Source organism: Poecile atricapillus, chromosome 4 (assembly GCF_030490865.1).
Source record: "Poecile atricapillus isolate bPoeAtr1 chromosome 4, bPoeAtr1.hap1, whole genome shotgun sequence".
In the NCBI taxonomy this organism is placed as follows: domain Eukaryota; kingdom Metazoa; phylum Chordata; class Aves; order Passeriformes; family Paridae; genus Poecile; species Poecile atricapillus.
In genome coordinates, this window is record NC_081252.1 from 7,711,275 (window position 1) to 7,855,453 (window position 144,179).

Genomic DNA, 144,179 nt, shown 5'->3' on the forward strand with positions numbered 1-144,179 from the left:
TAATGCATGGCTTAAAACTATCTTTTATACAATATTGCCCTCTATGGGAGCCCCAAGATGTAACAGATCTACAACAGAAATACGGATGCTGATGCTCTTTGCTCCTATTCCATTTTTTTGGGCATAGGATCTACTTTCCTAAAACACTCCTCTTGAACATAAAAGCTTTATGCCACCAGGAGAAATCAACTTACTATCCTCTCACCATTTAATTTATTTCTTTCAAGCCTGCACTTCAAATTGTTTAACAGGTATCTCTGCTACTGCTATTTACATTTTAGGTGACCATTTCAGTTCACAGAAGCCCTGCTGCTCTGGGTGTGTCAGCATTTCAGGCACACTTAAAACCAGCAAATGAACAAAACTGAGACCCAAAGTGCCACATCACTGGGATGGGTAGGCAAACAGCATTTGGAAAATTATTTCTCAAGTGCCTCAAAGTCTTCTGAGAGCAAAGATGCCACTCCAAAGTATCACGGCAGATATTTTGAAATGTAACCTGCTGAACATTAGGAAAGCAGGAAAGTAGGAATGAGCAAGATGAAGAGGTACAATGGTTAAGTACCAAGTTCTTATTCACTTGGAGTGAATTATTCCATCCATGTTTTTCTTTCCTCATTTTAACTAAGTCACCTTTGTTTTCTTTCCATGAGAAAAAGGTATTGTAAAAAAAAAAAACCCTCACTCAAAAGATGATTGGAGAGCAATCACCACTGGGCATTGTTCACCTGGAACTGCATTGCATATTCCAACCAAAAACCCAACCATTCCTTCTGCTACCATCCTGATATTTTAATGTTAGTGCTGAAAGCCTGTAAGCAATTCCTACCTCAAGAAAAGGGAATCAATAGTAGTTAGACATTAAAAGCATTGCTTTAGCTTATTAACTCTGTTCCAGCAGATGTTGTAGAGAGATTGCACATCTCTAAAGAAGCCCAGTGCAAAGTAAATATAACATCATGATCTTGATTTCCCTTGTCAGACTACAGCATTTTCAAGTCTTTAGCCTCCCTTTTGCTGAACCCAGGTCTGTGTGGGTTATTTTTCATTTTATTTTGAAGCACAGCCTAGTCACATCAGTCTAAAAACAGACCTCAGGGCACACTTCCATTTCCCATTTCAGGATTTCCCACCCTACTGGAGCATTAGCACGAAGCCTCCTCCTATAGCACCGGATAAAGCGGAAAACAAATTATAAGAGGGCGACCTAAAAGTTTTTTAAAAAACTTGCTAGGAGGTGAAACAAAACACTGTACAACAGGATGAATTCATGACAGTAATTCTAGAACACCGGTTTGGTGGTGCTTTAGTATCCAATTTTTCACTTTGAGGGTTCTTTAAGGTTTAAATGATGGTATATAAAAAGCTCTGCTTGTGCAAGCTAACCTAGAAAAAAAGTCATCCTCAGAATGCAATGGAAGCTTGGTATCTAGATGGCAAGGACAGAAGAGCAAAAAGAGAAAGATAAATGTTCTTTGTAGTTCCTCCTTTGAAACTACCATTCCTGGTTTCACCTTTTATTCAGAAGTGGATTAGAGTATTAAAAGAGTCTCTGTAGACATGTTAAAGGGGACTCCCACTGGAGCTCTGGTCTAATTAAGCTGCTTTAAGAATCATTCCAGTTTGACGAACTCAAAATGTCTTCTAAAAAAATATCACTTAATACATCAAACCGAGAGTTCAAGCCCCTTTGTTTTTAATAATCAAAGAAGAAACGCTTGGGTTTGAGATTTGTAAGCTATCACTGCACTTTATGGATGATCCTCTTGATGATAATTGCTTTGCCAGCAGCTGACCTGCATTGCTCTTTAGGAGAAGCCCCCTTTCCCCTGCCCATCTCAGCAGCCCTGCTACAGCTCAGACACGCAGCTGAGGTGACAGCAGAATGCTGGTGTTACCCAGAGACAACAGTCCCAGCCCATGGAAACCATCAGTCAGCATTTTGCTGCTGGCTCGGCTGGAGACCATCAGGAGCTGGGGAATGTTTCTGCTGGAGCTGATGCAGGGAACAGCAGAGCACTGCCCAGCCCTGGAAGGAGCCCCTTGCTGTAGAGCAGTGCTGCACAAAACCTGTTCCCCTTCTGATCACTCCCTCGGCCAGCCTGAACTCGGGCTGGGAGCAGATGCACAACGGGGTGACAACACTTCTGCCTGCAGCACTGGGGACCAGAGAAACCCTGGCATGGTCTCTGATGGAACACAACCCTTGTGAGTCACACAGCAAATGGTTCTCTATGTTCACACAAAAAAGGGAAAATGGGGGCACAACCCAAGTTCCTGGATTAGTGTCTGTGACAATCTGCAATGGAGGAGGGGCAGCAGCCAGCTTTTCTGCCTGAGGCAGTTGGATGAATGGGACTTGGACCTGCTTTTGGTCTTGCTTGTGCAAGGATTTACAAAACTAGACTGACTTGCTTATCAGCAGGGAGGTCACAAAAAGAGTCATGATGGAAACAGACCAAAGGGGATGCAGCTCTTCCACAGTGTTACAGGTGCAAACAACAAATGACAAGAGGGCTGAGCAGAGCTGAAATCTGCTTACTGCTTCACTCTCTCCTATGACATTGAAGCAAGGCCTAGGAAAAACCTCTTCTCTCTCTAAGCTCCACTCCTACCCCTTTTGACTTCCCAGGAGCTGTCTGCTACTTCAGGCCAAAGCAAAACCTGGGAAGGATTCTGTCAGGAGAATCGTGGGACAGAGCCCAAGAAGCTTTATGGATACACAAAGCCATCCATCCATCTCTCTCACACATCACGAGCCCTTGTCTCGGTGTCACACGGGAAGTGGTGACAAAGATCAGGCTGTGGATTAAGCACCAACTCATTTCTTGCTTTGATGCTATCTCAAGAAGAGTACTTAGAACCCCACAGTTTATATTTTCAGAGTTGAGTAAGCACTTAAGACATAAAACAGTAATGTAATTAGAGATATGTGGAGCAGCTCTAATGCTAGATGTAAATGAATGGATGTTGGTTTAACAGATGTTTCCACATTAGTTTCTATCAGCACACTCTCTGAAACTAATACATCCAAAGCCATACAGGAACAAAGCCACACTAGGATATCAAAGGTATCTTACAGAGGAATAAAAGTATAAGATAAAAGTCATTACAGAACTGGTATGCACTGATTTGCCTTTATCATCTGTACAAGTGTGTCCAGACATAAAGAGGGGAAAAGAGAAGCTGGAAAAGACACTGTATAGCTGGACCAAGTCAGCAGTCAGGGAATCTAGCTGGGTTTCTTTACTTTTTTTAATTTGACTGGAGGACTGAGCAGCATTTTTGCTGTTGATGTTGTTGCAAATCAGCACTTGATGCTGAAGCAGACCACTAGCAGCATGCTCTCCCCTGATATCTGGGAAATAAGAATAACCCACGACAAGGCAGGCACTGCCAGTAGAAGACATGAGTGCCCTAGCTGAGTTCTAATGCGTGAAACTCAGCTCCAAGTGTATCCATATTTCATCCCTACATTTCTGATTCTGGAAAACCTCTAACACATTTTGAGCCAGAGCCCAAAGATTCAGATGAAAAACTCTAACAACTTCTCGAGACATCAAGAAAACAAACTAGACTTTTCTTAATGAAATATATGAACACTCCAAGAACCCCAAACCACATTCTGGTATGCCTTTATGTTTCTCGCACTCGTGATGCCAGTCTAATTAAGTTCCGCATATCTCAAGTTGCTGCTGGAGAATTAAGACTAATCTATAACTCTTCTAAGTTGTCATAGTTCCTCTGAAATCAATGGATGTTTTGACAGCTTACACCATCTGAGGAACTGCTCTGTGTGTCGAGTAAGACACAGTGCTGTTTAATTACAGGGAGGTTCAGAAGCAGTCTCCACAGCTCAAGAAAAAAACAGTTCTTCCAGGAATGGTCATTTCTTGTTTCTATCCAACTCATTATGAACTTCAGTGTCAAAAGCCATCTTTCCTTCAGTGAAGACCATCACTGTGTCTCCAGCTGAAAGAAAAGGTTCTATCTCTTGCAGTAAATTTTGAAACACGCCCTTGGTGCTGCGAGGAGAAGTAAGGAGCCCCTATTCCAGTGTCATCAGAGCACTGAGATAACAGTGGGGAGACTGGGAGCAGCCAGACTACAGAAACTCCACACAGGAGCAGCAGGACATGGATCCAGATATTGCAGTGGAAGTTTTCAGATAGTCTGGAAGAGCAAACCAGGGGGATACTGTGTGTTTACACACAAACTTCTGAGAGGATTTACTTGCTCTGCCTCATATTTAGGAACATGATTTGCTGGTAGGCTTGGCAGTGCTGGATTAATAGTTGGACCCCATCATCTCAAAGGTCTATTCCAAACTACATGGTTATAGCATTCTATGTTTCTAACCACAGAACTGCAGGAATTGTGTTTTCCACATTTGGGGATGCAAAGATGAAAACTTTAAAAATGTTCACAGACCTTGTAGCGATTGGTGTGTAAGCTGCAAGATTTGGACAGAGCACAGCAACACTTCCTTACACCAAACCAACAAAGCACAACAACAAACAACCACCTAAAAAACCCCCTCCAAAACCCAAAAAACCCAACCACCATCAAAGCCACAGTTCCAAATCCAGAAATGTATATTTTTCAGAAAGTTTTTTCTACAAGCTTTGCACTAGCAAAATCAGTAGAATAAACTGTTGTGATTGCCTGCCTATACAGGGAGGAAATGGACCACATGAGGATTAACAGGTACAGAATAATGTACACCACCTAATGCAAAATCTGTGCCGCAGGTTAAGAGCCAGAAAAACGTATCCTGCGGTAAGGATCTCAGCATAAGTGTGCTGCCTCATTAATACAGTATTTTATGACTAGAATTTATCTTGTTTTCTTGTCTCTTTCCATCCACATTTAATTTCTGTTTCTTGCTGCCCTGTTTTCTTTCTTGTCTATTTTTCCCTCAAGCAGAGCTTGAGAATTATATCATGATCAGGAGGACGTTCCAGGTAACTCGAGTGCACTTTTGACCGAGCTTGAAGAGTTCAATTCTCTCTACTACCCAAAGGAGAGGGAAGGGAAAATTCAAACTGTACTCTTTTCTCCCGAGGGTTGGTGCACTCTGTTACACAGAGTTGGAGCAATTTTGCCAACAGATTCCCAGGAATCTGTTGGCAGATTCTCAGGGAAACTCAGGAGGGCAGACCCTGGCACAGTAATTCCCCGGCTCCTGCACTTAGAATGAATCACCAGCAGAGCAAAACAGCTCCGGAGGCAGCGTGAATCCACAGCCCTGCTCCTTTACGTAGAATGCACCCAGCACTGCAGGGCTCAAGCCAAGGATTTCAGTTCCAAGAGTGACTTTAGCATCTGAATTAAAACACACTCTCAACAGTTTGTGCAACCACTTGGCTGCTGGCCCACCTGGGAACATCTGCAGCGGTGGCTTCCAATGGGCAGAGCGCTGTTCCCACCACATCTGGAGCAGCACAGCTGTCCAGCAGCCAAACCCTCCTGCTCACAGGCACCTCTCCAGTGCTCCAAGCACAGCCAGAAGCCAAGGAGAGCAATACAAAGAGCAACAAACAACCAGACTTTTTCTTTTCACACCATCAGATGAGCAAAAGGAAGCTCTGCCAGGTTTTGAACCAACCACACCAGAAGATTTCCTTGTGTTGGGGACAGACTCTCTAACTCAATTTGGCTATTTTAGTTGACAGCCTGCCTGAAGCTCTGACATTAACACAGGATGCAAGGAGGCACCTGCTCACCACTCTGTCATAGTGGGATCCCCACGCCTAACACTCAAAACAAATCCTAAATCCAGAGCTGGGCCATAGGTACAAGGCATTTTTAGAAGGTCTCCCAGCAAGTGCTTTGTAATTGGAAATTGCAGGAAATTATTCAGACATAGCTTGCATTTTCATTTTTGCCCGATTTCTAATTTAGCCAGAAGGAATCAATTAGTCCCCGGTTCAGAATCTCTACCATCTTTGAAACTTGGATATTCATGGAGAGCAAGCAGCTCTTCATGGAGAAAGTCCCAGCTGAAGGATGTAAACGGTGGACAGCACGGAACACTATTTATTTACACTGTTTTGGAAACACGAAAGGTTGAGCTGACCCTCCTATGATTCAAATCTGAGTTTACAGCGTCATTCATCATCTCAGAATGGGTTTGTTCCAGTCTCCTTGAACAAAACTATTTTCTCCTCACATTTGCTGCACAGAATTGGCTGAATTTCAATTCCAAAGTGTATTGTACAAAGAACCTTTTTGGAGTGAAAGATGTCAAGCTGGCAAAAATTGAAAATTAGATTGGAATAAAATCTAATTCTTTTAATATAGAAACTGTTTAGTTTTGCCTCTGTAATATAATTTGAAGTCACATAGCAATCATGTTTCTTGGCTGTGGAGGTAGGTTTCGTCTCTAGCTGGTTGAAATAAAGAATTTTAATGAGAAATTATGCAACAAATAGGTGGAACTTGTGTCACACACAGTAAGAAAATACTTTTCACCTCCGAGCTCCGAATATTTGCTGGTGTCAGGAAGATCATTTGTAACAAACTTGCTGGGTGACCCCTGCTTGATTTTGGTCATGCACTAAACCCCACCTTTTATTGTAGCAGGTGATCTTATCAGTGACCTGACAAGAGTAGGAACCAAAAAGTCTTCCAGCGCTGGCATTTCATTAAGCCTCTTTTTAGCATCTGGAGATGGTGAGGGGTGATGGGGGGGGCACTGGGGGCACAGGCATCCTCCTGTCAGAAAATTCATTCTTTCAACTTTTCCTTTCTCCAAGCTTCCCGCTGCAGCCTCCAGGTGTAAAACCCAGAGCTGGAAGCGGCGCTTCCCTCCCGCATTTTGGGGCGGGCAGGAGGGGAGGTGGTCCAGCCGCACAATGACAGATTATGCAAATCCCGGCGGAGCACGGCATCAATCAGGGCGGTGGGAGAGGAACGCAGCTCATCTCCGAATTCGCCTCCGCCGTGGCGTCCTCGCCAAGCATCCCCCCCCTCCACCTCGGCCGGAATGACATCAGAGCAGCTCCGAGTCCTTGAAAGTCTGCGGCTTGATTAGCGGCAGGAATCGGCCGCTCCTGCCAATCACAGCCCTGCCAAGCCTCGCTACTCCTGGAGATCCACGGGAGACGGAGCCTGACTCCGGCACACGGGAGCGCGGCGCCGGCGGCAGCACCGCGAGCAGCTGCTCATCGCCTGATCCCAGAGTTTCTCTCGCAGCCTTCCTTGCTGGAGCCTGCCGGCTCCCCGGAGTGATCCCCGTGTCCAAGAAGGAAGCTGCATTTTGAACGGTGTGCTGAGCAGAGGTTTGAATCATTGCAGCTGGCTGCTCGCTCTGAGGAGGACAGGCTGGGTATAAATGAGATGTGACTGTGCCGGTAGAGTTCAGTGACTGGGGCTGGAGCAAGAGGAGCCTTCCTGGGATGCTGCTCAGACAAGCTGCCGGCAACTGAAAACTCTCCCTAGTTTATCTGGAGCCCAGTGAAGAGCTGTGAATAGCAGATGTCTCTCTGCTGCACGCTAGGAAGAGAAATTCTTCTCTAGGTAAGCTATTGTTCAGCTTCTCAACCTCTACTTCTGGGCATATATTCGTGCAACCACATATACAGTGCCTATACTCAGAGCAGGTATAAATATCCAGAGGGTGTCAAATGATCTGCCTGGAACCTATGCATAGTAAGTGCTTCCGAAAGCTGCCTAGAGCCTGGCATTCCAAGGATTATTTGGAAGTTTGAGATAGTCTTTGCCACGTTTGCATGCAAGCACCCCTGATGTAAAGGGATGTTGTTTCCCAGGGAAAGAGCTTTTTTTTCATATATTTGCCTAAATATATGAAAGAGCACAGAGGGGAGAGCATGGGAAGTTAGGTGAGGGGGGAAAAGAGGATACAGTAGCTTCTGTAGTCTACTCCACATCCTTTGCTTTTATTTGCTACCACCTAGCAAAGTTCAGCAGAACTACTGTACTAGAATGACACGGTGGAAGCTTTCCATGGAGATATACTAAACATGCACCAAAGTACGAGTAATTGTACTGTCAGGAAGCCAAAACCTACAGATCTGCTCTCTTGCAGCAGTTTGATAGCAAACAACATCTGTCAGCTACATTTTTTTTTTTTTTTAACACCATGATCACTCCTAGAATGGAAGCAAGGATTGTTAGAGGTAGTAAGAGCTAAACTGAAGAAATCAGTGTGGGCTCTTCAGATCCTACAGAACCCGAGTCCAGCAGCAGCCCAGCGTTTTTATCCTACCGCTGGCACACGGGCTCCAAGTCACTGCTGCTGGGAATGAACACTCACAGGAAAATGCTTAGAGGCTAACAAATCTCCTCCTACAAGTGCTGCACTGTTGTAAGCACACATACCTACGAAACCCCACACTCATGAAGCTCACTTTTCCCCAGGGAATTTACCAGATAATTTTTTACTAACTCCTGAGGCTGTCATTCACATGGCTTAAAGCCTCCCTCCTCGTGAATAAATGCTGCAGAATCTGGCCTACCCCCTGTAGCAGGTTCCTCTACCTTTTCTAGCTTTGAACACTCTCAGAGAACAAGATAAAAAGAGGAGTAACTCATTTTCACCACCTTTCCTCAGTAGTTTGAATCACTATCCTCCTGCCATAAATGTTCAGGCTGTGGAAGGACAGCAGGATCTCGTTGCTCATAAAGTTTCAATAGTTGACAACGTTCCCAGGTGCTCCCTGCCTTGCCCCATATCCTGTCTGTACACCTTCCCCATGCACCTTCTCCCCTCCACCCAGCTGCACTGTCTGCCTTGCTTCTGGAAATGCTGCTCTAAAGGAGGGGCTGGGGACGGGGTGTGAACTGCCAAGTCGCATTTAACTAAGAAAATTCTTGGCTCTGAGTTTTCTCCTGGATCTAATCAATCAGATACTATCATCTGTTCAACTGGGTTAGATGCTCCTAATGACATTGCTCTGTGCAGAAGTTTAAGACTGTCTATTAGGTTTTGTGCCATTTCCCCAGAACATGGCCTTTTTTTTTGATTCATAATAGATGCCTAATGTATGAAAGCCTCAGAATTGAAAGCAGGAGTATATTAATGTCTTGTTGACACCACTCTCTTCTGCAAGGCTGAGGAAATGTTCCTCTAACTTGCATTTTATCAGAGTAAATCAAATTCAAAGGGTTACATTTCAGCAGAGAGCAGGATGCTTCAGTGACTGACCCCTTGCACACACACACACACATTCCCCCACAGATAAATCCTTTTCAGCCTCAAGACCCTGTTAACTCACACCACCAAGTTCTGCAAGTCCTATTCAAACTTTATGGGTGTTTAGAAGCTGTGATATCTGCTGTATCACTCTTTGTAATGGCCATGATCAGACTTCACACCATGCAGGAATCATGAGCTGCTCTGGAGTTCAGCTATCACATTCACTATGAACAGGATCAAAATATGCTAAGAGTAAAGACTTTGCAGTACAGGAATTATCTCAGCAATATAATGAGATACTTTAAAGAAAATGTGGCCATATATTGTAAACCCATGGCAATACTGAGCACAGAAAATGCTGATGAGTTACTATTAGTTCTGACTATGAGTTTTCAGCTGGATAAACAAAAAATCGCATTTAACTATGTCCCCAGAAAAAGATAGATCATTTTTCCACAAGCAGTAAAGGAAACCATATAATGAACTTCAACCAAAAACAAAAAAAAAAGTATAATTTCTGTTCCAAATAATTCTGATTTAGCCCACAAACAATTTTGTTTTGATTGCCTCTGTAACCATAGGGCTGGCTGAGCTTCAGCCGCATGTGTACACTGCTGCTTGCTTCCATCAAGTGTATACCTTGCAAAGCTTCCATAATCACAGAATCTAAGAATGGTTTGGGTTAGGAAGGACCTTAAAAAGCATCTAATTCTAACCCTCTTTCTGCATAGGTGCATCCAAAAAACTATTTTCCATACCCACTAAACTTGCTTTTCTGAATAAAGCAACCCCTGGGCTAAGAGCAGCAAGGCATTGCAAGCTGTGGCCTGGATGGCTGAAGGAAAGGTTAAATTGGAATTGTGGAGAAAGCTGCACTCTGCCCAGACTGGGGAGCTTAGGGTGAGCCAAGGGCTCTCCACACTTCCCAAGTTGAGGGGAGCTTGGGTTGAAACCATTTGCAAGCATTAAGGAGCAGAATGCAAGGTGGCAGTTTATCAGATCCCTTATTCTCAGGCCTGGGATGCAGTTGGGGACCATTAGAGCAGGTGGAAGGGCTGGGCTCTTAGGGAGAAGGAGGGTCTCTGTTGGAAATTGGGTGGAATGTCCTGTCTCCCATTTTGGGTTAGGCTGGAGAATGCACATGTCACAGCAGCAAGTCTCTTTCTCCTATTGACCTGTGCCCCTCAGGAAGGTAAGCCACCCAGAAGAGTACTAGATAGAAATTCAGAATCAATTTTCCATCTATGTCAACACTTAAATAAGAAAAATTGAGCTATTAAAAACATCGGGTGCTGGAAGAAAATGAAAACCATCCACGTCAATCCTAGACATTTATTACAACTACTGTGAGGAATAATTACAATGGAATCGGAATTTCCACTGAAATTAATGGTTGCTATAGAAAAATAATAGTATTTCACCTAAACAGCAATGCCACCAGAACTACATGGCAACAGCACATCAGGGTAGAAAGCATGATGAGGAAAACACGTTGGCACCAGAAGTCATGGATGGCCATTGAAACTCAATTCTGAAAGGAGCAGAGAAGTATTTAAACCTATTTCATTCCCTCTGGTGACAGAAGGGGTCCCAACTGCTCTCCCCAGGTGGAGGCAAAGGGAGCAAATGAATCCTCCCTTCCCTGCTGCAAGGATGAGCTTCAGAGCATTTGCCAGAGCAAATAGTGAAGTGGAAGCCAGGGCAGGGTGGGCTCCCTTCACGAGGAAGGAAGCAAAAAGGAAGGGATTCCCTCTTCTTCCTTGGATGCTGGTGACATAAGAGCTGTCCTTGGCTTACTCAGCCTGGCCAAGGGAGATCAGGCTGCCGCCCCCACAGCTACAGACTCTTACTTATGGCTGGGTTTTCATCTCCCACATGTAAATATCATTACCAGGCACCAACAGCAGAGAGAATAATGCAGACAGGCTCTTTCCTGAGCAGAGCTCTGCAAGAAACCTGCCCTCCTGAAGGGCTATCCACAGCTACTTATTCCAGCCTGCACTCTGCCAGGCTTCACTGAAAGGATTGCATTTAGCTTTTAGTGTATAAATAAGTGTTCTGATAAATAATTAATAGTAGCTGCTGGCCGTAAAAGAGGCGGCTGTTTGGAAAGTTAAAACAGTCTGTCATGAAATATGCACCCACCTCCTCTGTGTTCTACTTTCAGGGGATGTTTTAGCCAACAACCTTGTTCTTTTCCATGGGACCACATTGGGCACGGAGGAGGCCAGAGCTCAAGTTCCAGACCCTCAGGGTATTCTTGAATTTATTCTCTCTCACTGGCACATAGATCACCCCCTAAACCATTAGAGGGGAGGGCAGGTGGTCAGTGATTCACTGAGAAACTTTCGGAAATGAGAGCAAAGTGCACTGTTCTGGGTTTCTGGGTAAGATACAGAAATTAGACTTATTGATCACATTTGATTTTAAAGCCCTCAGAGCCCCTTGGGATTTTCTAATTTCATCCAAAAAAAGCAGGGCCCTCTGCCTTGATATTTTGCCAGACTACCTGCACTCTACCCACCTAAATAGCTGGTATAAGTACAGGGCATTTTTATTCTTTACTACTCTGTAGACTGTATTTGGGGTGTAATTTTAAATGGCTTCAATACTCTACCCCCATAGAGCCCTGCTGTTTAGGGTGGAACTGTGCATCAGAACCCTGGTGAATTCATCACCTGCAGGAGGGCACAGTTCTATTATTTGTACCTCAAAAATCATGGTTAAAGAGAATTCTGTGATATGCAATACCCACATGGCAAGAAAAGAGAGACATGCATGCCTCAAAGCACCTGACAGGCTCCCATCAGACTAACTCTCCATCAGCATTGGTGCAAGCTCCATGTGCCTGCATCAGTCACAGGCATGCATTCTGCATACTCAGATTTTGAACTGAAGGACCTCCTAAAAGGCTTTCTCCTCCATGGAAAAAAGATATTTGTGTTCAGACAGAAAATCAAGTCTCTGTGTATATGTTACCTAAAACTGAGCTTTGTGTGGATTACAAAATAGTATGTCAAATGATGAGACATAATTTTATAAGCCCCTTCCATAACCCAGAAAGCCAGGCTGGATTTCCTTGTCCACGATACACCCTGGAGATCCTTAATGAAAACCAAGTAGAGTTTGGCACTCAGCCCCCAAGGGAGGACAGGGATGTAAAGACAATTCCAGCCTGATTCAGGGGCAGTATGCTCAGAAAGACTGACAACCATTTGGATTTTGTTTTTTCAGTCCCCACTCTCCCCTTCAATAATAAGTTAATGCCTCAGTGGTTCAATAAACAGAGATTTTTCACGAAAGCAAGAGGTTAATCAAAGCCTCTCTATTCCATCACAGAGCTCTAATGGTATTAGTTCTAGTTCCAGTCTCTGAGCTCAGCGTGACTCAACAAAAAAATCCCTTGAATTCCCAAGTAGGACCCTTATCCTACTAGTGGCATTTCCAAATGGAACTTTATCTAGACAAAACAAAGAATAGATCTTTCGAAGGGAAACATTTGTTTGTATTTTGAACCGAGAGCAAAACAGTATCTATAGGTCACAGATGACACACCAGAAATCTCTAAAGAGATCTTTCATTCGGCTGACAAACTGGCTTCTCTCAGAGAAACCCTGTAAAGCAGTGGCAGGAATAAACACAAAGGAATTTAACCAGGGTACCAAGAAAAAGAAGAAAAAGGAAGCAAGCACAGCTGACACATTTGCCTGCACCTGAAAGTAGGAATTTTGCACCAACTCACCCAAAAGCACACTTGGCAATATCCATGCTATATGCATCTGAACCAAATATGAATCATCTTAGAGCATTTTACAGCTAATACCCATGTAAAGGTAGAAAAGACTAGCATTCCCTCAACAAAGACAGGAAAAATGAAATACTGGGAAAAAAACAGTGGCCTCCAGAGGGCAAAACATGATGGCAGACAGAAATCAAAGGCTCTACTCCGTGCCATATCTTTTCACCATAAAACATTTTTCCTCTTGATAGGCAAACAGCACCCCTCCAGTCATTTTAAGGTAAGAATTTGAATTTCCATTATTAATCTTGCATAAAACTTCCTCTGACTTGTCTGCAATACTTAAGTACATTAAAGGCAAAGTCTCTTGGATATTGTAGTATTTTTGTTGCATGACCAAATTTCTCTGTCTAGATTAGTTTTACTGACAACTGTCATATGTGCAGCCCTAAAAAAGCCCTCACAAAAAGCCCATCTTTCCTGTAAAGAACTGATACTAAAAGTCAAAATTTTTCTGAAGGACTGCCTAGAAGCTAGTCTAGAACTAAGACTAGGAAGACACAGTAGAGGTGTTATAAACCCAGTTTCCTGTTGCCCAACTGCCATGCAATAAAAGCAGTGATAAACATGAGTATTTGTGAGCAGGGTGGAAGGGAAATTTCCCCCTTTAGAAACTGTTTGGAAATCCAAGAAGCAAACACACAAAAAAAAGAGGAGGCACATGTGGAGGGTCACCCTGGCTTCATTTACTCTCCTTGCTTCATTTTGCTTGAAAGCCACTACTTGCTTCCTGCAAGGTTGTCACCAGCGCTGGTGGCTTGGATGATGCTCCAGCCCACACATCTGCTCTGATCAGAGATCGGTGGGACCAAAATCTGCATCTTCTCCCTCTTTTTCTGCCAAATTCCCTCAATGACAACAAAACCCTTCAGCCACTCAGGACAAAGACAGGGAAAGGGGACTCCAGGAGAAATTACTTAAAGAACAAATAAAGGGAAGCTGTTATCATGAGAATTAATATATACCGAGCTTGGAAACCGTGTCTGACTGGAACTGGGCTTGTGCAAACTCAGAATAAACCTCTGTATAAATTTCATGTGGCAAACGTGCTGTACTAAAGATTTAAGTACAAAGTCTTTGTTATCTGGGTTTAAATAGACTTCCCCTGCAGTAGCAATAGATCTTTACTATGTGACAGCAGTAGTCCCTCTGAAAAAAGTTAGTGGCCTCCTTTTAATTCCTAGCACAGATGTGACCACATCTGACTTGCTCACAAATAGTCCCTGTGACAGGATACAGACACCACAAAACATGTTATTCAGTCAAATATATTGGCATTGGTACAAGAGTGGACACATTTTAATTATCTCACATGGTGGCAAACATTTTTAGCTCCCAGAAAAAGCAATAGGACAACAGAAAGCATGGGAAACAATTAACTACTAAAAAAGAAAAAAGCATAAAGACCAAATAGTTTGGGTTCTAACAGGCTGTTCCAGAGCCTGTTAGACTATATCTCCTTTTTTTTGTGTAAGAAATCTCCAAAAAGTCAAGTTTTAGTAATCACCCACAAATCTGCAATCCTTGGTAAATTTTCAACACCAATACAGAAAATCTGCTGTTATTTGGTTGCTAACAAAACTATAAAAAAGGGTTTCAGCAATTTTTTATTTAATGACCTAGCTTGTCTACCCAGTCAAACAACATGTACAGAGTTTGGCTACTGCATTTATTGACTTGAAGGAGTCCTAGTTAGACAGTCATTCTATTGCACAAATGTTGTGTCTCAGCTGAGTTCACAACACAAATCATTCTATTGGAACTGGATGGCTAATTGACAGCCTTATGAAAGTGGAAAACACTGCCAGAATAGATGGACTGTAATAAAACATCTGATAGAGCATCTCACAAAAGTTTTATTTGAAGAGTTAAATGAATTCAAATTGGCTTCCATTGAAGCATTAAACTATGAATTGAAAAGTGATGAAGAGCCATTAACCAAGCGAGAGCAGGAGATTTGTTGCATCAAGTCAGGGGGAATATGTTTTGTAGGCTGCCTCAGAACACAGTGCAAAGCCCGCTTTTATTCCTCACCTTCATTCACAAGGGCTGGGCCACCGACAGCGTGCTGGTTTCACCTGCACTCTCCACTAATCCCACTGGGAAAGCAAAGCAAGGATTCCATCCTGCAGGGCACACACATCTCTGCCATGGCAGGCTGACTCCCTGCCACCACGTTTTGGCTGTGTCATCACAGCTTTGGCAGTAAGCTGCTGCCCTTCATCTCTCAACACCACCTTTTACTTTCCTACACATGTCCTGAGGGTTGGGCACAGCTGCTGAAGGGCATTATGCAAGGGGCTGTTGCTTCCAGCTCAGCCACGGGTGCCTGAGTGACCTTGGGAAAGTCAGGATTGTACCCTTTAATGCTATTTAGCCTTTTGAATTTTTGGTGATTTACTGGTGACAAGTGGTAGATCTTCATACCATCACTCATGCTAGATGGACACATTTATTAGAAACTGCATTGAGAAGGTACATTTAAAATTATCATCATTTTAAGTCTGGCCTCAGAGTTAAGATGTTTTGCCTGATGACATCAATATAGTCTGTGTGTCGTGATAGTTTTGGTATCACCAGACAATATCTCAGCTACCCAGAGGGTGAGTGTGGTCACTAACACTTATCTGTCGTGATGATCACTAGAGCCACTCCATCAAGAAACAAAAAATACATATATAGGTCCTCTCCTCAGACTAGACACCTAAATTACTGATTGCTAGGAGCTCCCACTCCTGATGCTCCAGAGAAAGCACGAATCAGAATTGTCTGTGAAAATATTGCCATTACTCCTTATGTTCAGAAGTGCTGACACATTAGAGATCCATAAATTGTGCCATTTGGAGGAAGCCTCACTGAAACATCCCAGATGGGATATTTATGGGATTTTCTGGGTGGTCCAAATGACCGTGGGACTGTTGGAAGTTAATGGGTCAGAAGAAGGAAGCAGCGAGGCTGAACATCAGGCAACACTCAGCACAAGTGTGGTCTGGCTAAGTCTTAAAACACATTTCTGCTCAGAGCTGATGTAAAATGTCACATATGGGCCGAAGAACCAAAGGATGTGCATAGGTGTGCACACATGTGAGAATATCCCTACGAGCAGAACTCATCTCCAAATCACCCCCCAGCCACTGCTCCACCTTCTGGAGCCTTTTCACCACTTTCTGAAATCACCTGGAAAAGTTTAAAGCCAAAGAGAAATACAAGTCAGAAGGGTCAAACAGCTCCCTTCCAAGCATTGTTTCACGCTAAAATCACACCAGCTTTCATCAAGCGCAGGAGTTAAAGTACTTCCAACTCTTTGCTCTGTATTCACTGATTATTGACTTCACCCTCTGGCATCATTTAGCTTTTTGAAATCACGCAAGATAACACGTGCACTATAGACTTGATCAAACGGCTGAAAATACTGAAAAATTGGGGGCTTAACTTGCACATGATTATGCATTGAAAAGAAACAAAAGAGGTGAAAGTACTGAGCAGCCTCTCAGCTCAGAAACTATAAAAGAGAAGTCAGAAGGTCTGCAACTGCCTTTATCAGCTGAGATGCTGGCCTTATCCCAGGTAAAAGGAGTTTTCTAATACCTTGTGATGAGTTATGAGAAGCCAGTACCAGCAGCCCTCTCAAGCAAAGCCACAGTTGCCAACACAAAACGCTCTGCAACTTTGTTAAGTTCAAAACAAGAAAAAAAAAGTTACTTTCAAAGCGGATGTAAGTTTTGTGAGCTCGGTCAAAAATTCTCCTGGAAGCTTTTCTGAGAGAAAGAAAAGAAAAATGCTCTTTTTTCCTTCTGCAGCGAACCTTGAATTTTTGCTAATGGTCACCAGGAGTCATTTATCACACAAATCAGGTAGCTTGTTTCTGTAATGAATGAGGAGCCCATGCAAGGAACAGCGAGGCAGGTATCATGATTCATTGGGCTGCTAGTAAGTGACAGGAGTCATACAAGCTTAGGAGGGAAAGAAAAGAGGAAAGGCTTTACATTAGGTTTTTAGCCTAAAGGGAAGTTTTATATATAGACAATAAAGACATTCTGCCTTCTGATTTATGGTGGAATAAGGAAGGGAAAGTTCTGGCCTGCCTCCAGGTGAATTGCTCCCAGCAGTGCACTCTGGTGCAGACAGATTAGGAATGGCCACACTACTGGGGAACAACGAGGTTCCTGCTCCTCTGCTCTGCACTGAACCCACCACAGATGGCAAGTCCATTAGCTCCATCCTCAGGGTGAACCAACACAGCTGATGCCTTAATATCAACATTTCTACTTTCCATAAACTCAAGCAGCTCAGAGATCCTTTGCCTACCCATGATCAGAGGTAAGAGGAGCTCCCCCAGCCCACACACCAAGTCTGCTTGTTCAGGCACCGAGCCCTGGGGGAAGCTGTGCCCCATGAGGGAGTCAGCTTTAATTCCTGATGCACACTTAACACATGGCATTAATGAGGGGCTGTTTCTCTTTGCTGCTGTGCTATTGGTTTTAAATAGTCGAGTCCTAATCTCCCAATCAATCATCTTCAAAATCAGTACGCTTTAGTCATCAATCAAATGCATTTTTGCGGGCAAGCAGGAAGTGTTATTTAGCAAGGAGGCAGCAATTTTTAAACCTCCATTTTTCTTCAGCTGCCTGAATTAAAGAAAAATTAGAGTCCCTGCAGATGTCTCTGACATCACAACAGAGTTGTAGAGCAGTGTTCTGCTCCCGTTGGGGAAAGGCCCCACGCTGAGGAAATCAGCTGAGTAGACAAGATCTACTGAGGGACCAACTCTGGATGAACCTAACTTGGATTCCTTGACCAAATGTGCCCATGTTTGAGCTTTACCCTCCTGAAGAGTCAGAGAACCCTCATCAGTGACCACAGGAACAGAGGACCACACAAACCAGGTAGCAAAATGGAACTCCATTAGTAACACTAATTATGAAATATGGCCTATGTTCATGCTTCTCAAATTAATCTAGCACAGGAACTCTCTGAAGATAGTTGAATTCTGGAGCGAATATAAAGCTGTTGAACTTTAAAGGGGGAGAGTTTCAAAGGCACAAATGGCACTTAACTTCCAATTATGCCTTGGAGAAAGTTCCACTAATGGCTAATATAGCTGATTTATTTTCATAACCTTTAATTACTTCACACCAGTTTTTCTATTTTACTGAACAGTATAATCAGTTCAACAGAGCAGCTCAAAAACAATGTGCAGACCGAAAAAGGTCTGCTCCAATGCCGGCTTTCCTTATACAAATTTAAATTCCTTATGAATTCTATATAATTACACGTCTCAATAAGTGGGAATACTTGCACTTAATTATAACATCCATGTACAATAGACAGTAGCTAACAGGAAATCTGATTATTAGTATTTTATCTCCATTAGATTTCATCAGCATTATTATTGGGAGGATATAGTTAGGGATGAAGACCACAGTTTTGTTTAGACCAGTATAAAGTCAGGGGGATTCTCCTCTTTTAGTATTACAAGCTATAATATTCGTGATGTTTATGGTTTTGACAGCTTGCAAAACCAGTACCCAAGAGATCCAGCAGGGCCAAACAATGAGGGAAAAACACACCATTTCAGGTCTTCTCGCAAACTATTCCCTTGTGCCGCAGGCGGAGGCTGAAACATCTGCAAAGCATCCAGGGTGATCTAGCGGCACATTTCTTAAAGCAGAACTCCTGGTTTTTATTTAATTTTAAACATAGGAGTCTTAATTAAGGTGTTTTACGTGCCCTGGGGATTTTGGAAGCCTTCTGGCGAGAGCGTGGCCGCAGGCAGGGAGGGAGGGAGGGAGGGGAGAGCAGCCGCTGCCTCGGAAAAGCGAGAAGCGATGGCCCTCTAGTGCCCAAAGCAAGCCGAGGATGCACAGCCCGAGCAGGGGGAGTTGAAGATTTATTCCAAATTACCTGCCTGTCTCCTGCTGACCCAACAGGCTTTTTGCCATCAGCTCTTTAGGGCGGGGGACACATCAGCCAGCCCTGGAGGCTGCCCCTCCCGCGGTGAGCCAGAGTCCTGATCTGATAAACCCTGCGAGTCGGGCTGAGTAACTCATCAATGTCACCCAAACTCCAGCACCGTCTAGCACAGGATGCTTCACTTGATCCGCTGTTATCTTTTGAGGAAATCTTAATTGGAGGTTGAATAAGAAGTGAAATCCCAGCAAGCAGACAATTGCAGAACAAGGGAAGCACCAAAGCAGGGCAAATACTCTTAAGATTATCAGGATGACTTCAATTTCCTAATGGTAGCTGCGATTTCTTTTCTGTTTCTTTTCTCTCACATCAGAAAGGAATAAATGTAGAAGAGGTTTCTGATTTCTGTCCCTACCTGGCACCCCTCTTGGCCAGTTGTGTGACACAGCAGGGTCACTGCTGGAATAGCCCACATTCTAGGAATATCCATCTCCTTGCAAGCTTCCAACTGAGGAAGGTAAATCAGAGGAGAGCTTGAACCTGCCAGAGTCACAAATGGTCTCAGAAAACAACTCCCTCTCTTCTAAATGTCTCTTACAAGCATTTTCCAGTTCTAGGTGCAAACCTTAAGATGCACGAGTAGTTTTCAAAACACAAGTCAGAAGTGTATTCTGAGTTAATGGAGGAGGACACATCAACTGCTAAGTATCTGCCTGGAAAAAGCATTTCTTCCCTGCAGTTCCAAAATCATTCATTGTTTACTGTCTCACATTGTTCCAATAGACAAACAATATAAATAATTCAGAAAGATGTTAATTCCTATTTAAATCCATCGAGCAGCACGGGCTATTTATTTAGTTAGCTTTAGCTCTCTCTGAATCACAGGGTTTACTGTTACCAATGGCAATTTTTCATGAGTTTAGGCAGAACTGCCAGGAATTGCACAAAACCTTCAGAGCAATGAGGTTTTAGCACCTCATAATTCACCCATACAGGGACAGACCAGAGGCCGAGGGCTTTATCCAGAGGTGTCATGGACCAGCACAAACACCTACTTGCCCACCTAGCACTGGAACAGCTCCCTTGAGGTACTTCCCATTGATCCCTCTTGGAGGCAGAGCCACGAACAGCTGCACCCTGCAATTGTAGCAGCCTGTTCATTTATTTAGAAAATCCCCACAAAATCTTTGTAGTTCCTAAACAGGGCCACGAAGTACTGATCGCTCTGAATGCGGAATGAAAACTGGGAAGAAAGCCCTACAAATCTTTCCTCAAACTCCTGACATGTCTTTCACTTCGTTCACGTTAGTTTTCCAATCCAACACAGAATTTATCCCTTATGCAGTTTGAATTTGGCACAGAACACAGTCCCATATTAAAAAAAGATTCACTTCGTCCTAATTTTGCCCCTAAAATCTTCCACTGTTCCCATTTGCAATAGCAACAACATATTTTAGGTAAGAAGAGCTGATAAGTAGATGCACATCCTCAAAAAGTTACGTTCAGAGTTCATTTCTGCATCCTAAGAATACGGGGGAGATGTTTAATGCAGCTTATCTTAATGCACCGAGAAAGCAAGTGACACTGAGTGCTCCTTGAACTACTCAGAAACTTCCCTCTCTACTCAGATTACCAGTATCAATCACCGGCCTTATTAATGTGTGTTTTTAATTGCTTTATGGATTTTGTTTTACTTACTCCTCTTTTACTTCTTGCTGCAGATAATGTTAAGAGTCCTCTTCATTGATTATTGGCATCTGCTGCATTCTGAGCAAACCTCTTTCAATTTATCTCTCCGGATCCTTTGACTTCCCGCTCCGACAGCTTTACAGCCTCCCTGAACGCTTCGTAAATGCTCTGCGATGGTCACATGAACGCCTTGGAAGGGGAACCTCCACAACTCCTCCTTCCTATGGCACTTTAGGAAGAGCACCCGGAACAGCGGCAAGTCCAGCAGGAGCTGGAAGCCCCGCCAAAGATGAATCTCATCGGGAAGCTCCGCAGAAGCTTCCGAACGCTGGTCATTCTCCTGGCCACCTTCTGCTTGGCAAGTATTGTCATCTCTGCCTATTTCCTCTACACTGGCTACAAGCAGGAAATGGCCCTCGTGGAAAGCACTGGGCAGGCAGAGTGCGAGGAGCTCAAACTTCTGCCCTACAGGTCTGCGGAGCTGAGGACTCCTAAGCCAATTGATCCCTCTAGGACTGATCCCACTGTGCTCCTGTTTGTGGAAAGCCAGTACTCCCAGCTGGGGCAAGACATCATAGCCATCCTCGAGTCCAGCAAGTTTCAGTACCACATGGTCATCGCACCAGCCAAGGGGGACATTCCCCCGCTCACAGACAACGGGAGAGGCAAATACACGATTGTTATATACGAGAATAGTTTAAAGTACGTGTCCATGGACTCATGGAATAGAGAGCTTCTGGAATAATACTGTGTGGAATACAGTGTTAGCATAATTGGTTTTCATAAAGCCAACGAGAACGGCTCCCCGAGCATCAGACTGAAAGGACTGCCATTGCAGCTGTACAACAACGTGGCCCTCAGAGACTGCGTGGTGAACGCTCAGTCGCCCCTGCTGCGCATCACCAAAGCGCCCAGGCTGGAGAAGGGCCCCCTGCCCGGCGAGGACTGGACTGTGTTCCAGTTCAACCATTCCACCTACCAGCCCGTGCTCCTGAGCGAGCTGCAGCCCTCCAGGCCCACCCCCGCCACACTGCCCAGGGCTGCTCTCTATGCAACCGTCATCCAGGACTTGGGCCTGCACGACGGCATCCAGAGAGTCCTCTTTGGGAACAACCTGACCTTCTGGCTCCACAAGCTCATCTTCATCGACGCCATCTCTTTCCTGTCGGGAAAGAAGCTCACGCTCTCCTTGGAGAGGTACATTCTGGTTGACATAGACGACATCTTTGTCGGGAAGGAGGGGACAAGGATGAACATCAACGACATGAAGGTAAGGCAAGAACTGGGAGATAGCGTCCCAGACACGTGTGTGTGCTGATGGGTGTTTAAAAAGAGACAAAGCTTGGAAAAGCTGAGAAGCTCCTTTTCCTGCTAAGGGCTGAAAGTGCAGCCAGCAGATACATGAACCACAACCTGAGATTAAAAAACATTTTTCCCATGTAGGTACAGAGATGTGCTTATGGATGTGTGTATGCAGGGGCATACACTTGTACATTGCACACACATATACAGTATCTTCTAGAGACCTTCTCTGTATTATTTCTCTCACTATTACTGTAAGGTAGACAGAACAATACAGGACTTTTTAAACCTCACCATCACTGCATTTAGAAAGAACAGAATGAGCACAATGAAGAAAAGAGCCTGAAGAAGTTCCAGCCCTGCTAACAGAGTTAGCAGGATCATTGTCATTATCAGACTAACAGGTAAGCATTTAAAGTTAGCAGTGACAGGGTAGAAGAACAGCATGCACTTGAGCAAGTGGCATAACCATGTGACAGAGTCAAAGGCCCACAGACTACTCACTGGGGGCTCTTCTACGCTTATTTTCCTGATCTGTAGTATCCAGAGACACCATTAAATTTGTTCAGAGTAATTTTCAAAGATGTGCACACCTTGGAAAGAATAGACGGAGCTCAACAGCATAACAGTTATTTCTTGTCATTTTCCACACTTGGGAATCGTAGCCTGAGATTAATTGAATCCCTAAGCATGCAATATCACATTCTCCAGCCTTCATTCTGGAGGGTTTTTCCTGTAAATACCCAATGCTTTCAAGAACAATAAGCAAGCCTTTTGTTTTTAAAAGCAGATTTCCATTTAATTTCTAAACCCTTATTTCTGTTTCTACAATTTCTATATTCATTTGTCTCCTCATCCAGACCAATGAGGTACCCAAATACCCAGCAAGAGCAGCAGTCTCACACACAATCAAAACAATTTTGCACATCAGAACACTTGGGGTAATTCTATTAGCCAAACCAGGCATATGAATGCTCATCAGGGCTGATTCTGAGCACCAGGCACTCCAAGTGCCTGGTGCCTTTGAGATCTGAGCACTTGCGCACAAGCCCAGCGATCAAGTGCTCTCTCTCTGGAAATACGTGGGGAAATGCTCTGAGATAGGGCTGGTACACAAGAGGAAATTAACTCAAAAGGCAATTGTGAAGCAAGTTTTTCAGCAATAGCATCCCGCCTGCGCCTTTTTGAGTGCTTCTTTCTGACGTGGTTTGCTCCACTAAGGAAGCCTGTGACTATTGCACAGTGGTTAAAGAGCCCCCATTGCCAGCAGAGGAGTGTCCACACAGAGACACTTGCAAATTCAGAGCTTTCACTGGAATCATCTCATTCTGCAGGAAAAAACCAAGTCACCTCCATTACTATCCAGCAGTCAACAACATTGCTAGGCAAAGCTTTCCAGCTGTGCTTGGCACAGCAACCATGCTTCCACGCTCATTACAGGGGACACAGCAGAAAATTCCACATCCGGGGGCTGCAGTAGGAGCTGGATGCTGTTAAAAGCGTTCACAATTATATTTATGTGCTGCATGCATTTACCCATCTGAAAACCAACCAGTCCATACTGCTGCATATCTAGACAATAACAAGGAAAAACATCTGCTAGGATTCAGACCTTTTAATTTTTGTTCTTTCTTTCAAGCAATGCATGGTGAGCTTTCTGGCATTCATTATCTTTGAGCCAGGGTACAAAGAGATGCTTTCATTCTCCCACGTTTCTCCAGTGCCAAATTAGCAGCCCACTTCCCTCACAAAAACACCAGAAGTGCCACTCACAGGATAAAAACCCCCTCCTCACCTCACACAAGAAATCACGCCACAAACACTAACCACAGGGAGAAATCATCTACAGGCTCAGAACCAACCTTGAGCACCCATAGGTGCTTCTGCCCTCAGCACTATGGGTTTCATTTCAGATCAGTTACCTGGCACAGATTTGCTCCTCAGGGTATTTCACCAACACTTGCTATCCAAATCACATTAACCCACAGAACAGAACCCTGTTAATGAACATAACACCTAAAGCAGAGTGCACCTCGGTTAGCTCACAGAAAAGGATAATTACAGACTGTTAGAGCACAATCTCCCAAGTCACTGGGGAAGGAGGCAATTAAGAACCAGCAGACCTGCCTTCACCCCGCAGAGGCACAGCAGCTTTGCTTGAGAGGCAGAAATAACAACAACTTAGGAGGTTGATATTTCTGGGATGGCAAAGCATTGCCCTGCCTTTGGGAGGAGTGGTCGTGGCTGCTCACAGAGGGTTCACTTTGCAGAGATGTAGAGACTCTCTACTAGGCTCTCCAAAGGTGCCATGCTCACCCAAATCCCTTGGCTATGCTTCAATACACAGTGAGTCTTCTGATACCAATATTGGCATGTAACAGTAATCAAACAAGTAAACCTGAGTAATTACTTCCTGCAACCCAAATGTTTTTACTCCCTCACAAAGCTGTTTCTCAATTAGGTGCCTCAGGGAGATATACATGTATTATTTTATAAAGGGTGGCATCAGTTCCAGAAACAGATTAGAGAACAGGGTTATTATGGCTCTCTTTACCACAGAAGACCTCCTAGTCCCTGGTGTTGAAGAAGTCGTGCAAGGTCATGTCTGGTTAAGTAATTAACAGGAACTCAGCAGAGCCACAGAAAGCTGTTTTTCCATGCTTTGTGGAGTTGCATCTTGAGCCTAGTGAGCCTCTGCAAATGAATTTCTCCCTTTCCTGACTGCCAATATATTATCTCAGGGCTTGACTTTAGAAGGTAAAAGAATTCATCAAATAATTCACAGAAACAGTGAATTTGTGTACTTGTAAATGATACTGGCTCCCAGCCACGAGTCCAGCATCACTGGCATCAGTTTTTTGGCAAAAAAACCCTGTAAATGTCTTTTTATGATGTGTCTGGGAGAGCCACACAGACAAAATACAAAGCTTTCACCTTTAAAGTTTCCTTTTAACTGAGAACAAGGAGGGCTGCATTATTCAGACAAGGAGTAAGAACTTGCTTAAGTATTTCTATTTTTTTCTGTTGCCACAGTATGAGCTAGTACAATATTTACTCACCCAGGAAGAGCTCAAGGCAGCCACCAGGGCTTTTCCAACACCTTTCACAAACACACATCCTATTGCTAACTCAAAAGCCCTGAGAGGGCACAGTGCAAGCTAAGGCATTTACTTTTTAATAAAAAAAGCAAATAAAAAAACCACTCCAAAAGAAGCAAAAAGCTTGAGCCTTTCTACCCTCTCAGCTCTAGAATTTAGACTGCAACACATGTTCTGGGTGGACCCAGGAATCACCTGTTCCCCTCTTCTCCCACTCTCCCAGCTGGAGCTGATAAGAGGATCAAGGAGAAATTGCCTGACCCAACACCACCATATCCCACAGCCCCTTTCTCTAAAAGCTCTATTTTCCTTTCTGTAATCCCTCTAATTGTCACTGTAGGGATGGGAGCATCCTTGAGCTTTCTGAGCTGCAATAAAATGACAGAGCCATACTTGGGAGTGTCTTTTGTGGTAGTGCTGACTGCAGACCTTCCTTCTCCTTGCAGCCTGCCTGCCCTTCTCCTGCTGCCTCCCACTCTGAGCTCCACTTCCTTCAGTAGAAATAAGAATTGCATTACTCTCTGACACCTCCTCACTGCCACAGTCTGCACTTTGTCTTTGACCTTCAGCATCATTAAAATGCCTGGAACACTTAAAGCCTGTGATTTCTGGCTCATTTTAGTGTTTTCAAGACAAGAATTCATGTTGGAGTTGCATCTTTCCTGGCAACTCCGAATTAAAATGTACTGGCACGGCAGGGAGCTGAGCTCAACCACTCAATCTCTCCAGCATATGATTATCCCTGATTTTTGTGCAAGGACAACTGCCCTCAGGTAGAACTACTGGAAATGTCTGAGCCACATCAGCAGGCATGGCAGAATGGTCAGTCCTGAGACAAAACAGCCACTCTGATTTCCCTTTTAATAACAATAAAGCCCCTGCCAGTGAAGGAACACACCCATGGCCAGCCCAGGGAGAAGCTGAGCCCAGGAGATGTGTGAGCACAAGAACCCAGCATTTGTCACTGCAGGCTGGGTGGCACTTCTGTCACCTTTCAAAGCACTTGAGAGTGACAGGGAAGAACACAATGAAGTGGAGTTCTAGAGCTCCCACTTTTGGACCATCTTAAAATTCTTTAAAAATCAATTTTAAAAAGCAGCTGAGAGGCATTACATGAAAACTTTAATAATCTTACTTAAAAATAAGAGTGCTCCATTCCGCTTCATCAGAGATGACAGTTCATTCAATATTTTCCTTGTTCAGGTCTCTTGAATCACCCAATTCTTTCTGTAATAATTTGAGTGTTGAATACTGCTCAAGTGCCTTGTCAAGACACATCAGACAAAATGTTCCACACACTTTTTTTGTTTCAACAGGGCCTGCTCTTTCATTCACAATTTTAGTACCAATGTAGCTGAAAACCACAATTCCCTGCAGAAGCTGTATCCTTCTCCTTGGCAGCTGGATGGATTCACTATCTGGGTACCCTCCCTGAATTAAAACACCTTTGGGGTTCTCTCATCTGCCAGGTTCCCACTCAAGATTAGGTGGCCTTGACAGTGTTTTATACAGTCTTGCCAGAAAACAGATTCTGGTGGCTCAAATTTCCTACTTCTTGAATTGATTAACCAGTTATGTCCCTAGCAAGATTTTCCTGACTGTTTGAAAACTCACTCGGTATTCTTCTGTCCCAGAGAACACGCTGGTTTTTGGTCTATAGGGTTACATGACTCCAAGGAGTTCAAGCTGGTATTGTTTGTACAAGCACCACAGAAATATCTCAAAGTTTGGGTATTTTTCTCCAAGGAAAAAAGTATAATATTCCACAAAGCAACAACAAAATAATAAGAAAAAAAAAAAAAAAAAAAAGAGAGAGAAAATATCATTCTGGCTATATGAACTCAAGAGCTCTTAATTTTGAAAAGGATTTAAAAATTAGATGTTTTAAAAAATGTCACAATGCATTTCAAAATATGGAAATATGGAAAGGTCAGGTTTTCCAGGTCACATTCAGAGGTTTCTCGTGCTCACATCCTGCGCCAAGCACCACTGACTTGTGACACATTCCTCCTCCATGCTTGCACTGATATCCTGGATTTGTATTTATTCTTTGAATCCTTTCTCTAAAACAATTCTGAAGTCATAGGTGGTATCAAACTGGAGTCTATTTCCAGGATACACATGGTACTCTAATTTAGCTTCACTTTGGGAATCCATAGGAGCCAAAAAACACATCTGCTTTATATCAACCCCTCGAGAGACCTGCATTAACCTGAGCTTTAAAACAAGGCATATTAGTTAAAAAGGAGCACTAACACTTGCTTCCTGCACAGAAAACACCACTCTGAAATGATGGAATAGCCTTGTAGAAGGGCCAGGCGGTGCAGACTGCAAGAGCAGTTATAATTATTGCCTTAAAAGCACTTGAAGCAGCAATAAACACATTACCAGGAACCCATCTATAATGCAGCTCCTTCAGGAGCAGCGTTGCTTAAGTGACTTTAAATATGCCTTTGTCATCCAAATGGGAGCAGGAGGAACACTTAGAGCAAAAGCTCAATTTAGCACTGTTGGCATTATTCAAATGATGTGCAAGTGGCAATGCTCAGGAAAAGGGTGGGTACAGGAAGGGATGGACAAACAGGTGAAGAACAGAAAAAATCTCCAAGAGACAAATTTCAATTTTCAAAGACTTATGTTTTTTAGCAATAATTAACTAGGCACTTCCTGTCCATATCTGTGCCACAATACAGTATAACACTAAATATCTGACTGTGTCTGGCTTCAAATCCTTAGACATATCCGTCTATCCATCCACCCCTACAGCTTTATAAACATATCCTCACAGAAATCAGATCTTAGAGTCTGTATCTTTTCTATGAATATGGCCTGACATCACTTCAGTTACTGCTTTTATTTCCCATGTTCTACACCTCCACCCATTTTCTTTCCATCTAGGCAGAAAAAGAAAACCAAGTACTAAAGTATTTTTTTGGCCTCAAAAAAATTTTGTGTGAAATTCTAGTACAGGACTACTTAGTAATCTAAATATGTCATTTTATGTCAACAGAATTTCTAATGTTAAATACATTAATTTAAACCTTAAGTAGTCACACTGTTCTATAGATAATATCTTATAAAATTTAAGAATTTCTCCCCATATATGTCAGGGAGAAAACAAAACTCTTTTTATTTAATTCCATTAAGAATTTAATCTTCAAAATTCACAAGAAAATTAAAGGATAAATTCTTGACCACTTCCTACAAACCAGTGTATTAGTTAAAACCTCTGGGACTTGCTGGGCAGTGTTTTCTATCATCAGGATTTGATTTACTGCAATACATTGCCTGCACTGGAGTGTTCTGATCTCAAGCTGCAGCATTTATCATTGATGAGGGGAGCATACAGTAAGAAGTTGCTGTATTTGCAGCAGTGGAGGCTGGCACAGAAGGCACCAAGGCAGCCTGGAGTCCTTCCAGCCTGACAGCTTCTGTGAGAAATGAAACTTTCCCCTTTCAGAGTCCAGAGTTTGCCTTCTTTAGGAAATAAATCCATGCATTACATACTTTTTTCCCCTCTTCAGAAGCACAAATTATAACTATCCTTTACCAAGCCACGAAAATTTCTCTAAATATTTCTAAGCCTTACTCTTTGTTATGTTTTTGTTCTTCCTGCTAATTACCAGCACTCTCTTTAGTCTGCTGTTCACATTTTTCATCCAGGCAGCATCCAAACACAAATGGGACCTGTGGTGTGGTAGACACTCAGCTTCTCTAGCATATGACATCCCTGCTATTTTTAACACTACTGATTTGAAAAGGCTGAATCCTTTACCTCAGATTTCAACTTTTTAATTGATGTAGCCATTAAACTGGCATTTTAGCCCTCAGTTTTAAAAATCCACAGATTAAATCTATTAAAACTAGTACCACCTTCACAATACTTTCTGACCAATGTATGGAAAAAATACCGAGTCAGAGGCTGGGATTTTCATTTACCTCCCATCCTACTTGTTTAACCATTCATCCTTATACTAAATGAGTGAAAAATCCTTCCAAAATGGCCAAGTGGCAAGGCAGAGGAAAATGAACTTTATATTCCTGTTACTTGATCAACCTGGATTGCTCCAGTGAAACAGCTTCCTGTGGCAAAATGATGATTTATGAAATGCAGAATGTTTCACTGGAATATGATTCAAACAAAATTGTGTTCTCCCAGCTCATCTGCTCTGGCAGACTAAAGGAAAAGGGGGCAGTTTGCAGAATATTACAAAAAAATCATATTTTGCAAGGATTGTAATTAAATGTAGATTTGGAATTGCTCATCTTCCAGAAATTAAAAAATGCAAGTAACTCACACTTTGGTGAGAGATCTCTTGAACACAACAATTTCCCAGGAAATGGATATTTCAGGTTTTTACTGCCTCTTCATTTTACTTAAAAGCCAGAATTATTAATGTAGCTTTCACATTACATATTAAATCTAAAATACTAACACTGAAGCAATTCCTAAAAGTTGTCTCACTATTACACTTCAACTGCCTGGATTGAATCAGACTGAATTAAAACCATGGACTTCAGGACCTGTGTGTTTTTCAGCCCAAAACATCAGCCCTTCAAGTAAAAAATGGTATAAAAAACGATGGCGTTCACATTTTTGACAGGAGATTGTATTTGCCTGCCTTGCCCAAACCTCGTGAAATATTGGCTCTTAAAGCTGTCAGTGATTCTTGATAGCACAAGTGCTTTTTTGGTGGAGACCCAATTGTTTTAAGAGGGCAAATCACATGGGCAGCAGGTTTTACCAGGGAAAAGCAGCCTGGTCAAGAGCAGGACAAGAAAAAGAGGCTCAAGGGATGAGGATCCAAGTGCTTTGTCCATTTTCCCATTAATATTTAATCCCTGAGGGCAACAAGACTAAAGACCTCCTTTGTAATAATATTTACTGTAGGTTTTTCAACTAATTAGCACAAATGTTTGGGAATTAATGGAATATACATGCATAAATAAGCATCAATCTGTATGAATCTATAATTAATAGATATTAAATACTCTATAAAACATATTAATTTAGGAGTTTGAGGAACAAGTGGGAACTGCTGAGGCTATGCTCTGCATGGTTAATGGTAACAATAATAACAACCACAATAATAATGCATTACATTTGAAAAAAAAATAGGTTCAGCTGCAGAATGTGAATTCTTTAATAAAAAAGCTCTGCATGTATCTTCCTAGTAACATATCCCAAGATTTATGTGCATCATAGACAAATATGTCTGTGGTATTATAAAGTGTAATTCCACTGTATTTGTTATTAGGAAAGGGAATACCATTTCCCATACACTTTCACTGTCATTTCTGCTCTAACTGGGAACAGGCTTCCAGTACATTAATAGGAAACAAAATCTACCCATCCCTGCTGTAAATAAGCCAAGGTGAGTGTTAAAGACCAGAGGGAATTTCAGGCAGGAAACCTGTGCCTGGAAAGAGCCCAGTTAAAACCAGCCTTCTAAAAGGCTTCTGCTCTTCAGCTGCTCAAACCCAGCTGGTATCCAGAAATATTCTGGATTATTAATTTCACTGGTGGCATCGCACATGGGATTCGCTAAACCCTGGCAGAAGATACAGGGGGCAAAGAACAGGGAATGCACGGCCCAAAGCAGAGCTTGAGGAATAAGGAAGCTTTTCCACAATGGAAAAATAACACCCAGCTTTTAGCTCTTTGTTATCTTACAGGTGCAAATTATTTCCAGGATTTGGATGTACACCTTGTCACACAGTCCTGTTTGGCTAGCAGAGCATTACCCAAGCAAAGCCTGTCACAGCAATTCAGTGTTTGTGATTTTTAAACAGCTATTCCCATATAAAACAAAATTATGGCATTACCCTTCAGCTGGGAGAGTAATAGAATCTCTCACTTCAGAAATGAGTGGAAATTTAGTGTAACAACTATAATTAAAAGCTTGATAGTTGGCTGAACATATTTCTCCCAGTTTAATGATCCTGTGTTACATGAATTCATACTTTGCACTGCAAGTAGCTATGGTTTTCAATGGGAATATTTAGAGAAAAAAGTACTGCCTTTAATGATTAAGATCAAAAGCAACTAGATTTACAAGTTAACTGCCTCAGTAATGCCACTTTCTGGCTGCCACCAAAATACTTATGAATGGCTCTGAAATAAGGATCTGTTTTAAGCAAAAGCCAAACCTTTTCCCCCCACAACCTTTCTGTGCTGCTTTTGTTTTTTAAGACCATGCTATGCAAGTATTCGATGTGCTGGTGAGATCAGCTCTCTTCTCTGTTCTCAAGTGCTACCACAAGGCTTCACAGCCAGTCTTCTCCCATGTGTGACAACAGACAAAAACCAGGACTTTCACCTGCTATGAGAGTTCAGAAAACATGACAAACACTGATTTTTCACTGGATTATTATAGTCATCTGCCATTATTCCTCTTGGAAGACATACTGCTCCTCTAGGGTCTGCTCAGGGAGCTTGGGACCCACTGGCTTGCTGTGGGCACTTAAACAAAGCCATCTGAAAGGGCTTCCTGTCATCACAAGTTTCCTTCCTAGGCAGTTACTGAAAGGACTGAAAGATTTCATCACTTTCCCACAATTGCATTGGACCACTTGAATTTCTCAAGGGTGCAGGTTGAAGTTTTATGTCAGTCTCTATTCCAGAGTGATCTAAAGAAGAGCTGTACTTCAGTTTTGCTCCGAGTGTAATTTTCCCACTTTTGGGAAAGGTGTGGTGATACTTTTGAACCTGAAACATTTCCTTTGACTGTTAAAGAGTTTTGTTCAATTTTACCTGAAATCACTTAGTTTTACAAAAAAGTAACCTAATGGAACTTCTGAAATTGTTGATTTCAAATGTGCCAGCCTCAGCTGGTGATCTGGATTGATTTTATTGGACAGCATACTGGCCTTTCATCTTTCTATTCAAGAGAATTGAGCAGAAATGTAAGATGGGCATTGCCATTTTACTTTGGATCTTCCAGCCTCCTCCTCTGGAAAGCTCACTGTGCTGTCTCCATGCTGGCAAGGATAATGAAGCAGTGGTAAGCAAGAGGATTTTCCAGGATGGAGGGATTTTAAACCTGTCCTGGAGGACAAAAAAAGTTTCAGCTCCCTCTGCTCTGAACCTGAGGGAGTAGGGGGTAGCAGAAGTACTCTGATCTCTGGTGAGAGATGCAGTGTAAAGCAAGAACATTTGCCTTGAAATTCCCTTTTCATTCCACAGAAACATCCAATTCTAGTTATCAAAACACTGAAGTGAGCTCCCTGGATAATGGAAGACAGCATCACAAAGAAGGAAGAAGGGTCAAAAAAGTTAAGCTCTGCCAGACAAGTACCAAACATCTCAGAAATGTTAAAAAGCAACACTTAATCCTGGTGCTTTTTTAAAGCACACCCTTACTTAGCAAGATTTTTGCAAACTGAAGGCTTCACAATAACCTAAGGAAACAATTTTCCAAACCTCCCTAGTTTCTGATTTTTATGGAGAGGGTGGGCAACAGGCATAGGGAAAAAAAAAAAACAACCCAAACATCTGGAAGCACTCTCTTAAAGCCACAAGCTAAATCCATCTTTGTGCCAACACACCCATTGTGAACGCTGAAGGACAGACCTCAGATCAGGATATATCACCTGCTCCAATCTCTCCTTTATTGATTGAATGTGTGCTGAAAAAAAACCCCTTAATTCCCCACCACAAAGCATATACATCAGTTAGTTTTTAAGCAGTAAATTTAAAGCAGGAATTTGAGATTGCTGGTAGGTGTTCAGATTTTTGAGATAAATGGACATGATGAGAACTTGAAGGAAGTTTAATTTTTGTGACAAGTTATCCAAGTGAATGATTTCCAAGGGCAGTAAAGGAACAGAAAACCACTCTGATTAAATCTTAGTAGATCCAAATCCATAAATTAAAGAAGATAAATAAGGTAGCCTCCATTACTCTAGCCTTTAAATAATTTATAGCAACAGAGTACCCACCTGTACCAGGTTGTAGAGGTTTTTTTGTAATTCTATTTTTTTTGCTTAAGGAAGCAAGTCTGAAGCACCAAGACACAAGAAAGAGAAAGAACATACAACTCAAGCCAAAAGTCAGTATTGCTTGTCTTTTAACCTATATTTGTATTATGGCAAAGACAGGGAGACTTTGAGCCTGTTTTTTTGGCATGGCATAAACATGACCTGAGCTAATTAATGTCCAGTCTGGGTTTTATGTGAGTGACACACAGCACAGTGACTGACACCAGCACAGCTTCCTGCAACAGGACCACTACGGCTCAACATGCATTTTATTATTAACATATCCCATTTTAGACCTTGATGTGGTCCCTGTAAAGCCTCGAGACGGCTTTGCATTCAATCCTTATTTTAGGGATTAATTTTATGATTGATCAGAGCTGTCACACGTGGGTTCTGACCCTGCCTTTTGGGCCTTTCTTGGCAGAAAGCGGAATTGGAGACAAACCCCACCTGCCTCGTGCAGATGTGGGTATGGGGAAATAGAACAGCTTTGTTTCATGGAGCTGGTGTTCAGCTGGACAGGCTCAACTGCCGCCATAGGGAACAGAGCCACTGAAATTAGAACAAGCACTCCTGATCATGTTGTTTCAAAAACTGGACCAATAATCCTTGATCTCCCACTGGCAGATTGCCTTTCCCTGATTCCCCTGCCTGAAGAGCCTTTCTTCAAGAGATTTCTTTTGCTGAAAATGCTTAAGCTTCTGAAAAGTCAGAACTAATAAGAAATAATCTCTAAGCCCCTTCACTGCTCTGCTCAAAGTGCCACCAGCTCCTGCTCAGCCCCGAGCTTGTGCCAGCCCTGGGATTTGCCACCTGTTCTCAGCTTGGGCACATGCTGGCTTTTCCCTTTCCAGGATTTGTCAGCAGATTTGGTTAGCATTCCTAGAAAGTCCTTCAAAAGCAGGAGTAATTGATACTGGAGACCCTCAGTGCTTTCCCAAATAGGCTGTAAATGCTCTCAGCGGGTAAGGCCAACACAGAGCAGCAATCACTGCTGGCAGGAAACCACTGCAGCCATTCCCTGCTCCCAGCAGCTCCTGTGGATGCTCCCAGCCAGCCCTAATGCCTTAGGTTTGCTTCCCAGAACAGGGAAAAATGGCCTGAACTCATCTGTGTGGCCTCAGTTAAAATAAACCCTACTTTTTATTCAAGCTCTTTATTTTCAATTCATCCTGTTTGCCCTGTTGGACTGTCCCCTTGCTCTTCATTTGAGCTTTTTGCCTCTAGATGCTCTAACAAGGCCAGGAATTCCTTTTTCCAAGAAGAGAGGCTGGATAATTGCCATGGATATTTTTATGTGCACCCACACTTGTGCAGTTGTTCAAGGTGCTCTCACTGTCCGGGTATCTGTGTCACACTCGGCATCATCTCTCTTCCCATACTCAATCAAAAGCCGCCTCCTGACTTCTCAGGGATGTTATTCACCACTTAGTCATGAATGAGTAGTAAATTTGGTGCTGTACCATCCCATTCGTCTCCTTCAGCTGGAACTGGCTGACCCTCTGCTGGGACAGATGCACTCCTCTGGCTCAAATTAAATGCAGGCAGGGTCCTGACAGTTTTCTGACTTAAGGAAACAGCTACAAAGCAGCAGCAGAAATAGATCTGATGAACTGGTTGTTCCATTCAAGAAGGAAAAATAATTTTTTTCTGTTTCCAATAAATATACTACACAAATATGTACAAATCATCACCTCTTTCTTGCTTCAGAGAAACCCACCTATCCTGTCAGACCTCACACAAAGGCAGCCAACTCCAGGGAAATGCTGAACAGACTCAAGTAATAGCTCTACAATAAAAAACAGATCTGCAGCCAGAGCTGGCTGTCTTCAGCCCCACCCAAAAGCTCCCTATTAATTATTTATACAGCACTAAGGATCAGCACGGCGCTTCAGGGAAATAAATGCAGGAGGAAATGCAGTCCCAGCCCTCGGGAAGGCAGGAGAAAAGCCCTGCTCACCTCGCTGGCTCTGTGCCCAACGCTCTGCAGCCAGCACTGGGAATGGCACCATTTGTAGGAAGGATGGGGTGAAAAGCATCTCTGGGGCTGTGAGGTTTGGCAGCTTCCCTGTGATCCAGTCAGGTTTGGCACAGGGTATAGAGAGATTTCAAAATCCCATTAAAGATTTGACTAACTCCAACCCCTAAACTGCTTTCCAACTCTAGCCAGTAAGTCAATAATGTGGATTCTCCCTAATTCCTGCACTGGTATTATCTGTTATAAGCATGGGCAGTGAGCTAAAACCCTCACCACGCAGAAATCATCAACTCAGCTTCACTGGGCTCATAAATTCCTTACCAAGTTGAGTTTTAACAAGTGCAGATACAGCTGGCTTGATTGTCCCCCTTATGATAGAAATTTATGCTCCAATCTGAAAGCTGAAAATAGGGAACTTGGAATCCCGGTGTTACAGTGACCCCATCAGTAATGTCACGCTAGACAAGACTTTTTTACTGACAGCTTTCCTCACAGAAAATAGCAGTGGCTAGTTATTTCACACCTTCCTTCCAGTCATTACTACGATTTTAACTGCTTTGTGGTATTCCTATCAATTCCAATTCCACCAGCTTTGAAAATTGCCAAGACCACAGCAGGCTGGCTTAGTCAGATTTTTTTTTATCCTAGCATAGATTTCAGGAGGGAGCGAGAGCGGGAAAAGGCAATCAAAAAAAATCACATCCTGACAGCAGCTTCTTGCAGTACAAAGAAACATTGCTGCAAGTACTCTTTGCTTTTTTTTTTTTTTTCTTCCAAAAATTTTCAGCTGGAAATTTAGAGTAAAACTATTACTTTGTAGTCCTCCAACTTTCCACAGACCACCAGCAAGTTGCTGCAAAGAACAGCTTGGGAATGAACCTCAGGGCTATGTAGCTGCACAAGCGTTAAGGACAGATGTTAGGGACGAATGAAAATGAATAAATGCATTAAAAGACTTGTTGGTATTAATAACAAGTGTGTGCCATAAAATCCTGAGAAAATTGTCTGGAAGTGAAAAACCACTTTGGTTGGAAGGAATTTCTGGGGGTGATCTAATCTAAGCCCCAGCTCAAAGCAGAGGTAAAGTCAAAGTTATATATGTGCAAATATTGGCACGTATTTTCTATCTACAGTATATATAAATAAAAAGTATTGTGTATATAGGGAGCATATCCATATTTTATATACACACCAAAGAGCAGAAACCTGCAGCAGTGGAATCAGCACTAGGATCTGCTCCCAAAAGAATAATGACTTGGAGGAATGGCAAGAGAGCCCATTTTTTGACAAGAGTTTCAGTCATATCCCTGAGAAGGCGATGGGACAGCGTAACCTTGGCCATGCACCCCTGGGATGCCGGGCACTGGCACGTCCTCTCGTGCCAGAAGCACTTCCTCAAACGACTCTGTGCAAGTAAAATAACTCAAGATGACAGCAAACTACAGATAGACTGCAAAGCAGGAATGTCCAACTTCCCCTCCTTCCCTTGATCTCCTTCCAGACTGAGCCAAGAACTTTCTCACCAGCCCCACACATTGTGCAGCCTCACCAACAGGCTCCATAGCAACTTGGGATGGGGATTCCTTGGGCAGCTCTCCCTTGTGGAACACCCCAGAGGAGGGGCACCCTGAGCACCATGACCACACAGACCCTGCCACAGACACGGGCAGCTCCAAGATCTGGAGGTTTTGCTGTTTCCCAAAACTCCCATTCACAGCATTGCCTCTGGAAGGTCACATGTATGAGCAGGAATCCCAACAAAATGCCAGGCTTTCTGCTCCACACTGGGCAAAGTAAGCCCTGAAAATCTTGTGTCCCCTCCTCACTTTTCCCGATGCTCTCAGTTTCTGGAAATGTCCCTGAGAAACCTCAGAGTATCAGGAGTTTGCTTCTGTTTTGCAGAAATCATGTTTAGAGGTGTCAAAGATATTCTGACAGCTGCAGTTTTTAAGCTAAAAAATGTCTATGGTTCAGAGACTCTTGGGATTTTCCTCCAGAACTAGATTTTCAGTTTTCACCAGCTGATCTCACAGACACTCGTCCCTTCTTTCCCAGGAACCCTTCTTGCCTCTAACGCTGTTACCCGCCGTGGGAACAGAATGAAAGGCACACGAAAGGATCTTGGTTAATAGAATACTAGAAAAAGGACAAGGACCTGTGCATCAATCCCCATAATTAATCCTTTTCTGGTTTAACTGAAGTTTCAGGGATCACTGCTCCCTGCCTGTGCACTTGCACACACACACAGACCCACAGCTGCATCCCTACAAACAGCCCCGATATTGACCCCCCAACATTTGCCTCACTTTCCCCAATAGGAAATATGAGATCCCATTGTGTTGGATCAATCCATCTGGCATCACCACTGCACATGCAAGGAAGGGCTCGTGTTTTAGCAGCTCAATTGATCCACACAGACCTTTTGGGTGAGGAGGAAAGCCTCTTTAATTTGGCTGACTTTCAGGTTCTGTTTTGCCTTAACAGCGCCTTCAGAAATCCAGCACCGTGTTTTAGCGTTGTTATCGCTTCACTTAGATTTGGAGTTTTGCTCCCCAGAGAGGCACCTTCTACCTCAGCCTGGCCAGCCCATGCTCAGCATCAAAATCAGGAGAAGTCATTCATTTGCCTTCTCCATGGATTTGATAACCTCTACACTTCCCTCAGCCAGAGGTGTTTTGACCTTTAATTAAAAGGAAAATTTGTTGTCTTCTACTTAGAAGGCAGCAAATAATGAACTCATTAAAATGAGGTTACTGTTCAGGCCTTCGAGCAATAAGAGCCAAAGTCTCTTTAGCAGCTAACAATCCAGAACATAGCACATAAATAAACCTAATACAGCACAGCAAAATGCCTTGGTGCATTAAATTTGAGCAGAATCAAATGTTTACAGTCAATGATGTCTGGGGCATGAAGTTTTAATGTACTTAATGAAGGAAAGCAAATTGCTTCCTATTAGGCATGAAATGTTCCTAGAGAAATCGCCCCAAAAAGTTGATTATGTAAATGAAGGATAGAGTTATAATTAACAAGGACATAGCAGGAAAATATCAACTTCTTCCTAATAGATGCACCAATTACGAAGAATAAAGACACGGCAACTTCAAATCTACAAAAGGTAATTATATGGATTAATGTAAAAGGCTGCTGAATGCAATATAACGAAGAAACTGTACCTTGTGGGTGTCAGAGAGAAGCTCTGCTGACAAAGCAGGGAATCAATTAATAAAGTTAAATCCATGAGTTTTCAGATATTCCAGGCAATTAAGGGTTTGTATTTGAAAGAACAGCTTAGATTATCTTAAAAAAACTCCTGTCTTTGCTCAGTCTGGCACGGAGACGTGCCTGTTTGTCCGTGTGCAGTGCACTCCTTGCTTCTTTCCTTGCAAAGCGATCATTATTAAGCATGGCCTGTTTAACTGCCCAAAAACAACCACCTGTGGGCTCAGCAGGGAATGCTGGTCTCATTTCCACAGGCATGCCATGGGGGGGACAGGGATGGGATGGGGTCCACTGAGCCCCCAGGGAAGCAGGGATACCTGTGCAGCCAGGGACAGCAGGCAGAGTGGTGATAGCTCAGTGGCACCTGGCCTTGGAAAGGAAACAGCTTTCCAGTTTTCCAATTTGTTAAAATTCAATAGCCCTTCTCCATCCTGCAGAACCTTCAGAATCAAACCAAATAAATACTTCCTGCCTCACATGGGGCCTGTGCTAATCCCAGGAAGGTTTCTGGGTGCCAGGGATGTGCAGCCTCTCCACCCTTTCATTAAGGACAGGGAAGGCAGACCCTATCCACCTGCCAAGTTTTTTCATATTAAGGGTGTGGAAGATATTACTGCCCTTCCCCCAAACAGACAAGCAGTGACTAAATAAGTTTGGACTGGCTTAGATGACTCTATCTTCCTAATGCTAAAAAGGGGGGAGGTCATGACAACAAAATTTAGCTGCATATTATATAAATTAATATGCATTTATGGAAATTGAAATGGCAAAAAAAAAAAGTCTTTAGGACCAAGCCAAATCCAGTCTGAGTGACAGATTTGCCCTTTAGCCAGAGGAAAATGCTTGACACACTGCAGGTTCCAGGATTTACATCTTAATCCTCACTCTGCATTTTTAATGAGACCTCAGTGGGCTGGAAGGCTCCTGCCTATCCCACAGCTCTGTCATCTTCCTGAGATGTGAGGGGAGCAGGAGAGAGGAGCCCAGGTGATGAGATGATGTTTGTTTCGTGCCCCTGCTCGTACTATATGTTAAACGATGATAATTTCTCAAGATGTTCTTCCCTCAAATGAAAATGAAATTGATTTTGCTCAGCCCATCAGTCTTTCTCAACATATCTAAAAGGCTCTAGATAGCTTGGAAAATTATGTTCTAAAATATAATGACTCAGATTCTATGCTTCTGACTTTAATGGTGTCAATTTAGTGCCAGTTTTTACCAGCTGGGGATTTTCCTCAGTGTCTCAGCTAACGGTGGTGCTCATCTCTAGGTTTTACATTTTAGCGAACATTTACTTGTTATATATTATGTAAATATAGTCCCACATGTGAAATTGTCACAGGATGGAAATAATCAACTCGCTAAATGTCTGGCAAGATAGGCTGGAAACCATACAGCTACCTTAATATTTAATGCTAAAGCACAAGATTCACTGTCATAAGACAACTTTATTTCCTTTAGCAAGGAGAGGAATTTGTTTGGTGACTGCTGTAGCTGATAAACGCTACCTCTGCTTTACATCTTCCTTGCCACCCCAGTGTACATTTCTATCCAAGAAAACAAGGCTGATGCATCCTGCCTGGAAGCCTCTTGTATTACACTCACACACCTCAGCTGCTTAAACCCTGATTTTATTGTTTATCCCTCACTGGAGATACTTTTGGTTTCTGATCCCAAATAGGGGTGCTACTCATTGCTTAAATTAGACCAAAAAACTATTTTCTTGCAAAGTTAAGTGAAATGATGACCACACAGAATGCAATGTTTTCAAATGAAGGACAGCATTAGCTGGGCTGGGGGCGTGTGTAAACCACTGCAATCATTTTAGCTTTGAACTCTGCAAGAACATGAAGGTCCAATCAATACCAGTGTTATTAATAGATAACAGGAAAAGTTCTCAAGAGCCACATAATGGAGACAGGGAAAATTGATGAAAGCAGAGTTTATAACCTATTCAGCATTGGCAAGGCCAGTAGAGAGATAAATGCACTCCCCATCTCACATGCAGCACACCCAAATTGCATGGGCTGGGGATCCAAAGCAGATCTGTGCACAAGGACCTGCTCTAGGAGCAGTGCAGAGCTAACAACCTGTAGTAAACGAAGTAAAGCTCACACAGGCTTAACCATCTTCTCTCTCTCTTTCCCCTGTAGCTGGAAATATGCCCAAAAGAAATACTGGCCAAGTGGCCAAGGCTACCTATTTCTTCTGTAAGCAGCACCCTTCCATTTCATTTACATGGCTTACCTTAGCTTGGAGGAGAGAATAAAATAAACATTAATTAAATTAAAAATTTATTTATGACATGGACACTGCTTCTACCACAGGTCAAACCTGAAGCTTTGCTCATTCACACTTAAGCCTGAATTTGCTATTCAGATACAGCCCAAAACAGTCCTGCAGGTAAGTAAAACCCAATGCCTTCATGCCTAGATGACTATTAGTATTCCTGATTTTATTTTGGGTTTTAAGCACATTTTATCAAGCTTCACTAATGACCCAGAGCATGGGTGACCCAGTGATCCAGTATATTGCTGCCTCTGAGTCCTGCCACAGATCACAACCCCAGCAGATAACAGCCTGGGCCAAGCCACAGAACCACCACCCCCTTGGATACTTGGGCACTCTCACTACCTTTTCTACTCCATCAAATTCTCATGGAACAAATTAAGCTCTCTGTAATAGTTTTATAAAGAAAGGTGAGCCCAAAACAATATTAACTTTTCTAAATCCATGTTAATTTCTTATCTGTTTCAGGCTTTACTAGAGACTCAAAATTTACTGCGCACTCAGGTTGCAAATTTTACCTTCAACCTTGGATTTTCAGGAAAATTTTACCACACAAGTAAGAAGGAACTTCATGCTCCCAGGTAGCTGCAGTTAAATAGGTGACAAAACTTTGAAGCTATCTTTAAACATTCCCTTTCTAAATAACCCAGTGACTCACTGGGAAATACATGTTCCACCATTTCAGTGTCTAATTCTGTATGCAAAGGGGTAAAGACACACTATGGATGAGCTGCTCAGGTACACAAGGATGCCCTTGGTGTTTTCCTAAAATATGTATGGTGGCAAATCTTAGTGTTATAAAGGAGGCAAAGTAGTTGCAGAAATCTCTCTAATTCCACAGGAGACAGGCCAGCACAGAATACAGAGTTAGGTTTTTTCTGGTGTGATAGGTATGGTGCAAAGTAAAAGATTGGGAAAATCATGTCTCAAAACCTCTGAGGAGGCAGAAGGGTTTCACTGGGATGCACTGGATTTCGTTATGCCTGGGAAGGTAATCTGTCTTGGTGATCTGCAGATGAAGAGGGATGACAAAAGGAAAACACGATGAAAAGAGTTTTGTACTGAAAGCCTGCCCTTCCCACACTTGGTGCAGTAACAAGCTGCACACTTGCACTCTGTTTCTGTGGAAGATGAGTTGATTCCACATCTCCTCGTCCTTGTGACTCCTTTCTCATTTTTGCTCCATCTCTCCACAGTACAACACCCCCTTTTTAAAAATGTTACTTCTTTTCCTCCTCTCTTTTGCCTTCCCCTTGCTGCACCTCCACTCAGGCTTCCCTGTGGTGCCACTGAGCCGTGCTGCTCCCTAGTACTGCTGAGGCAAGAAGAAACTTCCTGCAAGGGAGAACCTCCTGTCCTTCTTTTCCCACCCCTGGAGACCAGCTCCAAAACCCTCAGCTGTCAGCCCATCCAGCCACACTCACTGAATGGTACCAGGAAAACTTATCTGGAGCCTGGGAAAAGGCAGCAAGAGGATGGGAGGGTGAGGTTAAAACCTAGGAGCGGTCCAGCCCCTGCTTTCCTGGACTGTGAGGCAGCTGTGGAGTAAGGCAGGTCAGTCTGGGAGAGGGAAGATGAGGAAGCCTCAGAGGGATGAGTAGAGAGCAGACAAAATGATTTTTTTTTATCACTGTCGCTAAGTCCAGGCTGCTTTCCCCTTGTTCAAGCACTTAATGCTGAGCAACTGCTGCCCAGGAAACCTCATGGACTAAAGATCCAGGCTGAAGAGCCTGGAAAAAATGAGAGGCAGCCAGAGATGGAATTACTTGCCTGGAGTCATATAACAAGGCAGTGGCAGAGCTGTGGTCAGAGAGCAAGTCTGGAGGCAGAACTACAGCGCTCTCCTCACTTCATGCTGACCTGCCTGGGCAGCTGCTCCTTCTGGAGATGAGCTGGACACACGTGCAGTGCAGCAAAACAAAAAAGCAGCCTGAGGCTCTGAGCTGCTCTAAAGCAGGAACCTGCTTGGTGGTGGCCACCTCCAGAGCAGAGCTGGAACCAATCTCTAGTGGAGAAAGGTGATCCATGGAGGGGAGGAGATGGAGAAAGAGATGGTTTTACCATCAATAGCGTGACACACTGAGCAGTGGCAGACAGAGAACATGCAGCCTTGGAGAAAACTCCACTCCCTGACCTGCCACTATTTTCCCTTCTTTCCCAAGAGCCTCCACAGTGTCACAGGTTTTGATACAACCCTGACCAATTTCAGAGCTGCTACTACTGCAGAGAGAGGAGGATATGCATGCCTGCTCACCTTCCTAAGGCTCTCAAGGCTCCCCAAAATTGCACAGAACTACTTCCCAAGCTGAAGCGTGTCCTTGGCTCCATTAAGGGGCCTGGATGCAGCTGGGTTTTTAACAGAGCACTTCATTTACAGGGTGGGGATTTTGGCCCTTTGTCATCTCAGCTGGCTGGAAATGTTTCAGCATGTTCTCCACACAACACACACTTTATTGACTCATTATAAATAAAGCATGGAAAGGTGTTCTTTAATTACTGTACATGTGGCTTGCTGACCCACAGAGGCTTTTACTACCAGATAATCAAAGTGTTCTATTAGTGCTCCTCAGCTGCTGTGCCTTATTGACTTCCTTAGTGTGGCATTGTGCTCTCACTGCAAAACTTGGATCACTTTAAAACTACAGAAGGGAGATAAATGTGGGGATGTGTTTGCAGATTAAACTGTGCCACATTCTCTTGGAAAGATGCTGCTGACAAATCAGATCTCGCAGTACATCAGCTGGTAAACTCTGCACCGGTGTATTAACACCATTAACAAAAAGAAAGAGCAGACCCTGTTAGTTCTGCAGCTTTAACAAACATTTCCCACTTGTTCATCCTGCAGCAATTGAAATTAAGACATTTTCAGGATTTGCATTTAAGAAGTACAAGATTACTGGTTGCAGCTTCCAATTCTGCTTCAGTTTTCAACTCCAAACAAACCTCTAAGTACGGTTATAATTTTAAAATACGCACAACTTCATATTATTACCTGTGTAAAGCCTACTCAAAGCAGACACGTGCTCACCCTGTCCATAGGTTTTATGCATTTTTCAGATTTCACATTTAAATGAAGAAATTTACAGAAAGGATGTAGATTATATGAGAAATTAAAACCTCAAGATCCCTGGTTTAGCTTCCAATACTCTGAATAAGGGGTTGGGCAGAAGTACTTCAAGAATAGAACCATCCACCAAATGCTCCATTCAAACCTGGCATGAGATTTTTTTTTTGGAAATAACACTAACTAAGAACTCATAAAATCAAAAAACATTCTTTTCTGAAGTTTGCAAGAAAATTTAACCTCATAAACAATGCCACCACCTAAGGTTGTTCAGCTTCCAACCTTTCTTCCTCACCTCTGTCATAACAGGATGGGGTTATCATTTAAATTATTCTGTTATTTAAAATGGAGAGCATTATGCTTCACGATGTTTGGGTTTTGTTACAGTAAAAGAAGCTCCAAGTTTTATTTATATCTATATTTACAAAAAAAATCATGGGGAAAAGTAGGATTTATTTGAAGACCCACACTCCACTTCAAAAGTTCATGAGGCACTAAATTATACTCTGACCTAAATCTACCCTGATTGTAGTTCTTGATTTATTTCAAATACCCAGTTTTTTCCTCTTCATCCCTAATTTTGGCTTATCAGAGATCCTCAGTTGCCTCACAAACTCCATTCTCTCCCTGCTCTGTCCCATTTTGAAAGCCTGTGTTAAGTTTCTTCCCTTGCCTGAGCGACTGCAGGTGAAGCACACACCCCAAAACCAAGGCAGGCACTCCAAAAATGCAGGGCACAGAGGGAGCAGCAACCAGACTTTTATTTTTGGGGTGGAATTCCCAAGTAAACAAGGTTGTTTTCTTTTTCCAGCTGCACTCCCATCAGCAGGAACAGCTTCCTTAGAACTTGGAGAGTGCAGCAAAGAGGGGAGCAGAGGGATTCAGTGACTCTGAGTGAAAATTTCAAAGTACCTCTCTCCTTGTGTGGTGGAATTCTTTAAAATCCACTGCAGAAATGAGAAATAAAAGCCAAGAGCTGAAGTGCATGCACCGAACAGGCACCTCTACATGTTCCTGCCAAGTAAACAGTGACATCCGTGGAGCATTTGCTTGTGGAAAACATTAAAGGGCCTGTAAGCAGGCAGCATTTCTATGTTTGCATCAGGAGACTGATTTTGGCAATTATTTCTCAGACTGAAGCAAAATAAAAGCATTCAAATGGCAAAGAACAAAAAGGCAATCTGCTAAAAAACCAATACTGTTGGGTAGTTTGAGGGTGAAGCTACTGGAATGTCACTCAGCCTTTCCAGGCTGGAAAAGCAGGGCAGATGAGGCTGCAGATGGTGGGAGCAGCATTGTGTCCTGTCTCAAATGGAAAGTTTTCTGTGTTACAGCCACATACCCTCACTCCTGCCTGAAAAGGATACCCTTTACTAACATGGGAGGTTTTATTGGGTTTACCCAATTAAATCTGGCTAAAATTGAACACTGAACCCTAAGAAATATTTGCAAGCCTTTTGCCATTACAGCTTCATGCTTGCCATCTAATTCCATTTTAAAAACAATTTGAAATTTGTTTCACACTTTACCAGAAATTATCAAATTTCTCTTAAGCAAGGCTAATGAAATAGTAGTTGTAAGGAAGATAGAGGGGAAGCATTGATAAGATTTTGTTTTTATCCATACATGGCCTTTAGGGAGAATATTCAACGTATTCAACGGTGACATTATTATCAAGACGAAAAGGAAAATAACTGATATATACTGAACCTCCTCTTTAATACTGATTGAACATCATCATTTGTCCAACTTTCAGAAGACCTGGAACCCAGCATTAATGCTCCTGACACTGTTTTGGCACATTAAATCCAAGCTACCTGGTTGTGGGGATGAAAAGACAGTGTGGCATTAAAAGAAAACAAAGAGAGAAAATGGGGAGGGGGCAGTTTGTAAGATTATATATGTTAAAAAAAAAGTTCTACTGTTTATATTTAATACAGGCCAAAGACACCAGGTGTTTTGGCAAACTCTTCTGTGTTTAAAATGCAATTATGGGCCTTTTTTGCTTTTATAGTATCTTTTTCTGTCCCTCTCTTCCCTCTGCAGGGACCGAGGAGGAGGATGAGGGTGATGACCTGCTGCTGAGATCTGTGGATGAGTTCTGGTGGTTTCCCCACATGTGGAGTCACATGCAGCCACACCTCTTTCACAATGAGTCCTCACTGGTGGAGCAGATGATCCTCAACAAAGAGTTTGCAATAGTAAGAGCTCCCAAGAGATTTACTAGGATGCCTTCACTACCATGGCCATGCTTTCTATGGGGTTTCATGCTTGTCTATACAATACCTATATATTTACTCAGGCTTAAAAAACACAGGCAGTGAGGTTAGAAACTCATCCCAAACCCAGCCTGTTTGTGAGTCTAAGTGAATTTTGTCTTAAAGGTTAGCCTTTGCCTTTGACACAGGATCTCTGAAGAGGGAGCAGCCCTGCCCTAAGTATCCTGGCAGGACCTTAGGGATCAGAATCAGTGAAAACACAGCAGATTTCAGCTGGCCTTCCAAGCTTGGGGCAGCAGTGTGTACACAGGTTTTCAACTCCCTAAAGTCTGCTGCAAACATCCTCAGTGAGACAGGGAGGAAGTTGCAGTGAACCCTAAACCTGGTGTATGGTTTGGGGGAAATCTTGATGCTGACAGAGGCAGCAAATGAAGCTGCTGGGTTTCACTGTGCCTATTTTTAAGGACCTGCTTTAGATAGCTAAACTCTTACTAATACTGATAGATAATGGTTCTTGACTTCTCCTCATTTGTGCCCTGAACTTCCAAGAGCCATCCTCCCCTCTTGTCCAGAACTCCCAGTACTTGTACTATTTACAGCCTTTTCAAGATAATTCTGCTGGCTTATTGCACGTGACAAAGAGAATATGAAATCTATAATGCTGCCTTTGGAAAAGACACTGTGTGGTCTTTGGTGAGGCACAGAAATGCCAAGCAGCCAGAGCTGCTCACAGGAGCAGAGGGACACAGGGGAGCTTTTTCAGCTGCTTTGGGAAGAGCAATTCCAGCTCTTCCCAGCTCCAAAAGGCCAAGCACCCCTTCCTCCCATCCCTCACAGGAGCTGAGGCACATCAGGAAAAAGGCAGAGGCAAATGCCTGAACGAGCAGTTGGAAGCAATTTATTCCCTTGTTTATGGAAATATTTTCCAAACAACCTTTATAGAAAATTAATTAAAAATGGCTTAACTGTTTACTCATTATGCCAGACTTCCCCCCATCTCATCTTCTGCTTGGCAGGATAACTTCTTTTCCTTTGTACGGTTCTGCTTCCTTGTCAGCCTCACTCCTGGCATGGCCTGTTCATGCCTTTTGTGTAGCCTGGCCCAGAGACCCAAACAGAGCTGAGGTTTTAAATGCAAGACTAATTTTTTAAACAATTCATATCTCAAAAATACACAGATACTTCATCTTTAAACCCGTGGGGAAATTCTCCTAGTATTTTCAGGAAGCATGAAGTCATCCAGGTCGGGCCACCTTTGGGAGTAAAATCTATAGCACAGCCTGAAAACAGAGCTGGTAATGGAATCTGTTTGTAACTTCAACTCCAGCAAGATAAAGCCCGTGTCATGAAGGGTAGAGACTCCTTAGGGTGCCTATAAATAAGGAGCTGATGTCAGTGAAAAGCTGCTGTTATTACACTTTTATTTCCTGCTAACATTTGGACAGGGGTTGTATCAACCCCTAGACCTTGAATCTATATGAGCTGTACGATTTACTTACGAGAACATTTCTTTTCAAGAGGCTTCCTCTGAAATTCTCTCTTGTGGGAGAAATTTATCTTCCCGATATGACAGCCTTCCTGATAGCTATCAGAGAGGTCCCAGCCATGACTTCAGAGTGGGTTTGATTCCTCTCTGGCTTTCTCATCCTCAGCATCATGTCTTAGTTTAAAAAGTACCTCCCTGTTCTGCAGCTGCATTTCTCTAAGCCCTCCAAGTTAAAGCAAACCTCTTTTGTTACCCTTGGATTTCACATTGTGGATCCAAATTTAAATTATACATCTGGAACAATACACAGAAAATTTGCTTGATGCTACATCTGTTTTGTTTGTTGCCCGCTACCTTTCTTTAATATTATACTCAGGAGAACACAGCTTAGTGCTGGTGCCATTTCTCACATCTCTCATTTATTGACCGTATCTTCCCACCTCCTGTTGTGGCTGCATGTAAAGGTGACACTCTGTGACAGCTTCTGCAAGGGAAGCTGCAGTAATTATTTGGAAGTGTGATCACATTAATTCCCCACCTAATGTGCTATTTCTCTGTTCACTTCTTTTAAACATGGCTAAAGAGGTAACAGGGTTGTCAGGAAGGGAGAGCACATTATTATATCCAAGAACAATACTCAAGGTTGCTGAAGATCCCAAATAACACACAAAAGCTCTGTTTATGAAGACGTTTTGGCTCCTCTGGCTGGTAGATAAAAGCCTTGGCTCTGTTTCACATGGCTTTATCCACACCTTGTAAATAAGGTTCTATAAAATGGGAGCTTACAATTGCAGCCTGCTTCAAACAGCTCTATCACAAGACACAGATAGAAATCAGCTATCTAAACAGTCCTGTACACACAGAACTAATTGCTAATTAGGTATCTAATTGCCTTGATTTCAGTGCAGATACAGACACCTCTGAGCCTCTGCCTTCAAGGATTCCTTTCCACATACACTGCTTGTGAAACAGGAGTCTGCCTTCCCCCAGAGCCCTCCAAATTGAGCCATGTATCACTGAGATTTTTGTCCTTTCCACTGCCTGCCTGGTGAGAGGAAAAAACTTCCCCACATCTTCCATAAATGTCATTTTCCTGTTGCTCTGGATCTGGCAGGCAGCAGAGGAAGTTTTACCTTATCTGTGTGTACCTGAGTGATGGCCCCCACAGCTGCACCATCCTAATCCCCATTCCCAAAGCCCTCGCTGCCAAATCTCTCATCAAGCATGAGATCCTCAGCCTCAGGGGAACAAGAGAGAGATTTGAACTTAGTGGTAAAGTCACAGGCTACCCAAATTTTGCTATCCCAGTGTCATCCTATTTACATAAACATCAATGTGTGTTCCTGAGCTTGCCTAAGGAAATAGGCAATTACAATTATTTTGATTATCAGCTGGGTTTGAGTTGATCATGTTTTGTAGTTTGGGGTTCTTTTTTCTATCAGAGGATCCCAAAACCCTTCAAAGACACTAATGAACAAAACCTCAGATTAAATTTTACAAACTGATAACTCCTCAAGTATTACTCTCCTTGTTTATAGGCAATGCAATGGATACAGAGAGAGGCAAAAAATCACTCAAGCAGAAGTCTCTGATAGCACATACTCCAAAAATAAAGCAAACCAAGTTTTCCCTGCCATCAATAATAAGATATTCCTCCTCCCCCTTTGCACATCCTTATCTGACAAAAGCAAGTCGGATGTATCTAATCCAAAGCCCATAGCTCTTGATTTCATCCCTTGGTTTGTTTGCTCAGTGATTATCTTCTGTGCTCATTTGTGAGTACAGAGCTCAAAGCTCAGCAGAGACAGGGCACAAACTGTCACTGGCTTTACAAGGCAGCTCTGAGCTGATAGGAAGAAGAAAAAAAGATATAAAACTGAAGAAATCAATTAAGAACCTGTCTGGTAACACTCCTTGGCTCCCACCTCCTGCTTACAACCAGCTGCAGATGCACATTAGCACTTCCTCTGCCTGCAACTCTTGAGCTTCTCAAACCACAAATACACCATGAGCTTTTAATACACCAATTAAATACCAGCAATACGAGGGCCCAGTGACCACACAGCCAAGGCAAAGCATCTGCATGTGATGAAAAGAGCCTAATTTGTCCCATTATTAATATCTGTGCTTAATATGGGGAAGGAGAGATGCCCACTGGAGACTGCCTCTAAAAATGGGCTGTAAATATAGGATAACATCATTCTGTGCAGCAGGATGAGATCCATTCTGCCTCACCTTATGTTCTTCTGAAATACTCATTTGCTGCATCACCTGCTATCAGACAAAGCCAAAAGGTTGGGCAAACTCAGCTGAGGTTGTATTCAGTTTTTTCATCTAATAAAATCCTTCACACCTGCACCTTGACTGTCTGTGTGAAAAGATCTACAGCAGACATAAAAGTTATTACATGAAAAGTTTGAGTTCTTATTTTCTCTGACAATGGCAAATCATACCTACATTCCAAACTAAACAAACAGGCACAAGTTTTGAAATGAAAAAAACACCCAAAGTATATTTTGCATGTAAAAATCAGGAAATTGTTCCTTAGAATATACAAGAAAAAATGTTCCATACAGGTATTTTTCCTATCTTGACACATCAGTATACTCCTCCTTTAACACATGGGTTTTCACTCCCAAGGTAATCTTAATAACAAAATGAGAGGAAAAGAAAAAAAGCGCAATAGAAAATCACTAAAAGAGGACACACAATACTTAATCTTCCCAGGTAAACTGCAAAGAGAACTGCCCAAAAAAACCCCAAGTATTTGATAGTTGTTTCTTCTTAACTCTGTATTGGATATCTGAGTGCCTGATGAATTTGTGTGATGAACTACGTTGTGAGCAGGTTTTACTCAGAGGTTAATTTGTTTTTTACATCGAGAACTCCTGAAAAGCTGCCTAATTTTATTTGTCAGTGGCAGATCACCATTTCAGCATCCTGTTGCTATGGCAATTCCAGCATCAAAAAATAAGGAGATAAACAGGCTCTTACACATATTCATCCAGATCCCTGCTTTGGGACAGGGCCCCAGAGCAGTGTTCTGCCTTACACCCAGGTTTCTGTGTTCTCCCTTCCCCACATTTGGTGAAGGTTCATACATTGAGGCTGAGACAGGATATTCAGGTTAACAGCTCGAGAGACTGAGAATCGCAGAGCTCTCAGGCCTGGCAATAAATGGCCAGCTCTAAAGATGCCTTTTGATAAAGCTTTTTCCTTTTTACATGTTCATGGCAAAAGAAAAAAAATAAAAATAAAGAACAGGGTGATTTACCATGTCCCACTATAGAGCTATCCCTCATTCCAGCTTGCAACTGACTCATGCCTCTCAAGTAGGCAACAGCATTAATAAACAGAAATTACATTTTGTTCTCAGTAAATTACAAAATACAGAGTTTGGGTTTCTCTTTTACAAGATCAGTCAGTAACCTGAGGTCTTGACTGTAAGGAGTGGATCATTTTAAGTGGTTGCATTATGTGATGTAGGAATGAGTGCTCCCTAAGTTAAGATTTAACTTAATTTTTTCCAATGACTCAAAACCCTTTCTTTGTTAAGTACTTCAGGATGCCCAGCAGAACCTGCTGTTCCTGGAATTAAAGTAATCAATGGATAATGTGGGCAAGAGGAAAGACAAAAAAAACCCCTAAAATAATCATCTCATATTTCAGCCTTTCCCTCTGCACATCACATTTAAGGGAGTAGAAAAGAGCAGATGTGTCCAGTAGTAGTGGGAGCAAGATGAATTTGTGTCTTTGGAAGAGATTTTCAAGAGAACCTACAGATAATATTCATGAAGATGCACATATTTCCATATAGGAATGGAGCTAAATATAAATATTTATAAAAAGTAAAAGCGGTCCAAGGTTCTTTGCTACTACTTTAATATCATGGAAAAAAGTAAGGAGGTTCAGAGGCTATGTGAAATATTTATTAAACCAGGAAGGAATCTTTCTCCTATACCAGAACTAGGAAATAAAATCCCATGTACATCCCTGCAACATTTTTTTTCCCCATCTGTTTACTAGCTTAGAAAGGTAGAATGCATGTTAAAATACGTGCAATATGTAATAGAACAGGAGGCAAATCTACTCCACGCAACAGGAATGGAACCAAATCCAGGAGAATACGCAGTTAACACACTGAAATTCCAGTTCTCTCCACCTCCCTCCCATTCCCAGCTCGTGCTAGGGAGATTCCAACTCTGTGTAGGGACAGCAGCTTCCCCAACACCACTGTGTGCAGGAAAAAGACCAAACCAACTCAGAATAATGACTCAGGGAGTGGTTTTTTGTGTGTTCCTAACTGTGTCCATCCCTCCAGGAGCACGGCATCCCGACGGGCATGGGCTACGCGGTGGCTCCGCACCACTCCGGGGTGTACCCGGTGCACGTGCAGCTCTACGAGGCCTGGAAGAAGGTGTGGCACATCCGCGTCACCAGCACGGAAGAGTACCCGCACCTGAAGCCTGCACGGTACAGACGGGGCTTCATCCACAATGGCATCATGGTACACTGCATTTCCATGTTCATAGCAATAGTAGTGCAGGGAACCCCACTGGGGCTCCTCAGTGCCTCCAGTTTCCCTTAAAATTCCCCGGGATCCAGCAGCTGGAAGGATGGCCAAAGAGTGCCTTTGTTAGGTGGTTTAAAAGAGGGGGGAAAACAGAGTCAAACAGACTGAGACAAGTGCAAAAGTATTCCTCAAACTAAATGTGCTCGTGGTGCCATCAACGACCAACTCTCTGAAATCATTAAACTGCCTAAGACCTCTGTTCCCAGCTCTGCTTCATCTTTATGCATGAAAGGATTAGAAAGCCATCACCTGGGAAGGTGAACTGGTGGAAGTAATCTCCTCCAGCACTTCTGCAAGGCTGAAGTTTCAGCTCTGCTCCTGAAATTCTCAGAGCCAGGGCTGGGACACCTGTCTGACTCTTAGAGCCTGTGCACTCTTGGGAGGGGAGAGGAGGCTTCTCTGAAAAGTGCACAGAGGACAGGAAAACTTATCAAGTGCTTTGGCCTGTCCTACCAGCCAGCTGCAAATCTCAAGACTGGGTGTGCTAAAGTGAACTGACAAATATTCCAAGGGGTGGTTTGAAGTCCCACAAGCTGATCTGAATATTGCCCGTGCATACCAAGTCAAAATTGTGATCCCCTAAACAAGGCAGAGGGAGTGTCTCAAAAATTCCTGCAGGGTACATTTACTACTAGAACTGACTCAAAACCAGCAGTGTTTTTACACATGTGCCCAAATGCTCTGCTAAATGTAGCTTTTGGTTGCTGTTTTAACTGCACAAAAAGTGTCGAATTAAGGGAAACAAAAGTCCTTCCCCAGGCTGATTATGTAACTGCAGTACCTGTAAGCTGCTGTTCCTTTGTTCCCAGGTGCTCCCTCGACAGACCTGTGGCCTTTTCACTCACACTATTTTTTACAAGGAATATCCTGGCGGTCCTCAGGAGCTGGACAAAAGTATCCGAGGAGGTGAACTCTTCCTCACCATTCTCCTGAATCCTGTAGGTACCTTCTTTGGCTCTTTTTTGGATGTGCTGACTAACAGGGAGGGAGGAAGGAGGGAGGAAGGGAAGGAGATCAGGTTGGGAAATAAAAACCAGGATCACTTGCTCGGAGTTAACAAGCAGTTTAAGCAGAAAATGTCTCGTCTGCCAATTTCCAGCTACAATTGTACATACAACAATCACCTGGAAAATCCATTCATTCCAGCTCCCTATTGTTTCTCAGCCTGAAGCCAGGGCCCCCTGAGAGACCTGTCTGAGGCTGAAACTAACCCCTGAGGGTAGAAAAAACTCATCTTGTTCATTTTTTACCGTTTTTCACTAGCTTGGCTCCTCAGGCCCTCCTCATACAGCTCAATGGAAACCCCAGGGCTCAGGCCTGATATCATTCCTCTACCATCAGCTCCTAAAAATAGGTTTTGAGCTGCTAAAAAACTGACTGATGCCACTTAAGACAGGAGCCTAGAGGTGTGAAGATGAAGGCAAAGAGCCCCAACTCCCACATATATCAATTATTTTCTTCTTGTCATTGTCCTCCCTCCTTCCCTTTCCACCCAACAAGCTGCACTAGGCACAAGATCAATGTCCCTTGTCTTGCCAGGTGGCCTCATTTTCACCGAGTTTAACCTGCAGTCCTCATTGACTCCTCTGCAGAGCTAAAGAAACTTCAGGTGGGGCTGACTCTCAGATCCAGGTCACTTTTATTTAGGCATCTAAACTTAGATTTTTGGTATTATACAGTTAGATGCTTATGAGCGAACATTTTGCATGGGAAAGTTGGTGTCGTGAGATGGATTCAGTGGTCTTAAAGAAATGGGACAAACCTATCAGGAATTTTTCTATATGGTACAAAAGACACCTCATTTGAGAATAAAACAGATCCCTCTTCCTTTTCCTGTCTCCCATTACTTGCAGTTCTCTCAGGCTGGCTTTTCTTCCCATCCTTAAGTGCAACTTGGAATTCACACTGAGCTTTATCGCAGTTGGATGAATACCTGTGCGTTTCTCACTTATGTGAAGATTTCCTCAGATTTGGGCAGTGCAGCAGAGCATGTAGAGCTCCTTTCCCCATGAGCAATGCTTAGAACAGCCCAAATTCTTCAGCCCACTTACATCCCGGTAACCTGAGAACGCCATAGATATCGGTGGTGGTATTTGAAAAAATTGCAATCATCAACTTTTGATTAAACAACTTTTCCAGAGCTTTATAGAAACTCTGTCCCTTCCTCAGTTTGTGGTTAGCAATTTCAGCAAATTTATTACAAATACATCTTAAGCTCAAATACCAAAAGTGTTTGTGCTTCCATGAGGCAATACCACGCAGATGGTTAAATTACCAAGTGCCCAAGGGACACTGCATGGGAATAAAGTTTGCAGAGAGATCGTCAAGGGGATCTTCTGATGGAATTTTTTTAAAATGGCTTCTACTGAATATTCTATGGCTCAGAGAGATCTTTTCACTTCCTAATTTATGAATCCTAAAGATGAGTCATGTCTGGCAGAGATGATTTAGTAGTAGGCAGAGGAGGGATAAATTCCACCAAGACAGACAGAAATCAAACCAACTTCCTTGGAGTTTTAATGAGGGTTGCAAAAATCCCAGGCAGACCTTTTCAGAATCCAGCTAAGGCAGCAGGCTGCTCAAGTCTGCACTTTGGGGTACTTACACTTTGCATAAACACTTCAAAGCAAAGCTCATTAAAATTACTGGGGAAGGCTCAGCAAACAGACTGGGCTAGACATAAACCCAAATAGTGAAATTCTTTCAAAGGTATCAATCCAGCTCCCTTCCTGAAGGGTTTCCTTCATTTGGAGGCGTAGAACAATCACAAGGAGCCTCAGATATATGTGCAAATAAGAAATAAAAATACAGTTTGGGGCAGAAAATGAAATATTATCTTCTCGGACTTCTGCTTTAGTATTTGATACAAGCAAGAAAAATTTCAGCTAGAAGTTTCTTATCTCCCTTGCCAGACCAAAGCTGGATGTTCAATCAAAGTTATAATCATTTTTGATGTTATTTACTATGTGGTTTGAAAAACATCAAAACCCAGTTAGTTGCTCAATCTTAATTAGGACAAACCTCCCAAAAGCTGTAGCATCAGCACTTGCACAGCAGCAGTGAAAAGAGAGCAGCAGAACCACCACACTCACTAGAAAGAAGAGGAAAAAAAGACATCTAAAGCTTCAACCAACCCAAATGTAAAAAAGCCCTTACAAAACTGGTTTTGTGCCCAATCTAATTTTGATAGCAAACTAAAACTTGTCCCAAGACCAAGATTCTTGTGACAGCATAAATATCTCTATTAAATGTAGTTAGATCTTAAGGCAAGAAAACAGGAAAAAATTACATTGCTACTCATATCTTCAAAGCCAGGAATGCAATACCAAAGAGCATCAGACAAGAACACCATGTCCTTAATAGGAAAATAACAGCACCCAGCTATGTCAATATGGTAGAAAATTTTCTGGTTCTGAACAGCATTGCAAAAAAATCTTTAGGTTTTCTGCAGGTGTGCAGCATTTCACAGCTCCAGCAGCAGAAGCAAAGTCAGCCTGAAACCCATAAAAATTTATTTTCTGTTTAAAACTATTTTGAACGGCATGATGTCATCTTTTCCTCAACCTTCCCAATTCTGTACAACTTTTTGCAGTGCTTTGAGGTGCTTTTAATGATATTTTTTTAACATTTGCTTCATTGGCTTATATAAGATGAAAAAACACTTATGGCATTTCAAGCAGTTCAACATTTCAGTTATTTTCAGCCTTTTTAGAATTCTACCTCTCATTATTTGCTTAGCTTAATTGTGCTTTAAAATAACTTTTTCTTCTCACAGAGAATGTCCTTAAGATCTCCCTTCCTCATTGTTGGCTTCACCAGTGCTGTTCCAAGTTCTTTTCCTTTTAAACATCTCCCCATTAACTATCCAGGCACTTCTGGTTTTGCCAAGTTAACCAGCAGTAAAACCAGCCTGGATTTTATTGGAAAGGGAGTTTGGTGTGGAAGCTGTGGTGTGCCAAGGTATTTTGTGATGCTCCCAGCAACTGAAATCATGACCAAACACGGAGCAGGAGGTGGGGAGAGCAAATGGGATGAAAAGAGCAAATCCCTCGCTTGGCTTCCAAATATAACCCATCAAAATTCACAATTAAAAGCGACCCATTTGTAACGTGCAGTCCCCAAAGCTGAAATGGTTTCAGCAGAAAACAACACAGGTTTCCCAAAAGAAAAGTTACAGAACTCCATTGGAGTTGAAGTTTTCAGGGGGATTTTTCCACATCCAAGTGTCAGGCTCTAAAGCGAGTGGGTTCTCTGACCGCTGCCCTTCATTCAGTCTCCCGGGAAAAGCGTGACACGTTTAATGCTTTTACAAACTGTTCTATTTATCACCTCTTCAGCATCCACAAGGTCTCCCACTATCTGTTTGATGGCTCCTCTCCTTCCCTCCCCTGCTCCACAGACCATAAACAACAGCCATAAACATTTAACATTTAATAATAAAAATATTATTAAATAATAATAATAATATTATTATTAAGATAAGCTAATAAATACAGCCCTAAATATTATTGCCTCTACAAACAACAGCGAGAGAGTCATTTCTCCTAAAAAAAACAAAAAAAACCCACCTCTTTAAACCAGAGAGCTTTTTATTAAAGCCAGCAAGTGACAGCACAAAAGGCTCCTCAGTCAAACACTACAGCAAAAATCAGTGTAAGGGGCTTTGAGGAGAAGCAGCAGTACCCACCGGCCCGGTTGAATTGGATTTATTTGCCCATGAGATGCATTTTTTCCCATTACCCGTTCACCTTGAAAAGCTTTAGGATAACCCAGAATCCTGCCTCCCCTTTCCTGCAGTGCCCTTCCTACTCCTCCTTTCTCTCCTTGTTACACAGGATCTTGCCTGGGCTGACTCTTCCTTTCCCCCTTCCTCTCACAGGGTGTTTTTATTCCATCTCCCACTGACTCCTCTCCATGGTTTCACCATAAAAATAGGCACAAGTCATTTTTCTCCATATTTTTGAACACAGAAGCCTCCCTACTCTAGATTTACACTTGTCTCACCGCAGAGGATCTAGAGTCAGGCATACCCTGCACCACATTTGGCCCACAAACCCACCAAGTATCACCTATTTGCAGCTGACAGATCAGGTTAAAAATGGAAAAAAAGCAGAAAAAGGGACAAGTTAAACACTTCTTCAGGCTTCTCTTCCCACTTCAATCAAACACCCCTAAGAAGCTTTAACCAGAGGTGAAATGTGGCAGATGAATTTCAGGAAGATTAGCTGCTTTTTTTTTTTTTTTGTGGGAATTTGGTTGTCTAGAGCGAAATCAGACCTGTGATTGAAAAGTAACTTTGAACTCCCCTCAGCAGAAGCTACAGGCAGCCCATAATAATGTACATTATTATTCTAACTCCCTCAGAAGTGGCATGGGACGCTTTTAATTCTGAAGGCCACTTAAAGGCATTTCCATTTTTAAACTCTCACCGTGACTAAAGGGTTATTGCTCATTTCCAGCCTGTTCGAGCTACATTCTCCACGTCCCGCATGTGCCACACTTGGAAGATTTTGTTCTTGTTCCCTGTTCTCTCTCTCTCATCACAGAGAGAGTAAAATCACACATTATTGCTTCGGAATATTAAAAGTAAATGCAGAGAGGGGTTAATTTATACCTTCCGCAAGAGATTTGGGAATGTTATTATGGAACATCTTGAGCGTTGCTAATATTTTTCTTTTTATTTGCTTTGTTTCTCTGAGCATAGCTATAGAAAGAATAAAAAATAACCTTGGGCATTGTAGGATATGTGCTGCAATCCAAAAGTAATTCACAGTGCAGTTCTGCTGAGGGCCCTGTGAGCTGAGCATCTCAGCACATTTCAGGGACAGGAAAAGGCAGGCAGACTAAAAAATTATCATCATCTACTGGCCAATCGGTTTTGGTTTTGAATTTCATACCTCTCGTGGCAGGAGCAACAGACACTGGCTTAGGCTCACTGTCTGGTTTGGCCACTGGCTTAGGCTCACTGTCTGGTTTGGTTGCTGGCTTAGGCTCACTGTCTGGTTTGGCTGCAGCCTGAGTGACTGGGGTAGCTGCTGATTTATCTGCCTGCCTTACAGTATCTAGCAGTGTGCAATAAGCATACGCTAGGGCCCAGCTTATTGCAATGATATTTTCATATTCAAGTCTCTTCTGTGGACTTGAAGTCTTTGAAGGCTAGAGGTTGTACAGAGAACTGGGAGAGATTACAGAAGAATTTTTCAAAGGCATGAAGAGTTCTGAGGGACCTAGCTCCTATTCAAAATCAATGAGTGCTGGACACCTAATTAGCAAGGGTACTTTGAAAATCTCCCACGCCTTCTCTTTTATGCAAGTTCCTTGCTATAGAAACTGTACTGAAATAGAAATCTAATTGGGAAACACTGTGACCAGGAAACAGAGGTGAGGAAGTGGATTAGGTGCATATATCAGTACAAAAACTTTTTCTCAGGCACATTTATTGCACTTGCTGGTTGAAATCAAAATCAATGTCTTCATCAATGTCTATAGTTTTTCTCCTTGAAGTTCAAGATTTGGACTCTGAAGATGTCTTTGGTGTGTTATTTTTCAGCAATATTATTTTGCTTTCTGTTATGTTGATAGTAGTGTTGCTTTCATAAAATAATGTAGAGGTTCATATCTGTGTTTAGAGGGCAGGACATAGTCAGCTTGTCTGTGCTGTGCCTGGCAAAAGCATCCTCTGATGGGCAGAAGACATATTTGATTTCATGTTACAAGGTGCCAGCAAGTGGACGATCATCGCCTCCCCACCACCCTCCCTACTCCTCTCAGGTTTGAACCAAGGTCAAGGGAAGACTGGCAAGCCACAAAATTCTATCACCACTACCTTTCAAAATGTGAACTCAAGTGACAGCTAAAACCTGTATGAGTTGGGAGCTGGAAGCTGGGAAGAGGAGGAGAACCCAAAGATGGTTTGGTGAGACCTGTTGTGTGTGTGTCTGCGTTACAGTATTACCTACAATGATTAACCAATCCTCTTCAGAGTTTTAGATATTGCTGGCCTTGGAACAGTCATTTTTTCATTTTCATTATTATTTTCCTTACCGTTCTCCTGTGCTATTTCATACATGACGTTCCAGGAGATTATTACAAAGCAATATATATCGTGTGCCACCTAAATAAGTTTGGACCACTACAATTTGAGTCTAACTTATCAAAGTTTTTCTCATTTTCAAGTCAGGTACTCCCTTACTGAGGCTGAAGTGACCTATATGCTTGGTGAGAGTAGATCTTTGTACAACCACTTACAATTGCTGAAAATATTTTATTTATATTATTTCTTGCTCTCTTGATAAATGAGGATCAGCAGGGTCACCTGAACAGTGAGGAAACTTACCAAATCATTATAGCCTTTTTTTCTTATGCTTTGAGAAAGGACTTCATTTTCTCCCTTGGGGAGTTGAAATTAAATAGAAGTGAAAATAGATCAGGCACATGGACTACTGAAAGGTTATTAATTAAGAGTCTAGTAATGCACAAATGGAATATTTCAGGAAAGAACCAGGAATGGTCACTCTCATGCAAATTACTAGAGAATTAATGTTGTTTTAATGAGAAGGACAAAGGCCACAAAGACATGTATGGCTCCATAGCAGAGGTTGTTACTAGCAGCTGTTGACAAGTGTGCTGGTAGCTGAGAGCAGAGATCGGCCTTTACATCTCCTTGGCAATTTGTATTTCTTTTGCCAGAACTCATTTTGATCTATCATCCAAGAGAAACTTTACTTCTTTCCCTTAAATATAATTCTGCCTTTTGTCATTCTGCCAGCTGATTCAAAGCCTCTGGCTTAGTGCCTAGATACGACACATTTTCAAACTTGTCAAAAATAAACCTCTTATATAGATCCTTTTTGGCAAATACCTATTACCATCAAGCAAGAAAATCAAGGTTTCACTTGACATATGCATCTGATTTTAATCAAAGTATTAAGACCCTGATACTGATAAATTGGCCAGGAATTGCTCAAACAGGGACTACTGCTACACTGCCTGTGTAATAATTAGCTTAATGACACAAATTACTGTGATGCATCATGCCAATTTCCCCTTTGTCTTTGCAAAAAGAAAACAAAGTAAATAATACTTAAACCTCTGGGACATAACTTTAAAACTTTGGAAATGCTTTAAAATACTTTTTGTTTACATTCCATACAATTCCTTCTCTCATCACTCAAATCTTGTACAACACTTAATTAGGATGCCTTTCATAAGGGGAGTAATCCTGAAACTTTCTCCTTTCATCCAGCTAAGAGTTTTCCTTTCTTTAAGTCAGTGTTTTCTCACAGGACCATTTAAAAGGATAAAAATATTAGGACCATAATCCAGCATGGATTCATTCATTTCTTTCACTTAGAATGTATTTTCACACCATGAGTCACAGTACTGATGATAATCTCGCATCTTGCAATGCAAGTAACTAATTGTACAGTGTGAAACAGGTAAGTATGTCAAAGTTGTCTGATCTTTTAGATTTTATTTTTGTTTTAAGAATAATTGAAATTAAGAGAGTACTGGCTTGCCAAGAAAGAGTATTCATTTTTAACAGAAGGATTCAACATGTGAAATGTGGGGAGAAATGCTTGCAGATCCCAGCATTTCCAACACAAGCATAATTCTGATACATTTGTAGTGTACTCTTCACTCCTTTCAAAGAAAGAAAGATAAACTCAGGCTCTTTTCAGATCTTGATACCAAAAGTACTGAAATTAATCTGTCGCTGACTTTAACCAGTTTGGAATGAGACCTTTAAGGAGAAAAAAAAATGTATCCATGAGCATATTCCTTACCTTCAAGCAGTTTGAACATTTGCCTTGACAGAGAGTGTACCCCATCCAATTACCCATGCAACGTTGTACGTGAATAATTACCGGTTTTCGCTGTCCCTGCTCTGACCTCCAATAATTACACTGTCAACAAGCAGACCTCATCTGTCACTTGCCGACCTTATCTGCCAGATTGGGGAATAAGAGTTTTGTTTACCTCTCCTTGAGTTACTGGAGAGCTACAGAGCACATCTGCAGTGTGATTTAAAATAAAACTGGTGGTTCCCAAACTACACTTTTTAGGTAGCGTGAAGAAAAAAGTTGAGTAGTTGAACAGGATGTATCTTTGGCACCCTTAATATTTCTCCTTCAAGTATTTCTGTCATTATCAGTCATTAACACAGACCTGCTTGAATACAGAGCTATTTAAATACTTTGAAATGTTAGTTGCTTTAAGCCTTTTCTCTGTTAGCTTTTGGCAATGTAGGAAAGCACAGGAGAACAAAAGTCTGGAGAACTTTGATCCCTTCAAACACTTCAGGCTTGAAACACCACATGAACCTGATGATACACTCACCTCAGCCAAGACTGTCTCCTCTGTTTACTTGCCAGAATAATGTATTCTGCTTTACATTTTATATTTCACACTGTCATAACAGAGAGTAATTTTTTATTTGTGCTTGGCCTGTAAAAGTATATAGAGATCATATTGTTTGATATTGTTTTCTCCTCATATTTCACTGAAATCTCAGCTGCCAGCTTCCTAGCACTGGGTACATTACTTATGAAGTGCAGTGTTCCTTCTAACAATCTCTTATTTCAAAGCTTACATTTCCAGTCATAACTCAAATCTGCATTTTTCCCTATGGTTCTCACCCTTTGCAGATTATGGAAGTCGGGTTCGGTTAGAGGATTAAAGCATTAACAGAATTTATTTACATCTGCATCAATACAATTTTTGGGCAGCTTTACTGAGAATAAAGTTCCTTTTAATTGAAAGGAATGCTCAGAGAATGAACTTTGAAGAGGTGTAGAGTTATTTGGCACTGTTATCCCTAATCTGTGTGATGCAGGAAGGTTTCCACTTTCATATTTCTACAAGTAAAATTATTTAAAAGTACTACTTGCCATTTTGGGATTTTAGGACCTAAGTTCATCCTAATCAGCATTTGTCAGTAACAAGAGCCTATCTGAGAAAATATCAAGGTTAATCACAACACCCAAAGGAGGGGCAACTTCCCACAGGCAGGAAGTTAAAATCACAATTCTCTTGAGAATGTCAGAAATCATGGCTCTCCTAGAAAATATTACTGGCTTGTTTTCCTTGATTTTACTTTATTAAGTAAAAAAAGTTATTTTACCAGGTAAATAACTCATTGACATGTCAGATTTGATACACCAAGTCTGTCAGTGCTGCTCACATCACACAGAAATCTGTAAGAAGCATTCACTTGGTAACTTCAAGAATAAAGGGAAAACTTGCAGTTTAACTATCTCAGCAATACTCCATGATCTTTTGTGTCTTTGCTGTCCTCAGTGAGCCTCAGAGGAATATTGAAACAAGGCTGGGTATTTCTGGGAAGCCATAGCAACTTCTTATTTCTGCTAAGAGTCTAATCACACGTATAGAAAATGAAAGTGAAAAAAAATATCCCTATAGAAGTAAATAATAATTACTTTATTAGTTTGGTACGGCTCCATATCCTTGATTTGGTTTTCTTAACGTTTAATACTACAACACTGAATTTCATTTTTTGCCCTAGTGTGTTTGCAAGTTTAGCTGTTCAAAAACTGGCATTAGAGAAATTTTTACATTTCCAGAAATTGCTATCAGGGCTCAAAAAGAAAGCACAGACAGTATTTTCTCTCCATCACAACCTGTATTTGTCTTCCTGTCCAGGATGCTATCCAGAACAAAGGAGAGTGGTCAGAAAGGGAAACAAGTACAGTAACTCCATACTAAAGGAAAATTACAATGCAAAATGAGGAAAAGGCAACAGATGGAGACAACTGCTGCTACAGACCCATTATACTGCCTCCCTACTCTAAAGGAATATTTATTGCCCACCTGCTGGCTAAAAAGGTGAACATTTCCTTCAGAACCTAAAATGAAGAAGAAAGAAGGGAAAAATAAATTTTAAAAATGTTTTTCCCAGTGCTCAGAAACTAAAAGGAAGCAGAGATTGAAATTTGTTTTTCTCATTCCTTTCTTTAATTTCTACCTTTTCAATGACAAGCCAAAATTGAACTAGCCTTTGTCCATCAGAGTTATCACAAACCTATCATTTTAAGGGAAATAATGCATTTCAGTCATTATAGAAGCAAAGGAATGAATGAATGAATGGATAAATTTTTCTCAAAGCAACACCAACAAACATATTTTTGACTTAAACCTTGTTTTCAGTATGAAATTCAGCCTGAAGAAACCTGGTTTATAAAGACAAACTACTAATGAAACATGAACCCATTATTTAAGCTTTACTCCAGGAGTCTGAAGCCTGACTGAATTTGTACCTCCTTCGACATCAGCCCAGCCTCTGGATTTGTACTTCAAAGGCTGGTGAGGAAAAGCCAAGGCATGGAAGAAAACTGCTACTCAGTTTAATTGCTGATTTCATAAACTGCAAGTGCTTACTATGCATGCATATTAATATTCTTCCATGTTTCATTGATTGTTCCATGGAGGATAAAGTGCCACTGGCATTAGGAAAATGGTTTCTCTGCTCAAAACCTGGAAATATCCAAGGAAAGGTCTCACCAAAGTTCTTGTAACACTTTGCCCCACCTAAGTGAACTGTGGTTTGGAGGCAATTCTACTCAGAGTGAGCTACTGATAATCTCATATCGATATTAAGCTACAGAGTATCAGAGCTGCCCAGTGGAACCAGAAGGAAAATCAAGAGCTTCAGAGACCTGTACCAGTCCTTGAAAGCTCTTTTTCTATTGAGAATACCATCTGAAGACCAAAAAACTGTCTAGAAAGAAATGAAGACCAAAAACCATCTGCAGATAATATTCTGATTTTCAAGCTGCTGTGAGACTTGTGCATGACTACATTTCAGGAGTCTTTTTTGAAAGTCACTTTTTGGCTACAACATCTTGTAGTGCCCTCAGTCTCACACAATATTAATTATTTAAATAGCATCTCAACAAACTGCTTTACCTGCCACTAAAACACAAGTCCATGCAAAATGAGCTTCTCAACTGCTCATCCTGGCCTTTCAGATGTAAAACATGAGACAAACGGAGAATATAAAAACAATCCCAGCATAACATGAAAGAACAGATTTCTTAAAACATTTTTGTATTGATAAAATGCACGCCCTTCTGTAAAGTGACACAGTAACATCCACAGAAAAAAATTAAACAGTTGCTCATGTTAATTAAATGAGAGTGACATAAAACCAAACAGGTTTGGTTTTTTCAAAGGCACCCACAGGTCCTTCATAGTAAGAAATTATTCAGGGAAATAGCAGATATTTTAAATGTCTGTTATTACAGTTGAAAGAGCAATAATCTTTACTAGATCATTTTCCAGACAGCAATAGAGCTGCATTAGGGATATATCAAAATACAATATTGGTATACTGTCAGTGATTTTAATTTTATAACGAGCATTTTTTGCATTTGCATCATTAGCATCATTTGCAACAGTTAACGCTGCTTGTTCACAAATGAACACAAAATTGGATATTTGCTTCCAGCTAACTACCCAGATAATGTGATGAACATGGATCATCATTGGATGTGAAAGTTATTTAAAAATATTTTGATAAGTTCTGCTCATCCACAAAAACAGATTAACAACTCGAGAATATATTTCATCTTATCAGGTTCAGAAATAATGGATACACGTATATCCTTATCAAATCATTCTCCGTAAATGATGGAATTAAAAGGATTTGAAAATTTCTCCAAACCATTAGTAGCTTCTTCTGTAATTTTGAGAATATCTTGATATGCAGCTGAGTTGTGACTTTTGGAATTATATCAGAATAAACAAGATAAAATTAGAACAGAATAAGTAAGATAAGATTAGAAAGACATTTTTAGGATGAATATGACTTAGACTTTTTTTCTATTATTAAAAAAATAATGAAAATAATAATGTATGTGCTTAGGTTCATGACAGGACACATTAACTGGACAATAAACCTCAGTAAGGAATCAAAGGAAAGTTATCAATATGAAAATTCAGATCTAAAAATTTAGCAAACTGGAAAGCAGAAATACAGATTCCATTAAATGGCAAATACTGTCTTGTTACTAACCGATTTCATATCCTAATTTCAAGAAATGGAATTATTCCATTCCAAACCCAGCCCCTTGTGCTGGAATAAATACTGATTTCTCAGAAAACCTTAACTTTTAATGAGCACTGAACACTGACAAGAGATTTTTGTTTTTATGAGTAACACTGAAAATAAACTCAGGTGAGTGTGTGCATACTTACATAAGGAAATATTTAGATGTTCCTTTCTTAAAGCCAAGTTGTTGCAATTTATCAGCATTGTGAATTAATTTATTGATTCCTATCTCAGATGCAACATCTTTAGAAATATTTGACAGAGATGAATAAATTTTGAAATCAAACTTAGTTTTCCATGACCTTTATTAAGGTGAGAATTAATGTCAATAAATCATTAAATAATTGATTCACTGATAATTTTAAAACAGCTTGAGAATATGTCTGCCTGAAAGTTGCCACGCTGGTATACTATATAACTTTTTAAACATTAATCTATGCCTTATTGTCTTTTGAGTTTTAGAGGAAAAGGTGAATTCATTAATATATGTCAGACAACTGGTCCTTCTCATAACCCATTGTGCTCTTGGCAAAGGCTGATATCAGGGGAACAGAACTGTAACATGCAGAGCATTAGACACAGCAGGAACCAGCACAAACCATGGCTCAGTCACTCCAGCAACAGTTCCAGTACACTTTTTATAGTTTAGGTACTTCACAATATCATTTCTTGTCTGTCAAGTCCTTATTGGAGAGAATAGGAAGTAAGAATGGGCTGCTCACTTACCCAAGTGATGGATTATCCGGTGCTGTCTACAATACCCGCTACACCTTTCCTTCTATCTATCTCGAAGGGCTATAAATGTCCCTGTTAAATCCTGTGATCCACTGTTAGGGCCTGGAGAGGGCATAAAGAAGGAAGGATGATGATTTCCTTGATGGAAGCTCATCATCTACTTCCAAGCAAACCGCGATGTTATAGTGAAGAAATTTCTTCTTGCTTCCATGACCTCATAGGCAATTAGCTTTTACTCTTTAAAATTACAGCATGCTCCTTATTTCAGTTTACATAACTTCAAGTGTTAATTATCGGTTATAAAATTGCCCTTTTGAAAATTGCACATATCTATTTCACACTATAAACTTCTGCAACTCTGATTTAAACAGATGGATGCTGAGCTACTGAACATTCTATTTACTTTTAGATGTTGTAGCTTTATTTTTGAAAATTTCAGTCTTGTGTTTTAAGGACCAAAGGTGTATCTGTGGCTATATCAGCATCAATGGCATAAGAGCAGCGGGTCAGCATTTAGCTTGCAGAGAGATACTTTCTCAAGTCCTGCCATAGCAAAGTCTGGAAAACACAAATATACTGTTGCTCTGAATTGTCTCTGATAGCATTCTGGAATTAAGAACATTATCTGAGCACCATCAGAATGCTGTGAAGCTCTTTTAAGCCCTGTCTGTACACAAATATTTTCAACTGGCTGCTACCATAGAGGGCAGAACACTGGGTTGCACCACGTGATCTAAGTTGTTAGGGCTATTTGCATGGATTTTCATATGGGCAGGGGTGGCAGGAACCTCCTCTCTGAAAGTCAGCAAATCCAGACTAATTTACAGCAGACAGGAGCTGGTTCTTAACATACTTAGCTGCTTCTTCACCTGGTTTATTCGTCAAAGACGCAATAATTTTATCTGCTGAAAATGAAAATGCACATCCAAGCATAACAGAACAACTTGAACATTGTTATTACAGCTGAGATGCCAGATTCAGCAAGATCCACATTCAGAGTAAGATGTTTGTTAATGAAATACCTGGGCATATGGCTAATTTATGCTTCTCAAGTAACTCCTGTAGCCCAGCTATTGTGACTGTCATAAAATATATAGTTGTGAAATTTTCCTGGCTAGATTAAAATCATGAGCTCATAGCACATCAAAGACAGCTTTATACTTCCTCTGTGGATCTGCACAGCAAAGATAGAAAATGTAACTTCACTAACTCCTATTTCATTACATAAAGGATAAAGAAAAACAAGTGCAACTGTTATAAGGGTATCAATCCCACTTGACTTGGAGAACTGTGATGATAAGTAAGATTCAGTGCTAAGCACATCAGCACTTGGTAGGAATCAGTTTGGCTCACTGACATCCCAATGGGCAGATTAATCTGTGTGAACTCTCCTGTTGAACAGACACTGCCCAACCCTCTTTAAAATATTCTTTTTCATAGTACAAGATACCTAAGCAATTTTTATAATTAAAAATATTTTAATAATCTGTTCCTAAGTTAGAGGACCTATAGTCATAATGTCAACTTTAATCCTATTTTGGTAGCAGACATCTTCTTAAAAAAGTTTCTACCTACATTTATACAGCAATAACTTTCTTTCTCTTAGAGGTAGAGAAATGATATTGATCACAAAAATGACTAAATGAGTTTTGGTTACAGGTCTTGAGTTTAGCTCTGAAATCTAACTCAGCAGACAGACGCATGCCAGTAATGGCCATGAGCAATCAATCTACAGAACATTGCAGAAGATGAATACTTGCAGTGAGTGAAGAAAGCCAAGTAAACCTTAGCTCAGGCACACAGGGTCATTGGTGAAATGGGACTATCTCACTGTAGCAGCCTTCAGAATATTTACTCTGGGTGCTCCCCCAGTCTAGCTGAGTTTGTACCATTATTTCTACCTTGGCATTCTCTTGCAAGGGTGCCTTTCAGCTGCTCTCCACAGTTGATGAGAATTACTAAAGTGTGTCTATGATCTGTCCTGGAGGTAATGGCTCATCAGACACAGGCAGCCCAGGACAAAAACACAGCCAGATGAGGCTTGGGCAGAGCTGGAACGTGGCAATGAGCACTCTAACAGGCTGCTGGCAATTTTCAGGTGCCACTCTGTAACACCTTTGCGCTTTCTCTCACTGGAGACAAAGGGTTCAATGCAGAGGGTGAAAATAAATGAAAATTTGCATGTTCTGATACAAAAATCTCCAGATTCTCTCACCAGTGCTTGCATATTTTACATTATGATGACAGAAAATTTGTGTCTTAGAGTTCAGAAGCCATGGGAGCTCGAGGCAGAGGCAATTCATTCCATCAGCAGCACTAATAAAATCTGTGGACATCAGGAAGCATTGTAAAAGACCTTGCTGAAACTCTGAGGGTCATTAACACATGTTAATGGTAGAAATTTGAACTCTGTGACAATGGGACAGTACAAGATATTCTATCCAGTCAATCCATCTGTATGCTGGTGTCTGTCAAAGCACAGCTCCCTTCTTCCAAAAAAGAAGAAAGGAAAAAGTTTCAAAATACTTTCAAGACTGTGGCTTCAAATGGAAGAATGCGGATTATAATGTGGTCATTTTGGGATAAACTGCCCAGAATTATAGATTTTGGGAACAACCTGCCTGCCCAGTGACATTGATATTCTTGTCAGCTTCTCTGCCAACAGCAGCAGTACCTCTGACAAGAATGCCAATGAAGCAGCAGGGCCTGCTTCATTATGTGTTTTGGTGGTGTGGAAACAGAATTCTACCTGCTCTCTGTCAATTGGAGCATCTGAAACGGCAACTTTAAGCAGATCAAGACCAAAATAGAAATGAGCAAAAACCTAAATTTGCTCTCAAACAGCATCATGCTCCTTCCATTGGCTTTATTTTTCACATCAATGAGATCTGTGGAAACAGCAAGAACAAATTTTCATATTATCCTGTCATAGGGCTGGGTAGAGTCACAAGTTTCCAAGTCATGTTCTTGTCCCCATGGTGAACAGAATAGAGTTTATCCGTCTCAACAGGAAGTCACTTTGAGAAACAAAAGAAAATAACGCAGTAAACCAAAACTACTCCTGAAATTTGAGGTCTCTGCATAGATGTTTCTGTAACATGTCATATTTACGGGGTAAACACAGTTTGCTTTTTTTGAATCATATTTTGCCTGGCTTTTGCTCTTAATTAGTATAAGTGATTGATAAAGACAACATTCACAAAGCCTGTAAGGCAAAGAATTCAGGAGAAACTCCTGTAATTATTACACACTCAGATGTTACAGAGTACATCCCACACACCCCTGCACTGTAAACCGGGAAATTTAATCTGCCATTTCTCTGGGTCAGTGGAACACTGCTCTCTGAATGAATATTGGTATGAGGAGAATATTACCACTAAGTATTACCATGCAAACACCTATTTCACTTCAGAGCCTTTGCAACTTACCCAAATCACCAAGATTTTTCCACCAGATCACCCTGAGGTATATGGCTGACCTCAGAAATGTCTCCTCAAAGAATTTAAAATTCTGCTTCCAGAATGCTGAAATGTTGAATAGCTTCAATTTAAATAATGTTACCATAGCATTTTTATCCTGTGTTTCCAGGTGATGGAATGGCTGAAGATTCACAGAGCACTGACACTTCTCCCAGGGTGTGGAGACAAGGTTTTGCTTTTGGATCGGCAGAAAATCTGCACAAAGACCTGGAGCAGTGGGAAAAAGCTCCTCAGTCACAGCCCACCTAATCCTGCCAGGACGTGTACCCTCATTTCCACCCAGGGCTTCAGCTGCAGCAAAGTACTTGAGGAAACATTAAATAAATTAGTTTCAAAAACATACCATTAAAGGTTAAAAGAATCTAAAATGTAGGATTTACTAATGTGTTATTTATGTTGTGGTACTTTTACTTACTGCAACAATAATACTGCTCCCAGAGACAGATGGGAGCATCCCAAATGCAGATGATTGCATCTAAAAGGAATTCTGATGTCCTATTTGCAGCAGGTAGAATTTAATTGTAAAAATATGCATTTTTTCATGTTTCCTCAAGCCTAAATAGCCAATAAAAGAAAAATTAAAATAAAATAATTAATTAATAATAAATTAATTACAGATAATATAACAAAGATTATAATAAATTAATGATTAAAGAAATATTTACAGATGGATAAACACTATAACCACTGGATTTTGTAAGTTGCATAAATATGAATCTCTGAAATTTGTTAAGAGGCTGAAACTGATGCAAGCACTTCAAGTTGGTATGATCAGGAAAAGAATTTAAAATCACAGTTTAGTACTCTGTACAGGTTTGGGTTTTAAAAAAAAATATTATTATTTTGTTAACTATTTGTTCTTTTATAGAATTATCATGCCACATAAGAATAAACAATTATATGGCTGTCATTATATAGGAGTCTACTCTCCTACTGAGTTACTTAAAAGCCACATCGATGTTGGGGACACTGTTTAGTGGTGGGCTTGGCAGTGCAGGGTCAACACACTTGATAATCTTAAATTGATAATCTTAAAGCTCTTTTCAAATGTAAATGATTCCATGGTCTGGTATGTGGCTGAAATATTAACTTACTCATCACTGGAAATACCCTCTAAAGATTGTTACTGATTTAATAGATCACCCTTCCCTTTCCTATGAAGATCTTTATTCAAGTGCTCATTGTGCTCTTGTACCACAGTGACGTCGCTGTGGATATATAACCTCTATGCAATGTATGTTTATACACCATATTTCAGAGATCAATAGAGGATTTGGCATGAAATAGACATACATAAACCCTATCATTTCAAACAGAAAAGTTATTCATTAACTACTTGAAGGGAAAAAAAGAAAATATACTGTTGGAACAAATTTATCATATGTACATTTTAGGTAGGTTTTACACCTGTTTTTGGGTCCTTTGTCTTTATTCCAAGGAAAAGAAATCCAATATACAATTTCAGTTTTATTACCTTTGTACTATTCCCATCAAATAAATCTAGTTGTGTGAAGGTCTTTCTCTGTTTTTTATAAGATTGTTCTTGAAATGAAACTTTCTTTTCATTTCAGTGTAACATATCCTGTTTTAATAAAGAAGTTTGCTTCCTATTGAGAGCATTTTGACAAAATAATATGGTTCCTTTTGTTTGCCATTTAATTTACCAGTGGATCGATAGACTGAGACATAACTACTTCTCGTATTAAAACTCACAAATTCCAGGGGAACTGGAGGTTAAATCGTAAACAAAATATTTCATTGACATTGATCTGAAAAGCAGACTGACAGTATTGCTAAAAAAATCATCATCTTACAATTATAAATCTCCCCAAACTGACAAGAGATGGATTTGATTATTTTGCCTCCAAAGGGTCATTCCTTTAAAGCTGCAAGAGTTTATCAATTTATAAAAGATTAAATGAACCATATTTTCCCTTAGTTCCTGTCACAAGTCTTTTCTGTGATTACCCAGGCTAGATCAGGTTATGAGGGTGACTGATCATTTTGCTCTCTATTTTAGGCAACCTCAAATTTACAGGATTTATGACCCATGCTAGATCATTTGTGATATAAAGATTACAGGTAACCTGAACTTACTTAATGTACTGTGATACCCTGCCAAAAGTACAGCCACTCATAATGCCACAACTGTACGAAAAAACTGAACTGAAATGTATGAAAATACCTGAATATCACCCTCCCTTTGGGAACTATCCACCAAAGTTACAGTGACAGCTTATTTCTTTAAATAAAAAAGATTTTGAGTCTGTAAGTGACAGAAGTATGGCCTTCTTTACCTGATTCCCCCCCCTCACACACACCTCTTTTCTCTTGCTCCAAGAAAAATCTGGGTAGGCCAGGTCTTTATATAACCTTGATTTTTCTATTTCAATCACTAATTGTGTACATTTTAATTGCCAGAAAAAATGGAACATCAACAAATTCCAAAACAAGCACCACACCTTATAAACCTCTGAATGGAAACGCCGGTAAAAGAGAATCCTTCTCTGAAAAGCACCTTTCAGATGTTCATTGTCTGGATTCCCACATTACCAAACAATACAAGTGTGATTACATCTTGACTGCTGATATCCTTATCAATGGATAACGCTGACACCCAGCCCCAGGAGATGAGTCCCTCTGCTGCACTGATGTCTGAGCTCCCAGGAATGACAGAATCCTCTGCCTGGTGCCAAGAACCCAGGAGACACAAATTTCTCTCTGGAACCAATGTTCCATCTTGCAGCTTTGACAGTCAGAGCAAAGGCAAGAATCTGTGGCAAGCCAGGAGAGAGTAAGAATGGTGGGATGGCACCTAAACCCCAGTTCCTTGTGCAGGTGTGTACAGCCTTCAGACTGCTGCTCACTTCATTGATGAACTCCTGCAGTGGTTTCCTTGGAGGCCGTGGGGCTAGGGAATGTGTGGTGGATTTTTTGGTGGTGGTATGTGGGTAAGCATGAGTAGGAACCAAGCCTGAATAAGTAAGAGAAAGTTAACGGAACAAAATACAAATACTGCTTCTTAAATTACTTTGATCTGTTCCTGCACATGAAAAGTTAGTCTGACTCTGACTCGTGTAGTTTAACTACATCTTAAAAAACAGAGCAGAAAAAACATTTTTAAAAGGGTAACACTTTCATAACAGCTGTAAAAAATGTAAAGGTGGCTTGTTTCTTAACCTTTTACCAATCTGCATTGCTGTGGTTTTTTTCACTGAGGTGGTGTGTACAGTGTTAATGAATTCATTCTTTTGGACAGGTTACTGCATCATTTAGAATAAGGTACTGCACAACTTCCCTGTGTGTCTGTTAAGGCCATAAAAGAACAAGCATAACTACGGTGCCATAGGTTCAGTGATAAGCAGGAAGATGCAAAAGAAAATATTTATTATTGTTATTAAAATTATTATTATTATTGGAAAAATGGAGAAGAGCAATGGTAAGTTGAAAGTGAATACCTATAAACTTTGTTTAAAGTACTAGTGGCCTTTTAAATTTATTTTCATGAACTGAGATTATTGTTAGCGACTCTCCTCATTTGGACAAGGCTTGTGAAAGAAATATTTTTAAAAAGACTAGGACAACTCATAGACATTATTACCATGAATATCATCTTGCAAATGAAAATTTCAAATCATTTCTCTCACCGGCTTCCTAGTCAAAGAAAGTACTTCTGCTATGCAGGCAGTTATCAACAGGTGCAGTTAAAATCTTGCTAGAGCACTTCAAAGCAACCTTAGTGACTTACTCTGTTTTGTTTCTTCTTTACAAGGAGAAATAAAAAATCATAAGAGGTCCCTTCAAAAATGTTTCCTTTTCTCAAACTGTTCACCACTGACAATCTAGTCTTGAAACTTATATTAAAGCAACACCCCTCCTCTAAAAATCTCCACTGGTACTGTTCAAACTGTCCTTGACTTAAATTGAAATAAAAGATGTTATGTTACAAAATGCAGTTCCAGTTACACTGTTGCTTTACTTTTATACACTAGATGATTTACTAGATGAATTCAATCTAATAAAAGTCAGCTCAGATAAAAGGATAACTTTACCAGCAGTTTAGTCTGCCTCTTAATTTAAGCTTTATATTGCCCCTTTTTTGAATCAGATTGCTTCCAGCCATTTTAAGCATTTTTGTGTCAATATTTCCTAGTTCCCTGTATTCTAAAAAGCTACAGGTGCAGCTGGTGCTTGATAGCATTATGTTATCAACTCATCAATTTTTTATAATTATTTCCAGTAGTCTGCTCCCATCAGTCCACATCTAACTGTCTGCCTGAGGCCACCACTCAGAATGTTGTCATTTTAAAGCATAGGTCAGCAAGACTTTGCTCCTTCTCGGCAATTTTTTTTTTTCAATTGCATTTCAGTTTTTTTGCTTAGTCATCTGTGAACAAGACTTTATTAAGAGTAATTATGAATAACAAGTAAAAATTTACAATATTTCAATATTTGCTAATGATTCAGCTTCACATTTACAAACATGGCTCAGTGCAATAGGTAAATGCCATCCAGACTGAAATTCTTGAAGCTGGTGTGGCAAGGATCAGACATTTCAATGCTTAAGAATGTTAATTTCTTCTAAAGGTACTTCCATGTTGTTGTTTGGTCTTTTTGCATTCCTCAGGTTTTTTTTCAGACAGAAACCGAGAAGCTGGGGTTGTGTTATTTTAGTCCAGCACTGATTAGTGAGCGTGGGTGAAGGGCAGGTTTCCTGCCCAAAAGCTTTGAGCAGGACTTTGTGCAGCTGCAGGTCAGGTTCAAGGCTGGGTTCAAGTCTTCCCAGAAGAGAAGGGATTGATAAAGAGGTATCTGAGTAGACAGTGAGGAGAGTAAAATCTATGCAGACAGCAGGAATCTTGCTCTGAATCTTAACTATGAATGAGACGGCTCACGTAGGCTCGCTCTTGATGCTGAATTTTGCGGTTTTGATGAATAGAATGCCTTGGAGTTTCTTTTCCTCTCCCTCATCTGATCTTTCTCGTTTAGTTTTACTTGATGCTCATCTTGGCACCAGGAAGATCTGTCTTCAGGGTTTCATTAAATTTGTGGACATGACATAGGTACTGTTAAGTACATCATATTTTAGCTTTTTTGAAAATCTGGAGCGAAAGACCAATTTGCTTACAATGTAGGAATAAAAAAAGAAACCAACCAGGACTGGAAGGATTAAGCTCTCAGTTGGGAAATGACCATGTTAATGCCACACCTTATCCTAATCCCATTTCCAAATGGACCTGGGTGCAAACTACGCTGAAGTTAGAGTGGCCATGTTCTAGATCTTCACACACCTAATATTTTCCAAGATCTGCTTTGAAGCTTTGTTTATGACTTATGATCATTATTTTATGCTTGTCACACCATCCAGTTGTTTTACTAGGGAGTTTTGACAGCAGTTGTACTGCTGGCTTGAAAAATTATTCTTTCCTTAAATACAAGATAAAGCATAAGTATATCCTTAGGTGATCTGCCTGTTAGGTTTAACTTTTGAGTTATGACTTTCTCTTCTCCAATTTAAGAGCTTGATTATTGTATTTTGTTTTTAATGCAATGAATTGGCAAGTGCTTCTAACAGTCTGCAAGACTCCACAGTCCAGAGAAATGCTTTGTTTTCCTCTGATGTTGCAGGAAGGAGGTTTTGCTTTGAAAACATTCCTACAGTAGATGTAATATAGAGTGCATCACTGTATGTTTGTACAACAGTTGTGTACGTTCTTAGTTCTTGGGAAAACTAATAAAAGATAAAATTTGTTTAATCATGTTCCCCCAGCTTTTTAGGAGTAGAAGGAAGAAGTTGATAAATTTTCTTCAGTATTTTGGTTGTTAGCAGCTGTCTACTTGGGAATTAACTTTTATCTTTAGGTGAAAATAATTTCTAAAGCACAGTAAATACTTTGCTTTTGTGCCTTGCTTTTCAGTACCTCTTCCTACTTTATTTGATCCTCTGAGCTGAGGAACCTGTGAGATTCAGAGACCTTCAAATGCACGTGGCAAGTAGTGGGAGCAGGGAAAAAAATACATTATTGCAAGGTTTGGAGCTGTTGGTCTCCAACTCTCTGGCTGGCAGTGGTTTCTTTACTCCCCATTAGTTTTTGGGGTGGGTTTTGGGGGTCTCAGTGGTTTTTTGGGGTGGTTTTTGGGGGTCTCAGTGGGTTTTTGGGGTGGGTTTTGGGGGTCTCAGTGTTTTTTGGGGTGGTTTTTGGGGGTCTCAGGGGTGTCTCTCTAAAGGGGTTTTGGGGTGGGTTTTGGGGGTCTTCTTTGATTGAACCATATCACTCTCTTGAGTGCATTCATAACATCTATGAAGGTTCTAGAGGTTTCTATGGGGTTTCTAGACGTTTCTATGGGAGTTCTAGAAGTTTCCATGGGGGTTGTATAAGCATCTATGGGAGTTCTAGAGGTTTCCATGGGGTTTCTAGAGGCTTCTATGGAGTTCTAGAGGTTTCTATGGAGGTTCTCGAGGTTCCTATGGGAGTTCTAAAGGTTTCCATGGGGTTTCTAGAGGTGTCTATGGAGGTTCCACATGTTTCTATAAAGGTTCCAGATGTTTCTATGGAGTTCTAGAAGTTTCTATGGGGGTTCTAGAGGTTCCTATGGAGGGTCTAGGTGTTTCTATGGGGTTTCTAGACGTTTCTATGGAGGTTCTAGAGGTTTCCATGGGGTTTCTAGAAGTTTCAATGGGGGTTCTAGAGGTTTCCATGGAGGTTCTAGAGGTTCTCATGGGGTTCTAGACTGATCTAGACAGTTCTAGAGGTTCTAGAGGTTCTAGAGGGTTCTAGAGGTTCTAGATCGTTCTAGGTAGTTCTAGAGGTTCTAGAGGTTCCAGATTGTTCCAGATAGTTCTAGAGGGTCTAGAAGGTTCTAGAGGATCTAGATCGTTCTAGAGGTTCTAGAGGGTCTAGAAGGTTCTAGAGGTTCTAGAGGTTCCAGATAGTTCCAGATCGTTCCAGATCGTTCTAGAGGTTCTAGAAGGCTCTAGAGGTTCTAGAAGGTTCTAGATCGTTCTAGAGGTTCTAGATAGTTCTAGAGGTTCTAGATAGTTCTAGATCGTTCTAGAGGTTCTAGATAGTTCTAGAGGTTCTAGAGGTTCTAGAGGTTCTAGATCGTTCTAGAGGTTCTAGAGGTTCTAGATAGTTCTAGAGGTTCTAGATCGTTCTAGAGGTTCTAGATAGTTCTAGAGGTTCTAGAGGTTCTAGATCGTTCTAGAGGTTCTGGATCGTTCTAGATCGTTCTAGATCGTTCTAGATCGTTCTAGAGGTTCTAGATCGTTCTAGATAGTTCTAGGGGTTCTAGAGGTTCTAGAGGTTCTAGATCGTTCTAGAGGTTCTGGATCGTTCTAGATCGTTCTAGATCGTTCTAGAGGTTCTAGAGGTTCTAGATCGTTCTAGGGGTTCTAGAGGTTCTAGAGGTTCTAGATAGTTCTAGATCGTTCTAGATCGTTCTAGAGGTTCTAGATAGCTAGATCGTTCTAGATCGTTCTAGATCGTTCTAGATCGTTCTAGAGGTTCTAGATCGTTCTAGATCGTTCTAGAGGTTCTAGAGGTTCTAGAGGTTCTAGATAGTTCTAGATCGTTCTAGAGGTTCTAGAGGTTCTAGATCGTTCTAGATAGTTCTAGAGGTTCTAGAGGTTCTAGATAGTTCTAGATAGTTCTAGATCGTTCTAGAGGTTCTAGAGGTTCTAGATCGTTCTAGGGGTTCTAGAGGTTCTAGAGGTTCTAGATAGTTCTAGATCGTTCTAGATCGTTCTAGAGGTTCTAGATCGTTCTAGATAGTTCTAGATCGTTCTAGAGGTTCTAGAGGTTCTAGATAGTTCTAGATCGTTCTAGAGGTTCTAGATCGTTCTAGAGGTTCTAGAGGTTCTAGATAGTTCTAGATCGTTCTAGATCGTTCTAGATCGTTCTAGATCGTTCTAGAGGTTCTAGAGGTTCTAGAGGTTCTAAATCGTTCTAGAGGTTCTAGAGGTTCTAGATCGTTCTAGAGGTTCTAGAGGTTCTAGAGGTTCTAAATCGTTCTAGAGGTTCTAGAGGTTCTAGATCGTTCTAGAGGTTCTAGAGGTTCTAGAGGTTCTAGATCGTTCTAGAGGTTCTAAATCGTTCTAGAGGTTCTAGAGGTTCTAGAGGTTCTAGATCGTTCTAGAGGTTCTAGAGGTTCTAGAGGTTCTAGATCGTTCTAGATCGTTCTAGAGGTTCTAGAGGTTCTAGAGGTTCTAGATCGTTCTAGAGGTTCTAGATAGTTCTAGATCGTTCTAGATCGTTCTAGATCGTTCTAGAGGTTCTAGAGGTTCTAGAGGTTCTAGAGGTTCTAAATCGTTCTAGAGGTTCTAGAGGTTCTAGATCGTTCTAGAGGTTCTAGAGGTTCTAGAGGTTCTAAATCGTTCTAGAGGTTCTAGAGGTTCTAGAGGTTCTAGATCGTTCTAGAGGTTCTAGAGGTTCTAGAGGTTCTAGAGGTTCTAGAGGTTCTAGAGGTTCTAGATCGTTCTAGAGGTTCTAGAGGTTCTAGAGGTTCTAGATCGTTCTAGAGGTTCTAGAGGTTCTAGAGGTTCTAGATCGTTCTAGAGGTTCTAGAGGTTCTAGATAGTTCTAGATAGTTCTAGAGGTTCTAGAGGTTCTAGATGGTTCTAGAAGGTTCTAGAACGCTCTCTGAGGTTCTAGATAGTTCTAGATCGTTCTAGATTGTTCTAGAGGTTCTAGAAGGTTCTAGATCGTTCCAGAGGTTCCAGATGTTCCAGAGGTTCTAGATCGTTCTATGGGTTCTAGATGGTTCTAGATGGTTCCCTGGGGTTCTAGGTGGTTCTTTGGGGTTCTAGAAGTATCTTTGGGGTTCCTATGGGCTTTCTATGGGGTTCTAGAAGCTTCTGTGGGGTTTCTATGGGGTTCTGGAGGTTTCCATGGGGTTCCTCAGGCATCTATGAGGTTCTGGAGCCATTTATGGAGTTCCAGATGTTTCTATGAGGTTCTAGAAGCACCTATGAGGTTCCTATGGGGTTCTAAAAGTATTTATGGGGTTTCTGGATGTTTCTACGGGCTTCTAGAAGATCCTATGGGCTTCTAGATGTTTCTATGGGATTCCAGAAGCATCTATGAGGTTCTAGAAGCATCTATGGGGTTCTGGAGGTTTCTATGGAGTTCTAAAAGCATTGATGAGCTTGTAGAGATTTTTTATTGAGTTCTAGAAGCATCTTTGGGCTTCTAAAATCATTTCTGGGCTTCTAGAAGCATCTATGAGGTTCCCATGGGGTTTCTGTGGGGTTCTAGAAGCGTCTATGAGGTTCTAGAAGCATCTATGGGCTTCTAGAAGCATATATGAGGTTCCATTGGTTTCTGTGGGGTTCTAGAAGCATCTATGAGGTTCCATTGGGGAGATGTTGGTGGGATCAGGAGATGTTGTTAGCATAACCCGGCCCCTGATTAGCATAACCCCACCCCTGATCAGCATAACACCACCCCTGATTAGCATAACCCCACCCCTGATTAGCATAACACCGCCCCTGATCAGCATAACCCCGCCCCTGATTAGCATAACCCCACCCCTGATTAGCATAACCCCACCCCGATTAGCGTCACCCCACCCCTGATTAGCATAAACCCACCCCTGATTAGCATAAACCCACGCCTGATTAGCATAACCCCACCCCTGATTAGCATAGCCCCACCCCGATTAGCATAACCCGGGCCCTGATTAGCATAACCATGCCCGCCCAATATCCCTCATTAGCATAACCCTGCCCCTGATTACCATAGTTCTGCCCACCCACACGCCTCATTAGCATAACCCCGCCCCTCATTAGCATAACCATGCCCACCCAATGTACTTCATAAGCATAACCCTGCCCCTGATTATCATAATTGCGCCCACCCACCTCATTAGCATAACCCCGCCCCTGATTACCATAACCCTGCCCACCCACCCACTTCATTAGCATAACCCAGCCCCTGATTACCATAGCCCCGTCCCATACACACCTCATTAGCATAACCCCACCCCTCATTAGCATAACCCTGCCCACCCACACACTTCATTAGCATAACCCAGCCCCTTTTTAGCATTACCATTCCCACCCAATGCACCTCATTACCATAACCCCGCCCCTGATTAGCATAAACTAGCCCCACCCACCCTAACCCTAACCCCACCCACACACCTCATTAGCATAACCATACCCCTGATTACCATAACCCTGCCCAGCCACACACCTCATTAGCATAACCCCACCCCTCATTAGCATAACCCCGCCCCCTTTCCCTTGCAGGGCGGGTCTCTCGGAGCAGCGCCACGCGGCCGAGGTGCAGGCCGCCATCTTGGGGGTGGAGCTTGCGGCGCTGCGGGGGCTGGGCCCGGAATTCCAGGATCTGGCGCTGGAATTGGGGCGGATCCGGCGGGAAAGCGACCGGAAGCGCTGGGCCCTGCGCCAGCTCCGTCCCCGTGACGTCACCGACGCTCATTAAAATACCGCCGGCACCGCCCACTTCCGTCTCCTCTTTCCTTCTATGGGATGATTGACAGCTCCCTAAATTCCCGCCAAAACCCGCTGGGGAATGCCGGGAAATGATTGACAGGGGTCAATGATTTACCAATCTGCATTGCTGTGGTTTTTTTCACTGAGGTGGTGTGTACAGTGTTAATGAATTCATTCTTTTGGACAGGTTACTGCATCATTTAGAATAAGGTACTGCACAACTTCCCTGTGTGTCTGTTAAGGCCATAAAAGAACAAGCATAACTACGGTGCCATAGGTTCAGTGATAAGCAGGAAGATGCAAAAGAAAATATTTATTATTATTATTAAAATTATTATTATTATTGGAAAAATGGAGAAGAGCAATGGTAAGTTGAAAGTGAATACCTATAAACTTTGTTTAAAGTACTAGTGGCCTTTTAAATTTATTTTCATGAACTGAGATTATTGTTAGCGACTCTCCTCATTTGGACAAGGCTTGTGAAAGAAATATTTTTAAAAAGACTAGGACAACTCATAGACATTATTACCATGAATATCATCTTGCAAATGAAAATTTCAAATCATTTCTCTCACCGGCTTCCTAGTCAAAGAAAGTACTTCTGCTATGCAGGCAGTTATCAACAGGTGCAGTTAAAATCTTGCTAGAGCACTTCAAAGCAACCTTAGTGACTTACTCTGTTTTGTTTCTTCTTTACAAGGAGAAATAAAAAATCATAAGAGGTCCCTTCAAAAATGTTTCCTTTTCTCAAACTGTTCACCACTGACAATCTAGTCTTGAAACTTATATTAAAGCAACACCCCTCCTCTAAAAATCTCCACTGGTACTGTTCAAACTGTCCTTGACTTAAATTGAAACAAAAGATGTTATGTTACAAAATGCAGTTCCAGTTACACTGTTGCTTTACTTTTATACACTAGATGATTTACTAGATGAATTCAATCTATTAAAAGTCAGCTCAGTTAAAAGGATAACTTTACCAGCAGTTTAGTCTGCCTCTTAATTTAAGCTTTATATTGCCCCTTTTTTGAATCAGATTGCTTCCAGCCATTTTAAGCATTTTTGTGTCAATATTTCCTAGTTCCCTGTATTCTAAAAAGCTACAGGTGCAGCTGGTGCTTGATAGCATTATGTTATCAACTCATCAATTTTTTATAATTATTTCCAGTAGTCTGCTCCCATCAGTCCACATCTAACTGTCTGCCTGAGGCCACCACTCAGAATGTTGTCATTTTAAAGCATAGGTCAGCAAGACTTTGCTCCTTCTTGGCAATTTTTTTTTTCAATTGCATTTCAGTTTTTTTGCTTAGTCATCTGTGAACAAGACTTTATTAAGAGTAATTATGAATAACAAGTAAAAATTTACAATATTTCAATATTTGCTAATGATTCAGCTTCACATTTACAAACATGGCTCAGTGCAATAGGTAAAAGTCAGAAACATGCAGCTACTCGAAAAAATCCATACTTTTTTTACTGCAAATTAGTCCATACAGGTCTTGTTAAGAGGATCAAGCTTCAGTGGAAAAGCAGAAATCATGAAAAACAGAGCAGTGAAGGCATATATACTTCAAGCAATGAAAGAAAAGGAGGCTCATGCTCAGCATTGGTAAATGGCAAATAAAAAATGGGCATCACTCTGGAAATTGTTACTCTCAGATGAAAGAGCAGCAAAGCAGCTTGGCCCTTGTTCAGAGATGAACAGGAAAGCCCAAGTGCTTTGTTCACTTTCCAATACCTAAGATGCCATTTTTATTTCTTCTGCACAGATTTCTATAGATCTGCACAAAAATACTGCAGATGGTATCATTACTCTTCACGGTCCATTACAGAAGCAAATTTTGACTTCTGATCTCCAGTCTAGAAGTTGGTCATTTTTGCTTTTGAAAAAGTGTGTGAACAGGAATCCACTTTCCTGTACACACTTTACTGACATGTATAACACCATATGCTAAAATCCAAGAGTTTTTGAACTTCTACACCCGATTCCTGGCACGGGAATTGCAGATATCATCTAAATTTTATTCAACAGTTAAATTAGCCAATATAAATACGATTTGATAATCTCTGGCTCTTGAACTTCCTAAAAGAGACTCTTGCTTTTTCTCATGTAAATGCATCCACAGCCACAGGAACCAGTGAGCCAGCATCAAGGGCACGTGGCTGAACAGCCACCCCTCTTTGTGCCAGCAGCAGCAAGAGAATGCTGCCACTATTTCATGACTCTGTGCCACTGGGAGATTTCCCAATATCAGTGAGGTTGTGATCACCCTAGGAATGGAAATTATTTGCTTTCATTGATTAATTTTGATGCTGGCTGAGAATACCTTGGTGCATTTTCATGCAAAATTACAGTAGCAATAGGCTTGAGTTGCATAAATCTGGAAGCCATATAAATTTTCATTTCTAGATAATCACATTTTAATGACAACTATTAAAGGTATGAATATAAGACTGGTAAGTGTGGCATTTTGCAGAGTCATCTTCCTCAAGATGTATTTTCCAGTTAAATTATTTCATTTCTATCAAGCCCTCCGAGCTTACTGTGACCTCACTTTTAGCCAGTCAGCAAAAGCAATAAACAAAGCAGCTTTGCACAGCAGATTTCTCTTTTCACTTAACTGCTTGCAGAGCCATCACCCAAAGATTGTTTTGGAAACAGTTGTCTGACTCACTAAAATGACTTACTTGACTATCTAAGAAAGGAAGTTTTCTCAGGAACAGGAGGGAGGAGGAGCACCACCACACGTGGTTGCAGCTGGGAGGAGATGGAGCAGCTTCTGAGACACATCAATGCCCGTGGTGTTGTCAGCAGACTGACAGACAGCTGACCTTAATGAAAGAATTAAACCCAAAATTTAAAATTACTGGTGGTATGGTTGGGATTTTGATTAATATAAGGAGGTTTGCAGACAGCAATACAAACTAATCCTCTCACAGAAACCATTGATCTGAAAGCATTTTACAGAGTAAGCAGCATCTGTTTCAGTATTTTATAAACAGCGTAATTCTGGCATAAAATATTGAAATACTTATGTGACTCAGTAGGAAAATTACAAACTTCAAAATAAAAGCTTAAGTCTGTACATCCTGTATCAGCGATGAATTCATGGACTTTCTCTGTTAAAGACATGAATATGATAAAATTTAGAAAAGTTTAATTCATCTGTCCATGGTTGTTTATTTTTTCTTGTGGTACACACTCAAGCAGATATTTAGAAGGGAATCACGAGTTTTCTCACTGAAACAGGCCAAGATTTAGGAATAAAAGGCAGCTGAAAGCAGAGTGTATGTCTGGGAAAGAACAGGCAGGTTGCCAGAACAACACTGGGTTTGTATGTGTAGGAATGGGATCCAGGAATGCTCTCCTGGAAGCAGAAGCTGTTGAGAATTTGTGTTTTGCAAAGCTGCTGCGAGAACAGCTCCATCTTTCTACCCCACGTACCTGAGTCACACCTGTAAGCCAGGACTGGATGTATCAACACAGCAGAACACACTCTTATACAGAGACTGTCATTTAAATACTTCTTATCAATGTTTATTATTTCTTAAAAACTCACAAACTCCAGTATCTATTGTAACAGCACATCCTCTTCAGTGCTTGATAATTCTTTAAACCAGTTGTTCTTATTGAAAAGACTCTTTCTTTGACTGTAATATCAAACAAATTGTCCTTTTTCACCCATTCCCCAAGCTAATTTGTCACTGTGAGCTCTGCAGATCAGGCTGTATCGATCACATTACACTACAAGGCATCATGCCATGTAGTAAGGCATGAAGTTTGTAGCTAAGAGTAGATGTCATAAACATTCATATTACTAAGATACTTGAGAAGTCAAAAGACCATATTCTTGTCTGATATGAAGTGGCTTAACTTGATTGGGAGAGGCTGGGAGATTTTCTCTTTGGGGAGAAACTGTAAGATAGGATATGCTGTATCTGCCAGCATGATTCAGTTTGATTGTGTGTCATTTGCTGTATTTGCAAATTGGTCACGTAACAGGAGCACATTCAGCCTGTATTCCTCCACAGGAATTTGACTGCCAGGTGAAAATCACCTCCTGGAAGAGCAGCTGGTGGAAACTGATCTAAGCAAAATGAAATGGTGGAGTTTGGAGAAGAAAATGTTTCAAAAGTTTTCCCAAAGCTTACCATTTCTATCTGTTAATCCAGTGCACATGCCTGGGTCCTGTTGTGTCCCCCCTAAACTTTGACATTCATGAATCTTTAGTCTCCAAAACAGGCCTTTGCCCTTCCATTTTCTCAGTTTAATTCTACCTAAGGACAGTTTCCCACAGCAGTCTCTGTATTTGCCATCACATCTCTGTGCTCCAATCAAGAAGTCACAGCACAACCTCCCTAATCACTGCAAGCCCATGTCTGAGCTACTTACTTATATAAGTTTAAGGCATTCCATACAGCATTGTAATACAATCTAACAACTTACTGTGGAAGAAAAAAACCCCCAGAATTCAGTACTCCTGTTTAACAGGGGTGTCTAGAAATGCATGAATAATCTGGACATAACTTCCACGAGGAGTGCAACAGATGTCATTTATACTGTCACATAAGTGAAAACACAAAAAGACCCCAAGCAAACAAGATGACCAAAAATATAACAGAAGATGGTTAAACACTTAAAGTACAGAAATGTGAATAAATAGGTAAGGAACCATCTAAGCTTTTCCCTATTTTTACTTTAAAGCTAAGTTCATTTCCCACCAGAAAAATGTTCATTACAATGGACTGTAATACTATAAATACACATACAAGTCATACCCTTTGATGTCTTCTATAGATTCATATCTAAATAAACCCATCAAGATTAGGTGTGATGGCTTTATTTCTTTGTGTAAAAGAATCTCTCATCATAATGCCTTATCACAAACCCTACAGAACTTCAGCCCAACACACCCGATAAATTAACACACCTTCAAGCTCCTGGATTCTCTCTCAAAATGATTCTCTGCATTTTTGTAATATGATTAAATTCAGGCTAGTCAAAAGGGTCTAGGACATGAACAAATACTGCAATGGATAAAGATACCTTACCAGGGCTATTTCTCAAATAAAAATTCAAACCTTGAGAGCTTAGAACTGCAGTTGTTAAGGAAACTTGCCTGTCTGGACATCTTGGAGTCACACCTCTGCACTCCATACTTAGACCAGCTCTCCTCATTGGCTTGACCCCAGGACATCCCATAGCAGAGTCTCAGACATCATGACCCTAAAAACAATTTATTTATGGAGCAATAAGAAAAATAACAGCTCGAGTTTGGTGCCTGAAATGAGGGACCCCAAACCAAGGAATCCCTGGGTTTTTATACCCCCAAAATCTGGGTGCTTGACAGCCTGGAGTCCTCATCTCCTGCTGTGTCTCCCCTGGGCACCTGGCACTGATTGCATTCCTCAACACTGTCAAGTCACTGCTCTGTGTCACATTTTCAGAGCAGCTCTAACAAAGTAGTTTGCCATACAGATCTGGGAGCTTTATTTTCCCACTGTGATGAGTTGCTTACACACATTCCCAGTGACTCTCATAATGTTGGTGCTGAGGCCATCTGTGGAGGGCTAGCAGTGCTCACCTCCACCAGGGTTTTTGTGTGTAGGGAAGGCTCAGAAAAGTAAAAAATGGGCCCACATTATATTTACCGAGGAAGAAGGAAAATATATCTTTTCCAAAAGATACAGTTGGATAGAAATCAAATGCCAAATAAATAGTGATGGAACTCTTTGTGCAGAACTGGAGATAGGAAAGACAACACCACTATGACACTTGGACCATGTGTCAGAACAAATATTCATGAATGTATCTACCTTCTGATGTATCTCCTCCAAAAACTAATAATTATGTGAATAAGACACATACAGAATGTGCCAAAACAGTCCCAAAAAAAACAGCATCTGAAATTCATCTTCTAAAATTTCACCTTCTGAAAGGCATTAATTTGGTCAAATTCACCTACTAATTCCAGACTCAGTGGAAGGATGTTCTTGTGTAATGCTGTAAATAATGAACATTTATAAATAGCTTCTATTTTGTTACTCTGTGGCTTCCAGTGAGGAGCCGAAGATAAGTCAAATTATGAAAGTAATTGCAGATTGTAAAAAAAGAATTAGCTTTGTAATAAAAAAAAAAATCTGTAGTTAGTGTAGGATGTTAAAGCCAATTTTAGCTTCATTAATCGAACTAGTTATTCAGCATCCATTAATTCAGTACCCAGAATTTACAAGTGGCAACTAATCGATAAAAATAAATGAATATTGATATGGCAGCACTTTTGCAATATTGTATTTATAGTGCCCCTGAAGCAAGTTAGATCCTACATTAAAGGATCAATAAACTGATGCAAAGGCTAACACCTTGCATCCAGAAAGCCTTGGTGACAGGGGTTAAGGGGAAGGAAGCTAAATATTTATTCCTGTGTTTCTGATGAGATTGCAGAACTTTGGTAAGATGGAAACCGGGACATCGATTACCTTTCCAGTAAAGTCCAATGCTGTTTTACAACATGCAGTCAACATCCATTTATTAGGAAAGGGCTTCCTCTTCCCAAATGTTTCAGTATTCCCCTCTGTTGTTCACTGAAAAGAAAGAGAAAACATCCTCCTTTTAATCAGCAACAACACAGCTCCATAAACTTTGTGTCCTGCCCAACTCTTTGTGTCCTGCACCGCTTTCAAAATGAAAGAATTAGAATAAAGTCACATTATTTTTACTGAATTAAAAAAAAAAATCAGAAACGAATCAATGAAAATTCCAGGCCAAATAATGTCATACAGAAATTTCAGTACCAGCTGTCAAAAACCTCACAGTCAGCACCTTGATCAAATGCCAGATTTTGCCTGATACATATAACATCATGTAAGGGTGCAATCACACATTCCAAAACACCTGTATTACTGCAAAACTGGAGGTAACACACAGGTTCTCCAAATTTAAAGCAAGAGTGTTTGTACTGAGAGACTTGGACTTGCTTTATTTAAGGATATATTGAAAAAATAATTAATTAATTTCACTCTAAAATATATGACCTGATAATGCAACGTCAAAAAAAGCATTACTTGATGAAATCCACATAATTAAAAAGACCCTGCTTCACTTTCTTAGTACTTTTCTCCCCACATTTTTCATTAGATTAAAGTTGGCTTGAAAACAGCCAAATCTGATAATTTACTACTGTAATACATGTATTTTTACTATTGTTTGTGACAAGAGCAAGAAAACAATACAGAAAAAAAAACCCATTTTCTATAAGATTGATATCCTTCTCAAGTTGTTTTTCAAAATGATTGGCAAAACATTCTCCACAGAGTTTAAACCAGATTCTTTAAACCACGGTGTTCTCAAACTTTTCTAGCACAAATATTTCAGCCTTGCCTACCTTACAGTTTGTCTCCACCCAGGTTTTTATTTCCTGTGTTTCTTGCTTTGTCTCAAAACTTTGATTTCCAGGTCAATGTGTTCAACAGTAAGGGTGACTTATTAAGATAAGGTTCTTTAGCATCATGAGCTGTCTCCCAGTCTATGCCATGAAGCCAGGTGAAAGATTTTAAAACTGTCTCACTCCCATTAATGGCTGATTTAAAGTGGAAATTTGGATAAAAAATCCTTAAAGAGTTTTGTACTTCTCAGGTTTTACAGTACCTAAATAAGACCTACCTCAACATAGTAATTTTGGCCTTGGTCAAAATGACTGAGCTAATACAAAGGCATTAATATTAGTGAAGCAAATAGAAATAAGCAAATCAAAAATTTCCTGACACTCCAAGGTATTTTTCCTTAGGTCCATATATCCTCTCTATTGGTGTTAAAATTGGCTCTTCCCTCAAATCACAACTTTTTTGCATTTTCAAAGCAATTGACCTGCCTGAAGATTTCACTGCACAATTACTGTACACACTCAACAGCTTTGATTTTCTGCACCACTGTGCTGGGATAGAGTTTGCATGACCTCCTATTTATTCAGAATTTTACAGTGAAAGCCAATTTTAGCAAAAACTATTCCTCAATGGCTATTGTTAAGTAACTAACTGCAATAATAATAAAAATATTTATGAAGATATGAACTTGTCAGGCAGCCTGGTCAGAAAAATCTTGCTTATTAGGACTGGCTATGTATTGATTTGCCAGCTCTACAGAGTTTAATTAGGATTTTTAGGCAGCTATAATTACAGATTGAGACCAGTTCTCATGGCTGGATTGATTAGGATTTTAAAAGAACAAGGACTGACACCTCAGACCTCACCCTCCTTATTTTGATGAGCATTGTAATCTGTCTTTATAAAGGTTACTTTTGTTTAAATAAGGACTTGAAATTCATGTGTGGAAATAATGTGATCAAAGGAAAAAGAATACAGTCTTTGCTCAAACTTCCAATATTTTGACAAGGTGTAAAAGCTGATTCTGTTTCTAAATGGTGGCACTGAAATTCAGATTGATGAGTAAGTATTAGAAGAAAATAACTTTGAGTTACATGCAATAGCATTTAATTGCATCATTTAAATTCTTAAGCATTTCAATTTTATATTCATTCAGGGTTTTGCATAATTAATTGGCAGATTTCCAGAACGTATTAGGATGAAACTTTTAAACGGATGGATGGTTATTAATGGATGATATAAATATATTATTCATTATTTTTGGTTGTCATGGTAGATTGCTCTGAGTAGTTCTGAATGAATATTAAATTAAACATCATCCCATGAATTCAAAAGCAAAATGCATCCCCAGTAATAATTTGTTGAAATATAGAATACTTGAGGTGTCATTTCATAATAAATACTCGGTAACGAAACGTTAAAAATTGTTAATGTCACACTTCCCTTTTCTCTACAAAATGGCAGGATCACCCAGGCAAAACTGAATTTCAAGTAGTCAACCTTTTCAAAGATGTCAACGCCAGGGAGATCTACTCTAGCCCAGAAATAAATTCTCACAGCTCAGATTACCTAAGCAATATTAAATTCTGCAGCCCAGCTGAACGCTGTGTTAGAGAATAATTGCATTTATGCCAAAGGCACCAGGGACCATATATGAGAGCATTGCCTCAAAGAAACTCCACTGACTCAGGAACAAGGTAAAAAAGGTAGGAATAAAAGGTAGTCTGGGTTAAGGCCAGGAGTCTTTCCAGAGCTACTTCCAGATGACACAAATATTCAAAAAAGTTCTCGTGAGTTAAAACTCAAACACTCTGTCAATACATCTCTTTTCAGTGTTTCATTTCCAAGCCCATGTTACTCCTTATTACTCTCCACAAAATAAATTGAGAAATACATTGAATCTCAGAACAGTTAAAAAGCAGTTAAAATCTAAGTTCTCTTCAAATGTGAAAAGAGCTGGAAAACGTTCAATATAATTTTTTGATGGTGTTTAGCGATGAAGTGATGAGTACCAGCAAACAGCAGGACACTCAGGAAGCTGGCTCCTATCTAAGGACTACATCTGAAGGAGCTGATGGCACCATCTGCAAGGGAGAACTACAGGTATGCACCAGCGGGACTACACCGCCAAAACAGCCCAGAAAAATCCCAGAGACTGCTGCAGAGCTGCTTTTCCACGTGGTTCATTGTTTATAACTATTTGTAGTGGGTCTGGCTGGGCTGGAGTTGACGCCGTTCGCAGCAGCCTGTCTGGTGCGGCGTTTGGGATTTGTGAGAGAAGCAGTGAGGATAACACAGCAGTGTTTTGGCTGCTGCTGAGCAGAGCTTACACAGCTCCAGAGCTTTTCTCCCTCTCTCGCTCCCGCCTCCCTCAGCGAGTAGGCGGGCACGGCACGGTGAGGAGCTGGGAGGGGACACAGGCGATGCAATGACCTGAACTGACCCAAAGAGCGCTGTGCTCAGAAAGGAGAGCTTGGGGAACGGAGGAGGAAATCCAGATGTTCGTGGTTGTGCCACTCCAAGGAACCCTCGTGTGTGCTGAGGTCCTGCTTTTGGGGCAGAAGGCAAACATCATCCTGCTGATGGCAAGCGTTGAATAAATTCCTGGTTTTGCTCTGTCCCAAGGATCACATTGTATAATAACAGTTTGGGCTTTTTTTTTTAAATCAAGCAGTTCTCTGTTAGGTATCTTGTCTCTGAATGATTATTGAACAAACACATCGATTATTAGTACTGCTCCCCCGTTTAATTCTAAGCTGAGGATTCTTGAAACGCCACGATACACAGGTAAAATGAAAAATCTTTTGTAACATTTATTAATCATGGATGGACTAAATGGTCATCTCAGAAATAGCAGGGGATTTCTCTGGTTGCCTTGTTCTGCATAGAGCAGCAGAGATGTGTGGACCGTGCTTTTATCCTTAAAAAAATCACCTCTCATTAAATTGTAAGACATTTACATTTAGTTTTTCACTTTCATCCAGGCAGGCCGTATTTGCAGCAGGTAATGCTATGATAATAATAATTATGCAAAGGGAAGAAACAGACAAGCATTAAGCCCAAAGTGTTTCCCAGAGTGCAAGAACCCTTTAAAAAACCCTGTTCCTTCTCCTGATTTTACCTTCACCTAAGTAATCTGGATATATTAATAAGAATTTCTTCCATTTGCTTCTGATGGACTAAAACGTGGCAGTAGCTGTTGGGAGGCAGCCTGAAGATGCAGGCCAAGCAGTTCCATAGTAAATCTATGTTTGTTTAAAGGCAGATACACAGCAAGTGGAGATAAGACACAATGTTTTGAGAAGATGTGCCTTGAACTGACATTTTTGGGCTTACAACTAAATGGCAGGAGGACAACCATCCACCTAGAAATTATCCCTTCCAGTACAGTGAGGCAAAAAAAGGAAGAAAAGCGCAGAAAGTGAACAGCAGTGCAAGAAGTAGACCCATCTTACTTTTAAAAAGTGCTAATGAGAAGGTAAGAGACTCATGTTAAACAACCAGAAGCCACTTTTAAACCTTTTGCATTACACAATCTTTAATGAACAGACAATTACCCTTGCACTGCTGGTTTTATGCCCTCATTTTTCTCCTTTAGAGGATGGACAAATATTTCCACAAGCTGCCACTTTCTGGCTGATTAATCCATCCGACAGCTTGGCATTTACACAATCAAATTCAGCAGTCCTCAGAAATTTCCTGTGTGAAGGATGGCCTGGGTGTTGTGGCTGCAGTGAAAGCCTTTCATTCATATGTGGCCTGCACTGCTTTAGGAGCCTTCACAGACTTGCACAACTAAAGCCAGCCTGCTGTTTATTACATTCCTAGTTTCATTTCACCTCCTTTTGGCACCTTCCCCATCACTTTCCATGTCCACACTCTTGCCTTTCCACTACATTTATGAGAAGAAGAGAAGTCACAATGTGTTTCCCAAGCTTTAAGGCTCCTTCTCTGTAGGAATAATTGGGATTCATTGCGGGATTTTTGGGGTTTTTTTTTGACTGTGAGCCCATTATCCTGACCAGTATAATCTAAAATTCTAAAATAATCTAAATTTCTTTTCACTTCAGGAGATCTGCTTTTTGAATGAAAATTCAAAACATAAACTTTGCTGTACTTTCAGGCTTTTTTGACTAGCTGTATACTGGCCTAACAATGCCAAACTCATTCTTGAAGTGCTTGCTGCTGGCTTCCAGCACCTTGGCGAGTCATGCAGTGATAATTTCTCATTCCAGTTCCTGATGATTGATTACAGCACATTAATACAAAGCCAGAGCACCCTGAATCCTTTCTTATCTCGCCCAAACCTGACTTCCCTATCCACCAGCACCATTTATAGTGAGGTACCTACTGAGCTGCCAAGCATGGAATTCTGGCCTGGGTGACTGAGGAGGAGGAGATCACACTCATCAATCCTCTCCTGGTCCCTGGTGGGATGAAAACTCCACCAATGAGCTGCATTAATCAGACAGATGAAGTAATAACTTAAAAATAGATATTTTGAGCTCACACCTATGAATTAAAAACAGCACGATACTGCTAAATATTAGACATTGCACATTCTTTAGAGATCTACAAGTTGCCTTCTCTTGGCCGCAGTCTGGGACAACATCTGGCTAAAAACAGGTTTCCTAGGGGTGGATTGGCCCTTAATTTTCAGGATAAAATGTGTTACTGCCAACCCTGCAAGTGTGTAGTCCACTAGAGCAGGCAATGAAAACCCATCTGTCTGTGGTAGCAATCTGCACTGAAAGCAATCTCTCATCAAGTCCACACTCTCCCACTGGATGCTTTAATGAAAACAAAATAAAGCAGCTGGAACATAATCCCTAAATATTCCCCGTTTCTCCAAAGGAAAGAAAAACACGAGAGCCAAATGGACCCCAGAGAGGCAGATCACTCCTCACAAGAAGGCATTCTGCTAAAGGACAGCTGCTCACTTTCCAGAGGAGATGGCACAAGTTTAGCTGCAAGGTCCAACCCAGTGTTTATGAACCAGCAGACAAAAAACTCACCTTGAGAATTTCTTGTTCTGGTGTAGCCGTGGGCACCAGGTCAGGTGCTGACGAGGAAGTCGTTTAAAGACGTCATCCTGGGTCCAAATATAGGCAACAAAATCTATATTTAAAAAGAGTGTGAGAATAAAACAGTTGAATTTTTATGTGAAAATAATGAAATATCATTCTTACATATGAGATATTTTGTAGGGAAAAAATAATTTTTTACAATGGATACACACAATCTATTCAGTGCTACCAGGAAAAGTGTAACTCTATGGATATCCTGAAACCACGTAACCTCCCAAGTGCAATGATAGGGACTGATGAATAAAATGCAGAAATACATTAGGAAAGTGCTTAGAGAAACATATCTCTTACCTCATGAAGAAAAAGGAAAAACAAAATATTGGCTAAGATGACCAGTCCCAGTGTACTCACTCTAAATTTCTTCTGAAAATCAGAATTATGTTACGTATATTTTCCCCTCAACAATTGTAAGCTCGTGTAACACCTATAGAATTGGACCCCTGAGATTGAACTAAGAACAAAAGCAGAATTACACAGCTTCAGGCAAGATCTTCATGACCCTATTTTATTTTTAGGTTCTCTTTCTGTCCTGTCCATGTCATTTCTCTTTTTTTTTTTTTTCTCCCTCCTTTTCCAAGTACCCTTGCATCCATCATCCCTGGGTGATCTTCTGGGAAGCTTTCACATGTGGAAGTGGAGCCAGAGAGCTGCTAAGTCTGTGCTGAGAGCTGAGGCTGATCCAGCTACAGTGAGGAGACGACTGCCTGCCTGCAGATGGGCAGAACTGGCCAAGCTCCATCTCCACACACAGAAAGCTGAAGGGTGAAGCGAGACCTCCTTTCAGCTAGGATGCTTCTCTGGAAAATCAAGTTGGGTGAAAATCGACACAGTGAGAAAGGCTTCTCTATTGCCTTTGTGTAAAAAGGCAAAAACAAAAAGGGGAAGACCTGCTGGTTTTCTCTCAGTGAGCACAGATTCCTGACACATTCTCATGGGCCGTGGCAAGAATCAGGTACAGCAGCTTTTGTAAATGCTGGTAGCACCTTCAGCTGTGAATTGCTACAACAGAGTTCCAGATGAGATGAGCTTCCAGATGTGCCAAAACCACGGGAGCTCCCTGTCTGCAGTGCCAAATATCTGATGCAGTTTTAGAGATCAAAGAATTTTTTCAAGCCAATTCCACACAGCGAATTTCTATGCTTTCAGTTTACTTGTGAAGTCATGAGACACGAACAAAGCTTGGGCCAAGGACTGCAGTGCACAGACGAAACTCAACAGAATGCAGAAGAAATTAATTGCAAAAGCGCTGTAATTTATATTTTGCTTGCTCTCAGTGTGTTTTAACTGATCTATATAAAACCAAAACATGCACTGCAAATAAAAATTAAAACCAAATGAAGGATGGTACAGAGCAGACAGGGCGGTAGCCAGTGGGTCACTATCAAAAAGAAACATGGGGGGAAAAAAGGCAAGGGAAACCTTCAGTGAGCAGAAAAGATCAGTGGGAATTCTGAACTGAGCCTGTCACTCTTTCTGGGTGCGGGAAATGTATTCAGCAGACTTACATTGCAATGCCACTGTTAATCTGCACAGGTAGTACTGTAGGGATGAAATGGGTACAGGCTAAACCTTCACACAAAATTATCTCACTAAGGCTTCCCAAAAAGCCTTTCCTGAGCTAGGGGTTTCCAACATGGAATTCATGGATAGGATTTCAAAAGGGACATTACATATTTGTTATTACATAATAACATTTTTGACAGAACTGATAAGCAGAGATAGACCTACTTTGTAATATGTTAATTTTGACACAAGGTTTTGTTTTCATTAATGAAAAGCAGAATATTAAACCCAGTTATCAGTATAAAGTTCTTCTACAGATATTTCAGAACTTGAGAGGGTGTTACAAATTTTCTAAGATCTTTCCTCTGCAATTAGAAGAAAATTGTACTCTAGATCAGATGATTTCTTCTCTGGAAACTGTTCATATCTAGCAAGAACCTTTGAAAACATACTGGAGTTATTTAGAATATTAGGTCAGCAACATGAAAGCAAATTTTTAAAAAATTAACAAAAACAACAATGAAATCCAAACCTTTTCCCCCACACACACTCACAGACCACAGTAAACTCTTTTAAGAGTGTGGAATTACCACAGACTCTGTAAAACAGGCTTTTTGCTTTAAACTAGCAGCCTTCCCATCTGTTCTAGGGTAATTAGAAGTGCAAAGAGAACACATTTCACAGTTACATCAGCACATAGTAAGACTGAACTGATTAAATGGCTGGGTAGAAGCTTCCCGTGCTCATACAGTGATATTTCCAGTTGTGCTTCCCATGTTTGTGACACATGTAAGGAAAAAGGACACCCTAAAGGACATGAAAGCTTTAGAGTTACTAAATGCTTCCTTGTATCTGCTGTTAGATACAACGACCTGCCAGTTTAGCGCTGCAGTTTGGCCTTTTGGATCTGGACCAGGAGCTCAGGGCAAAAGTGAAGAGACAGCATTAAATAATATCAGTAGAAGTTGATTTGGAATTAGAGGAACTTCTCAGGGTAAAATAATCTGCTCCATCTCTCATTAGAACCTTAGCTACTAGAAATGAGTATGAATTTTATATATTGAGATATTACTTTTATCACTCTCTGGGAAATCTAACAGGTGCTGGGGAATGCTTGGGTCTGGAAATGACATCTAGCTGGCAATAATCATGAATAAAACTATTCCAATCATGAATAAAGCTATTCCTCTAAAAAGCAAAGTTAATTAATCAAAATGCACAAATTCATAATATAGTGGGTCAAATACTAGCAGAGCTTTTTAAGAAGTAATCAAAAGCAAGAACAAGATTTTTAAATTCATGAAAAGAAGACAGATGGAAGTAAAAAGGATGTGCTTGTAACACTATCAGAGAAAAATGGGACAAGCAAAACAATTCTCAGTCTTTTATTAAAGATGAGATACTGTGAGACTGCAATGAGGCCGCACTGCCATTAGACTTCCACACACTGCTCTAAGTTCAGACTGAAAATAGGAACAATTGTGGTCTAAGTAAAAAGATTTGTAAGCCATGTATAAGAAATCCCATAGAATCCTCCAGTCATATATAGCAGTCATTAAACGTGCAGGAGATAGATAATAGATGACATATTTTAAAATGTATTGATTAAATTACTTGGGAAAGCAAACACTGCATAAAATAGCATTCAGTGTTGGAGATGTTATGTTAAAGTGAATTGTCAGTTTCTGCTTTTCCCTGTTTCTTCAGATTTTATAAATTAAACTCAGGCTTGATAAATATAACCCACTTTATTAATAAACCCCTCAGAATACACACCTGCACACATTGTAGAAATCAATCCTTTTCTTTTGCAAGTCTCATGCCAATGCTGTTGTGATATTTCTTTGCTCCATTTCAGCAATTATTTACAACAAAGAAACGCATCCACAATTTTTCTAGTGGACTTTGCATAGGCAGTGCAAGTCTTTGTTGTCAGTCCCTGTAGATTTTCCCCAAACTTATTTAGACTGAGAACCCAGTGATTCCAGCCTGTTTATAAACCACTTCTCATGCTGATCTGCCTTCTACCACTGGAGGAACGCTTCTCGCATTTGAGGAACATCAGAAAAGATTCTCGTTAAATGCTCTAGGAACAGTGAAAAGCCTGTTCTGTGTGTTTAATGGGACATTCTGAGGGTGTTTTATTCTGGTTTGGGGGCTGAGGGAGGCACCCCATGGAAGGGCTGGTTCACCTTGACAACCCTGTCAGGAGACACACCCGGTTCTCCCTTGAGGCTGCCCACAAGGCTCTGAGGAGGCTTTTGGGGAAAAAAAACCAAAAAACCAATAAAACAAAACAAAAAAACCCCACAAACAAAAAACAACAACAACAACAAAAAAAACCCAAAAAAAGACAGAAAAAAAACCTCACAGAAAGCGATCGGTACAAACGAGCTTGCCAAACACAATTGGGTGAGCAGACAAGACACCGGCAAGGCATGGCCGGCACATCCCCACCTGTTCGCCGATCCTGAGGCGAGACCGAGAGGGGGAAGACGGCCCCTCACGGCTTCCCACCATTTTGAAGCTTTCTGAGGGCGGGAGGCCGTGAGGGGGGCGGTGCTCCCGCCCTTTTTAAGACTTCTGGGGCCACGGGCGCCCTCCCCCCCCCCCCCCCCCCCCTCAGGGTTTCCTTTTCTTTCTAAGGTTTGTGAGGGTGAAAGTTGTGGGGTAAGGCGTCTTGACCCGTTTTTTGAGCCTTTGTAGCCCTTTTCCTCAGGGCTGCTGGGCTGTGAGGGAGCGCCTGAGAGCCGGCTCCTCAGGGCTGTGGAGAGGGACTGGTGTTCTCCCGGCAGGTTAGTGGGGGTTTCTTGGCTATGAATTCGGTGTGGCTGGGAAGAGCTGTTTCCCTTCTCTGTCTCAGGAAAGTAAAAATTTATGTTTTGAATAGAGTAGCGCTCTGAGGGGCTGTTTAAGGCCGGTCCGTGCCGCCTCCTCTTGCGGCTGCCTTGCTTTTGGCTGTGGCGTTGTGTGAGGTGCGAGGTCAGTCCTTTCCTTCTGCTGTTGGTTTTATATATTTAGTTATGAACTTTTGCACAAATACTTGTATCTACACACGCTCTATATTCGTATCGATACATCTGTCAGCCCCCGAGGCTGGAGCGAAGACACTGCTGAGCACTTTCAGGCAGGTGAGGGTTAACACTCCTTGTCGATTTGATGTGTGAGGAATGATTGTTTCCCTTATCTTATATACTTAATAAACCAACCAGCAGGGTGCTAATAAAAGAAATAGCTATTACTGAAGCTTTTTTTCTCTCACAGAAGAAAACAAGTCCATGATTTCAGTTTTATCCCAACATTGCCTTGAGGGAGTGGGGTGGGTTTAAAGTAGCTATTAAAATTATTGCTGCGAAATGAAATTTGATTAAAAAAGCAGCAGTCCCATGGCTTTACAAAAGCGTTTTGTTAAAATAGTGCTGTTTCAGGTTGTTATTTTTCGCTCTGGATGCTGCTTATTGAAGATATCTACTTAAAATATGACAGATATGAAATGGCAAACTGCCTCACCTTTTATTATTTGATATTTGAACAACAAATACAGGCCACTAGAAAGTAAAACATTTGCTTGCTGCATTGGTAAATGTATATTATTTCTGTAGCACAGAGGGCTCTTACACAGCAGTACGATATTATTTTTCTATATTTTGGAATTTTGTTTTTGTTACTCTTCCTTCTGGTGATTAGAATTAGGCAGAGAAAAGTGGGTGTATGTTTTTTGTTTGAGTTTTCCTGCTTGTTAGATTTGAAAGGGGGCCCAAATATGTGAATTGCTGGTACTTTCTCCCTGAAATGGCCTTACCAAAGCAATCTTTGCCTGGAAATGAACACTTGTTGCTGCTGGCAGCCTTCCAGGGTGAAGTCTGTGGTAGTCCTTGACCCTGCCAGGGTTCAAGAGCAGCATCAGCCAAAGAGGTGTCAGAAAAGCCGTCTCCATTTATTATATTATTTTATCATTTGTAGAATGATTTCCATTGTACAAAAACAAATTATACACAATGGATATAAGCATTTTATTTGCTGACCTTTATTCATCTGAATAAAAAGAAATCATGTTAGAAGGAGAGATGAGGAGAGTTGTTTGAAAGTAGAAAGTGTAGGCTGAGAAGAAGCATCAAATGGTGTTTAAGTAACTTCCATAGACAAAACAAATAGTAATCTTGTGTTAAATACCATTAATGACTTCAAAATGGAAAGTTTCCAATATTAGCACCATATGTGTATGTGTAGATGGATCCTATGGCATCAACCAGAAGACTTTCAATGTTAATACTTTTATTGCATTGATTTTATAGAATTATGTTCCTTTAAGGGCTTAGGGAAGCTGCCAATTTTTGACATGACTTGTGTTTTCTTATGATTAGATCAAGCTTTTAGTATAAAGCTGAGTGAATATGGCCAGAATATTTGGCTTCTATGCTAGATTAGTATCCTTCAGTTTTTCCATATGCCTTTGTCTGTTGCAGCTTTTTTAACAAATGGGCTTAATTAGTGCTAATAAAAGTGAGACAAGCAAGAATGCTTAATTCTTTGCTAGAAATATTTGTTTTGTTTAAGTGGAAATGTGACTCTGTGTGAAAGGTAATTGTATGTATTTTGTCATTTCAGAGTGCCTGTTTTCAAAGAGCTTGCTTGGCTTTTTGGGAACATCCTGCTTTATGCTTATTCAAGCCATCTTTTCCAGCCTCTGCTGGCCTGCAGCTGTAAAAAAATAATAGGACAAAAAGTAGTGAGTTTGTCCCATAAAATTCAGAATAGCTGAGGTTTGACCCTTGTGCTTTACTAAAAGGGTGTCCTCTATTTCCTTGCCTTATTCGTGTTGTGATTTTGAGTGCACTTAATGGCAGTAAATCCTCAGTGTTACTGTAGAACTTCTCTGGTAGATGCCAACTTCACCATTTTCAGGTAAGTGCTTGGAAGGAGAGCTTTGTTTTTGTTTTTTCATTGCTCAGTTCCAAAGTTAATCCAAAGTAAGAGATAAAAATGTTGCTGTGGTCAGCTACTGTTACTGGTGTGACAGTGTTATTTCTCTGTCAAGGAGCATTTCCATGTATACTGTCCATATGTGTAAGAGATAGGGGTAGACAATCAAGGTACTTTAAATTTTATGTTCTTATAGTTTTTCAAACACTTAAATAGTTCCTACAGTTGTGTTTTACTTCTCTGTAAGCTGCTTGGGGCTTGCTGGAACTGGCAGGCTCCAAGCAGGGCCACCAGGTTAGAGGCTTGTTCACAGCTCATTGAGCAGTTACTGGCTTGGTTCTTCCCTTGATCGAGGTGCCAGATTTGGGGGCCCAAATTAGGTATTTAACTACAGGGTGTGAGTATGAAACCTTTTTCTGGCATGCCAGATCTCATGGTATTGGCTGTGTGATGGAATATAGTCAACCTATGGTGCTTGGGAGGATTTGTCTCGTGGTTGATAGTGGCTCTCAGAAAGAGAATATGCATTAATAAGACTTTTTAGTCATTCTAAAAGGATAACTTGAATGAATACTGGCTCTTGTATTTACCCATTTATGCCTCGCTGTAAATCAATTTAGAATTATTCAGATACATTAAAGCAAACCCAGACCTCTCCAGTTTGTGTGGGACAGAAATGGAGACTGGTGAGTCAGTAAGGGAAATCAGCTCATTTTCTTCATGTAATGTGTTTTAGCAGAACCACATGACATCATCCTGATTTGTGATGAGTGATTTCTAAGTCTGAAGTAGACCATGAGGAGTATAAAATCCTTCATGGTTACAATTTTGTTCTGCACTGCTATTCAGTAAAGCTTAATATTCATTGCAGTTCCTCCCTGAAAAGGATGGGAGTTGTGTTGCTGGTTTAGCACCATTTTTCAGCTGAAGTTTTAGGCAGAAGGGTGATAATGTCTGTGCGTGCTATGAAATTGATGCTGTGCTGCAGAACTTGTTTTGGCACCATCAAATAAGGGTGAATTTCTATCTGCTTTAATTCTCCTAAGTTAAAGGAGAGAAGACAGAAGAAGTTAAACATTAAGGCAGTATTTATTTTGTGCTTATAAACCTGTAGATAAGCTTTTTCAGATTGATACTTGAAAAAGAAATTGCTTTAGTGGAAAAGTTCTATATTGAGTAAATACAAAAAAAAAAAAAAATCTGTTTGCCATGAAAATAAATTATATGACAGAAACGAAATCAGTTCCTAGTATTTCTCTTCTATCTGATGAATGTCTGACAGGACCTATATTCTGTCTTGCCCATGACTAAAGCACAAAATGAAATATTTTCTTGTCTTTCATGGCAAATATGTATTCTTGGTTTCTTGTTATTTTATGACCTTACCTGAGCTGTGCTGGCTTTGCTCCCTTTTCCCTGCAGCCACCATCTTTGCACAGCTCAGCTGAGTGGTTTTGGCTGAGCCAGGGAGGAAAAGGAAGCAGAGACTCTGAACCTTTATCTCATATAACTACGATGGGGAGTGTCCTTGCTATCCCACTTAGGTCGCTGTGTTGGATGGAAAGGATGGGTACAGATCCTAAAACCACATTGCCGCACTTCAATCAAATTCAAAATGGCCTCTCCTCAGAGACAGCAAGTATCCAAGGTCTAAATTCATATCAATGTGGTAGTCTCTATTATGTCTTATATTTACCTAGAAAAATGAAAGAGTTGCATAAAATAAAAACATTAAAAAAAAATAATTGGTTCATCTATTCTTGTCTACACTGTGAGGCTAGCTGGTAACACTGTAATTATCTCATGCATGGAAATCCTGCTTTCAGATAGTTACAGTTTTTCAGCCCTGGTATAATGCACAAGACTATCACGATTAAATGATGGGACTAGATTAAATGTGAAATGCAAACTTGTAAAGGAATTGGCTGTCTCTATACAGGGGCATTATTTTATTAATCTGAAAGCATAATAAACCTTTAACTTCTACAGTACAAATGCATCTGCATAATTGCTTACTGCTGTTGGGTATTTTTCTTCAACAAAGCCATTAATTGTAGAATGCCTAAATTGAGCTTTTTCATGGTTAAAAGGAAGGTTGGAATAAGGTTTGGCATGGTCTTAGTCCTGTTTTGAACTCAGAGTCTAAAATGTACTGTTTCTTATAGGAATAATAGGAAGATTTTAAACATACTTCAAGGACTGTATTATTCATATATTCCTTGTTTAGTTCTTTCCCTTATTTTATTTATTTCATTATTTATTTATTTCTTATTATTATTAGATTTTTATTCAGTTCTGTACTGTTTTTTCTCTGAGAACTGCCATTTTTTATTAAGCCTAGGTATCTTTCCATTAGGCTCACAGATGTGCTAAGGTTTAATGATACAAATATGTATGATTTCTCTTTAACTTGGTTGCTATTATTAATGTGAGTATTTAGGAACTAATTATAAGTGTAATAGGTAACAGGTTTTTTGTCATGGAGTTTCCTACCAGGAAGGAATAAGGCATGGAATAATGGGGGTAAAACCAAGAGCTTTATCTTGTACCCAGTAATTTTTTTGCTTCACTTAGGCTTGCCTGTTGTACTTTCAAGTTATTTACTAGAGATAATTATTGTAGTGCTCTTGAATGACAGGAGCCATAATATATAATTTAGTACTTAACTTGGAAGCAGCTTTTGTGTTGTACAAGTGCCATAAGGGAAAGCAAATCTGCTGTAGGAATAAGGAACACGGAGGCTGATGTTACAAGAGATTACATGGCTGCTCCCATTCTCAGCAAAAAAATGAAAATTCTATTCAAATGACTGAATTTTCAAATTAAGGAGAACTGTGTCTTCTCTTCTAAAACTAAATGCACCACAGTGTTGACTGTAACACTGGAAAGAGAAAAGCAACTGGCAGTAGACAAAAATGTATGTCATGAATCCACTGGGTTAAGAATAGCCTGAGTGAATTTATTCTTTTTCTTGGAACAATGTGAAATAAACAGGGAGTTGCTTAATAAAAATCCGTCATAGCACGCTGCAGAAAAGAGCCATTATTGATCTGTATAATGAAACAAGTCAGGTTCTGTTGAACAAGTTTGTATTCCTGCTGAAATTGAACATTCATCTAGAACTGTTTCTAGTTATTGCTCACATCAGAGAATGGTAAAATGCCAGTAAAAGTTGAGTGATCTGCAATGAAAAAGACCATTACAACATGGTACCTTCTTCATTTCCCTGGTTCTGCAGGGCTGTTTGTGCCATTATTTCCCTGGATGTATTTCCTGCTTTCTCTTCTTGCCAGTCACAGATACCTGAAGTTGTTGTTTGCTGATGAGTCAAACAACCTTACTGAGCCAAGGTTTTAGTAAGGAGACACAGTTCCAGAGGTGTCTTTTACTTGGTTGAAGTGCTTCAGAAGATTTATTTTTTATCTAATAGAAGAATGTATTTTTTGCTCCAGGGGATGTGTCCTCCTTTAGAAGAAGGGATATTGTCATTTACAATCAGGAGGGGGCTCCAGGCAGGGAATGAAGGCTGGATGTTTTGAGGCTCTCATGAAAAACTCCTATCTGAGAGTAAAATTCTTCTGATTTGAAATCTGTCTTAACTGCAGCTCAGTGATCCCATTGGTAATACAGTAATTTCCTGAAATCAATATGATATTGCTCTTCAGGTGCTCTCTATGTTGCTGTGCCACTGAAAGAAGCTGACAGTCCCTACATGCCACAGATGGGGTAAAGGCATTCCTGTGTGATCTTCCAGTCCCTTTTGATCTTGCAGGAAGAGCGTGGCGTGTTTAAACTGTACTGCTGCTCTGGTGACCCTTGGCTTTCAGGATCTGCTTCAGCAGCTTGGAGTGGTTGAATGCTGCCCACCTCAGCCTAAACCAGAGATGTGTGCCTACGTATTGGCAATGCTCATGGTAAGAAATGTCTTGCTGTGGTAAAATACTGAGACTGAGTGGAGCACTCCTAGAATGCAGTCTGTGCAAGAACAATTTAAAATAAATTCTTCTTTCTATCATCAAAGAAAATTGTACAAAAATTGTCACATTTCACAATATTTTCATAAGTTACAGGCTCCTGTGCAAAATTTTGAATCAATGCTAACAACTGAATTTACAAGACACGATGAGATCCTACCAGGATCCTGGGGGGGGTGTTACCAGAAAGAATTTCTTAGTTAAAAATATAAAGTGTGTAGTAAAATTAGCTTGTCCTGCAGCCATCTCCACTACAATTAGGTGTCATTAATAATGCAGTGTTGAAAAAGTTTGCATAAGAAATGCAGAGCATTAATATTTTCTTGTCACTAATAGGCTTTGATTTCAGTTCACGTTTTCTGACTCGAGCAAGGGAAAAGTGGTTTTTAACAGTGTTTTTTCCATATGAGTAGAGAAGTATTAATCACTTTCTCAGGAAAACCCCCAGGGGAACTAGCACATGGGTAAGGCTTATTTTCAGGCTTCTTTCTCATTCAGGTTTGTTCTGATTAACCTTATGTGAGCCTTTTCCTTGAAATTCAGCGTGTGAAATCTTGTCCTGCCAAAGCCCGAGGCACAAATTCCCTGGTTATGTTTGGAATGAAATTGCAACCCTATTAATAATCAAAGATTTGACAAATGCCAATGTGCTGAACGAGATCTGAACACAAAAGCTCCTTCCTTATAACCAGTTTCGAACAGCTGATCACTGCAGTCCTTTGCAGTAGCTGGAGGCCACCCAGCCCCAGAGAATGTTCACCTGTGTAACTTTATCAAAAGTAGTCACGTGGACTTTGTGATGACTCACAGTGGCTGATGGAGTTTGATACAGAAGAGGAATCTGTCAAATGCAAATTCAAGCAGAAGGGAGTATTTTTGTATTTGAGTAGAGCTAAGGCAGGAAGATTTGTGTGCTCTGCTGCTGGATGTGCATAAGCTGGAGCCTGTCTATGAAAAGCATCATCAGAAACCAGAATCTTTGTGAAACTGTATAAACTGAGTAATAGGTGTGATCCCCACAAAACCCTGACTTAAAACACCGACACAAGACTTGTTTGAGGTCAGTGGGTGTGAGCTGGTGGCAGAAATAATTTGATGGTATTGTTGTTTTATGATGAATTTATTCTTCATGGATACTTCAAGTGTTTCTTTTCGCTGTGAATCTTGCATTAAGATGACTTTGAAATAATTGATCTCTGTAATTACCTATTCTGATCACCAAAGAAAACATTAGTCTTGTGTCCTGTAGTAATTTCAATGAAGTTAGGATTTCATAGCTATTTAACTGTTAAAGGAGTTAGTAAGGCATTGTTTATGGAATTCTACTGCACCCATAAAAAAGGCTATTTCTTTGAAAGATGAAAATTCTATTGCTTTGAGTTGCCATTGAAATGAGAACCCCTTTTCACTGCAGTGGTAACGTCATTAAGTCTCAAAAGAATCTTTTATTACCTCATCTCTTTATTTTTTTAAGCTGACATTCTGTAGAAATCAGTAACATTCTGAGGTTTTGTGGCAGTGTAAAGCTATTCTAGCAAGTATTTGATTAGGGTAATGTAGTAATAATTTGTCAAATTTTTGCCTTTACAGTATTATCAGGTCAACCTTTTACTGATGGAGTTTCCTTGATGGAAAAAAATCTTAATATTTTTACATTACTAAAAATGTTTTTTTTAGTACAAATATGCCACATTCACTGTCTTAAAATGGCATTGCAGAGGGCAATTACTCCAAATATTTATTTACTCAAAAATACTCTAAATGACCTAATTCATTAATTCCTCCCTTATTAATGGCCCTGTCAGCATTTAAGACCAGCATGGCTAATCAGATGTCAACAAAATGCAATTACTACCAAGTGAAAAGTAATTTTCATCCTTATGTTTTTAATGAGCCTGATACAAGGCCAATTCTCCTATAATTGCAGCGTTCCTCAACTATTCACCATAAAGTTATGGCTTGGGCTTTCCATCACTATGACTACTTTTGCAAAAGGGATTTGTGGTACGGAATTCTTTTTTCTCTTTGGCTCAATTTTATGGGTAAACCAGCTCCCTATAGGAGACTTGTTGGTTTTATTGGTAATTGCTGAATAGTTTTCTGAAATATTAGTTTTTATTAATCTGTTCCTGATTAATTGTTTTTGTAGAGTCTTCTCTTAGGCAGTCTTAACTGCCTTAATGGCAATTCTATGTTTTTATTCCCAACTTTTTTTTCAAGTTCTAAAAATATTTCTTTCTGTTAAGAAAATCCCAAAGTTTGGCACCTTTTTGAGTTTTTATCCACTTCTCTTTGTGGAACTGTCTTTAGTTATTTTATAAATTTGAGGACTGAAGGAATGTTGAAAACTTTAACTGAATGAGATGTTTCTGAACACACGCATTTCTGGATAATATATTGAGATTACTGAACAGCACAACAACATTGGAACTTACTACTTGAAATACTTTGCGCTGTGACTCCATCACAGCCTGTCCAACAGAGCTGGGTGTGCTCCTGGTTACTTGGTGAGCTCACTGACATTTAGGAGGTTCTCAGTAATTTCTTGTCCATCTGTGAACAAACCCATTTACTACCATAAATCTGCAGCCATGGAAAAAGAGAAGGAAAGAGCTCACATATAACGCCTTGCTTGTGTAAATGGTGCATCTGGTGCTTTTTGAGGTACTGCCAGTGACTCTTTCTAAGCAGACTAAGACACAGTCAGCTGATGGCAAGATCAATCAAAACCATGCCCCGGTGTATTTTAATTTCTGTACAACTGTGGCAGAACACTTGGAAGAGAACACCCCCCCTATACAAAAAATAGCCAACCATGATCTAAAGGCACATAATTAGCAAGTACTTGGAGCAGGATGATTAAATGATAATGATTAAAACTTGATCCTATGGAAAGTTATGGAATCCATAAGTTCTATTTCTATTTTTCCCCCTCACTGTATCCATAACAAGTCTTTGAACAAAAAGAGAATATTGTGGCTTTCAGTTCATAAATGAGAGCTGGTACAGGTTATTTGCCAAGGTTTTGAAAATTAAGTGAATGAGCTCTGAGATGATAAAAAGAGATGTGGAGCCATTTGGGCGCTGGTTTGCGAGCACTGTTGTTGTGTGCCAGGAATTGAGGTCAGCAGGTGGGAGGAGATGAGTCTGTGGAGGCCTCAGCATCCAGGTCCTGATAAAATCTGGCAAGGCAATTGTTGAAGGTAATCAGTTCTGATTTCTACACTTTGAAGAAGTCTTTTTGATTTACAGTCACCTGCTGCTCGTCATACTCATATGTGTCAGCCTTCTGTGCACCTTAAATCCCAGGGTTTGCTGAGTCTTTGAGCAACAATAGCTACTACTGTTTGGTTTTTACATGTAGTGAATAATCTCTCCAAAGCATTCTGTTAAATCGATCATTTTCTGGCTGCTATGACTGGTAAGTTGTAAATTTACCACGTCTAGTTAATCTAAGTTGTGAGATCTGACCGGTGATCAGTTTCTGTCACTCTGTGCCGAATTATTTTAAATTGCTGGCTAATAACAACAAAATTTGGAGCAGAAAATTCTGAAAGTTGTAATATGGGAGAGTAGAAGGCAGAACTTTTTCATCTGAGGGAAAGCAGACACTGTCAGCAAACTCAAAGCCTCAGTCCTTGGAGATCAGAGCTGGGTTGGAGAGGCCCTGAGCTTTCTCAGCTAGGCAGTATTTCTTTGAGAGCTGGCATTGGACTAAATGCCTTTTAGAGGTGCTTTCACAGCTGATTTATTCTGTGAGCCTTTGATGAATAAAGCTGTGTGCTAAATTTCTCATGCTTACTGACATGAAAGTCACTGGTGTTGAATGGAAGGAAATAGACTTGGATATTTCTGCATTCAGTCTGGTAAGATCTCTCTGCACATGGCCTCAGAGCGAGTCATACGGTAAATCTGGCATTAGCACTCAAGAAATGAAGTCCAAAGTTGTTTCAACACAAACCCTCCCTGGAGCAGGCTCCAAGATGTTGCAGTGGTTTTTATGCACCAGGCTTCTTTGTCCAGAGTCTTTGTCAGGGCAGCATCTGTCCAACCCCTCCTTATTTTATTCTGGACCATGAATCATTTGTCCTCCCACAGCTGTCATAATAGTGGCATAAAGTTGGCATAAACTCTGTCATCTGTCCTGTCAGGCTTCTGGGTAATTTAATCCTCTTCTCACATCTTACCTTGATTGTTTTTATACTGCTGTGTCATCCAATACTACACAGATGATGCAACCACCCTGATTTTATTTAGCTGCCTTCCTTAAATGGCTTTATGGGAACTCCTCATCTTGCTGATGTAATGTCCAAAGACTGTAACAAGAAGAGTCTATGAAAATGGACCAGAGTCAATAACATGCCATGATTAATCCTTGAGTTTTGCCCATAAAAGTAAAGTATTTGGACAAAGATTCGCTGTTTTTAGTTAGAAATAAACTTCTGTCTTTGACTTACATGGACAAGTAAGCACTGTCTGCTTTCTCTGAAAGGAGAAATCTCTGTTTTCAGGGGTGGCATTTAGCTGAGAGCAGGAGAGAATCTATGAATGCTGAGTTCAGTAGATGATTGCTTGGAAGGGAAGGAAAACAACTTGTAAAAATGTATTTTAGATTTAGGGCAAGTCAGCTTACTGATGTGAACAGACTCAGCTTCAGTTAAGTGCAGGCAAATAATTGATGGTGCTTCACCATTATTTTAAATGACAGCTGCCTGTAATTTAAAACTTGAGACAATTCCAATAGATGAACGGGATGGGTGTATCTTGGCATTTTTATCTCCTGGACTGAACAATGTGAATTTTTTGCATTGACAGTTCTACTTCTGTAAATGATTAACAAATGATAACTGTCCTTAGTAGTTAACTTGTTAAAATACTGCACAAGAACTTTTCTGAATTATTAAGGAGGGAACTTAGTTAATATCTCAGTTAAGGTCTAGCATGTGGGTAAATGTTTTGGTTAGAAGGGGTATTGGCATGTTGTTTTGGTAACAGAGCTCAAAAAATCTACCAGTTTGAGATTTTGATATATTTGGAAGTAGGGAAGACTAAGGGTAGGCTTTAGTATGTTATGTGTGATGCTCAGTCTGATAGTCTAATTTAATGATAATCAATTATTAAATCCAAAGGCTGAACGTGCATCAAAACACTTAAGGATTCACAGTAAGTTCTCAGGAGCAGATTGATTAATTCTTTGAAATCTTACTTGAGTGATAGGAATAATCTCAGGATAATCAAGTTTTTGCTGGAGTGAAATCAGAATAGGCTACAGGTCCTTGCTGAGAACTTTGCTGTTCTGCCAGTGTCAAAGAGAATGAAAGGATGGACACATTTCCAAGTGGCTGCTCTTGGCTCAGGAACAAACTTACTTGAAGGATGACAGGGGCAAAATCCCAGTGGTTTGGTTCTAAATCAATACTTCTCTATGCCTTTTCCTCTGATAGATTTATTACTGAGGGACGCTCTTGAAAGATGAAGATTGGTGCTTTGGTAGTACATCTGGAGACCTCTTCTCCTTGCAATTTGCTCTCTTTTGCCGTGTGCTGCAGATTTCTATTCCTCTGTTCCGTGTAGGTTTGAAACTGTTGCTATTCAGATGTTGCCTCCACACATGGCATTCAAACCGAAGCTTATGAGTGTCAAACTGTTCAATACTGTTCAGAGAAGCTGTCTGACAGTGCTTGCTCATCGGTGGTTGATGAACATTGCTCTTACAGGCTCTGTTTAAAAAACCCTCAGCCCTTACTGCAGTGTTTCCTTTTCCACTCATGAGTCACCAGAGTAGAATGTCACTTGTTGATAATGGTATAGATCAGTTGTCAAACTCCAAGGCTGAATTAGCAGAAATATTAAAATTCTCAAGGTTTGGGTTTTTATTTTTTGGTGGCAAGGATTTGAGGTGACAAGCTGCCAGCTCCTGTCATTACCAAGGTCTCAAACTTGCACTTCTTTTTGGAGTGCAACGGGATGTTTTAGCTTGTTAACAAAGTCCCTTTTTGACTTGGCAGATGACAGGTGGCTTCTCCAACACAAGACAAAGGAAGAAGTCTTCATAAACAAACTAGGGTGGGTTTTTTTCTACAGATGTTAATTGAATACAAAAATCTTAAAACCAGAATTTCTGTGAAATGTTGAGAAACTTTGATTTGAGGGTAGTGTTACAGTGAGGAGGTGAAAATAATCTTTGAATTTCCACTTACAGGAACTGCAAAGTAGTACACAACATGAGACTCAAACATGAAATGAGATCATGGGAGATTTACACCCCTGTTGCACACACTAGATTTGTGTTTTGTGCATTTGGGAAGCATGGCCTTCTTGCCTTTCTTCTCCCTCAGCAGTGAGCATAATCATCTTTCTTGTAGATACTCAGACACCCAACCAAAGTAAATATTGAAGAATCATATGAAAAGAGCAGGCAATTAGTTCCCCTTCTGGTGGCTCTAAGTGCATGAAGCTGCCTAATGCTTTGCTTGCTCCTTCTCCTCACTTTCAGATTCTATTTTTTTGCCTCCTTTGGCTGTGAGCCGCGGATCACTGATGGTCACAGAGAAGAGATGCGAAGCCAATAGATACTGTACAAGGCTGAAATCTTTTACCACAGGAGTCCCCATCTTGCTGAGCAGGAACTGGCAGCTGGCTCTCTCTCCCAGGACTACAAGTCCCAGCTGGGGTAGGCACAGAGGGAGATGAAGCCAGGTGTTGATGGTCTCTAGCAAAGTGTTTAAGAACTTTGGGAAATGTGAATAAATCTCTTGTGTGCTGAAGAGAAAACGAGTCAGTGTTTGGGTACAAGAAAACAAGTATGGCTTAGTCCAGGAGGCAGTGATCTTCTGAATCACTGGGATTGCAGATTTCCCTAGAGGTACAGGCATCCGGTTGTTCCTCACCCTTCAGCTTTCCCTCTTGCGGGACTGAGGTGTGTCCTTGAGTGCACATCACAAATCCTTGTCTTTGGCACCTCATTTTCTGTGTGTGGAAGAGGAGGATTTGTATACTGCCAATGTCATGAACTAAGCTGCTTTAGCTGAGCATCAAGTCCTAACATGTCAAAATCTGAGTGCTCACATGAGCACAAACGTGAGTTAAATGACAAGAGCTGCCTAAGAATGAGAGAGACTTGGTAGTGTGCAACAAATCATTTCTGTGCTGATCACTAAAAGTCGTCCTCTACTCCCATTTTGGGAATCATTCACTTAGCATTATTCTCTTCTGTTGTACACAAACCTGCCTCCTAGCCAAGGCTATATTTTCTCCTATGAGCTGGTGTGAAGTTGCTGTCTAGGCACTGGTGCCCTACTTTTGGGCGAGGCATCAGGGAGGAAGGGAAAGAAATGAGGTCAGCTGTGTTTTCCTAGTCCATCTCAGTGCCCAAATGCAGTGCAGTCTGTCTGAGTTGCTGTTGGGTAGCAGTTTGGGTAAAGCAGCAGCAAGGGTAGCAAGCTTATGTGACTGTGGTGTGGTGCCTCTGTGCCTTGAGATGTGTTGACTTCTCCAGTGTGATAGCAAGTCAGGAGCTGAAAAATTTGGCAATATTTCCCCAGTGTGCTCCAGCTGCCAGGCATCCCACTGTCTTCATGAGCTTGTTGTCCTTCTCAGTTTCTTTGGGACGATGAGTCAGGCAAGCCAGGAATCCTATTCCTTACGATGCTTAGGTGTACATCTATGCTCAGGTGTAGTTTATATTACAGCAGCAAAAATACTTTTCTGCTTTGCAGCTTCAAGGGTTTGCATCAACAGAGAAAGAGCAACATAATGGGGTTGAGGTTTGCTGCTCATTACACAAGTTCAGAGTTGTGATTTAACAAATGCTTGGCTTTTAGCAGGCGCTTGGAAAAGTGATAGGCAAGAGGCTTCAGCATTTCCTGCTTCAGGAAAGATTTGATTCTTAATCTTAGGATGAGAAATTCTCCTTTAAATGAAGTCCACTTGTATTTTTCTTTTCCTGAGTCTCCCTCAGCCATGGTTTTGTAACTTGTGTCCAGTTCATAGCATTAAGTCCGAGGTCAAGGTCCCCTTTTAGTGTGTGTCCATATAATACAGAGAAAAGCTGACATCTTGTTCATAGCTTTTAGCTGCTGTTACAGGGACAGCCCTGATAAATAGCATCAAGGTCAGAACAGTGTCTGTTTGAATGTATTCTGTAAAGCAGTTGTTATTCTATAGAAGCTAATTAGTACTAATTAGTTTCTCTGTTGACAGAGTTGTAAAGAAGCCAAGTAATTTTCTTTCCTTTTTTAGTGGTGTTCTTTGCTGTGATAAAGCCATGTTGCTACATTTGCACTTCTTAATTTTATTCTCCAGGACTTTCCCCAATGCACAAAGTACTAAAAGCTTTTCTAGAAGTAACTATCAAACAAAAAAATGAATAATTTACCATATTAGACAATTATCCTGCCAAGAGCTCTGTGTGACCAGACACTATGCTTGGTAGGAGGAGTATATCCACTCTACAAGAAATCCTTTTGGGTGTTCCCTTCAACACCAGCAAAATAAGAATGATTGAATACAACTGTACTCTTTTTATAAACTTATTTTGGATAATGGTCATATGAAAATAGGAAAAAAGATATCTGGAAACTTTAGTTAGACATAATTCCAATTCATTAATATAAAAGGTGTAGTTTAACTTTCATGACAGTAAAACTAGAGCTGTTTGCTCTCTACTGTTACATTAGCAGCTTGCACAGTTGTCTGTCACTTGGTAATGCTTGCATTCCTGAATCCACAAGATGTTTGGTAACAGAAGGAGCCAAATGCAGCTTAAATTGCTGGTATTGTTTTGCTTGACTGTAAAATTGCAGGATAGGAAATATCTGGGCAAATGGAGCCTGGTGCTGTTTAGTGTTTGTCTTTGCTTGCATAAACTGTCCTCCTTTTCAGAGAGTAGGCTGATGAACTTTCCAGTATGTGTGCAATTTTAAAATATTTGTTTTTGGTGACAAAGAATTCTCTCTAGAATTTGTTTCCTGCATGTACCCATTTGCATTTTTATCAAAATTCATGGATGTTTTTTTCCTTTGTACAACATGGGAGTCTACATCTTTCACTATAATCAAGTGCTATACTTGAGGTGATTGGGAAAGGTTAAGAAAAATCCTAAAGGGTGTTAGTCTGAAGTTCCTCGAAGGCTGTCAAGAAATCAGTTTGGTCACTAGAGCAATCATGCTCACTCTCAAGAAAATACCATTTAATGAATATTCTACTTGCTTATATTCCTTCCAGTGTTGAAACAAGTAATTTTTATGCTCAGCCTGTAAACTGTAGGTCTTAACACAGATTTCCTCTTAACGTGGATTTGCTTCACATTGTCTGGATGATGCAGTGAGTTCTTGAAGCCAGTCTGAAAGGCAAAAGCCTGGGTTTAAACAACACTGATTTGTCAGAGACTGGTGGAAATGAGTTTGCCAAGGCTGTATCAAGTGTAAGAATGCCAGAGAGATTTCAATTTCTTTGCAGTTGAAATCTAGTTCAGATGGACTGTCTCTTGGGTTGGTGTGTTGGGTGCATCTGGCCTCTTTCTGATCTCAGTTGAAATGGCAGATAAAATTTCTGCTGTTGGTGACTACAGTCAGTGTGGTTTTGGTTATTTATGCAGCTTCAATGACAGAGGTTGTCTATAGTTTTAGATTTTAGGGGATGACATCCGTGTGTACAATTGCAGTCACACTGATGATGCAGTTACTGAATATTTGCTGTAGTCCCTGTGACTTGAAGCCATTTCTGTAAGAAAAGAGTGAGTACTTGTTCTTTGTAGTTTACAGTGGTGGAGCAAAATAGATTTAATTGTTTTCCCCACCAATTTGTTTCCTTTGTGTTTTCTAGCCTCTCCCAGTTTAAGATGAGCTTGTTTAGCTTTTAAAATGAAAATTTTTAGGTTTTTGCATGCTTTTTCTTGCTAAAATGCAAAAGGAACAGCCCTAGATGTGTAGAAACTGGATATATAAGGAAGGTTGTAATATTTAAGTATCAAAGTTTCTGGTTGGAACTAAATGGTGTTTTTTGATTAGTTGCCTAACTAGTTGGTTTTGCCACCTGAGAAAAAACTGGGAGATAATTTTGTTTGCTTTTTCATGCAATCACTGAATATGATGTATCCTGAACTATTTCCAATACTTTTGCAGGTTATTAGTTTCAGGAACAGTGGATATAGTAGTTGAGCAGCATTCTTAAATAATATCAAGGTAGTTTGATTTATGATGAATGAAAAAAAGGGACATTTCCATTTATTCCCATTTTGTTGACCTGCTACCTGGAAGAAAAGCACAGAGAGAGGGCTTTTAACTTGTCACCCTGCTTATATTTAATAATGTAACAACAGAAGCCTTTTTTATTTGGTGGCTGATGTCTGCTGCCATCGATTCAATAAGCACCTCTGGCTGACTGGAAGGAAAGAAGTGTGTTTTGTGTCTTTTCCTTTTAGACAGACAGATATGAGGAAAGGAGGAGTGGGTCTGGATTCTTGTTTCTTAGCTACATCTGTGGTGGTGAGCTGTGACTAAATGGTGAATGCCTTGAGTTAGGATGAGGAAGGGATTTGTTCCCTTTCCTTTGTTTTTCTCAGGATTTAAGGACTTGCTGTGCTCTGCTGCTGGCTCTTGATACTGCCAGGGCTAAGAGAAGAGCAATGGGGATTGAGTGAGGGAAGTTTTGATTTGGAATAAGTTACCAACAGATCCTGAACCCCCAAAACATAAGGTACACGTTCAGCTGATTGTTTTTGTACCATCTTAAATTGCAGCAAGGAATCAGTGAATAACGAAGGAAGCTGGCACTGAGCTTTACATTCCATGGCATGACAGTAATCCTTCATGGGAAACACAGAAGATTGCAGAAGTTGTGTGATGCATCTCTTCCCAAGCTCCTGTTTTCTTTGCATGGTGGCTGCTGTGGAAAACGCCAAGTTTTAAACTTCCTTGTTCCACTCATGGCTGAGGTTTGTAAGAAGTAATCATGGTTGTGTACATCTCTCTATATGCTGTAAACTTTAGAGCTGTATCTTTTTCAATGCTTACTTGCTAAGGATAAGAAAAGAGAAGCTTGTTTTTGCCAAGTAGAATTGTTTTATAGCAGATGAGGCTGCTAAAAAATTTAGTAGCATGGCATCATTAGTTTGAAATCTTTGAGGTGCCATTATTAATTACTAAAGTATCCATGTATATTGACAGTGTCTTGTTAATATCCTACCTGTGTAGCTGTGAGAGTTGTGTCTTCTGACAGGGATAAAAATGGGGAACAATTTTGTTTGCTGTTATTTAGCATGGCAGGCCTCTTAGCCTGTCAGTTGACCAGCACTAGAAGTCCTGGAATGTATTCCATGTTTTCTTAGAAGTATATATTATATGGTATATACTACATATTTATTCTTCTCTAATAGAATTGCTTAAAAAACCCCTGAAGGCAAGAAGAAAAGGAGAGATTGATTTTGTATTGTCCGGTGATTTGGGTAGGTAAGTTAATGTATTGTGGTGTAGCCCCTGTTAAATGAACCACCTTTTATTACTGTGGTAAATGTAATTTTACATGAGTTTTAACCTCTTCCTTCTACTGAGCAAGTCCCAGGGTTGAGTGGTAGAGCTCTTTCCTTCAGAGCCAGCTGGTGCCTGACGAGCAGAGCACATTACCCACGCACTGTGAATGCTTGAGCAGGAGAAGTTCTGCTACTTGCTGGGCCTCCTGAGCCTTGAAATCCTTACAGCTGTAGATTTCTGTGCTTGTCAGTCTCCTGGGATGTGGAGAATTATGTGGGGAGGTGTAAGTTTCTTTGGAGATGAGAAAAGCTGAGAATGTGGTGCCTTCTCACCTACAGAGAAGAGTTGTTTTCCTGTAGCTGAAGTTCTGAGGTCTCGCTCCTTAATAAGGATTTTGAAGTGCAAAAGAAGAGTGAATATTCGAGCAGAGGTGACTTTTGAACTGTAGTCTGCCATTGTCTCTGCATCTGATAAGCTAAAGGATTTGAAGATGAATTCCCACCTCCTTTATAGAACAGAGATCTGAGTCTTCTCATTGGTGTCCTTCCACCATTTTACATTGCAGATGCATTTTGTTTCTGAATGTTTGGTGAAATTTTAGGTGTGCCTTATATTGTGTGAGAAATGAAGTTGTTGTGTGTTTTCTTTGCATAAGGAAATGCTTTGGATGATATCTTTTTGGTGTGTTTAAGAGAAGAAGCGAAGTTGCATTAAAATGAACTTCATACCTTCATGTTACTGCATCGTTCAGAATTTCTCTTTTGAAATCAAGGTCTTGCATATTTGAGGAAGTAAACCTGAACTTCATGAGCTTGTGTACCGTTTCTAGGATGAGATAAAGTGAATGAAATGGCTTGAGACAAGCTCATGCCTTCAACACAGGTGAAATCCTGTCTGTCAGACATGAAATATCAGGTTGGCCTTTGGAGGGACCCATTCCTGGTTTATCCCGAAGGGCTGTGGCCCATGAGGAAGACCCATGCTGAAGTCAAGGGAAAATAGGAGGAAGGAACAAGAGGAAAGAGGTGTTATTGATTAAACACATCCCCCCGTTCCTCATGCCCTGTTTTTAAAGTGTTGTGCAAAAGAAAAAAATCACCTTAGCAGTGCACATTTCATTATAGAAATGCACTATAAGCAGATGATGCTCTTAAAATGTAAAATAGGAAGTGGCCTATATTCGGAAGTTCTTCACAGCCCTTTATTATTCATTATTCTTTATTATTCATTCAGAGTAAAAGGATTCATATTTATGCCAAGTCTTAATTCCATGAAAAGTTCTATCTTGACTGATATCACCTTTGCAATTCAGTTGGAAGAACATCCACAGCAGATATTAATATCTGCTTCGTGGTGGTTTAAATCATAAACTCAAAGGTATAATTGTTAGCAAAATTTCTTCTGTGTCTCTGCACGAGACTGTGCCACAGCTTAATGTGTGTGGTGGCACTTAAGCAACTACTTCTTTGTGTATTTCTATTTACAGCACCAACAAAGCACTTAAGTTATGGCTGAGAGAATATTTGGCATTAAGAAACTGGGACTATGACAGGAGTGTTAGAACGAGATGGTCTTGAAGGTGCCTGACGACACAAACGCTTTTGAGGTTCTTTAATTAAAGACTGTAGATATGGAAATGCAGTGAGACCAGTTATACCAAGAGTTTCTCAATACATTCCTAAAAATGGAGATTCCCAGCCTGTAAACTCTTCTGTTTTTTGATAAGCCAGGTAGTAATCTTGTGTGGTATTTTCTATTGAAGCAGCCAAAAGTGGTAAATGATGAGTGAGGCTTACTGCCAAGGTTGGGGCATGAAATAGAAGGTTATGACTTGTGTGTGAAGATGCAGGCTTTCAAATTTGAAGCCAATATTCCCACAGGCAAAAAAATCTAAGACAGTAAAAATCAATTTTTCTTCTATCATTTTTCTTCTCCCCTTTAAATTGAAATACAGCCTTTGCTTTTAACAGGAAACAGTAACTAATTTGGTCAATACCATAGCACATATTTTAATATTATTCTTTCAGACCCAGCTCAGTGATAGTTTGGAGCTGGCATGTACTTCCAGAAGGATAGTTTCCTGAGTCCAGTGCATTGTTTGATTGTGCACGTACCATTAGTGGGTAAGTGCATGCTAATTGTCAGGGAAAAATTATTCAAGGGCCTGAATTCAGGCCTTGCCTGGATGCCAGGGGAGCCGTCTCTGGATTTCTCTCGCAGCATTGCAGGGATGATCCTGCTCCTTTCGTGGTGCCCCAGAGTCCTGCGAGCCCCCCGTCCTGGGGCCATCCTGATGCCTGCCGGGGCCTTTAGGGTCCCCCCTAAAGTGCAGACAGGGTTTGACTCCAAGCTTCCTTGGAAGGTGGAGGCAGGTGAACATTGGCCACCTTCTTCTTTCCCGCTGCCCTCCGGACTCTTGCAAAGCCTGCTGGGGCACTGGGGCTCTCCATTGCAGGCAGTCTGGAGCTGCCATGCAAACCCATCTCTCAAGGAGTCCCCAGGTCTCAGGTGCAACATCAAGAAAATGACGCAGCAACGTGCAGAAAACGTGAACTTTAGTCACTTGACTACTTGTAAAATCTACAATCCAACGTTACTAGAAGACTATGGGGTAAGAATCTTAAGCCTAGATAACTTCAATACTTGAACTGTTTAGAATTGAACACTAAGGGAAAGGTCAACTTCTTGGGGGAAACGTGGTGGGGAATCCTAAAACGAACAACAGGGGTGTGTCTAACTTCTAAAGTGGGGAACGTCGCAGTGCCTGGGCTGGGCACTGGTCACCCGTTCCCCGTAAGGTTCTGCAGGACGGAGTGCCGCGCTGGAGGTCAGAGCTGCGGGGAGGTGCGGAGTCTCCTGCCAATGCCCTCTTTTGCCGCCGTCTTGGTGGTTGGCCTCCTCGGCTGAGAGCTGGAGCGAAGGAGCAGCCGCATCAGGTCACGGTTTTTCCTGAGCAGCTGCATCGACTTCGTGGGTCAGCCGAGTCTTGGATGGCGGCGGGGCCCTGCAGGGCCCGAAGGGCTCTGGAGATTGCGCTGCAAGGCAAAGCACAGGGATCGCCATGGAAGAGGCAGAGGGGCAGAGCGGGGCCGGCACGTGTGGGGCTGCCTTTGGCCTGGGAGACAGAGACTCGGGCTGAGTTGGGCTGGGCTGCCCCGGGGAAGAGGCTGCAGCAGGCAGAGCTCTGGCCGCCTCTGCTTGGTGCTGTCCATGGGGCTCAGCCCCTGGGCCGGATTGCCCAGCCAGGAGCTCAGGCCCCTTCTGCCGCAGGGCATTGGCCAAAGGGTGCCCAAGAGGCCCTCAAGGTCTGCCCCATCCCGCCTGCCTGACCCCCCACCCCTGCCTCACCTCTCCCCAGCGTCTCTGAAATCTCCCAAGGGCCCATCCCATGGCCATTCCTATGAGGAGCACGTCGATGAGGAGGAGTGTCCTGGACGCCCACCAGATGAGCGCAGGGTCCGTCTCCTCCAGGTGGAAATCCTCCGGAACCGTCGCAGAGGCATCCGTGCTCCGCTCGGGTTTGGTGGATGGGTCGAGGGGATGGGCCAAGAGCAGCAGCAGGTAAAGCTGCAGGAGCGCGGAAGAGCCGTGAGCAGCCATAGTGCTGTGGCAGCAGCAGAAAGGCTCTGGGCGTCTGTGTGCAAGCAGCTCTGCCTGGGCTCTGGGGCGCAGCAACAGCTGGGGACAGTTGCCAGCCAGCGTGCCGTGCCCAGAGGCTGTGATGTCACAGAAGCACAGAAGGCCCTGGCTGCAGAGAGCCCTGAGAAGAGAATGTTGAGTCCAAGCTGTGAGCCATGGCGGCAAGCATGGCCAGCAGAGCGGGGCCCGAGCGCTGCGGCCTGGCTTGCCTTGCACACGTGCCACAATGATGACTCCAGCAGCAGCCCCCTGTCAGACCATTGCAGGATCTAATGGCCCTTGCTGGGCACAAGTTCTTGCCAGTGCCCAGCGTCAACCTCCCTTGGCACAGCTTGAAAGCCTCGTTGGCATCTGCTCTCTCTTGTCCTTGCCCATCTGGCTGGCGCTGCCGTGCTGCTCCCTGGCCTGTGTGTGGGAGAAGAGGCTGTGCCAATGAGTGCTGCTCAACTTTGAGGCCATTCAAAGGAGGATTTGGTTGTGCCTGCTGTGGGAAGGGATGTGCGTGCACATGGCCACTTCCCCTAGGTTTTCCCCCAGATTTTCATGAACAGCTGTCCTAGTGCAAGTCAAGTCTGTTTTAGTGAGTATTTGAGGGGTTCCAGAACACAGTGCCATCTCAGGGAAATTCTGCTGGTTTAGTTCTAGTGAGGTTTGGAGATGAGTTGCAAATCCTGAAACTTTTCTCCTTGCCGAGGTCGTAATTTCACCGTTTAGATTGTGGGGATATTGATTGCTCAATGTTGAGGACCTCATGTGACTTTCAGCAGCAGAAATTTTCAACCTCCAGTGATTGTTCTTGAGACAAAACCACTTTAAATCTTTTTTTCTGTGGACGGGAATTGCTTCTGTGTTACTTCCCATCATCCATTAAAAATTTGATGCCTGGAAAAAGTGCCGAGTGCTGTGTGATTTCCTTGGTCGTGTTCTTTGGAATGGCTTCCCCCCATTTTCTGCAGCTGGCCCCAGAAAGGTAATAGATGGGTGAGAAGTTGTGAAAGGCCAACTGGTGTAGATCTTTGCCTCCTGTTTTGAGGTCTGTGGTGAGCTGTGAGTCCAAGAGCTGATCTGACGTGATGGTGAAAACAGAATTGTAGTGGTTTTAAAGCAGTAACTAAAAAATTACTAGGAAACTTATTTCTTGCTGTGAGATACGGATTAGAGCAAGAGCAAAACAGGCTTAAAACTTAAAAGGAATAAAGAAAGTTTATTAACAAAAGTACAAGAATAAGAACACCAGAATAAACTTCCAGAAAACCCTTTTATCCCCCAGTACCCACCATTCCCTTGTTCACATGACAACATAGAGACAAACAACTTTGGACCTTCGGTGTTTAAAACAGTTCCAATTCCTTCTAGAGTCTTTTCATCAGTCTTTGTAGAGAAACAGAAGTCTTCTTCTGCTAATCTATGGAGTTTCTCACAAGAAAAGTATTTCTGTTATAGTTTTCTATTTCTTTGATGCCAGCTGCCCAGAAATCTGTCGTCTGTTCACTCCTCCCATTTCACATCACTCTGAGATGTGTATGCGCCATGAGTCTAGGGATGTCATTTTTTAAGGATGAGTTATTCAAAGGTAGAAGTCCTCATCATCTGATGATGAGGATGTGTTTCTGGCTCTGAGAGGTAACTGCTGTAATGCAGCTCCACACCTCAAAGCAGGGGCTGTGACAGAGTTGGTTTTTTGCTTTTGTTTACTCATTAAATAAAACAGATGAAAAATGAATGATCCCAGAGGCAGATTTTATAGCCTTTCCTTTTACATTTTTCATGTTAATTGACCAATTCCAGTATGAATGGAAAGTTACTCCTAAAGAAACACAAGGCCAGTTTTCCGCAAGGAAAGAATTCCTCGTGTAATCTTTCCTACCTCTGTGGGAAGAATATAGGTCAAGTTTTCTACTTGCTTATTCTGCCCAGCCATTGTCAGGGGACATAGCCTCCTCCTCTCTATTGCTTTTTCTGGTTTTCTGCTAGGGATCAGAGTTAATCACATTTTCCTCCTTGCTCTCTGAAATTTATCTCCTCATGGTATCATGTATCAGAAAGGGTCTTGTCCGCTCTTCCTGGGTACTTGTGTTGCTTAGCTTTACTTCAATTGTCATTAAAAAGTTGATGCCAAACTTGTGATACCATCCTTCATCATCCATTTCATTGCTGCAAAAAAAATGCTGTTTTCACCATTAGCTTTCTAAATCTCTGCAAACTGATTGAATCGCCTTCCTTCAAATCTTTTCCTGCAACTCCTCACTGGTGTTATGTCTAAAAGAAGCCACCCCAATGCTCAATTGGCATATATTTGCCACTGCATCCCAGCCTTGGGACCACAGCTGTCTTATCATTGTGTTCTGTGTTCTCATGCTGAATTAATTCTTGGTGTTAATTTCAGGTTGCGAACTCTGCAGCAGTGACTAATTTTCTGTGGGTTTTCACAGCAGAGTCCTGACCTGGGAATACTCAAGTGATCCCCACAGTAAAACAGACAAGGAGAAGAACTCTGTTTGAGCTCTGTTAGGGGGATTCCTGGGATACAGCTGCAGTGGTGCTGGACAGCTGCCTGTAAGATGTGTTCATATCCTTGTGAATTTTTAGTGCCCTCCAGCCCAGATATGGTTTTACCATTCCATATTTAAAAGTGGAATTAGTTGAGAACATTTCCAAGACAAAGACGAAGTTCTTAATTTAATGCCATAAAGGAATTAACACTTGATCCCACAATTGTAGCTGATTTGAGACTCAAATATTCCAAACAGGCCTCCCCACAAATGAAGATTGATCTTTATGTGCAGTGTGCAGAACACTTTCCATACACAGATTTCTTGGAGCATTTGGCAGAGTCTAATTGCAATCTGAGGGCTCTTAAATGTCTTCCTGAGAGTTGCTCAGTTGCTCTGTGTTGGTACTGCTGCATATTGTTTTGCTTTTTTTTCCCCAGACTCTTGGATTGCTCCAGATACTTGTGATTGTTGTGCTTTGAGCTTGATGACTGAAGTCAGGAACTGTAGCACTTGCTCTGCTAGATCAGATTTAGAAAACCAAACGCTGTTGTTGGGATGTAATTCCTTCCGTGTAAATTCGAGTTAAGGTTAATGTCATATAAGCTCCACTGTTATCCTTTCTAAGTCATGATCCGTGCAGCAAAGAGCATTAGAAAAGCTTCATTTGATCCCAGCTCTTGGGCCTTTGGGGAGAGCAAATAAGAGAGGATTGAAGGCAAAAGTGTGTTGTTAGAGTTTGGCAGGAAAAATTTCAACCTAAGGCTTAAGGAGTTGTCCGTGATGAAAGACAAATAACTGGATGTGTCTTTGTGATTGAAAGACAAGAAGTTTTAATGCATTTTTTCCTTTTGGTGTCCAAAAGGTCAGCTTAATACTCAAGTTGAACACAGAATAATGTGATGGAAAAGTGATAACATTTGGATAGAATAGATTAAAATGCTGTTGCATTGCTTTGATTTCTTCTTGCATTACTTCTTCCTTTTAGCTTGGTAATTGCAGAGAATTTGAACTTATCATTTCTGTCTCAGGCTAAATGCAGTGAGACAACCAAACTTTGTGATTTTCTCAAATGTCTGAGCTTTTCTGTATCTCTGTGTTTGCAGACTGTTGTTGCCTGCAGAGACAGATTTCTTAAACCACTCAACAAGGCAACACAAACTCCTCCCTGTGTATGGCAGAATGGTGAATGCTTCTAATTGAAAGGGATGACTGAATGGACAGTGAGGCAGGAACCTGCACGTCAATGTGTTCAGACTGGTTTAATATCTCTGCTGCCCCAAAAGTGTTGATAATGCAGCATGAAGCTGAGTTATGTGTCAGACCACCAAGCGTGGGGATGCAGTGTCAGATGGAAAAATCATCAAGGGACTCAGCCATTATCCTGTGATCTTCAAATAATCTCTTAGAGTAAAAACATTTGGAATATGTTGATAACTATTTTGTCTTTTAAGCAGTATTCTGGTTATTTACAGTCAACTAATGATGACTTTGAAGTTGCTCAGAGCGTGGCAGAGCTAATCATTGCATTGGCCTATGAAAGTGCAACCCAGGAAATGGCTGTTGAAATGTAATTTGTATTTTTTTCCACCCATTTCTAGATATGCCTTAGAGTAGTAAGCTGTAATGCAAGGGGGCTCCTCCATGTGCTTCTAACAGCCACTGCTTCCAGAATTCCCTGTTGCTGCTGAGTGCAGGGCTTGCTCTATATCAATTTTGAAACTCTGTGTCTTGTACTGAATGAAAATGTTGCCAATGCAGTGTAGTGCAAGAAAGTTACAAAAGTACCCTTCAAGAATTTAAATGCATGTAGTCTGTGGTTATATGATATTATCTGTAAATAAGGTCTGATAGGCTTTAAACACAGTTGAAAAAACGTGATTCCACAAGCCATGCTAATTTAAGCAGCAGATTTTACCCTTCAAAATCTCCTTTTTAACATTAAAGAAACTCAGTTTTTAAATATGACTAGTTGGAAAGAAATAATTTCTGTATAACGTAGAGAAGGACATGAGATAAAGGATTTTTGCCATAGAATTTGTGGGAGCTAATTTTAGAGGTCCTTTTTGTGAGCTATTTGTAAGCAGTCCACAGTCTGGAATGTGTCTCTGGGTTCATGTATCTGTCATAAAATCTCAAACTCTGTTTAGCTACTGCCAGCTTTCTATCTACTTGTGTGATAAATCAATACCTGAGGATCACACAGATAGTCAAGGAGATTCCCACATCCCATCCCTCAGCTTGGATTCTCTATGGCCATGTGTTATTCAGCTCATCAGGATGTCTCTTGACGCCCAAGAATGGTCAATATTCATTTCAGTATATATCACAAAATGTGTTTTTTATACCTTTTCCCAGAGCCTTCCTTTCTTTGGTGTCTTGTTCTACTCTCTGTTGTCTCTGTTCTGGGAAATTCTTTCTCTCATGACTCTGCAAGCTTGGTCCAGTGTCAGGAAAACTCACCAGAGGACAAAACATTGGCTATTCAAGGAGATTTTATTGCCTCTTGTTTGTCAGTTCAGGTATTTATGTAAACAAATATAATTTAGATCCTTCTCCAAACCAGGGATTTGAGAGACACACAGATAAGGGTACGAATTTTGACCAGGAGGAAATCTTCTTTGGTCTTATTTCATACTGTCTTGGACAAAGACATGAGTCATAGACAAAGGGCAGTGATTTTTTACTCAGCTAAGTCCTGGGGAAGTGAAACTAATTGTCAAGAAGGTGAACAGTCTGTCTGGTGGTCAGTTCTAAGATGTTCTCTGAAGTGCCACCTAATAGGCCATGAAGCACAAGCAATGTCAAAGGCACTGCTGAAGTAGCTGTGGGGAGAGGATTTTGTCCTCAGCCACGTTAGGCTGCCCTAGGAAAACATCCTCACATCCCAGGCTGTCCTGGGAAACCAGCAAACGGGGCTGCTTCCCTGGCACACCTTTGGAGCTGAGCTGGAAATGACATTGGGACGTGTTGAGATGATGGATGGATTTGGGGGTGTCTGTTTTGCTCAGAATTGTACCCAGACATGATTCAAACCTCAGGAGTAATCATGGAAAAGAAGAGCTGTTGTTTGCAATTATGGCTCCTGGAGCAATGTGCAGATGACGGTGATGGGTGAGATTTGATTTGCACAACCCATGGCAATACAAGGGTTAATTGTCTGTGGAAGTGCAGCAAGAGGGTTCATTTGAGCAGATTAGATTCCCATGATGAGCTGTGCCTGGGGAGCAGCACAAAGTGATTGACCATTTCCAACTGGTTGGCTGCTGCTAGAATGAAAATAACCTGTGCAGAGAAAAAAATCAAATTATCATTGCTGAGAATATGATATGAGAGCCATAGTCACCCCTCAAAATCTATATGTCTTGTTCAACCCAGGTAAAACAGTTGACAAATTTCTTCTGAACTCAGAAAATATGCATGGAAGTGAACCCTGAGGAGCTGCATAGAGCTGGATTATTTGGAATATCACATTTTAAAATGCGGGTTTTGAAATACGTGAGTTGGTTTGTTTGTTTCAAGAATTCATCCAAATTAAATGGAGGTAATTTAAAATAAATAATTATTAATAATAATGATAATAGCAGCAATGACTTTGAGCCACAAAACCAGAAATGCAACAGAAGCCTTGGTTTTGTCCTATATTTTTCTAAAACTAAAAAAAAAAATCTGTGAAAAGTGAAAAATATCAAGTAAAAAGTAGAAACAGAATAATATTTCTGAGAGGCAGGACATTTTCTAGTCTGTGTTGTCAGACGGAACAATAGTCACTTGAAAAAATTCCATATAGCAAAACATGTTGCATTTGTCAATTTTAACCTGAAATTTATTAAAAGTAATGTCTGCACTATGAACATGTGTTAACTCTAGGAATATATTGCATGTTTTCCTACTTGTCAGAAGTAAATTTCTGTCTTTACAAGCTAGGACTTACCATTAATTTCAGCTCTTAGTTATTCCCATTGCCTATTTTCTTAAACAAAGACTTAATCAGACAAATCTTGTGTTATTTAGCAAGTAATGCTTGGATATTACTACAAATTCGTGAAGTCATAACACTTAAAATTGCAGTACATATATATTATTCTTACTATGATCATGTGAGTTAGCTGCTAGTCATTTAATTGTATATAAGGTCTTATTATTTATTAGTGCAATTACTTAAAATAAGTGTCCTAGAAATTGTTTTTAATTTTAGATTTAAAATTGTTCTTACTAAAGTTGATTTATTAAAGATTGGACAATGTATATTTAATAATTAATGCTCCCCAGTGATATTTATTATCAATCAGGATGCACTTTACAGTCAATAAATGACCTAAAAAATGTAAATTTTGTAGCCAGTTTTGTGTAATTCTTAGAGCAATGCTTTGGGAAATTGGAGATATATATATATGAATACAAATATGTATATCTGATATATACCTTTTTATGAAGGTTTTGTCCTGCTACTTCAAATGTTTCTTTCTGTTTCTTAAACATATCTAAAGCTACCAGCTTGTTATTGTAATAAAGCCCTGTGAGAATAAATTATTTTTATTAATATTGTACATGTCAAAACCTTGCAGTCAGTCAAATACCAGAAGGAGTGTTCATTGTCTCTCTCCCCCACTGATGCTGTTATAGGAGCTGGAGTTACAAGATTCAGACATAAAGTGAAACAGTGAAAGATGATAAGAAAACACTTGATTCTCACAAGGTATTTCCTACTAAAAGAGATTGTTTTGCAGTTTTGTTTGCTCTTGACACTATTTTGAGTAAATCTGAACTTCTAAGACATGCTCAAGGCAATTAAATATTTATGCTCCCCAAACTGAATTTTTAAGCAACAGTTTCTGTTTACAAGAATCAGGTTTGCTTTGGTTTTATGTCTTTTCTTTCAGGTTACAAGACAGATTTTTTTATTATTTATTTTTTTTTTCATTGGGGAAAAAATATATGTATTTATAATGTTTGTGAAGGCTTTGCTCAGTTGAAAAAAGTGATAGGTAACATGAGTATAACATTGTGTTCTTCCATATTTCTATTTTTAAGTCCTATTACATGTGATATTTTCCATTTTGCCTTCTATTAGGCCTGAAATTGGGAACTATTTAAAACCTAACAAACCCCAGAGTTTATCCCTGTTCTTTGAATAGCAACAGAAGTATGGCTCTTATGGTTTGACACATCAATGAAGAACAGCCTCTGCTCTCCAGCAGGTACTCAAGTGGAACTTTTGCAAGTGGGCTCTCATCAGGAGTGAAACACTGGCTGCTGACTGCTGCTTTTGGTCACAGACTGCTGCCTTTATGAACCAGGTTTGTCCTTCTGCCTTTTTTGTCTTTTAGATAGACTTGATTACAAATGAAGCACTTGTCCTCTTACCTGGGAGTTGCAGCAGGTCAGCAGCAGCAGGAGTTACTGGCTGGTTCCCATCCCTTTGAGCCAACCCTTCCCATTTCCTGCACCGATCCGATTTTTCCAAGCAATTAGGAAGAAAACTAAACCATAACTTTTACTTAAAAATCACTTGAGAGAAGATGTTGCTTAATTGTTGGCTTCATTCAAATGAACACTTGTAACATTCACTTCTTTGAGTAAGAATGCCTTTTATGAGAAGCTGCTAAAAATAGGAATTTGAAAACAGGGATGTTACAAGTAGGGCCAGAGAGGAGGAAATTTGTCGCTGGGCAAGTTCTGTTTGCACTGAGGGAGTCCTATCAATTTTGTCTCTGTCCTGTCTTTCACTGATCCTGAAACAACAGTGCTTGCTTTAACAAACCTGCTCCCCAGGAGGGATTGGATCTGGTGCTCTGGGTGTTACCAGCTGCAGTGCTGAACCACAGGCAGGCATGAGATCTGACTGGATCACCCTTGCTAACATTTTCATGTAGAACCCATAACTCACTTTATCAGCAACACTTGCTTGAATTTTGCCTTTTGCCTTGGCTCTTCCCACTAAATAGCTCTTGAGCTGGGAAGTGGTCCTGATCTAAGAATCTGCAGTAATCTCTAATTCTGTCTTTATAATTCATGAAACCACAGTAACCTCACCTTCATTTTAGAATGTGAACATTTTTTGGACAAACACTGAATTGCAGCTTCATTGACACGAGCTAAAGTAAACTCTTTCAGTGGTCCTAGAGTGGTAGCTCTAAAAGGCAATCAGAGTGAAGATCCTGAATAATTTGCTTTTCCAACCAGGTTTTAATGTATTTTCCCTGCAAATCAATTCATGTATCATAGAGCTCAATTACCTGCCCATAAAATGAGAGTTGTTGCTCAGAACCGTGGAATTATGGTAACAAGAACTCTAATGATAGAGTAGATAAACACTGCTGCAAGACTCTCTCAGCCCTGTTAGGGTGTTTTAAATTTGCAGCAGATCTCAGTAAGGATGAGAAAGTGCTGAGCTACATAAAAATAATGGAGACCGGAGGAGAAATTAGCCTTGCAGTGTTCTACAGTCCCAGCATTTCCAACCACCACACCTGGTAGTGAAAATGTTGGATTATATTTGGAAAACAAAGGAACTGCAATCAATGAGATGGACTGCCAAGTATAAAATAATTTCTCTAAGTCAAGTCTCTTAGGAACTATTCCTTAATATAAGACCTGTTTCAAATCTACTAAGTCTTCTAAAAAAAAACCCCCAACAAAACCTAGAAGACATAGTGTCTTTATTTGACCTGTCCTAGATTTCATTTATTTATTTACAGTCTGAAGGATGAGTCAAGTATCTGTAGTGGTGCCTTTAGCAATGCAAAACAAAGTATTTTGAATATTCTTATTTAGCGTTCCAATTTTAATGAGCTTGGAGCATAGTGAAGGAGATCAGATGTTTGCAGCTTCTGGATGAGGGTTGAAATAATTAGAAAGCATCTTAAAATAACGTCATATTTTTGTCAGCTATCTCTTCAGGGACTACTTTAAATCCCGAAATGTTCAAGAGCCATCACTGTAGAAACAGAAACTCCAACTGAATGAAACCAGAAGTGGATATGGCAAATTCCCTGGTCAAAGTGGTGATATTAATCTGGTGAGGCTCTGGATTCCCATTTCAGAAATACTATCACAGTTTAAATATAGGAAATATCTGGGATTTTACTTTGCTATGGTTCTTGTTTTGCAAAATATGTGATAGTTAATATATGAGTAAAATCTTGTATGAAAACAGTTTTTTTGGTTTTTTGGGTTTTTTTGAGAAATATCCAAATGCATATTACCTGTCTTGCTGGAAAATAATTGAGGTCTTCCTCTAAGAAATTTTTTTCTCACAGTGCCTTTCTTTGTGATTTGTGTTCTTATCTTAGGAAGATACAGGAGTTGTTCATTTTAATGTTGTCCAGCAGATTATTCCATGCTTTCTCAGCTGTTTGGATCTCCAGTTCAGGATTGGACCAAGAAAAATGGTGATGGGATCAAATTATTTTTATTCTTAAATTAGGACAATTCCATTTTTAAACATACACATGTGCTTCCAGTGCTTTCAGTAGTCAAGGATGAAATTTTGAACAGACATGAATTCCTCAGTCTTGGTTTCTTTTTCCCTGAAGGATGGAATTTGGACTTTGCCCACCAGTGCAGTCCTTGCTATAGGCAGATGTTTCTTCTGTTCTTCTTACAGCAGTAGGAGTGGTTGGACACTGCACCTCAAAGAAGAGGGAGCTAACATCCCTCACCTGGATAAGTCCCACAGGTAAGCACCTTGGAGAAGTTCTTCAACCAAAACCAGTTCCTGTAAGGCTTTCCAGCCCTTTACAGGAAATCAGCTGATTCCTGCAGGCTGCAACATGAAGACTTCCAGACTGAAGTGAGCATCCTGCTATAGGAAGGATTTGGGAGTAGTGAGTCATCATTTGTATGGGAAATTAATCTGTGATTTTTTATTTATTGTTTTTTTTTCATTTGAAGTAACATCACATCATCCTAGAGAGACATTGTCTGGCATTTCTGGTGTGGATACCTGAATAACTCAGCTAGACAGGTAGCATGATAAGGTAATAGAATGCAGATATTGAAAGGAATTTTTGGGATGATTTTTTTGTAGATTCAAGCTGAAGTCCCTGATTTATTCAGGCTTTGAAGTACCGTGCAAGCCTTTCCCATGGAAGAAATTTTGTTTTATGTAAATAATGCACTGTGCAGTAAACTAGAAGAAGACAGGGAGCAACAAAACTTCCTAGAACTTAAAAGCTTCACATTTGGTCTGACTGTACAGTAAATGTTAGAAGAAAATTTTTAAAAGCTGTCTTCCTTTAAGTTCCATTGAAGCATTCAGCCATCGTTTAATGTGCTTCTATTGTTACTCTCCATAAGTTTTCCCTGTTACATTTTTTTGATTGCAAATGGTTTACTGTGCTAGCTTTTTCCATTGTGACACTGTAAGAAGCCATAACTAAAAAATGATCATTTTTTTGTAACTCGAAATAAAAATGGAAGCTTTATTCAAATGGAAAATATTGCCAACTCTCCTCTCACTTTCCCCCTTGAAATACAGTTTTAGATTTACAGAGCTCTGTATTCTCCATTACAGAAAAATGAATCTGTAGACATCTACCTGGACCAATCTAGAAATCACTGCTCTTTGTGATCTTCAATGACGCTCTTCACTCAAAAACCTCAAAGCAGAAAGAATTTTTCTGAGGCAGGTAAGAGAGCCACTGGCATTTCCTCTTTCAGTCTAGCAGCCTTTCCTGTAGCTCACATGACAATGATTTGGGCAGGCACGTAAGAGTTGAAACTGTGGGGTGAACTATCCTTCAGATGTCTCTTGCTGTACATCTTGGAAAACTCTGAACCAAATAGTGTTGTTCAGCACAGTTGAGAGCTTTGACTTTGCTAAAATTAAATTGGCAGTAGCAGCAATACTGGAATATTGTGATTCTGGTACCTATTATGAATAATTATAAATATCAGAAAAAAAGCAGGGTGCTGTCTGTTTTCTGTTGGTTTGGGAACCCATATTCTACACAGCATCATTTGTCAGAACTCCATTTCACTTTTACACTCCCTCTGTTTTCTCACTTGTGAATGATGGTTTTCTCCGTGCCTTTAACATGGGGAATTCTCAGGGATCAAAATAATCCATATTCCATCATGTTTTATGTTTCCTCTTGGAGTTTTTTCTAGTTTTCAAATAATTACCTTTTGTTTCTATCCGGGGGCAAAATGCATTTACAGTTTCAGTTGGTTTTTATTCCCAATTTCTAATCTTCCTCAGGCACGAGATAAGGGAGAAAAATCCCCTAGTTTCATGGCAAAGATTCTGTGTTATTCCATCCCTTTAAATGAATTAAAATATGGTTCTATTGCTCTGTTTCATTTCTTAACTTCATTTGGTAGAGTTTAGAAATCTCTTCCCATGAACTAGGTAGTGCAGAGTGCCTGCCTTGCTGTGTTGAACTCCTGGGTGAGCCTGCCAGGCTTAGTTTAGAGATTTGTTTTTAACCATCCCTTATTCCTTGTGCAATCTATCATTTGGTTTGTTTGTAGTTGTGTTAGAAGATAAAGAGGAGGGGGATCACCCTGGAAAATTTGTCATCTGAACTGAATTTGTACCCTTTAGGCCAACAGTGAGTGCTCCTTAATTTTCTCAAGGCATGAAGGACACTGGCAGTTCCTCCCAGCCTCTTCTTTTGGGACAGCAGTCCTTTCTGTTTGGCTCCATGAAATGCTCTGCACAGTAGTGCTTGAGCTCTGAAGGGCAGGGGCATTCCATGAGGATGAATAATTAATAACTCCTGTAGCTTGAACTGTTTCCAGCTTAAGCCAGCAGAAGGAATTGTTTCCCCACTTGTGAGTCTAATGGCGCTGCTGACAACTTTTGCAGTTTCAGAGCAGCAGTGCAAGATGTGTAAGGGGCTTGTGTGGAGGGAGAGCAGAAGCTTGTAACACTGGACCTTTGTCCCGTGGGCAGCTGTGCGGTTTTAAGCGGGAATGTTCCGTAGGGATGTGGAATTTAAGAACTCTTTGGAAGATTTGTAGGTTTGTTGCTGTAGGTGTGAAGGGTGGGGACAAGTCTTGTACAGTCCCGGAGCAATGATTAGGTAAGGTAGTGGGAGAGGCTCTGAAGGTGGTGTTGCTGTTGCATATGATTTTTGTGGAGCCCAGCTGATGCCCACAAGATTTGTTATGACTAGCAGGATTGCAACTAAAGAGAATGCAGTCATTTTTCTTGTCATTTAGTGAAGCATCTTTTGATCCATGATGAGCTGAAGGCTCAGTGCACAAGGCTGAAAGGAAATGGCATGCTCTCAAGAGATTTTGGTCTTTGCGACTTCATGAAGGTGGATAGGACATAATTCCTTAGCTCATTGGAGCTGCAGAGTTTAGTTTGATCTCTTCTGTTTCTAGGCAGTGCTAAAAGGTGTTACTTCCCTCAATTTTGATGGCAGCAGAGAGTCAGCTAATGAATATGGATTTAGCTGAGGTTTGTGGAACAAAATCAAACCCAATTGCCTGAAAAGCTGTTAGACAACCCTACAGTCAGTGTCAACAGAGAAGGAAGAGGTTAAAATTCCATCTTAATTTTAGAGCTATTCCTCTCTTCTGCCTGCTTTTCCCATAGTGCATATGGAACCATCGTACTTCATTTGATCCCTCCCCCTGAGTGCAGCAGCTCCCCTGCTTTCTGCTGCCCGCCTTTGCTTTCTTGTCAGATGGAATCACTGAAATAGAAAAGATGATGTGACTTAACTGACTTCATTCAAATGCCTTGGCAATTGAATTTCTGTCTCTTGGCTGGATACTCAGCATCTCTAAGTGCAGAATCCTCCCTGGCACCGTATATCCTTGCCTTGTCCCTGGCACCACCACTAAACTATTTTCCTTTCATTGTAAAGTGAGTGAGATTTCACTCGGCTGGAATTCTGCAGTGTTAGGGAATGAAGGCTTTTTCCTTCTTAATTTTTTTATGATGAATTTCTTATTTATTCTATTCACGCCTTCTGAGTGAGCCTTTCATAAGGGCTTCTGTATTTCACAGAGGCTACACCTATTTGGGTCTGAAGACTTTGATCCAATTTGAATCACTTGAAAATCGAACCTGTTTGATTGGTATGGAAGGCAGCCATTCTCCCTGTTCCAACCTTCATAAAACAGTTTATCCACGTTGAAACAAAAAACAACCTGTTGGAGATAGTCGAGACAGTGCATCATGGTGATTACAGGGATGGATAAGAAGACCATCACCTTCCTCATACCATCAAACTTGAGACTAATACTAAGGTCTGCAGTTATAATTTTAATCCACAGAAATCTACAGACAATCCTTTATTATCTAAAAAAGCTAATACCATAAAGTTGGAAGCAGGCTGAAGTTGGAAGAGTTAGGTTTCTTCAAAGCTCTTGTTTCCAGCAGGATTGGAGAGTCTTGACCTTTTGTAAGAGTAAGGTTTTAAATTTGTAATCCTGACCTTGCAACTAGAAATTGGTGTCTCCGTTGTTGCACTTGCAGCAGCCACATGACATCAAAGGAGAAGTGCATTGTTCTAACTTGTGTGGAAGCAGTGGCTGCAAATAGCATCAGGAAGTGCTGGACTGGCAGGACATTGGATGGATGCTCTTAGCCCACAGAGCTGGAAATATCACTTGTAGCCACATGGTAAGTCCATTTATGTAATTCCAAATCTGTTCCTCACACTACCTGTGCTCCTCTATTCCGTATCAGCTTGGTGAGGAGGTAGATGAAACTGTTGGGGAAAAAAAACATTTAAATTTCAAGCAGAGTAACAGTTCCATTCTAAATGGTGAAGGTAAAGCTGTGAGGCTACCAAAGAAATCTTTCTTTGGCTTCCAGTAAGAACTTCAAATGGATAACAAATTGATGCTGTATAATCTGCTTTGAATGGATTTCCTTTGGAAGGTGTACTTCTTCCTGAATGACAGAACTGCAATATTTTCACACTTGCAATTGCAGCCTCAAATGGCCACAGGAAATGCAGCAGCAGCTTCTGTGTTCTGTTGCTTCTGTTTGTTAATGCTTCAAGGTGTTGCTCTGGATTTGTCCACAGCTGTCATGAGCTTAGAAAGAGAATGTTGTAAAAATAGGAGTAAAAAAGCCAGCGAGCTCCTCCTTGCAGCAGACACGGGCAACATGGGATGCTAATTGTTTTTGCAAAGCATCCTAATGGGAAAGAGAGGCAGATCTCAAGAATGGAAACTTGAGAAGGTGTGTGGCTGCTTCGTACCTTCAGCTGGATTCAGGAAGGGCGGTGTTCCAGAGAGCAAAGTCAAGAGTTTGAATCAAGGAAGTGTGAGCTGCCCAGAAAGTCAGGGCCCACAGTGCTCATGTCTATCAGGGGAAGGTGAGAATCAGGCGCATCTGCTGACAGAAATGCGAGTTCCAGCTTTAGCAGCCAAAGGATGTGCAAAGAAATGGCTTCTATGTATTGGAGAGCATGAAGCATGAAGTTAGTGTTTCATAGAGTTGTTTGAAGGCAATGTGGGATTCCAGAGCTTAGTGTTTGAATTGCAACTTGAATTTCCTTCTTTGCTGTTATTTAGAGTGCTCTGAAGGAGTAATGAGAAGCAAAAATGAAAGCAAATGTTGTTTGACGGGGACTGTGGTAGGGCTTTCTTGCCAGATTTGAAATGGTTTGAATGGATGAAAATCTCCAGGTGAGGGGAAGATTGTATCCATTCCTCTCTCTTTTTAAAGCAAATTTTCCAAGAGGGATCTAAAATTGCATTTGAGGGTTGGGGTGGGTTTTTTTTTCCCTTCTTTCATGTGCAACCTAACAACTCCAATTTCACAGGCCTATTTAACATTTGATCCATCAAAATCAGTCCTTTGCTTTGTATTTTGGGAACGTGTTCATCTTGGGGAATTTGTCATCTTCTCAGGGCCTTGAAGGTCAATCAAATGCTGCAGGTGTCATTCTTCCTTTACTATGGTCTGTGTCCTGGGGTTTGACTCTTAAGCAGAGCTATGTTTTGATTCTGCAGCCTAGCAGTTCTGCTGTGGGGCTGTGTGCAGGTGAATTGACTTGAGAAGGAGGGGTAAATCAGCTCCTGGGAAGATGTGCACTGCCTGGCCCCGATGCTTCAGCATGCTTGAGGTCAGCTTGGCTGTCTCTGACTGTCTAATAATAATGCATCATAATAGAATGAAGTATTAATTGTCATTGCTGATCAATAAGATTTGTTTGAAGCTAAATCTGCGTGCTAGTTTCTAAACCACTCCAGTCTGTTTCATCCATGACCTTCCTGATTTTAGCTGAAGCTAAAAAGCTAGTTTCTGCTGTTGTTATTTTCTGCCCTGTCCCTGTGAGAGGAAGGGATGGTGGCTGGAGGTTTGGCAGTCAGCGAGGGCCTGGCCACCACGCCAGTTCTGTACACTCAGCCTTGGAGATGTGATCAGGAATCTGCTGTTAGTTCCCAGTTTTGTATTGCAAAGACTGAGCGTGCTGCCATCCCTGTGTTTTAGGAGTGAATTTTCATTTGTTTGGTCAAACTGAAAAGCAGCCTTAATTTTCAGGTGGAATTCTTTGTGGATGAGGCTGTGAAGAATATGGTGTTTCTACTCCCATCCTCCTGGCAGTACGGTAGAACAACTCCTACCTGATTTGGTAATAAAGACCTAGTTTTTCTTCACTAAACCTGCCCTAGCAAAATTCATCAGCTGGTGATAGCTATCTCTGGAGTGGAAAATCTTTCTTGAGTTTCTTGACAATTGAATAGACTTTGTCAAGCTTTGTTGTTTAGTTTCTGTTGATCCAGAGACACTTGGGGCTCCTTTTGCTTCCTAAGGGATGAAACTAGCAAGCTCTTAGAATCAGCTATTGGGAAGATGGGTGCAGGAGACTGTAATTTACTATGGAAAAACATAATAATGATGAATCTTTCAGGTGGAAATGATAGTATTTCACTATATACTATGTGAAATGCTTTTATGTGATTTTTTTTTCATTCCTCTTTTATTTTTTAATCCTGGATCAATTAAATGAGGCTTTTGGGGAAAGCATGAGCTGGAATTTCTATTGAGTTTGATAACCTCTGATTCTGCTCTCGTTTCTCTATCTGCTGGAACTTGTAGCAAGCTAGCTATGTCCAAGTTGAATTCTGTAATAATTATCTTTCAAATCGAGCCTTTCTCACTTGGTGTTGATGTATTTGGGGGAGGGAGGGGAATGGAGAAAAAAGAGCTCCTTTCATGAATACAATTGAAATTTCATATTTCTGCTTTGACCCTGATTTCCAAGATTCAAGTGAGCATTGGATCAGGTTGGAACTGAGGGGATGATTCATGACTCAGGCATAAAAACTGTTTCTGTGTCTGGGAAATGTATTCAGCCGACTTACATTGCAATACCACCGTTAATCTGCACAGCCAGTACTGTAGGGATGAAATGGGTACAGGCTAAACCTTCACACAAAATTATCTCACTAAGGCTTCCCAAAAAGCCTTTCCTGAGCTAGGGGTTTCCAGCATGGAATTCATGGATAGGATTTCAAAAGGGACATTACATATTTGTTATTACATAATAACATTTTTGACAGAACTGATAAGCAGAGATAGACCTACTTTGTACCACATTAATTTTGACACGTGGTTTTCTTTTCATGAATGAAAAGCACAATATTAAACCCAGTTATCAGTATAAAGTTTTTCTACAGGTTTTTCAGAACTGGAGAGAGTATTACAAATTGCCTAAGATCTTTCCTCTGCAATTAGAAGAAAATTGTACTCTAGATCAGATGATTTCTTCTCTGGAAACTGTTCATATCTAGCAAGAACCTTTGAAAACCTACTGGAGCTATTTAGAATGTTAGGTCAGCAACAGGAAAGGAAATTTTTAAAAAAATTAACAAAAACAACAACGAAATCCAAACCTTTTCCCCCACACACACTCACAGACCACAGTAAACTCTTTTGAGAGTGTGGAATTACCACAGACTCTGTAAAACAGGCTTTTTGCTTTAAACTAGCAGCCTTCCCATCTGTTCTAGGGTAATTAGGAGTGCAAAGGGAACACATTTCGCAGTTAAATCAGCACATAGTGAGACTGAACTGATGAAATGGCTGGGTAGAAGCTTCCCAGGCTGGTACAGTGATATTTCCAGCTGTGCTTCCCGTGTTTGTGACACATGTAAGGAAAAAGGACACCCTAAAGGACCTGAAAGCTTTAGAGTTACTAAATGCTTCCTTGAATCTGCTATTAGATACAACGACCTGCCAGTTTAGCGCTGCAGTTTGGCCTTTTGGATCTGGACAAGGAGCTCAGTGCAAAAGTGAAGAGACAGCATTAAATAGTATCAGTATAAGTTGATTTGGAATTAGAGCAACTTCTTGGGGTAAAACAATCTGCTCCATCTCTCATTAGAACCTTAGCTACTAGAAATGAGTATGAATTTTATATATTGAGATATTACTTTTATCACTCTCTGGGAAATCTAACAGGTGCTGGGGAATGCTTAGGTCTGGAAATGACCTCTAGCTGGCAATAATCATGAATAAAACTATTCCAATCACGAATAAAACTATTCCTCTAAAAAGTTAAGTTAATTAATCAGAATTCACAGATGGAGAATATAATGGGTCAAATACTAGCAGAGATATTTGAGAAGTAATCAAAAGCAAGAACAAGATATTTAAATTCATGAAAAGAAGACAGATGGAAGTAAAAGGGATGTGCTTGTAACACAATCAGAGAAAAATGGGACAAGCAAAACAATTCTCAGTCTTTTATTAAAGATGAGATACTGTGAGACTGCAATGAGGCCGCACTGCCATTAGACTTCCACACACTGCTCTAAGTTCAGACTGAAAATAGGAACAATTGTGGTCTAAGTAAAAAGATTTGTAAGCCATGTATAAGAAATCCCATAGAATCCTCCAGTCATATATAGCAGTCATTAAACGTGCAGGAGATAGATAATAGATGACATATTTTAAAATGTATTGATTAAATTACTTGGGAAAGCAAACACTGCATAAAATAGCATTCAGTGTTGGAGATGTTATGTTAAAGTGAATTGTCAGTTTCTGCTTTTCCCTGTTTCTTCAGGTTTTATAAATAAAACTCAGGCTTTATAAATATAACTCATTTTATTAATAAACCCTCAGAATACACACCTGCACACATTGTAGAAATCAATCCTTTTCTTTTGCAAGTTTCATGCCAATGCTGTTGTGATATTTCTTTGCTCCATTTCAGCAATTATCTACAACAAAGAAATGCATCCACAATTTTTCTAGTGGACTTTGCATGGGCAGTGCAAGTCTTTGTTGTTAGTCCCTGTATATTTTCCCCAAACTTATTTAGACTGAGAACCCAGTGATTCCAGCCTGTTTTTAAACCACTTTTCATGCTGATCTGCCTTCTACCACTGGAGGAACGCTTCTCGCATTTGAGGAACATCAGAAAAGGTTCTCGTTAAATGCTCTAGGAACAGTGAAAAGCCTGTTCTGTGTGTTTAATGGGACATTGTGAGGGTGTTTTATTGTGGTTTGGGGGCTGAGGGAGGCACCCCATGGAAGGGCTGGTTCACCTTGACAACCCTGTCAGGAGACACACCCGGTTCTCCCTTGAGGCTGCCCACAAGGCTCTGAGGGGGCTTTTGGGGAAAAAACAAAACTAAAAAACCAAACAATAAAAAAAACCCAAACAAACAAACACAAAAAAAATCCCAACAAAAAAGCAAAAACAGACAGATAAGAAAACCCACACAGAAAGCGATCGGTACAAACGAGCTTGCCAAACACAATTGGGTGAGCAGACAAGACACCGGCAAGGCATGGCCGGCACATCCCCACCTGTTCGCCGATCCTGAGGCGAGACCGAGAGGGGGAAGGCGGCCCCTCACGGCTTCCCGCCATTTTGAAGCTTTCTGAGGGCGGGAGGCCGTGAGGGGGGCGGTGCTCCCGCCCTTTTTAAGACTTCTAGGGCCACGGGCGCCCTCCCCCGCCTCCCTCCTTTCAGGATTTCCTGCCCTTTGTGAGGTTTGTGAGGGTGAAAGTTGTGGGGTAAGGCGTCTTGACCCTTTTTTTGAGCCTTTGTAGTCTCTTTCCTCAGGGCTGCTGGGCTGTGAGGGAGCGCCTGAGAGCCGGCTCCTCAGGGCTGTGGAGAGGGACTGGTGTTCTCCCGGAAGGTTAGTGGGGGTTTCCTTGGCTATGAACTGCGTATGGCTGGGAAGAGCTGTCTCCCTTCTCTGTCTCAGGAAAGTAAAAATTTATTTTTTAAATAGAGTAGCGCTCTGAGGGGCTGTTTCAGGCCGGTCCGTGCCGCCTCCCCTTGCGGCTGCCTTGCTTTTGGCTGTGGCGTTGTGTGAGGTGCGAGGTCAGTCCTTTCCTTCTGCTGGTGGTTTTATATATTTAGTTATGAACTTTTGCACAAATACTTGTGTCTATACACGCTCTATATTTGTATATATCTATATTTGGCAGCGCCTCAGGCTGGAGCGAAGATACTGCACTGAACAAAGATACTGAACAAAGAGCACTTTCAGGCAGGTGAGTGTTAACACTCCTTGTCGACCTGATGTGTGAGGGATGATTGTTTCCCTTATCTTATATACTTAATAAACCAACCAGCAGGGTGCTAATAAAAGAAATAGCTATTATTGAAGCTTTTTTCTCTCACAGAAGAAAACAAGTCCATGATTTTAGTTTTATCAGACCCCAACGTTGCCTTGAAGGAGTGGGGTGGGTTTAAAGTAGCTATTAAAATTATTGCTGCAAAATGAAATTTGATTAAAAAAGCAGCAGCCCCATGGCTTTACAAAAGCGTTTTGTTAAAGTAGTGCTGTTTCAGGTTGTTATTTGAGCTCTGGGTGCTGCTTTATTGAAGATATCTACCTAAAATATGACAGATATGAAATGGCAAACTGCCTCACCTTTTATTATTTGATATTTGAACAACAGATACAGGCCACTAGAAAGTAAAAGATTTGCTTGCTGCATTGGTAATTTCTGTAGCACAGAGGGCTCTTACACAGCAGTAGGATGTTATTTTTCTACCTTTGGAATTTTGTTTTTGTTAGTATTCCTTCTGGTGATTAGAATTAGGCAGAGAAAAGTGGGTGTGTGTATTTTGTTTGTGTTTTCTTGTTTGATAGATTTGAAAGGGGGCCCAAATATGTGAATTGCTGGTACTTTCTCCCTGAAATGGCCTTACCAAAGCAATCTTTGTCTGGAAATGAACACTTGTTGCTGCTGGCAGCCTTCCAGGGTGAAGTCTGTGGTAGTCCTTGACCCTGCCAGGGTTCAAGTAGCAGCATCAGCCAAAGAGGTGTCAGAAAAGCCGTTTCCATTTATTATATTATTTTATCATTTGTAGAATGATTTCCATTGTCCAAAACCAAATTATACACAGTGGATATAAGCATTTTATTTGCTGACCTTTATTCATCTGAATAGAAAGAAATCCTGTTATAAGGAGAGATGAGGAGAGTTGTTTGAAAGTAGAAAGTGTAGGCTGAGAAGAAGCATCAAATGGTGTTTAAGTAACTTCCATACCCAAAACAAATAGTAATCTTGTATTAAATACCATTAATGACTTCAAAATGGAAAGTTTCCAACATTAGCACCATATGTGTATGTGTAGATGTATCCTATGGCATCAACCAGAAGACTTTCAATGTTAATAGTTTTATTGCATTGATTTTATAGAATTTTGTTCCTTTAAGGGCTTAGGGAAGCTGCCAATATTTGACATGACTTGTGTTTTCTTATGATTAGATCAAGCTTTTAGTATAAAGCTGAGTGAATATGGCCAGAATATTTGGCTTCTATGCTAGTTTAGTAGCTAGTTTGTTTTGTTGAAGTGGAAATGTGACTCTCTGTGAAAGGTAATTGTACGTATTTTCTCATTTCAGAGTGCCTGTTTTCAAAGAGCTTGCTTGGCTTTTTGGGAACATCCTGCTTTATGCCTATTCAAGCCATCTTTTCCAGCCTCTGCTGGCCTGCAGCTGTAAAAAAATTAAAGGACAAAAAGTAGTGAGTTTGTCCCATAAAATTCAGAATAGCTGAGGTTTGACCCTCGTGCTTTACTAAAAGGGTGTCCTCTATTTCCTTGCCTTATTCGTGTTGTGATTTTGAGTGCACTTAATGGCAGTAAATCTTCAGTGTTACTGTAGAACTTCTCTGGTAGATGCCAACTTCACCATTTTCAGGTAAGTGCTTGGAAGGAGAGCTTTGTTTTTGTTTTTTCATTGCTCAGTTCCAAAGTTAATCCGAAGTAAGAGATAAAAATGTTGCTGTGGTCAGCTACTGTTACTGGTGTGACAGTGTTATTTCTCTGTCAAGGAGCATTTCCATGTATACTGTCCATATGTGTAAGAGATAGGGGTAGACAATCAAGATACTTTAAATTTTATGTTCTTACAGTTTTTCAAACACTTAAATAGTTCCTACAGTTGTGTTTTACTTCTCTGTAAGCTGCTTGGGGCTTGCTGGAACTGGCAGGCTCCAAGCAGGGCCACCAGGTTAGAGGCTTGTTCACAGCTCATTGAGCAGTTACTGGGTTGGTTCCTCCCTTGATAGAGGTGCCAGATTTGGGGGCCCAAATTAGGTATTTAACTACAGGGTGTGAGTATGAAACCTTTTTCTGGCATGCCAGATTTCATGGTATTGGCTGTGTGATGGAATATAGTCAACCTATGGTGCTTGGAAGGATTTGTCTCGTGGTTGATAGTGGCTCTCAGAAAGAGAATATGCATTAATAAGCCTTTTTAGTCATTCTAAAAGGATAACTTGAATGAATACTGGCTCTTGTATTTACCCATTTATGCCTCGCTGTAAATCAATTTAGAATTATTCAGATACATTAAAGCAAATCCAGACTTCTCCAGTTTGTCTGGGACAGAAATGGAGACTGGTGAGTCAGTAAGGGAAATCAGCTCATTTTCTTCATGTAATGTGTTTTAGCAGAACCACATGACATCATCCTGATTTGTGATGAGTGATTTCTAAGTCTGAAGTAGACCATGAGGAGTATAAAATCCTTCATGGTTACAATTTTGTTCTGCACTGCTATTCAGTAAAGCTTAATATTCATTGCAGTTCCTCCCTGAAAAGGATGGGAGTTGTGTTGCTGGTTTAGCACCATTTTTCAGCTGAAGTTTTAGGCAGAAGGGTGATAATGTCTGTGCGTGCTATGAAATTGATGCTGTGCTGCAGAACTTGTTTTGGCACCATCAAATAAGGGTGAATTTCTATCTGCTTTAATTCTCCTAAGTTAAAGGAGAGAAGACAGAAGAAGTTAAACATTAAGGCAGTATTTATTTCGTACTTATAAACAGTAGATAAGCTTTTTCAGATTGATACTTGAAAAAGAAATTGCTTTAGTGGAAAAGCTCTATATTGAGTAAATACAAAAAAAAAAATAATCTGTTTGCCAAGAAAATAAATTATATGACAGAAACTAAATCAGTTCCTAGTATTTCTCTTGTGTCTGATGGATATCTGACAGGACCTATATTCTGTCTTGCCCATGACTAAAGCACAAAATGAAATATTTTCTTGTCTTTCATGGCAAATATGTATTCTTGGTTTCTTGTTATTTTATGACCTTACCTGAGCTGTGCTGGCTTTGCTCCCTTTTCCCTGCAGCCACCATCTTTGCACAGCTCAGCTGAGCGGTTTTGGCTGAGCCAGGGAGGAAAAGGAAGCAGAGACTCTAAACCTTGATCTCATATAACTACGATGGGGAGTGTCCTTGCTATCCCACTTAGGTCGCTGTGTTGGATGGAAAGGATGGGTACAGATCCTAAAACCACATTGCCACACTTCAATCAAATTCAAAATGGGCTCTCCTCAGAGATAGCAAGTATCCAAGGTCTAAATTCATATCAATGTGGTAGTCTCTATTATGTCCTATATTTACCTGGGAATATGTAAGAGTTGCATAAAATAAAAACATGGAAAAAAAAAAATAATTGGTTCATCTATTCTTGTCTACATTGTGGGGCTAGCTGGTAACACTGTCATTTTCTCATGCATGGAAATCCTGCTTTCAGATAGTTACAGTTTTTCAGCCCTGGTATAATGCACAAGACTATCACGATTAAATGATGGGACTAGATTAAATGTGAAATGCAAACCTGTAAAGGAATTGGCTGGCTCTATACAGGGCCATTATTTTATTAGTCTGAAAACATAATAAACCCTTAACTTCTACAGTACAAATGCATCTGCAAAATTGCTTACTGCTGTTGGGTATTTTTCTTCAACAAAGCCAATAATTGTAGAATGCCTAAATTGAGCTTTTTCATGGTTAAAAGGAAGGTTGGAGTAAGGTTTGGCATGGTCTTAGTCCTGTTTTGAACTCAGGGTCTAAAATGTACTGTTTCTTATAGGAATAATAGGAAGATTTTAAACATACTTCAAGGACTGTATTATTCATATATTCTTTGGTTCTTTCCCTTTATTTATTTATTTATATCTTATTTATTATTATTATTATATTTTTAGTCAGTTCTGTACTGTTTTTTCTCTGAGAACTGCCATTTTTTGTTAAGCCTAGGTATCTTTCCCTTAGGCTCACAGATGTGCTAGGGTTTAATGATACAAATATGTATGATTTCTCTTTAACTTGGTTGCTATTATTAATGTGAATATTTAGGAACTAAATATAAGTGTAATAGGCAACAGGTTTGTTATGGAGTTTCCTACCAGGAAGGAATAAGGCATGGAATAATGGGGGTAAAACCAACAGCTTTATCTTGGACTCAGTAATTTTTTTGCTTCACTTAGGCTTGCCTGTTGTACTTTCAAGTTATTTCCTAGAGATAATTATTGTAGTGCTCTTGAATGACAGGAGCCATAATATGTAATTTAGTACTTAACTTGGAAGCAGCTTTTGTGTTGTACAAGTGCCATAAGCGAAAGCAAATCCGCTGTAGGAATAAGGAACACGGAGGCTGATGTTACAAGAGATTACATGGCTGCTCCCATTCTCAGCAAAAAAATGAAAATTCTATTCAAATGACTGAATTTTCAAATTAAGGAGAACTGTGTCTTCTCTTCTAAAACTAAATGCACCACAGTGTTGACTGTAACACTGGAAAGGGAAAAGCAACTGGCAGTAGACAAAAATGTATGTCATGAATCCACTGGGTTAAGAATAGCCTGAGTGAATTTATCGTTTTTCTTGGAACAATGTGAAATAAACAGGGAGTTGCTTAATACAAATCCATCATAGCACACTGCAGAAAAGAGCCATTATTAATCTGTATAATGAAACAAGTCAGGTTCTGTTGAACAAGTTTGTATTCCTGCTGAAACTGAACATTCATCTAGAACTGTTTCTAGTTATTGCTCACATCAGAGAATGGTAAAATGCCAGTAAAAGGTGAGTGATCTGTAATGAGAAAGACTCATTACAACATGGTACCTTCTTCATTTCCCTGGTTCTGCAGGGCTGTTTGTGCCATTATTTCCCTGGATGTATTTCCTGCTTTCTCTTCTTGCCAGTCACAGATACCTGAAGTTGTTGTTTGTTGATGAGTCGAACAGCCTTACTGAGCCAAGGTTTTAGTAAGGAGACACAGTTCCAGAGGTGTCTTTTACTTGGTTGAAGTGCTTCAGAAGTTTTATTTTTTGTGTAATAGAAGAATGTATTTCTTGCTCCAGGGGATGTGTCCTCCTTTAGAAGAAGGGATATTGTCATTTACAATCAGGAGGGGGCTCCAGGCAGGGGATGAAGGCTGGATGTTTTGAGGCTCTCATGAAAAAACTCCTATCTGAGAGTAAAATTCTTCTGATTTGAAATCTGTCTTAATAGCAGCTCAGTGATCCCATTGGTGAGTAATACAGTAATTTCCTGAAATCAATATGATATTGCTCTTCAGGTGCTCTCTATGTTGCTGTGCCACTGAAAGAAGCTGACAGTCCCTACATGCCACAGATGGGGTAAAGGCATTCCTGTGTGATCTTCCAGTCCCTTTTGATCTTGCAGGAAGAGCGTGGCGTGTTTAAACTGTACTGCTGCTCTGGTGACCCTTGGCTTTCAGGATCTGCTTCAGCAGCTTGGAGTGGTTGAATGCTGCCCACCTCAGCCTAAACCAAAGATGTGTGCCTACCTATTGGCAATGCTAATGGTAAGAAATGTCTTGCTGTGGTAAAATACTGAGTGTAGTCCTCTTTGAATGCAGTCTGTGCCAGAACAATTTAAAATAAATTGTTCTTTCTATCATCAAAGAAAATTGTACAAGAATTGTCACATTTCACAATATTTTCATAAGTTACAGGCTCCTGTGCAAAATTTTGAATCAATGCTAACAACTGAGTTTTAGAAAACACGATGAGATCCTACTATGATCCTTGGGGGGGGGGGGGGGGGTGTTACCAGAAATCATTTCTTAGTTAAAAGTATAAAGTGTGTAGTAAAATTAGCTTGTCCTGCAGCCATCTCCACTACAATTAGGTGTCATTAATAATGCAGTGTTGAAAAAGTTTGCATAAGAAATGCAGAGCATTAGTATTTTATTGTCACTGATACGCTTTGATTTCAGTTCATGTTTTCTGACTCGAGCAAGGGAAAAGTGGTTTTTAACAGTGTTTTTTCCATATGAGTAGAGAAGTATTAATCACTTTCTCAGGAAAACCCCCAGGGGAACTAGCACATGGGTAAGGCTTATTTTCAGGCTTCTTTCTCATTCAGGTTTGTTCTGATTAACCTTATGTGAGCCTTTTCCTTGAAATTCAGCGTGTGAAATCTTGTCCTGCCAAAGCCCGAGGCACAAATTCCCTGGTTATGTTTGGAATGAAATTCTGACCCTATTAATAATAAAGGATTTGACAAATGCCAATGTGCTGAACGAGATCTGAACACAAAAGCTCATTCCTTATAACCAATTTCTAACAGCTGATCACTGCAGTCCTTTGCAGTAGCTGGAGGCCACCCAGCCCCAGAGAATGTTCACCTGTGTAACTTTATCAAAAGTAGTCACGTGGACTTTGTGATGACTCACAGTGGCTGATGGAGTTTGATACAGAAGAGGAATCTGTCAAATGCAAATTCAAGCAGAAGGGAGTATTTTTGTATTTGAGTAGAGCTAAGGCAGGAAGATTTGTGTGCTCTGCTGCTGGATGTGCATAAGCTGGAGTCTGTCTATGAAAAGCATCATCAGAAACCAGAATCTTTGTGAAACTGTAGAAACTGAGTAATAGGTGTGATCCCCACAAAACCCTGACTTAAAACACTGACACAAGACTTGTTTGAGGTCAGTGGGTGTGAGCTGGTGGCAGAAATAGTTTGATAGTATAGTTGTTTTG

At 40.8% G+C, this 144,179-nt stretch overlaps 1 pseudogene; it reads left to right on the forward strand.

The window, feature by feature from the left end:
• Nucleotides 1-20,847: 20,847 nt before the first annotated feature.
• Nucleotides 20,848-79,494, forward strand: LOC131578679 (bifunctional heparan sulfate N-deacetylase/N-sulfotransferase 4-like; annotated as a pseudogene).
• Nucleotides 79,495-144,179: the final 64,685 nt, after the last annotated feature.